The 144,179-nt window shown below is 43.9% G+C and overlaps 1 protein-coding gene across 1 annotated transcript; it reads left to right on the top strand.

Annotated features, from left to right (window-relative positions):
• The first annotated feature begins 37,648 nt into the window (after positions 1 to 37,648).
• Positions 37,649 to 126,740, top strand: NTF3 (neurotrophin 3). Its single transcript, XM_063133418.1, has 2 exons — positions 37,649 to 37,782; positions 125,607 to 126,740. Exons 1-2 carry the CDS (start codon positions 37,765 to 37,767, stop codon positions 126,402 to 126,404), a joined length of 816 nt encoding a protein of 271 aa, XP_062989488.1. The 5' UTR covers positions 37,649 to 37,764; the 3' UTR covers positions 126,405 to 126,740.
• Positions 126,741 to 144,179: the final 17,439 nt, after the last annotated feature.

The raw sequence follows: 144,179 nt of genomic DNA, 5'->3' as shown, positions 1-144,179 counted from the left end.
GTATCTCTCTCTTCCTCCCCCTCCCCCTGGACCTGGCTCTCCTCCCACAGATCTCCCATTCATGCCCCTGTGCATGGCATGGGCACTAGGGCGTAGGCAGCCTCCCCCCCCCTCATTTTTCTTTCTCGTTTATCTGTACATGTTATTATTTATTTATTTATTTATTTATTTATTTATTTATTTATTTATATAGCACTATCAATGTACATGGTGCTGTACAGATTACACAGTAAATAGCAAGACCCTGCCGTATAGGCTTACAATCTAATAAAGTTGTAGTAAACAATAAGGAGGGAAAGAGAATGCAAACAGGCACAGGGAAGTGTAAACAGGCACCGGGTAGGGTGAAGCTGACAGAATAGGGTCAGAACAAACTCAATATTTAAAAGCTATAGGGAAAAGAAAAGTTTTTAGCTGAGTTTTAAAAGCTGTGATTGAGTTTGTAGTTCTCAAGTGTTCTGGAAGAGCTTTCCAGGGATAAGGGGCAGCAGAAGAAAAAGGACGAAGCCGAGTAAGGGAAGTAGAGGCCCTTGGGCAGGTGAGAAGCATGGCATCAGAGGAGCGGAGAGCACAAGCGGGGCAATAGTGTGAGATGAGAGAGGAGAGATAGGCAGGAGCTAGACCGTGAAAAGCTTTGAAGGTCAACAGGAGAAGTTTATATTGGATTCTGGAGTGAATTGGAAGCCAATGAAGAGATTTCAGAAGTGGAGTGACATGGTCAGAGCGGCGGGCCAAGAAGATCATAGAATCATAGAATAGCAGAGTTGGAAGGGGCCTACAAGGCCATCGAGTCCAACCCCCTGCTCAATGCAGGAATCCACCCTAAAGCATCCCTGACAGATGGTTGTCCAGCTGCCTCTTGAATGCCTCTAGTGTGGGAGAGCCCACTACCTCCCTAGGTAGCTGATTCCACTGTCGCACTGCTCTAACAGTCAGGAAGTTTTTCCTGATGTCCAGCCGGAATCTGGCTTCCTTTAACTTGAGCCCGTTATTCCGTGTCCTGCATCCTGGGAGAATCGAGAAGAGATCCTGGCCCTCCTCTGTGTGACAACCTTTTAAGTATTTGAAGAGTGCTATCATGTCTCCCCTCAATCTTCTCTTCTCCAGGCTAAACATGCCCAGTTCTTTCAGTCTCTCTTCATAGGGCTTTGTTCCTAGACCTCTGATCATCCTCGTTGCCCTCTTCTGAACACACTCCAGCTTGTCTGCGTCCTTCTTGAATTGTGGAGCCCAGAACTGGACGCAATACTCTAGATGAGGCCTAACCAGGGCCGAATAGAGAGGAACCAGTACCTCACGTGATTTGGAAGCTATACTTCTATTAATGCAGCCCAAAATAGCATTTGCCTTTCTTGCAGCCATATCGCACTGTTGGCTCATATTCAGCTTGTGATCTACAACAATTCCAAGACCTTTCTCATTTGTAGTATTGCTGAGCCAAGTGTCCCCCATCTTGTAACTGTGCATTTGGTTTCTATTCCCTAAATGTAGAACTTGGCATTTATCCCTATTAAATTTCATTCTGTTGTTTTCAGCCCAGCACTCCAGCCTATCAAGATCACTTTGAAGTTTGTTTCTGTCTTCCAGGGTATTAGCTATCCCACCCAATTTGGTGTCATCTGCAAATTTGATCAGCGTTCCCTGCACCTCCTCGTCCAAATCATTAATAAAAATGTTGAAGAGCACTGGGCCCAGGACTGAGCCCTGCGGCACCCCACTCGTTGCCTCTCCCCAGTTTGAGAAGGTTCCATTGATAAGTACTCTTTGAGTCCGATTCTGTAGCCAACTGTGGATCCACCTAATAGTTGTTCCATCTAGCCCACTTTTAGCTAGTTTGTTAATCAGAATGTCATGTGGTACTTTGTCAAAAGCTTTGCTGAAGTCAAGATATATGACATCCACAGCATTCCCACAGTCCACAAGGGAGGTTATCCTATCAAAAAATGAGATCAAATTGTGCTCCTCCAGTCGTCCGGCACCTCACCCGTCTTCCATGATTTTGCAAAGATAATAGACAAAGGTTCTGAGAGTTCTTCCGCTAGCTCCTTCATTACTCTTGGATGCAGTTCATCGGGCCCTGGGGATTTGAACTCATTCAAGGAAATTAGGTGTTCTTTGACCATTTGTTTATCAATCTCAAACTGCAATCCTGCCCCCTCAACTTCTGCTTCACTTTTTCCAGGGGGGTCATAGATCCGCTTTTGGGAGAAGACCGAGGCAAAGTAGGAATTGAGCACTTCAGCCTTTTGTTTGTCGTCTGTTATCAATTTGCCATCCTCATTAAGCAGTTGAACCACCATTTCTTTCCTCTGTCTTTTACTACTCACGTATCTGAAGAAAGCCTTTTTATTGCTTTTAGCATCCCTCGCTAATCTCAGCTCATTCACAGCTTTAGCCTTCCTGACGCCATTTTGGCACTTCTGCGCCACTTGTCTGTACTCTTCTTTTGTAGCCTGGCCTTCCTTCCACTTCCTATATGTATCCCTTTTTGTTTTCAGTTCATCTCTAAGCTTTTTGTGGAGCCACATTGGTTTCCTCTATTGTCTTCTATCTTTTCTCCTTGTTGGAATTGTTTGTAACTGTGCCTTTAAAATTTCATTTTTTAGATACTCCCACCCATCCTGCACTCCTTTTCTTTTTAGGCTCCCTTGCCACGGGACCTTACTTATTATAGTTCTGAGTTTATTAAAATCAGCTTTCCTAAAATCCAGAGTACGTGTATGGCTACGCTCGACTTTTGTCTCCTTCATAATCAAGAATTCAAGTATGATCTTGGCGGCAGAGTGGTGGACGGAGACCAGCGGACTGATGTGAGACGAAGGAAGGCCAGAGAGAAGAAGGTTGCAGTAGTCCAACCGAGAGATAACCAGTGCGTGAACAAGAGTCTTGGCAGAAGAAACAGACAAAAATGGTCGAATCCTGGCAATATTATACAGGAAGAAACGACAGGATTTAGCTACTGCCTCAATATGAGGAATAAAGGAGAGCGAGGAATGAAATATAAAGCCAAGACTACGAGCTTCCTTGACCGGAGTAAGTGTGACATCGTTGACAGTAAGAGAGAATGAGAGGTGAGGAGAAGGTTTAGGAGGAAAAACAAGCAGTTCTGTTTTTGCCATATTAAGTTTCAAACGATGATGAAGCAGCCAGGCTGAGATATCTGAAAGACATGCCGAGATACGATCGTGAACATCAGGAGAACGTTCCGGAGATGAGAGATATAATTGTGTATCATCGGCATACAGATGATATTGGAGGCCGTGAGATTGAATAAGCTTGCCCAAGGGCAACATGTATAAGGAAAACAACAACGGGCCAAGCACCGAGCCTTGCAGGACCCCTACTGAAAGGGGAAAAGAGGAGGACGAGCTGCCGTTAGCCGACACGCTGAAAGAGCGACCCTCTAGATAGGAGGCGAACCAGTTATAGACAGAGCCACAGAGTCCAAGGTCATGGAGGGAATCTAAGAGAAGATCGTGATCAACTGTGTCAAAGGCTGCAGTTAGATCAAGGAGAATAAGAACGGAATAATGGCCTTTAGACTTGGCAGTAAGAAGATCATTGGTGATCTTAGTAAGGGCTGTTACATGTGAAACTTTGCATGTACAGCTAAAAAGGGGGGATCTGTAGGGGGAGGAAGAGAGGGATGCCCGACTCTATTCCCCCGGACCTATGTACAGATAATGTATAATATACTGGGGGGGGGGAGGCAGTCTGCCCCCTTTATTGTCAGCCGATGCTGTCCAATCAGGGGTCGCCATCCGTCTCTGCCTCTGCCTCAGGAGCAACAGGCCGAGGAAGAGTCTGACTGGCCTGCGGTTCCTCCAAGGGACCTGCGTCCTCTTTCATTGCACGGCTTTCCTCTATCCGTGCACTGGTCTCTGGCCTGGCTGTGGGGGAGGAAACACCCTCTACCTCTGGTAGGTTTGCCGCCTCCTCGTCTGAGGAGAATTCCTCGGGTGAAATCCATCACAGTGCCCGACATTTTTTAAGTGGAGCTTTGGGGGCTGTGGGGGCTTGCCCTTGGATGGGTTCGGGATGGCGGCTGAGTCATATAGAGGACCTGCTGCCACTCTGGATCCACCCCAGGGCAAACCCCTTGTCAAGACAAGCCCCCAGTGACCCCGAAACACTTTACATGGGAACTCAGGGGAAGCTGCCCGAGACGAAGTCCCGCCCTTTGGCCCATCTGGCCCAGTGTTGCCATCAGGGGCTGGCGGCGACTCTCCAGGGTTTCAGGCAGGAGTTTTTCCAGCCCTCCCTGGAGGTGCTGCCAGGGTCTGAGCCTGGGACTATCTGTCTGCAAAGCAGGGCCTCTGCCACTAAGCCAGAGTGGCCCCTTCCCCACTTTGCCTTACAGCTGGGAAATTCCATTCTGCCTCAGCTCCTCTGAGGGCTGCAGCTGAACTTAGAAGGAACAGGGGATTCTGAGAGGTGGCAAATGATCTCCCTAATGATAAAGAAGTGCCAGGGCTGCATTCCCACCGGCCCCCAGCTCCACCACAACCCTGAGAGGCACACTCAAAGGAGTGACTTATGCAGAAACCTGGAGGGTGAGCTCCACTATGGGTGGCTAATTATTACTCTAACACAAAAGGTGAATCTTTTGAGAAGTGAAAAAGGCCCCAAGCATTGCTTCAGAGAAAGTAAAATAGATGTGTCACCTAGGGCACTTCCACACGTCGTACTCAGGGCGCTTCCATCCGCCCCCAGTGCGACCCCAAAGCGATCGTGTAACTTGCCTGGAGAAGAGACGAGGAAGACGCGTCCTTGCCGGCGCCGCCACCCACCTCCCTCCTCACCGGCCGGCTCGGAGAGCTCAGCGGAAGAAGGCAGGGTGGAGAGCGGAAGAAGCTCTCCACCCCGCCTTCTTCCGCTGAGCTCTCCGTCCCAGTCATTGAGGAGGGAGGTGGGTGGCGGCACCGGCAAGGACGACTCTTCCTCGTCTCTTTTACAGGCAAGTTACACGATCGCTTTGGGGTTGCACTGGGGCCGCATGGCAGTGGCCTCAGTACGACCTGTGGAAGTGCCCCTAGTCTGAATTTTGAGAAACCCTAGGCAAGGGTTTCTGATGTGCTTCATATCTGATCATGTGCATGGGCATACCTCTGTCTTGCAGGAGACAAAGTAGTATTACAATAGTGATTGTTAAATAAAACAAGTTTTTTTCGTAAGGATTCTTCTTCTCAAGCGTTTACTAGTAGTAGTATTAATTAGACCTAAAGGCTAAAGATAGGCTTGCCTGCCAAACAACTCTCTTGCTCTAGCAATCCTAAAGCAACAGCAGGGAAATATCTCCACAGAACTGTGGCTGCCTTCCATTCCAGGGTCACATTCTTTGCTTCCTCTGGGACTGAACAGAGGCCTCCTGCTGCTACTGTTTCATTGACCCCTTATACAGAGAACTAGTATTGCCTGCTTCATGCATGACATCAGTAGATACAGGGAGCTGTGGGGAAATTATCAAATTTGGCTCCTTGCACGAAACAGAATGGCGGGGGGAGGGGAGAGAAAGTTGAAACATCATGCCTAATCGCTGGATCTCTTCTAATGGGATTAATGTTTGACTTTTGCTGTTAAATTCTGATTGCTCTTGAAATGATTCAACCTGAAAACAATCTTGGACATCCATTGCTTATTTCTTCAGTTTGGAGGAAAGTGCAGTGCTCATCTTTGCTTTTACAGAATGCAGGTCAGTAAGGAGACTGATGGTTCAAATAGAGAAGTACATTGATCATTTTGTGTCCTGAACTCTAAACGATCTAGTTCTGAGTGCTGCTTTCTCCCTAGCGCTATCCCTTCCCCCATTCTTCATCTCAGTTTACATCCAAAGCCTGTAAACTCCTTGCCACCTTGGATGCTGCACTGATAAGATCCCAAGGGCAAGCGATCCTGGGAAATTTATTTATTATTATTTATTTGTATCCTGCCCTATATCACTAGGATCTCAGGGTGGCATACAGATAAAATTACACAATATAAAACAATAACTATACACAGCTAAAAACAAATTAAACCATTAAACAAGTTAAAACCAGTATATAATTTAAAAGCAGTAAAAACAATTTAAAACAGTTAAAACAATGTGCGAGCTTGGTGAGTTTAACCATCAAAGGCGTTGTTAAAAAGCCATGTTTTTACTTGGCGCCGGAATAAAGTCAGTGTTGGCGCCAGTCGGGCCTCCAAAGGGAGGGCATTCCACAGTCAGGGTGCCACCACAGAGAAAGCCCTCTCCCATGTCCCGTTATAGTGTATGTGTTGCGTTGGTGGGATGTGGAGGAGGGCTCCTCCAAGAGATCTCAAGTCTTGAGTAGGCATATATAAGGAGAGGTGCTCCCTCAAGTATCGAGGTCCCAAGCCATTTAGGGCTTTGAACGTCATTACCAATACCTTGAATTCTGACCGGAAGCATATAGGCAGCCAGTGCAATTCCTTTAAGACCGGTGTTATGTGATCTCTGTAAGATGTGCCTGCCAGCGGTTTAGCTGCTACATTTTGCACTAGCTGCAACTTCTGAGTCGTCTTCAAGGGCAGCCCCATGTAGAGGGCATTGCAGTAGCCTAATCAGGAAGTTACCAGCACATGGATTTCTGTGGTTAGGTTGTCCCTGTCCAGGAAAGGTCGTAGCTGGCAGATCAGACAAATCTGGCCCCAAGAACTCCAGGTCACGGAGACCTCCTGGGCCTCCAGTAACAAGGATGGATCTAGATGTAGTCCCAAGCTATGTACCTGTTCCTTCAGAGGAAGTGCAACCCCATCCAGAACAGGTCGCTTACCCAGTTCCGGGACTCGGGAACCACCAATCCACAGACCTTCCATCTTGTCAGGATTCAGCTTCAGTTTATTGGCCTTCATCCAGCCCATTACAGCCTCCAGGCACTGGTCCAGCACCTTCACCACCCCAGCTGACTCCGACAACAAGGAGAAGTAGAGCTGAGTATCATCAGCATATTGATAACACCCAACCCCAAAACCCCTAATGACCTCACCCAGTGGCTTCATATAGATGTTGAACAGCATGGGGGATAGAATAGAGCCCTGTGACACCCCACAGCTTAATAGCCATGGGGTGGAACAGAAATCCCCCAATACCACTCTCTGGAATCAGCCCTGCTAGTAGGAGCAGAACCGCTGTAACACAACGCCTCCTACTCCCATCTCGCAGAGCCAGTCCAGGAAGATACCATGATCAATGGCATCAAAAGCCACTGGGAGATCCAGGAAGATCAACAGGGTAGCACTCCTCCTGTCTTTCACCTGGAGTAGGTTGTCGGTCAGAGCATTAAATGTCATTCATTCAGACACAAGAATAATGGAAATGGTGTCATGCTCCTGGGATGCATGCTTACCTGTGTCCCAGATTCCTTGGCATCTCGGATGTTTCTGGGACAGCATTCTGGGCACCAGTGAAGGAGGGTGAGGCCTCCATGAGACCCCAGCACAGCTGCCCCTTTATTGCATACCCTCTCACACGCAGCTTCATAAATTGGGGGAAGGGAACAGGGCAAGGATTAGAGACTTTCAGGAAGGTTGGGGGAACTCCAGAGGGCAGGGAGAAGCATCCAGAACTTAATACAGCCAAGATGACATCATCACTAAGAGGGTTATAGGGGAGTACTGAGACCAAATCGAACTAAGGGGGGTTTGCCCAACCCTAGTCTAATGGCAATGATTCCATTAATATTCTAAAAAGAATAATAATTTTTAAAAATCAATAGAAAATTATAATTTTTTAATAGAGAGATTATTTTATTCCAGAGAAAGCAACGTGTTTTCTTTCTCTTTGGGATCATTGCTCGCCTGGCGCCAACACTGCTATCTTTCCTCTTTGCCCAGGCATATAGCGGCACATCTTAATTACTCATATGTTTAGTTTTAATGGCTTTTAATGCTTTATGTATGTATGTTCTGTGTTTTAGAATTTTAAATTTTGTATACTCATTTTTATCTTAATTTTTTAGAATTTCTGTAAACTGCCCAGACAGCCCTGGCTATGGGGGAGGTATATAAGTATAATAAATAAATAAATAAATAAACAAATAAATAAATAAATAAATTTTACATGTCACAAAATTATCAGATGAGATACAGAGACTCAAAAACCTGAATGCAATTTCTAAAACAACATTATTTAGATAAAATGCAGTTAGCTTCAATCCATTCACAGTTGTCACATTCACTTTAATAGTTACACCTGTCTTTTACATCAGAGGGTTCTTTGTCCCACAGCTTATTGCCAGTGATGGTAGATGGCGTCTTTGCCCCGTGGCAGCTACAATGTGTTACCACTGCGAGGCAAAGAGACGAAGGTGCACAGTGAAAAAGTCAGGGACTTACCCTGACTTTTCCTGCTGGAGCGAAATCAGCATGGCTCTTCCACCGTCTGTCCTTGCTCTGGCGCCAGGCCAGGGGCGTTCCCAGGTTGAAGGCGACCTCCCATTGGTCAACAGAAGTTGGGCGACAGGGAGTGGCCAGGCCCGGCAAGCTGAATGGCCATGATTACCTGACACTACCTCGCAGCAGCAAAAGTGCAGGTCACCCCCCCCCCCCAAAGTGGAGGCAAATCATCACCATCAAGGCAGCCCCTGTGATGGATGCCAGAGCATCTCTCAGTGAACATGAAACATAATGACATATCCAGGAATTGTAGCAGAGGTGTGTGTGTGTGTGGGGGGGACCCTTTGACTTTCTTTCAAAGCAGGAGTGGTGACATTATCTGGTGGAGCACCAGGGCAACTGATTATCACTTTTTGCTCTTGCAAGTGAATGAGGTAATAAGGATATGTTAAGTTTTACCCTTGCTTATATGACAGCATATTGGAAGTAAGCACATGAGGAAAATAATTAAGTACAGGCTGCAAACCTCTTTCCTTTTATTTGATGGTGGAAACACTTCTTTGCACGATTGTTTGTATTTCTAATTAAAAGCTAAAAATTGCATTTTCTTAGCTGAAGATCTTTGTTAAAACTCAATGTGTTTTACAAGCTGAACAGTGGAGCAGACTTCCTGGTAACTATGCATAGGAATACAGTCATACTGATCCCAACAAATTGAATGTTATGCTATGTACTGCTGTTCTTTGATGTGTGTATACACATTATCATGGACTCCTGTACTGAAGAAGAAAAATGCCACAACACCACTGGTCAGACCACCCACCCAAGCAGCCTTTTGTCTGGCCAATCTCTTCTTTGTCTTGAGTCAATCAATTATCTATATTCGTTTCTTGAAAATGCTTTCCATGGCTGTTGCAGTCCATCCAGATCAAATACTCTCTTGTTCCAGGTAACATTTGCTGTGGCTGGTACTAGGGGATAGGCACAGCAAAGGTGAAACCACACTACAGTGCCCTTGTGTATGGATTCATGAATATGCACACACCAACATTAGTGGCTGGGAGAGAACTCTTGGGAAGCAGCTGGACATTTTCTGAATACACACTGATAAAACTCTTCAATACTGAGCTGATTCCAAATTGTGCTGAAGAGAGTTTACCCATGCCTCATTCATCTCAGTGGTATCCCCTTTGGTGAGTGAAGGCATTTGTTTCGGTGAACTGAATAGACATGATTCCCTAAACGTATTGGTTGGTATTATCATCAGGAGCACCTGTTGGTATAATGCAAGATTTGCAAGCATCCTAATTCTTATTCTCCAGACAGACACATGGGGCTATTTTGGAACCAAGTTAACATAAATATATCTAAAGTTTTGAGATACTGACATCACCCCTTTCAGTCAAAGGGATAACTGTGGTCTTTCCTAAAGTGAACAGGACGTGCTCATGTACATTGTACATTGGCAAAGGGAAATGAAGCTTGAACAGCTTTCAACCCAAGGCAGTAAGAGGTCATACAGTTTTGCACAAAACTACCATATTTGGAGGGCAGTTTATAAATACATCTTGTTCTGCTGAAACAAACAAGCTGCATCATCCATTCCAGATGCTTTATTTAGAAAGATGATTTTTGCTTATATGTAGTCTCACAGATTTGTGACACAGAAACAAACAATTACATGACTAGGGATTTTACTGAAAAGATTTTTTTGCTATTGCCTTTTTCTGCTCGGGGTCCCAATTATTCCCCTTCTCCATCATATACTTATGTTTATATATCATTCCATTGTCTTTTTTTTAAAAAAAGTATTCGTGTGTACAGTTATTGTTAGAGAAATAATATATATTTACATAAAATATACTAGTTCATTCAAAGCCACAATAACTTGAGGGTCAAGAGTTTGTATTATACTTTTTATTCCAGAGTAGTAAAAAGAAACACCAATTTTTCATATGTAATTCTGTGAATAACTCTTCCCATCATTTGATATAATGAATTAATTTAAGCCTTATCATAATTCCCAGACCAATTTGACCTTTCTCTTTATACATGTCTTCCAGGTATTTTTTTAAACAAACTTTTTTTATTTAATCAGTTGAGCTATAAATATCGAATTCTAAACTAGTTCTCAATGTTCTATTTTGCATAAATCCTTAAACATTGCAAACCTATGCATGTCTACACACATAGACATAAGCCCCACTGAGTTCAATGGGACTACTCTCAAGTAAATGCATACAGCAATCCTGTACACCAGGGGTGAGCAACCCGCAGCCATAGGAGGCTGCCTCTGCAACCCACCTCCCTTAACAATCCCACTGTGTCTATGTGCAGCCCTGACCGACCACCCAGCACCACATGCAGCCCTCAGGGACAAAGTGGTTGCCCAGCCTTGACACTTGCTTCAGAGTAGGCATGCATAGGCTTACACTATTAATAATTCTAAGGACTAAATCTTACTCTTTTACCAATTTTGTTTCATAAAAATGGGTCTTGTATTATTTATTTATTTTTATTTAAGAAATTTATGCTCACTTTTCCCTTCCAAAAAGGAGAATTTTGGCAATGGTATACCTATGGAACAATGGGAAAATCTATATAAATAAAAATGTAAATGTCCGTTCGAAACAGACGTTATATCTCCGAAAGTTCTTCACCGATTGCTTTGAAATTTTGACACAACGTTGCATTCGAATATGCGAGCGTTGTTATGTAACTATGTTCTATATGGGGTCAAAGGTTTGTCTTAAAATCGAAGAAATAGGCCTCCTCAGAACCAGTCCTGCTGATCATTGTGACATCGCCAACCAGTAGGCCAATCCGCTGCCTCTGACTCCTCTCCTATTTGCATGTTTTCTCACAATTGGCTGAGTGAATATAGATGTCACACCTGTGACAGTTACACGTTCTGAAGAAAGGTAACTGCCAGGAGTTTCCACTAACCCTCTCACCGTAAAAACATCCTTTTTAAAAAACCAAACAATCTGTTTTACTTCATCCAAATAATGCCTCGCAGAAGATCACACTTAGGTCGTCGTACTCGCAGAGCGGAAGCACTGCGACGAGAAATTGCAAATCAGACTGAGGAAGAACGGGCATCAGCAAACGAGAAAAAAAGAAAAAGAATGCCTCAAATACGTGCCAAGGAACCAGCCAAGCAACGTTCAGCCAGACTTGAGGATGCATGGTTGCGAGCACGGCAATCGCGTTCTACAGCTTCAGATCTGCTTTGTTCTCAACAGAATGAACGCGACAGGCTGAGAGCGGCTGAAAGACGTCAATGAGAAAAAGCACATCAGTGTCAAACACGACTCCGTGGTAAACAATCACACGATTACAATCGCCTTGCATTCCGGTACAACCCAGCTGATGATTATAGTTTGAGGCGGCATGTTCTCATCGGCACTATGACTGAAGTGTGTCCTTATTGCAAGGCTCTTAAATTTAATGGAGAAACAAAAGGAATGTGTTGCGCTGCTGAAAAAGTTAAACTGCCTCAACTTGGAGAACCACCAGAGCCATTACAAACTTTGCTTGCCGGATATACCGCAGAATCAAAGCATTTCCTATTTAACATCAGGAAATACAACTCATGCTTCCAAATGACGTCATTCAGCGCAGAAATCATCACAGCTCCATTTATGCCAACTTTCAAAGTCAAAGGACAAATTTATCATAAAGCCGGCTCCTTCCTTCCGTTTCAAGATAGTCAACATAAATTCCTACAAATGTATTTCATTGGTGATGGCAATGATGAATTGAATGCACGCTGCGGAATTTATACCGGCATAAAAAGGTCCATTGTTTCAAAACTGCAACAGCTACTTCACGAAAAAAAACAATTTAGTACATTTGTTCAAAACAGCAATTGACATGATGCCATCTGATACACACAAGATTGTTATTCATGCTGACAAAACGCCTGCTGGAGAACATGTGCGAAGATTCAATGCTCCAACTATAGACGAAGTGGCAATTGTTATAGTCGGAGATCAATCTTGACAGGACCTTTCAAAAGTGAAGATGTCCTCATTCCTTGCATTCCTATGATTCCAACAGATATGCCATTTCAATTTAAGAGATTGCAATTCCCAATTCGATTGGCGTTTGCAATCACCATCAATAAAACTCAGGGCCAATCTTTAGAATTGTGCGGTTTAGATCTAGACACGCATTGCTTCTCACGTGGACAATTATATGTTGCGTGTTCTAGAGTCGGCAAACCAGACAATCTCTATTTCTACACAGACAATGGAACAACTAAAAATATTGTATATCCACAAGCATTGTGAAATTAAACATATTAGAAACATCCGCTTTGTCTTTTCTTTCTTTTCAATTTAACCAGACTGAGCCACAGCAACGTGTGGCAGGGTACAGCTAGTATGTAAATAAAAGGATTAAAAATTAAATTAAGTTGTAACCTTAAAGAAAATTTTGATAAGATGATGTATAGATGGTATATGTCTCCTTCAAAATTGGCTAAATGTATAAAGATGTATCGGGAACTTGTTGGAAATGTGAAAAACAAGACGGAACTTTTTATCATATATGGTGGACTTGTAAAAAAGCCAAATGCTTCTGGATAGAAATACACACGTTAATACAGAAGATATTAAAGATTAAGATACAATTGAAGCTGGAATACTTCCTTCTGGGATTAATAGATGATCAGTTGAAAAAGAGCCATGGAACTCTATTTTTATATATGATAACAGCAGCGAGATTACTATATGCACAAAAATGGAAAGGTTCAACATTGCCAACTACGGATGAATGGCTGTTGAAGATGGTGGAGTTGGCGGAGATGGCAAAAACATTGATAATTAGGGAAAAGGCAACATCTAGGTTTTTAACTGAATGGAAATCTTTAATAGACTTTTTGCAGGGATTGGAAAAATGACTTGTTTATCTGTGGATTCAAGGATTAAGAAAAATTGTAAGATAAAACAAAGAGGGGAATTTTGTTTTTTGTAACTATGGTGGAAGAGAAGATATGGTCACCTATTTTTGTTGTTGAGAAAATCAGAAGTTCATCTTAACTTGTAATTTTGTTTTTCTTTCTTTTAAGTGTTGTAGGGTGTTATTTCTGTAATTGTTCTTTCTTTCTTGTGTATTGTATGGTTTTTTTAATTGGTTCTGTGTGGAAAAATAAAAAAAATTCTCATCGGGACAAAAAGGAGTTGCTCAAAGCAGCTTACAAAATATAAAAAGCTAAAAGCAACAAACAATAACCAAAACACAGTATAATGGGCAAATAGCAGAAGCAAAACAAATAAACAAATAGCCAAAACTATCTGCCAATAAAAAAAAACCCTAAGCCACAGCAGAGGCAAAGGCTTGTTTAAAAAGGAATCTCTTCACTTGCTGGAGGAACACAGATGAAGAGAAGATTGTGTGCCACACTCAAGAGGGGTGCCATAGCTCAGGCCTTCCACCTTTGCCTAGTCAACAGAGCAGCACATTCTGCTTGCTGCTTTTCAGGCCACAGGCTTCAAGGCACCCTTGCTCAAAACCCAGTTTAAGCTCCATCTTCCGTTGCCCTGGGTTCTCTGTGAAGGGTTGATGCAATCGACCCCTCATGTCCCATTGGCTGGATTCAGATGTAATGCTAGCTCACTATGGGTTGCACTTGAGAGCAATCCACAGTGGATTATTCTGTCATGTGGGGTATTTTACCATCCCCATTACCTACCCTGTGCACTGGGTATGCAGGGCCCCCAGGATGGCTTCGTTTGTCATGTTGCGGAATCAGCATCCTTAAATCTGGCTGCTCCATGGATAAAACAGGGCGACCATGGAGACAGGAGCCGAGAGCATCTGAAACTTCTAGCAACATTCTAGACAGCGTGGCTGGACTCTATGGTCACTGTCGCAAAGCGATGAATGGAGTGGCCGCCACAGCCTGATTCCTGCCAATGGTTAAGTCAACCACAGCATGGCAGTCATGTGAGGAATGCGTATGATGTGATTTTCCCACCCCTCCCCACAGCATAGTTCCTCTGCCCACCCACCACCATGTTCATGTGAAGAGGGCCACCTTCTTTGTCATCTTGAGCGATTTGTGTACCATTTTGTAGCAGGACAGGTTGTAAGCAGCAACATGGTATAAGAAAAAGGATTCACATTTGAAACTTCAAACAATGTTTTTAACAGCTGTGACTGCTTTGCTACAATGCATTTCAAAATCAAAAGGAAAAGCCACAGTGTTCTGTTTCCTGTTAATAGGAAAAAGAAAATCCCAAATTAACGGTTATGGAAAATGCATTTAGTTAGACAGCTGTGTGGGAGCATCAGAGGACCAATACTATTTTCTACTGTTGTTTGTTACAAATGTCCATCATGACTCATGTGCTGGGCTTTGCCACTTGTGAGCAATGCATTACTATTTTGTGCTTGTATTTAATACCCTGTAGCACTCCACAGACTTTCCCCCTTCCTTCATAAGATACTAACCTCTGCTGCTATTCTGGTCTTTATTATGCTAGATAAAGAAATGACATAAGATCATCCAACATGCTCAAAACATGAGCACAGAAGAAATCTTTCTATGGTATAGACAAAGGTGAAGGAGTCCATTAACCATATTTGACAATCAGACCAGATAGACACAATTAAAGGAACAGTAGGATCAAGACGAGTTTGGAGACTACAATGTTCTAATAGTTAGTGCTTGCATGGCAAGGACAGAATACATGCAAAGCATATTTTGTCCTTGCCATGCAGTTGGCTGTCCAAGGGGCCCCTATATGCTTGCCAGCATATTGATCCTTCCTTATCCATTTTTTTTTCTACATAAACCAAGATTCAAAATACTCTGTCTGAAACCCTGCTTTCCTCAGAGGCCTATTTGTTTGTTTGTTTGTTCCATCTCTATACCACCCAGTAGCTGAAGCTCTCTAGGTAGTTCAGATATAACAGGGGGCAATCTACACGAGCAATCTGGTGCGAAGGGAGAACAGTCTGAGGTCCCTTGCGACACATGGCGTGACCGTTGCCAATCCACAGCCAACCAGCTGCTTCCCTCTTGAAGAGCTGCAGTTTCTGAAAGTCCTTTTACGATGTCTCCCAGATGGTTCCCCATCTCTCAGCATTAAATCCTGGGCATGCCGTCTTCTAGCAAGCACCAGAGACAGCTTTTCAGCCCAGCGGCACTTCCTGGAATGGTCATGTGACTGCACTAGGGCATGTCACGTGGGGTGCTCAAATGACCATTAAAGGAAGTCTCTGTTGTGCTGAAATGCTATTTTCATTTTGAAAAACAGACAAGCAGGATGCTGCAAGCACAAAAGGAGGTTTTCTAAAGTTCTATTTACTTTAGAAAGCCTTCTTTCTGCCTGAAAGGTCTGGCAAAAGGTCATGCAGACGCTCATAATAAATCAAGATTTGAATAACAAAGTTGTTGGATAGCCACCCAAGCTCAGTAGACATACGAGCATTATCAACATAGCAGATTTGACTTATGGGCCACCTAGTTTTGAGTTTCTGCATCATCACTAGTATTAACAATCAACATTTCTCAGTAGAGAATTTTCTGGGAAATATAAGTTTTTGGGCTCACCACAAGCTATTGGAGAATTCTGCCTTCTCCTTCATAGGCATATTTGGTGAAATCCCCACTCCCATTTTGGCACTTGCAAAGCCAGTGAAGAATTTTAGAAACCATTTTTGTTCAATCATACTTCTAGCTCCTCTTTTGTTGCTGTGCTAGTTCATATTTTTTTTTACTAAAAAGTATTTATTTATTTATTTATTTATTACATTTCTATACTGCCCAATAGCCGAAGCTCTCTGGGCAGTTCACAAAAATTAAAATCATAGTAAAACAACCAACAGGTTAAAAGTACAAATACACAAAACAATATAAAAAGCACAACCAGAATAAAAACCATGCAGCAAAATTGATATAACATTAAAATACAGAGTTAAAAGAGTAAAATTTAAATTTAAGTTAAAATTAAGTGTTAAAATACTGGGAGAATAAAAAGGTCTTCAGCTGGCGACGAAAGGAGTACAGTGTAGGCGCCAGGCGGACCTCTCTGGGGAGCTCATTCCACAACCGGGGCGCCACAGCGGAGAAAGCCCTCCTCCTAGTAGCCACCTGCCTCACTTCCTTTGGCAAAAGTGTTTGCACTGTTATTTGTTTTTAATGTTGGAGACATTCTTAAACTATATGCCAAAGGAAGTGAGGCAGGTGGCTACCAGGAGTAGGGTCTTCTCTGCTGTGGCACCCCAGCTGTGGAATGAGCTCCCTAAGGTACGGTGACCATATGGAAAGGAGGACAGGGCACCTGTATCTTTAACAGTTGTATTGAAAAGGGAATTTCTGCAGGTGTCATTTGTATATATGGAGAGCCTGGTGAAATTCCCTCTTCATCACAGCAGTTAAAGCTGCAGGTGCCCTGCCCTCTTTTAAATCTGGTCACTCTAGTATAGCTCCTGCAGCTTTAACTGTTGTGATGAAGAGGGAATTTCACCAGGTTTTCTCTATATACAAATGACACCTGCTGAAATTCCCTTTTCTATGCAACTGTTAAAGATACAGGACCCCTGTCCTCCTTTTGATGAGCTCAACCTACCTAAGAAGGTTCGTCTGGCACCTACACTATATTCTTTTAGATGCCAGGTGAAGACTTTTTTATTCTCCCAATATTTTAACAGTCTATAAATTAATTTTAACTTTGCTGTTTAAAATTTGTATTTAAAATTTGTATTTCTGCTGTGTTGTTGATTTTATCCTGGTTGTGCTTTTATATTGTATTTTATATTATGGTTTTATACTGTTGTTTTAGACTTTGAATGGTCTTAATTTTTGTGAACTGCCCAGAGAGCTTCGGGTATTGGGCGGTTTAGAAATGCAATAAATAAATAAGATTTCCTTCACCACAATGTGAACCAGTGCAGTCCAGGATTCTGTCTCATTCTGCATAATGTATTGAATGGCTTTTAGGCTTGGGCCCTTTAACCCCATCCTTGCTGCTCCCCACATGTGAACATCAGCCCCTGGGGTAGCATGTTAGATGTTACATTCCGCAAAAGCCTCTCTTGCTATTTTCTCTGGGCAGGATGGTGTTCAAAAGTCCTTTGTTTGACTCTGGGCTGATGCAGGAATCAGCCAGTGGACGGAGCCAATGTATAATGTTGCTAGCATCCATTACAGGCCTTGCTCGATTCCAAGTGGGGCACCTTTAAAAAAGGAGTTGCTGCTGAACCAGGATTGTAAAGCATAGAATCATAGAACAGCAGAGTTGGAAGGGGCCTATAAGGCCATTGAGTCCAACCCGCCGCTCAATGCAGGAATCCACCCTAAAGCATCCCTGACAGATGGTTGTCCAGCTGCCTCTTGAATGCCTCTAGTGTGGGAGAGCCCACAACCTCCCTAGGTAACTGGTTCCATTGTTGTACTGCTCTAACAGTCAGGAAGTTTTTCCTGATGTCCAGCCAGAATCTGGCTTCCTTTCACTTGAGCCCGTTATTCCGTGTCCTGCACTCTGGGAGATCGAGAAGAGATCCTGGCCCTCCTCTGTGTGACAACCTTTTAAGTATTTGAAGAGTGCTATCATGTCTCCCCTCAATCTTCTCTTCTCCAGGCTAAACATGCCCAGTTCTTTCAGTCTCTCTTCATAGGGCTTTGTTTCCAGACCCCTGAAATGCTTCTTCTTAAGGTGCTTTCTCATATCGGAGTCTAGCTATCATTACAAGATTACATGAAAAATAGCATGTAACCATCAATCAATCAAGTCTTATACATAAAAAGGTGTATTATTTTCTCAAATACCCTTCAAGTCCCTGTCTTCACACCACTGCAGAATTTTGCAAAAGATACAACAGGTAGGATGGTTTCCCTCTTTTCCCCCTTTGCTGATCCTGGTTTTTATGTGTTCAGTTTTTTTTCTCTACAATAGCCAGTAGTGCCCGACATTGAGCTTCATTATTATTATTATTATTATTATTATTATTATTATTATTATTATTATTATTATTATTATTTATATAGCACCATCAATGTACATGGTGCTGTACAGATAACACAGTAAATAGCAAGACCCTGCCGCATAGGCTTACAATCTAATAAAGTTGTAGTAAACAATAAAGAGGGAAGGAGAATGCAAACAGGCACAGGGAAGTGTAAACAAGCACCAGGTAGGGTGAAGCTAACAGTATAGAGTTAGAACAAACTCAGTATTTAAATTATAAGTATTAGGGAAAAGAAAAGTTTTTAGCTGAGTTTTAAAAGCTGTGATTGAGTTTGTAGTTCTCAAGTGTTCTGGAAGAGCGTTCCAGGCGTAAGGGGCAGCAGAAGAAAAAGGACGAAGCCGAGTAAGGGAAGTGGAGGTCCTGGGGCAGGCGAGAAGCATGGCATCAGAGGAGCGAAGAGCACGAGCGGGGCAATAGTGTGAGATGAGAGAGGAGAGATAGGCAGGAGCTAGACCATGAAGAGCTTTGAAGGTCAGCAGGAGAAGTTTATATTGGATTCTGGAGTGAATTGGAAGCCAATGAAGAGATTTCAGAAGTGGAGTGACATGGTCAGAGCGGCGGGCCAAGAAGATGATCTTAGCGGCAGAGTGGTGAACAGAGACCAGCGGACTGATGTGAGACGAAGGAAGGCCAGAGAGAAGAAGGTTGCAGTAGTCCAACCGAGAGATAACCAGTGCGTGAACGAGAGTCTTGGCAGAAGAGACAGACAAAAATGGTCGAATCCTGGCAATATTATACAGGAAGAAGCGACAGGATTTAGCTACTGCCTCGATATGAGGAGTAAAGGAGAGCGAGGAATCAAATATAAAGCCAAGACTACGAGCTTCCTTGACCGGAGTAAGCGTGACATCGTTGACAGTAAGAGAGAATGAGAGGTGGGGAGAAGGTTTAGGAGGAAAAACAAGCAGTTCAGTTTTTGCCATATTAAGTTTCAAACGACAATCAAGCAGCCAGGCTGAGATATCTGAAAGACATGCCGAGATATGATCGTGAACATCAGGAGAAAGTTCCGGAGATGAGAGATATAATTGTGTATCGTCGGCATACAGGTGATATTGGAGGCCATGAGATTGAATAAGCTTACCCAAGGGCAGCATGTATAAAGAAAACAACAACGGGCCAAGCACCGAGCCTTGCGGAACCCCTACAGAAAGGGGAAAAGAGGAGGACGAGCTGCCGTTAGCCGACACGCTGAAAGAGCGACCCTCTAGATAGGAGGCGAACCAGTTATAGACAGAGCCACAGAGTCCAAGGTCATGGAGGGAATCTAAGAGAAGATCGTGATCAACCGTGTCAAAGGTGGCAGTTAGATCAAGGAGAATAAGAACGGAATAATGGCCTTTGGACTTGGCAGTAAGAAGATCAGTGGTGATCTTGGTAAGGGCTGTTTCAGTGGAATGCAAAGGACGGAATCCAGATTGAAAGGGATCCAGAGCAGAGTTACTAGAGAGAAAGTCAAGACAACGAGAGTAGACCACACGTTCCAGGATCTTTGAGACAAAGGGCAACAGAGAGACAGGTCGGTAGTTAGACAGAGATAGTCATAGAATCATAGAATCATAGAATAGCAGAGTTGGAAGGGGCCTACAAGGCCATCGAGTCCAACCCCCTGCTCAATGCAGGAATCCACCCTAAAGCATCCCTGACAGATAGTTGTCCAGCTGCCTCTTGAATGCCTCTAGTGTGGGAGAGCCCACAACCTCCCTAGGTAGCTGATTCCACTGTCGCACTGCTCTAACAGTCAGGAAGTTTTTCCTGATGTCCAGCCGGAATCTGGCTTCCTTTAACTTGAGCCCGTTATTCCGTGTCCTGCACTCTGGGAGAATCGAGAAGAGATCCTGGCCCTCCTCTGTGTGACAACCTTTTAAGTATTTGAAGAGTGCTATCATGTCTCCCCTCAATCTTCTCTTCTCCAGGCTAAACATGCCCAGTTCTTTCAGTCTCTCTTCATAGGGCTTTGTTTCTAGACCTCTGATCATCCTCGTTGCCCTCTTCTGAACACGCTCCAGCTTGTCTGCGTCCTTCTTGAATTGTGGAGCCCAGAACTGGACGCAATACTCTAGATGAGGCCTAACCAGGGCCGAATAGAGAGGAACCAGTACCTCACGTGATTTGGAAGCTATACTTCTATTAATGCAGCCCAAAATAGCATTTGCCTTTCTTGCAGCCATATCGCACTGTTGGCTCATATTCAGCTTGTGATCTACAACAATTCCAAGATCTTTCTCATTTGTAGTATTGCTGAGCCAAGTGTCCCCCATCTTGTAACTGTGCATTTGGTTTCTATTCCCTAAATGTAGAACTTGCCATTTATCCCTATTAAATTTCATTCTGTTGTTTTCAGCCCAGCACTCCAGCCTATCAAGATCACTTTGAAGTTTGTTTCTGTCTTCCAGGGTATTAGCTATCCCACCCAATTTGGTGTCATCTGCAAATTTGATCAGCGTTCCCTGCACCTCCTCGTCCAAATCATTAATAAAAATGTTGAAGAGCACTGGGCCCAGGACTGAGCCCTGCGGCACCCCACTCGTTGCCTCTCCCCAGTTTGAGAAGGTTCCATTGATAAGTACTCTTTGAGTCCGATTCTGTAGCCAACTGTGGATCCACCTAATAGTTGTTCCATCTAGCCCACTTTTAGCTAGTTTGTTAATCAGAATGTCATGTGGTACTTTGTCAAAAGCTTTGCTGAAGTCAAGATATATGACATCCACAGCATTCCCACAGTCCACAAGGGAGGTTATCCTATCAAAAAATGAGATCAAATTAGTCTGACAGGATTTGTTCCTGACAAATCCATGTTGGCTTCTAGTAATCACTGCATTGATTTCAAGGTGTTTACAGATTGACTTCTTTATAATCTGCTCCAGAATTTTCCCAGGGATGGATGTCAGGCTGACTGGTCTGTAGTTCCCAGGTTCCTCCTTTTTGCCCTTTTTGAAGATAGGGACAACGTTAGCCCTCCTCCAGTCATCCGGCACCTCACCCGTCTTCCATGATTTTGCAAAGATAATAGACAAAGGTTCTGAGAGTTCTTCCGCTAGCTCCTTCATTACTCTTGGATGCAGTTCATCGGGCCCTGGGGATTTGAACTCATTCAAGGAAATTAGGTGTTCTTTGACCATTTGTTTATCAATCTCAAACTGCAATCCTGCCCCCTCAACTTCTGCTTCACTTTTTCCAGGGGGGTCATAGATCCGCTTTTGGGAGAAGACAGAGGCAAAGTAGGAATTGAGCACTTCAGCCTTTTGTTTGTCGTCTGTTATCAATTTGCCATCCTCATTAAGCAGTTGAACCACCATTTCTTTCCTCTGTCTTTTACTACTCACGTATCTGAAGAAAGCCTTTTTATTGCTTTTAGCATCCCTCGCTAATCTCAGCTCATTCACAGCTTTAGCCTTCCTGACGCCATTTTGGCACTTCTGCGCCACTTGTCTGTACTCTTCTTTTGTAGCCTGGCCTTCCTTCCACTTCCTATATGTATCCCTTTTTGTTTTCAGTTCATCAATAAGCTTTTTGTGGAGCCACATTGGTTTCCTCTGTTGTCTTCTATCTTTTCTCCTTGTTGGAATTGTTTGTAACTGTGCCTTTAAAATTTCAATTTTTAGATACTCCCACCCATCCTGCACTCCTTTTCTTTTTAGGCTCCCTTGCCACGGGACCTTACTTATTATAGTTCTGAGTTTATTAAAATCAGCTTTCCTAAAATCCAGAGTACGTGTATGGCTACGCTCGACTTTTGTCTCCTTCATAATCAAGAATTCAAGTATGACGTGGTCACTTTCCCCCAGAGTTCCCGTAACTGCCACTTTATCCACTAAGTCATCCCTGTTGGTCAATAACAAGTCAAGGATTGCTGACCCTCTAGTTCCTTCCACCACTTTCTGTAGGAGAAAGTTATCACCCATACATGTCAGGAATTTCTTGGAAGGGCCGCTTTTGGCAGTAATGGTCTCCCAACAGATATCAGGGTAATTGAAGTCCCCCATCACTACTACATCACACTTCCTTGAAACACTGGCAATTTGTTTCTCAAAAGTTTCGTCCTCGTCTTCTCCTTGATTGGGTGGTCGGTAGTAGACTCCGATTATCATATTCTTTTTATTCCTAGCCCCATTTATTTTAATCCAGACGCTCTCGACGGGGCTCCCAATCTCATCCGCCTGTATTTCTGTGCAGGGATAGGTATTTTTAACATATAGTGCAACTCCACCTCCCTTTCTATTTCTTCTGTTCTTTTTGAACAAGTTATATCCTTCAATTGCTATATTCCAGTCATGGGAGTCATCCCACCAAGTTTCAGTTATACCTATCAAGTCGATCAAGAGTGGGTTTTTTGAGAATGGGAGAGACTGTAGCATGTTTAAAAGCAGAAGGAAATGAACCAGAGGACAGAGAAGAATTAATGATGTGAAGCAAGGACGGGAGGATAGCGGGGATAAGATTAATAAAGACGCGGGAGGGAATCGGATCACGGGAACAAGTGGAAGGCTTCGACGAGCGCAGTATTTTAGACAGTTCATCAGCTGAGACCGAAGGGAACGCCGAGAGAGTTGCAGGAGGAACTGACAGGTGAGGGACAGGAGCTGGAAGCAGAGCAGAGCTGGCCAGATCGGAGCGAATGGTTTGGATTTTAGCATTGAAGAAAGAGGCAAAGTCATTGGCAGCCAGAGAGGCGGGGAGAGATGGTGGATTAGGCTTCAGAAGAGAATTGAAGGACGCGAAGAGCCGCTGAGGGTGCTTGGCATTTGACTGGATCAACGCTGAGTAGTGCTGCTGTTTGGCCAGTGAAATGGCAGAAGAGAAAGAGGTGAGAACAAATTTGTAATGGACAAAGTCCGCCCAGTCCTTGCAAAGGACTAGGATGTTTTCTACTTTATAATCTGCTTTTATTGTGAAGTACTCTGATGCATCCTGCTTTGATTGTGCTCCTTCCCCAAAAGAAGCAAAATATTTTGGTGTGGGGAAAGTCCGGTTCATCCAGTCATGCAAAAACACATTGCTCAAATTTCAACATGTATTTTCATTAGGGGTGTGCACGGACCCCCCGCTCCGCTTCACTTCCAGATCCGTGATTTTTGGATCGGGCCGCTTCGCCCCGCCCCCGCTCCGCCCATGTCCGCTCCGCTCCGCTCGGAGCTCCGGATCCGGATCGGAGCTCCATTTTTCCCCCCCATAGGCTTGCATTGAAAGCTAAAAAAGTAAATAACTTTTTTTCTGTTCAAGTTAGAAACCTCATGTTTGGCACCATGACACCTCATGGGGGTATACACATGCACGCCAAGTTTCAAGGGAATCCCATCATCCCCTGATTTTTGGGGAATTTTTGAAAATCAGGTACCCCATTCACACCCCATTCCATAGCTCCGTCAATTTGCACACTAAAAATCTCAAACTTGCCACCATGAGAGCTTATCCAGGGACACACACGCATGCCCAGACTCAAGGCAGTCCCATCATCCCCTGATTTTTGGCGCGGCTCTAATCTCTAACGCACCACCCATAACCCTAATTCACACCCCCTTCGATAGCTCCTTCAATTTGCATGTTAGAATCCTCAAGCTCGGCACCATGATAGCTTATCCATGTGTCCACATGGATGCCAAGTTTCAAGGCAATCCCATCATCCCCTGATTTTTGGGGAAATTTTGAAAATCGGGCACCCCATTCAGACCCCTTGGGATAGCTCCGTCAATTTGCATGTTAGAAACCTCAAACTTGGCACCATGATAGCTTATCCATGTGTCCACATGGACACCCAGACTCAAGGCAATCCCATCATCCCCTGATTTTTGGCGTGGCTTAACTCACCCCAAATTGTCCCATTCTACAACTACGTCAATTTGCATGTTAGACACCTCAAACTTGGCACCATGATAGCTTATCCACGTGTCCACATGGACGCCAAGTTTCAAGGCAATCCCATCATCCCCTTTTAGGGAATTTATGAAAATCAGGCACCCCATTCACACCCCTTTCCATAGCTCTGTCATTTTGCATGTTAGAAACCTCAAACTTGGCACCATGAACGCTAATCCATGTGTCTAATCCTACTGTATGTAGGGAAATGGGACAAGAAGTGTGTGTATGCTTTGCCCAAACAGGATTTGAAATGCTCAATCAGTGGCTGTTGCACTTCACAAACAGTGCATTGCACACACAGCATGCTCACACAATCACAGTCACACACAGAGTCCAAATAACAGAGAGAAGAAATAGAGAATAATTTTTTTTGGTATTTTTTTGTATTTTTTGGTATATAGAAGGAAGGAAGATAAAACACAGTCAGGCTTTAAGAGAGGGGAGGGGGGGGACAGCCAACCAACCAAACAAACAAACACACCCTCCAAAGTTTAAAAATAAAGTTTATATTAAATCAAAGTAAGGGAAAAACACAGAGCAAACTAAGCTAAAAGTCAGAAAGAAGCAAACAAACACGCGCCAAGCTAAATCCTAATCTATCTCCAAAGTCCAAACACAGCAGCAGCACCTATAACTAACTCCTCTCTTCACGAACGCCAACCCACAAAGAGACACAAAGCAGAAAGCTCTGAGGGTGCATCTGCCTTAGTCCCCCCCTCCAACGCTGGGATTGGAGGATGCTTCATGAGGTGATCACTTCTCATCAGGATTGGGAGTTGAATGTGCCTGTCATCGCTTCAAATAAACCCCGCCGCGCCGCAGCCGGTTTTACCCTACCGTTTGTATTGTAAATGTACCCGATTTTTTAAAAAAACATAGCATGCGAAGCAAAGGACACAGAAAGTTGAGAGTAGTCTCAAAATGACCCCCATCCACGACTGTCTAAGCACAAGAATTTTCAGAATGATAGCTTAAAAAACAACCCAGTTATCCCTGATTCTTTTCCGCAATGCAATCCTATGGGCGAAAACCGCCGTTTGAGCCGCGCTGTCCCTGTTTGTTGACCCGATTTTTTAAAAAATAGAGCACGCGACCCGCACGACGCAGAGAGGTGAGAGTAGTCTCAAAATGACCCCCATCCACGACTGTCTAAGCACAAGAACGATAGCTTCAAAAACAACCCAGTTATCTATGGGCGAAATGTTTCAAGATGGCGATCGGAGCGCTCTGCGGAAAGAGAAGCGCTCCGAAAATGGTCGCTTCTCTTCGCCTTGCTTCTAGGGGTCCGCAGTCCGCTTCTACTCCACCTCTGGGCAAGGCGGAGCAGGCCAATTCGCTCCTGCTTCTGCGCTTCTAATAGGAGCGGAGCACATGCCTAATTTTCATCCATCGTTTTCAATGCGGTGTACTGTGGGCGTGTTTTCAAGAGGCAGTATTGTTGATGGAGGGGTGTGTGCCAAATCCTTTCCTCCTCCTGCTTCCGAACTCCCTCCTGGCAGGGAAACAGGAATGGTTAATCTCCGATATAGGACAGTGAGGGAGAAAAGGAAGGTGCGGGGGAGAGACCCTTTAGCTCTGTGTATGTGTTTTTAACTGAGCATTTGCTTCAAAGCATATGGAAGACGCAGTAGGCAGCGCAAAAAAAAAAAAAAAAACTTTAAAAACTTTAAAAAACCCAACTCGCTGGTTTCTGGAATCTTAAACGATTTTGCCAAGCAGGCAGCTCAGGAGCAAGCAGTCACACACATCCAAGGGGGGAAGCCACAGAAGTCTTCGTGCATACCCTACTGGCTCCCAATCACTCTTTGTATTGATTTCTTCCCTGTTTGGAAAGTCCAGTGGTACGCCACTCATCTCTTTTTCACCATCTTCAAGACAAATTCTCTTTTGCAATCCCAGAGAATGAGCCCAGGTTGTATTAACAATGGAAGAACTGCTTCCTCCTGAGTAGGCATTTTCAACTTAAAAGAAATGTGGAAAATGCACCCTCCTTGCCAGCAGCACTCTCATTTTTAAAGATAAAGAGATCCAAATTGGCACAGTGGCAGGTTAGGTCTTTCAGCATACCAATTTTAATCAGATTGAGTCATCCACTGATTTATGATTTTTTAAATAGAAATTAAACAAATGCTTACATCTGCATAAGTTTTAAAGATAAAGAGATCCAAATTGGCACAGTGGCAGGTCTTACATAGGTCTTTCGGCATACCAAATTTTATTCAGATTGGGCCATCCGTTGATTTTTTTAAATATCCTCCCTCAAGCCCTTCAGGGCTTATAGTCAACTAGTACGAAGGAACAGAGGAGCACTGTTGCATTGCTATGGGCAAGTGTGCGCTCAAGCGCATGCATGCACGCACACACACCAATCCGGCCAGGAAGCTTTCACAGTTTTTAGCCAAAGAAAGAAACTTTTATAGGGGGGATTGCAAAAGAGCATTTTCTCCTGCGCGCAGGGCAGCAGCCTAGGTAAACAGAAGAGGCTGGGCATGCACATTACAGCAGGACAGGCTAGATCCCCTGCTTTGTTTCCGAGAAATCGCAAGGAGCCAGCAGGGATCAGGAAGGCTTGGGGCAAATAGAGGCATTTAGCCAGAAGTGCTGCTGCTGCTGCTGCTGCCGCTGCTCTGAGCTTTATCAAACCATTGCATGCAGTTCATGGAAGGGGGAAGGAGGTTTCCCAACAGGGTGAATGGAGAGGGAGTTGTCCAACTACCACCAACCTATGAACTGTAAGGGGTGGTGCAAAGGAGATCAATGAGCAGAGGCAATGGCAAAAAAAAAGAAAAACACTTTTTTATCCTTAGCCGGATAACAGCAACAGGAGACGTGTAAAGAGGCTTGGGACTTCCAAGCGCACAGGTGTAAGTATGCAAGTTTTCATACGATAAATAAATGCTATATATCCGAAATGGGATAATTCGAAGAAGAACCAGAACAAATGTGGAGGTGGGATGAAGGCTATTATCTCTCTTTGGCTAAATCCAGATGTGATGCTCAGTTATTTGTATCTCTCCCTCAGTGTGTTTGTTTTTTAACCAAAAACAGGAGCGTGTTAATTAGAGGGGAGAAGGAGCTGCTTTCCCTTCCAGCTGTTTCCCCAAAGTAGTTTTCACAGTCCCAGGTACTCATATTTTCACCTACAGAAAGAAAAGTAGTTTTGGTTGCAATTTTAAGTGGAAATGGACAAAGGGGAAAAGGTTAAGCACCTCCCCCATTGTTCTTCCATTTAAACCTGCAATTTTCTTAGGCTACTTTGGGGGGCGGGGGGTGGAGCTTTAAAAAAACAACAGCCCCCAAAATGGGGAAAGGTGCATGTAACGGCATGTCATGTCTAGTTTGGGCCTAAATCACATTCTTAAAAATCCACAATTCCACTCAAGGACCAGCATTTTTGAGATTAAAATTTGCCAACCACAACTGCAGATCATTTTTATTAACAGAACTTCAGTGAAATTGTGTCCCCTGTAATAATGTGGAATAGAACATACCCAGCTGGAGGAACAGGACTTGGCGATGTTCTTGGCATCCCCAAGGAAGATATTTTTAGCTGGTTAAGTGTGAATGATTTTGGAGAAATACTTGCTGTTTATGATTATTTTCCTTGGAAATTCTCTCTCCAGAATCAGAGGACTTTCTGTCTAGCTTCTCTCTTATGTACAAAGTAACCACATGTACTAGCTTCCTGATGTGAACAGCCAAGAAGATAAAGTCTTGCATACATGCTTTTCCTAACATGGAGATGAATAGCTGTGTCAGAAAAATTAGTGGCCTGCTCAGAATAGGAATTCTCAGCTATTTGGGTCACACAATGTCATTAAGCCCACTGATAAATGCTGGAGGCCTCTTGTGACCCAATGAGTCACTTTGTTTTGTGCTTGGCAAATTATTACAAGTATTTGCATCTCACATCTCTAAGGCCCAAAGCCCTTTCCTCTTAACCTATTTTGAAGCTGTTTCAGATATACATATTCATCACATGTTTACTGCAGGGATGACTTGCATATGTGAATGAGTCATCACTGATTAGTCACCAAAAAGAGAACTCAAACTCTTCAGTGAAGACCGTTCAGAGAATCATCAAATAATGAGAAATGAAATGAATTAAATGCATTTTTTTACCTTCAAAACTAACAAGTAATCGCATTACTTTAGAATTTCCCTACTAAAGACAAAGAGGAAAAAAGATACTTTCTGGTAAAGAGAAGGGACATTTTTTCATACATACAAGGTGGGAGAAGAGGTGAGAGGGAAGACCCATACCCCAGATGAGATGGTTCTGGTAGATTTAAGTGACAGCTCTGTTTGCAGAAGCAACATCCCAGCTGGAGATGGCTGAAAAGATTGCTGAGGAGCATTATAAAGAGTTATGAAATGATTATATGAACACAGTAGACAGCAAGAACTTTTCCTCATTTCTCATACAGCTAGAAATTGGAGTCACCCTATTTTGATGGGAAATGAGCTGCAGGTTAGTTCAGGATTACTTCGTCACAAAACACCTAATAAAGTGATGGTATTCACTGCTACTAGGAGCTCCATCCAAACAATGGATGAAGGCCCATTGCACCATAACACAGAGAACAGTTCTAATCATGCACAAAATAGTGTCCACAACAATGTGGGAACAAAGCCAAACTATAAAGCACATGGTCTTCGATGTCTATATATTAAGGAAATATAGGAAATATTAAGGAAATATAGGAAACAAACACAACGACCCTGAACGCTTATTACATGAAGGCAAATATGACTTGATAGGAATAACTGAAACTTGGTGGGATGACTCCCATGACTGGAATATAGCAATTGAAGGATATAACTTGTTCAAAAAGAACAGAAGAAATAGAGAGGGAGGCGGAGTTGCACTATATGTTAAAAATACCAATCCCTGCACAGAAATACAGGTGGATGAGCCTGGGAGCCCCATCGAGAGCTTAAAATAAATTTAAATAAATGGACTAAAATAAATGGGGCAAGGAATAAAAGGAGCACCCAATCAAGGAGAAGATGAGGATGAACCTTTTGAAAAGCAAATTGCCCACGTTTCAAGGAAGTGCGATGTACTAGTGATGGGGGACTTCAATTACCCCAATATCTGTTGGGGGACAAATACTGCCAAAAGTGGCCCTTCCAAGAAATTCCTGACATGTGTGGCTGATAATAATAGTAATAATAATAATAATAATAATAATAATAATAATAATAATACAAATAATAATAATTAGTTACCCGCCTCTCCCTCTGGATCGAGGCGGGGAACAACACAAACGCAAACACCATAAAATACATATAATTTTCTAAAATATTTAAAACTAATACATTATTAAAAGCAGCTCATTATTAAAAGACATCTTAAAATTCAACTGAGTAGGCCTTCTGGAAGAGATCAGTCTTAAATTCCGGAAGACTGTTAAATTGACAAATCTCTCCCAGCAGGCCATTCCATAATCTGGGAGCGGCAGAAGAAAAGGTCCTCTGGGTAATACTTGTCAGCCTTATTTTTGTTGACAGGAGTAAATTCTTCTAGGAGGACCTGAGTGTGCGGGGCGGATTGTATGGGAGAAGGCAATCCCGCAATTAGCCTGGACCCAAACCATGTAGGGCTTCAAAGGTGATAGGAAAGGAAAGGAAAGGAAAGGAAAGGAAAGGAAAGGAAAGGAAAGGAAAGGAAAAGAAAGGAACCTCTCGTGCAAGCACTGAGTTATTACTGACTCTTGGAGGGACGCCAGCATTCGCTGACATTTTCTTGGCAGGCCTTATAGTGGGGTGGTTTGCCATTGCCTTCCCCGGCCGTTATTACCTTTCCCCCAGCTAACTGGGTACTCATTTTACCGACCTCGGGAGGATGGAAGGCTGAGTCGACCCAAGCCGGCTGCCTGAAACCAGCTTCCACTGGGATCGAACTCAGGCCGTGGGGAGAGTTTCAGCTGCAGAAACTGCTGCTTTACCGCTCTGTGCCACCACTTTATACTTCGCCCGGAAACTAATTGGTAGCCAATGAAGAGATTTTAAAATTGGTGTAATGTGGTCCCGTCCCTAGGTGTAACGTTGACCAGCCTGGCTGCCATATTTTGAACTAGTTGAAGTTTCCAGACTAGGCACAAAGGTAGCCCTATGTAGAGCGCATTGCAGAAGTTGAGCCTTGAAGTTACCAGCACTACTGTCTTTTGGTCTTCTAACTCTAGGAAGGGGCGCAGCTGGCGTATCAGCCAAAGCTGATAGTAGGCACTTCTGGCCATCACATCTATCTGGGCTGTCATTTGGAGTGATGGATCCAGAAGCACCCCCAAGCTGTGAACACAGTCTTACAGGGGGAGTGTAACCCCATCCAGAACTGGTTGACACACCTCCAAACCCTGCCCCATGCCTCCGGATGATCTCTCCCAGCGGTTTCATATAAATATTAAATAGCACTGGGGAAAGGATGGCACCTTGTGGTTCACCACACAGCAGCTCTTTCTTTGAGGAGCAGCCATCCCCAAGCATCACCATCTGGAACCTGCCTGAGAGGTAGGACCGGAACCACTGGAGCACAGTGCCCCCGATTCCCAATCCCATCAGGAGTTCCAGAAGGATACCATGGTCAGTGGTATTGAAAGCCACTGAGAAGTCCAAAAGTACAAGCAGGGACACACTCCCCCTGTCAATACTCAATTGTAGATCATCCACTAAGGTGACCACAGCAGTCTCAACTCCGTATCCTGCCCTAAAGCCAGTTTGAAATGGGTCTAGAAAAATATGTATCATCCAAGACTGCTTGGAGTTGGAAGGCAACTGCCCTCTCGATCACTTTGCCCAAAAATGGAAGATTTGATACAGGTCTGTAATTATTAAGGTCCAGAGAGTCCAGGGAGGGCTTTTTTAAAAGTGGCCATACTACCGCATCTTTTAAGCACGATGGAAAGCTCCCCTCTCTGAGAGATGCATTAATAATATGCTGTAGTTGTTGTCTAACTCTTGTAGTTGTTGATAACTTTCTCCTAAAGAGAGTGGAGGAAGGAACTAGAGGATCGGCAATCCTTGACTTGATATTGACTAATAGGGATGACTTAGTGGATAAAGTGACAGGTACGGGAACTCTGGGGTAAAGTGACCACGTCATACTTGAATTCTTGATTTTAAAGGAAGCAAAAGCGGAGTGTAGCCATACATGTACTCTGGATTTTAGGAAAGCTGATTTGAATAAACTCAGAACTATGATAAGTAAAGTCCCATGGCAAGTGACCCTAATAAGAAAAGGATGGGTGGGAGTTTTTTTAAAAATGAAATTTTAAAGGCACAGTTACAAACAATTCCAACAAGGAGAAAAGATAGAAGACAACAGAGGAAACCAATGTGGCTCCACAAAAAGCTTATTGATGAACTGAAAACAAAAAGGGGTAAAACAATAAGGAGGGGAAGAGAATGCAAACAGGTACAGGGTAGGGTAAGCAGGCACAGGGTAGGGTAAAACTAACAGTAGAAAGTAACAGTAGAAGTCTGCACAACATCAAGTTTTAAAAGCTTTAGGAAAAAGAAAAGTTTTTAGTTGAGCTTTAAAAGCTGTGGTTGAAGAGAAGAGAAGAGAAGAGAAGAGAAGAGAAGAGAAGAGAAGAGAAGAGAAGAGAAGAGAAGATTGAGGGGAGACATGATAGCACTCTTCAAATACTTAAAACGTTGTCACACAGAGGAGGGCCAGGATCTCTTCTCGATCCTCCCAGAGTGTAGGACACAGAATAACGGGCTCAAGTTAAAGGAACTCAGATTCCAGCAGGACATCAGGAAAAACCTCCTGACTGTTAGAGCAGTACGACAATGGAATCAGTTACCTAGGGAGGCTGTGGGCTCTCCCACACTAGAGGCATTCAAGAGACAGCTGGATAACCATCTGTCAGGATGCTTTAGGGTGGATTCCTGCATTGAGCGGGGGGTTGGACTTGATGGCCTTTTAGGCCCCTTCCAACTCTAATATTCTATGTTTCTTTGGGCCTTGCTAGACCTACCTTAAAATGTAGGCGTGTGGAGCAGCCAGCCTGCACTAGAAGTAGCGTGGGCTGTCTTTCCTATCCACATGTTGGCGCGACATGGTAAAGGAAAGCACTGTCGCGTCGGCCATTTTGTTTCTTCCTTAAGGGGACCATGTGCGCAGGAGCTCACCCATGATAAAGGTAGGTTGTTTTTTTAAAAAAGGGTTCCCCACCCCCCCACCCCGCTCCCGATTTCCCCCCGGCCGGCCGCAATCTCTGATCCCCCACCATCCCCTGAGATCTCCAATCCCCCCAGCCCTCCCATAATCTCCGATCCCCCCATCCCCCGCGATCTCCAATGCCCCCTATCCCCCTGGCTCCATTTCCGCCCCATCTCCCCACCCTGCCCCAATGGCCGCAGCGCTCCTGTGGAGCACTGCATGCTGCCCGCCACTTTTCCTGGCTACTCACGAGTAAATGCGGTAGCCGAGAAAAGTGGCGGAACGGGCTACGCGCTTAGCCCGAGCCCGCAGGAAATACCGGGCCACAACCGATGCCGGTTATCCTGGGCCAAGGGAGGGTTACCCCTGCCTGAGCCCGGGATCCCCTGTATGCACAGGGGCTGGCCCGGGGCTTGCACCGGGCTACTCCATCATCTAGCAAGGCCCTAAGTTTTCATATGCTATATAAGCACTATATAACCGAAATGGGATAATTCGAGGGTAAACCAGAACAAAAGTGTACGTGGGATAAATCTCTTAAACTCAGTTCGGAGTTGTTATTTTAATTATAATTTGTTTTAATTATAAAGGCTTAGCTCTGTAATATACACAGTAAGAATAGATGAAAGTGCCTCTGAACAGCTGCAGAGTACATTTGCCTCACTACCAAGTAGAAACATGATTTTTCCCACAACCATGGTTTCGAGGGAAGGTTTCCCAGATTAGAGAGCAGGGTTTCCTGAAAGTCTTGAGCCTGGCATCTCTTTACCAAGGAATTATCACTGAGTCAGTATGCGTGGTTAGGGATGTGCATGCATCAGGGCACTTATCTCTTTTGAACCCTTGAAGTTCATTTTAAACAACAGAGGTAAATTGTTCTCTCCGATTTACAAAGTGCCACAGCCAAGTTACATTTTCACCTCTCTTGCTTTTAGTGAATATTTTAAGCTTCTAAAATTGTTTCTGACAGTTTCCATTTTTTGGCCAGCATCTGAGAGCCACCCTTCAAAACTGATGATGACTGAAGAGCAGGAAAACAGTCTTCCTAAAGCGATGCATCCTCTCTCCTTTCCCTCCACAAAAGTAATATGATTAGTCACAGTCATGACACTAATCCAGTGTAGGACTCAGTAAACCAGAAAAAACCAAACTCTTTGTTTTCTCCTGTTTGTTCATCTTTTTATAGCCACCTTCTTATGAAAGAATTTCCACTGCAGCCTCCTATGTTTTGCCGCCTTGTGTGTGTCTGTGCCAGCCACCATGGAAACACAACAGACTTGTTGAACTTGTAAGCACAACATGCACACAACATCCAGATCATTCCACACCTTTCAATTTCTATGCAATATTTCAACCACAAAGCGGTGCTATTGTGAAAGTTAACAATTACTAGAAGATTCACATTCTCTCTGTCTGTCTGGGTAAGAACTGGGGACACTGAGATCAACCCAGAGTCTGACTCCAGCCTGTTCTTTTCCTGCCACATTCTTCATACACCTAATATATTGTAAGCTTGTCACATTGTGATATTATTACTTTCATTACCAAATTAATTCAAATGCAAATACTTTTGTGTCTGTTCCTTTCCCACCCCCTTGAATTCTCATTATCTGATTTTCAGTTATTTGAAAATCATTCAGATATGTGCTATAAATTTACAATTTGTCCCATATCTGTGTATCCCTTTGAAACCTGCACGCCCGTTAAAAAACCCAACACCCCCCCCAAAACACTGTGCTAGCTGTCATTCCTTTTCTGAGCCACGTGAGAAAATGAGATTTTACTGGATACACGGATAGTGCAATAACAACCTCAGCAATTTCAACTCCTTGTCTTTAACTCAACCACACTTTACCACCTCAAATCGTCTTCCTCTCAACTTTGAGCTGTCTTTACAAGGAGGCCAATGGCCACTGCTCCCTGCACCAGGATGCCTCCTCTCCTTGTGACATCAGGGGTGGTGGACAGGTTTTGTCCTCACTACAATTGTGTCCCCAAAAGCAGCACATGTTCCTGCCCTCCCTCCCCATAGTGAATGGCAACTATTCACTTATATGGCAGAAATGTGTCACCGTACATGTGCTAAGCATGCACTATGTCCCTGGTATCTCCAGCTCTCAAGCCTGCACCTGTCCACATATCCTTGAGTTCATTATTATTATTATTATTATTATTATTATTATTATTTGTCACTACTGGTGACAAGAAAGTGTTCAAAATGCAACAAGGGGCTAGGTATGTGTAGAGGTGATTTTACAAAGATAAAATCTTGGGAGGAAATCTAGCTTATAAAATAAGTAATAAAAATCTTTTGATTTATATTTTAGCAAACTGGAAGCAGTCCAGTTGTTTCCCTTTTGCAGAGTTGTGAAAATAGTCTCTGTCTTTCTTCCCGCCCCATGCACGCGTATTTGGCAAGATTAGGTGTTGCATATCGAATTACAAGGGGTGTTGATTGCAGGCAGCCACAGGCACAAGTGGAGAATGGCCGGGACCTTTCCAGTTGTGAACGAGTTGCTGGTTGGTTTTCCTCTTAGCAGAGGTAGCCAGTCCTTGTACCTCCTAATTGATTTGGAAGCTTTCGCTTATCCCCTTTCCTTATGCTTGGACTCAGGAGTGCATTGGTGATCATAGTTTCCCAGGTGGTGAACGCATGTCAAATGGTTAACCCTTTGGTAGCTGCAGGAGGAGAACCACTGTTTCTACCGACAAGATTTGCTGTTAATTCTAGCAGTCCTCTGCCTTTGCTACAGGAGATTGAATGCAGGGGCAAACTGTTGGCAGCATTACATTTTTGCTGCAAGCTCACCATTTAAATATATATTATTGCATTCTGGATGGAAGCCGCAAAGTGTTTAATATTCTACAGACTGGAGGATAATCAGTGAACTATAGAAGAGGCATCAGTGAAAGAAGATTTCCTGGTCATTGAAATGTGAAAGGCAACCCAGGCAGTGAAAATGGTGATGATGATGATGATGATGATGATGAGGCAGGTACAATGTGTATACTATGGGGAGTAATTTTTAATCCATTAACAACTGAAATAAAGTTGTTTATATATATGCTAGACTTAGATATGATTACATATGCTATGCTTGTTTGTAATTTGTTTACAATATTAATTATATAGATATCTACACTCATATATATGTATACAATGTGTGCATGTTGTATTAAGAGTCGGAAATTTGGTGACTGTCCAAATGTGGCCTTCATTTTTATCCATTGCTGCTGCAGTATAAAAGTGAGAAACAGCTTGTGATGGAATCCTTTCTAACATTTTCCAGGGAGCCTCGCAAAATCTTAAAAATTGCCAGTAAATGTTAGGATTCACCAGTTTGGCACTTATTATTGCATTTATCTATGAGAGTAGGGAGAAAGAGGATGGTTCTTTACATAAAGGAGGATGGAGAAGTTGAAGGTTGAAGCAGTATAATGGACATGGATCAGTTTGTGATATCGTTTTTGAAAGTTCCTCCGTGTAAAAAAAATACTCCTTGCAAATAGAAAGCTAACACACCAGAACATAGATTTTAGCAAAGCTTTTTGCCTGCTGTGCTGATATTGTCTTTCATGGAGTTTTTACCATAGAACAATCCTAAAGTGGTGCAGCTCATTCTGCTGCATGTCTAGACCAAGGCAGGCTGAAAAACATTTTGCACTTCAGATGAAGAGACAACTGTGTCCATGTGAATATAATTGGATGGAAATCAAGATGACCTAGGTGTTGGAGTATAGGATAAGCAAGGGTTCAAGTCCTGACTCTGCCATGGATTCTCTGCATGGCCATGGGCAACTCACTTTCCGTTAGCTTCAGTTCTGCCCTCTGTAAAATGAAAAGGACCTGCCTCACAGAAGCTATTATGAACAGGCAGCTGAGAAAAAACTGTTTCAGCTTCTATGCTTACAAAAAATGCAGAATAAGAATGAAATAATAGGGGAACGGCAAGCAGAAAAGATGTGCTAACAAAGTAAGGCATGATTTCTTTAGGCAATATATTACTGATATTAATTATAGCACCATCAGTGTACATGACAGAATAAATATAACCCAAAGACTGATCTCTGCCCTGAGATTGTACAACGTAAATGGATAAAACTTGTTGAAAAGGAAGGAAAATTTATTGAGACAAACTATCCTGCAGTGATGCACACCCTGAATAATCTTTCTGTACCATCAACTTTTGGGTGGTAAAGGTTATTTTTTAACAAATCATCGTTTTTAACATTAAAAGATGTTGGTTTTAACTTGTTCTTCATGTTCTATTTGAATCTGGCAGAGGAAAAAGCACACACACTGGTTTAGGCATGTAAATTCAGAGGGGGAATTAAAGAGGCATGCAGCTAAAATGATCATCTCCCTTCTTGGTGAACCAGCCAGACAAATTCAAGGGGGAAAATTGGTTTGGCAATTGGTTCTCTGATGGTAGCTGATCACACCTTTAGCACTACTTTCTTTTCTTAATGGGGTTACCTACAGATAAAATCTTTTAAATTTGCCATTTCTTGTAAATCTGTTGCTAAAATATGAAATGCTTGCATTTTTCTGATAATTAAAAATAATAAAAGGAGTAAAAACCCAACAAATCAACAGTGGGTTTAAATTATTTTAAAAAAAAACAGGGCGGGGGGGGGGGGGAGAACAAGTCCTCCCAATTTATTTTGAATGATTATGGTATGTAGAGAAATAAACAAACTGACCTCTTGGTATGCATTTGCACACACAAGCAGGACAATGTTTAGATATATATTCTAAATTGTGTTTTTCTTCTAAAAGGAAGGCTTAAACGTTTGGAAGTGATGGTAATAATTCAGTCTTAAGTACACTTTACCGCGGAATAAATTTGCAATCCGAAATTTGCACAGAGAGCAAGAACTCAGTGGGACTTACTTCTGAGTAAACGTTCTTGCTAGACATGCTTTAGAAAAGGATTCCTCCGAATTTTGCTAATGCCAACTCTATGCTCCATAATTAAAAAAAAAGGAAGAAAATTGAGGGCTGAAACGGATGGGATATATTTAAACACGCACACGCAGGCCGAGCTTTAATCAGCGTGAAATGAAAACAACCACCACCTCGCTGCAGTTCCTCCCGGTGCTTCCCAGCGAGGGTTTAAGGTGGCCAAGAGCGCGCAGGAGGAGCGCGTGGCGACAAAGGGGTTAATGCGCAAAAGCCATCTGGCTGAGCTGGTTTGTTATAATCGAGCAGATTCATGTTCGCGGGACGCAGAGTTTTCGGTCTCCGCTCCCGCAACAGAGGCGAGGAACTTCTGCACAAGCCGTCCGTGGAGGGTGCTTTTGTCTTGTATCGGTTATTGCTGCTGCTGCTGTTGTTGTTATTTGAATGACCAGATTATTCCCATCCACCTCTTTCTCTTCATGTCGACTTTCCTGCAAACGTTCATGCGGATGCCATGGTCACGTTTACCACGGTAAGGGGCGGCGGGGGGGGGGGAGGAGGTGTGGGCGACAAGAACAAAAGAAAGACCGGGCTTGGGGGGGGCTTGGCTTGGAACGGGGGGCTTCGAGGAGGTCCTGCCTGCGCGATGCAACCCCCCCCCCCCGGCTGTTTCTGGGGAAGGCAGCCCCACGGGTCGGTGGGTCGGGGCTGCTCCCGACGACGTGTGTACGGAAGGGAGCGCGCGGCTTGAAAGGCGTGGGGAGCGGGGGGGGGGGAGGGGAAGCACCCGCTCTGCTCCGCTCCCCCCTGCAATAAGTTTCCCGTTGCCTTCCCTGACGCCCCAACCCAATGCATCTTTTCTTGGAAATCCCGCTCTATTTTGTTGGGCCTTACAGGTAAGCGTGTCTACGGGCTGGGACCTCGCACTTCGAGGAGGCCGGCGTTTACTCAAGAGTGAGTTTCAAGGGAACTGACTCCTAAGTAAGCTTGTAAAGGGATTCCACTCTCGAGCTTCTCTTAATGCAGCTCCTCCGAGGGAGATCGAGGCAGGGGAAATGTTCCAAGGTCCTCTGGGTTCTCCCCCCCCCCGCCCCCTTTAAAGAAGGAATCGAGCACGTTCCGTTCCTAACAAAAGCCTTGGAAATGCAGACGGAGGAGAGGCGAATAGACAAAACCCAACCTCAGGAGCCTAAACACGCCTCTCCCCCCCCCCGACCCCCTCCATTGCGCGCGCCCCTTAGGGCATGTAGGAAATCGAGGGAAGGCGAGTTAGAATCCCCCCCTTTCTGTCGCAAACCCCCCCCTTTATTTCAGGTAACTCACTTCCTTGCAGCTTTTCAAACTCGATTCAAGAATTTGATCCAGCCCCCCTCCCTCCCCTCCCCCTCCCCGCAACCATCCTCTTCCAAGGCAAGAAAACGCAATCGGCCCCATGGCGCATCCATGCCCTGGGACTGGCGTGGCGATCAAAGACGTTCTTGGCGGGTTCTTGCCTAGGTGCAAAGAGGACTCGGAGAGTCCGCGGAAGTGTGGAAGCGTCGTCCGCGTTAGGGGCGAGGCCCGGGAGCTTGCCCAAGCCGGGGGGTGGGGGGGCTCTTCCCCCTTGCGCGCCGAGGCGTCCTTGGAAAGCCCCCTTCTGGGAATGGGAAGACGGAAACTATCGCCCCGCGCGCGGAGGCAGAAGCAGGGGCTCCCCTCCCCTCCCCAAACAGCTGAATTGCCTTGGAGCTTCTTTTGGAGCTAGAAACTCTCCAAAACGAGGGGGGTGGAGAGACGGCAAGAGAGAAGAAGAATCCTGAAATGGTTTGGATACTTTTCCGATCCAGTCCCTAATCCTAAGTTAAAATAAAACTGGAAAAGGGTGAAAATCTGCCTTGCGCTCGAAATAGCCGGTAGATGGAGCGAAGTGGCGGGGGCGGAATTTCGGTCTGAAGGAAGCTGTTGGCGGACCGCGCGCTCTTGGGTGGTTTTGTGGCGCAGTTATTTACAGACGCCTGGGGAGGAGGGAGGGAGGCACGGACGGACGGACGGAGGGTGCCCTTAAGGCGGGGTGTGCGCGGCAGGCGCGAGCTGGCTCTGTGCGAAGACAACCTTTGCAAGAGCATCTGACTGATGGGACGCTTAAGTATGCTGCATCGACGGAGAGGACGCCCCCGCCCAGCATTCAGGCAGCAGGAAAAAATGTGGGGTGTATCCATATCTATTTATCTATAATAAAATCTCAGTGATTCCAGCTCTAGTACTTCAGGATGCGTGTATTTGAATCTCCGCCCCCGGGAAAAAGTAAAACTAACCACTATCTGCACAAAGAAAAACAAAACATCCAGGAGGAGATGATGAATCCCTTCCCCCTTCCATGTTTGCTTTCTCTGTGCAGGGAAGTTTGGGCGGAAGGGGGGGCATTAATGAAGTTCTGCATTGAAATGGCATCGTGTTAGGGGAGCTTTACCACTGGATTGCGTAAACTGGGTCTCATTCCCATTGAACTTCTAAGCAAATATGGTTGGGATTTTGGTGGCAATCTCAGCGCTTTGGTTTTAGCCAAAGGTGTCCCAGTTGTAGTTATTGGTGCCTATGGGCGTTACTAGACGAGGCTCTAGCGCGCGTTACCTTCCGCAGTCACGTCGAGGCTTCCAGATGACGTTCACGAGGATCCGCCGTTATCCCGCGGTGAAGCCTCTTTCTCCCGACTTTAAAAAAGTGAGTTTTAGGACGCCTTTTCCTGCTGTCCCGCGGTAATTCGGAGTACGTGTGGGAGGATGTGAGGTCACTGCGGTCCGCACTGGGCAGGAAAAGGCGTGCTAAGGGGGAGTGGTCAGCGGCTTCGGTCAAGCCGCCTCCGCCATTTGCGCGCAGTCCGGCAGCTGGGGCAGCGCGGCGGAGCGGCTTTTTTTTTTTATTTCCCCAGTGACAGTTTGCGCAGGAACGGAGGACCGGAAAAGTGGCTGGTGACTCCTTGCGGTGGGCAGCTACCGTGGCCGCATAATGGCGGTGCTGTACGCTGCCTGTTAGTGTGGGTACCAGGCTGGCAGAGGGCAGAGCTGTTTGTGGGCTGCTGCCATGGCTACGGCCAGATGTGGGTTGGCTCCTTGGGATGGGGCACAGGGCACAGAGGCGATCATCGCCGCCGACACCTCAGAGGCATGATGGGAGATGTAGGCACAGAGTGGCCATGCAGACGATTGACCTCGGGTCATATGACACCCGCCACGACCCCCATCAGGAAGTGAGCGCATCAATGTTGACCCTCAACAGCACCAGCAGCACTTCGGCTGGCACTGGCACTGCCGCCGCTGCCGCCGCCAGGGCCGGCGGCGGCATCGCTGACGGCTGCGCAAGTTTGCGGTCTTTCGGACGTGCGCAAACCGTGCAGCGAGCGAAAAAAAAAGCCGCGGCAATCAGGCCGGTGTGGCTGTGCAACCGTTCTCGCGGCGGCAGCAGCACAACCGGCGCAAACTTCCGCCACAAATCGAAGGCAGGTGTGGATGATGAGGCGTCACGGCTGAACGGGAAAAGCCGCTTTCACCGCTCCTCAACGACGGAACACCCGGTACGTCTAGCAACGCCCTATGATTCTATGACCAGAAAAGCCAGGATACAAGCCTCCTCCATCCTCCTCTCATAACTGGGCCTCTCTGGTCTCCTCCCCTCCCTGATTGTGTGCTGTAGAATTGCAGTATATATCTTATTGAAGAAGTTGGTCTGAAAGGACTTGCTACTACCAGGGAGGACATAATCTCACTACGCTTCAATGACAGGGAATGAACTTAATTTTACTAAAAACACTTAATGATCCACAGCAGTTTCCCATGGGTATGAGAAAGGAATAGAAGGAATGCACCGCCCAGAGAGCTCCGGCTATTGGGCGGTATAAAAATGTAATAAATAAATAAAAATGTAATAAATAAATAAATAAATGTTACATGCTTTAAGAAAGAGTTGAACATCCCTTTTAAGAGTTGAACAAACCCTTTTAAGAAAGGGATGTAGAGGGAGGGAGAAGAATATTAGAGTGATATTTAATGCGCGAGTATATACAATTGAAAATACCTGTTACTCATGAACTAGCATGTACTTACTAACCCAGAGTAGTGGTCGTTCCCTTGTTCTGTATGCAGATCCACCAATACAGATTCCTTATGTGGGTTTCTCCCTTGCTCCCTAAGCGTGCACTGAAAGCGTGTAAAACCTGTGATTGCATTTCAGCAGAATTGTTAAAAGAGAAATGCATTGACTATTGTTCGTCCTCCTATAGATATAACATACTTTAGATAATTTGCATTTTAAGTTTCTGTGAAGTATGTAACTATATATGGAAAGGATGATATAAATGTCTGTACAATAAAAATTATTTATTACTGTGTAAATAATATGACAGGTTTTAGTGTCACAAAAGAACTCCAATAACTGATTTACAACTTAAAAGAAGTGCTTCTGGTACTGCTGCACTTCAAAATGAAGGTGGGGGAAACGTGCTCTCTGACATACTAGTATTCCAAAAGCATGATATTATTTTGAACATAGGAAACTATTCAATCATAGAGATCCATCACCGGCTTCTAAAGAGATACAATCCAGGGAATCCTGTACATGTGGTCCATGTGTTTTTTTCTAAAGGTCTGGATAGCCTTGAAGACAGTAATTGATGCGGCACCTTGGGAAATAATTGTAGGCCGTGGCATGAGTTCCTGAGGGCAATGACCTACTCAACTGTGTACTTAGTGGCGAGGTGGTTTATCAACTTGAGTTCACTGCAGGATAGAACAAGTTAAGGAGTATACTTAACAGGAATGCAACTGACTTCTCCCCTCCCCTAATCCTGATGGTGGGATTACTACATCAGTCTGAGAGAAAGGGCTCATCTACACCAAGCAGGATATTCCACTATGAAAGCGGTATATAAAAGGCAGGAGACACACCAAGCAGGATATAGCGGTATGAAAGTGGTATATGGTATGTGTCAATGGGCCCCAGCAGTTGTCAGTGCACTTCAATACTGCTATGAAGCAGTAGTGTGGCTCCTGCCTTTTATAAACCACTTTCATAGGGGAATATCCTGCTTGGTGTAGATGAGCCCCCAGTGTGGTATGACATCTTCAGCAGGGGTGCACAGCTTGGGAGCTTCGTGTGTTCCCCCTCCCCGCCCAGGTCTTTGAAACCTCCGCCTGCTGATTTATCACAGTGTTTGTAGTCATTATGGATTCTACCACTGCTAGTACTGCTATTGTTGATTTTATCTCTCTGTCAATAGACCCTGGCCACCTACTTTCCCTCCGAGAGTCCTCATGAAAGGGAAGTCAGTGCTGCAGATTTCCCTTTGGAGACAACACTGTAGCAGCTGCTCTTGGAGGACTACAGGTAGAACTTGACCTAGGAGATGCTCAAGAATCCTGAGTTCTGGTGGTGATAATGAGGGCCAAAATAGAAATAGTTTTAAACCCATAACTAGCAGTGATGTCTTCCTCCATCTTTACTTTAGAGTAGGTGCAGGGCCCCAAATCTGTATTGGGACCTTAGCAAGGCGGGGTGCTTTGACATACTCTAAAGTAAAAATGGCAAAGAGATGTAATTGCTTGATACAGATTTAAAGTAATGCCCGCTTTCGCCCAGGCTGAAATCCAGATTATTGAAAGTAAGTGCAAACATTCACTATATCATTGGAGGAGATGGAGGTGATGTTCATAGAATCATAGAATAGCAGAGTTGGAAGGGGCCTACAAGGCCATCGAGTCCAACCCCCTGCTCAATGCAGGAATCCACCCTAAAGCATCCCTGAAAGATGGTTGTCCAGCTGCCTCTTGAATGCCTCTAGTGTGGGAGAGCCCACAACCTCCCCAGGCAACTGATTCCATTGTCATACTGCTCTAACAGGAAGTTTTTCCTGATGTCCAGCTGTTTGAGGGAAATGAAAGCAATGGAAATCAGAAAGCAATGAAAATAAAGGGAATAACTAAACTGAGACTTGTGAGACAACACTTAATGAAATTTGTCATCATAGTGCCTAGTCTAGATGCCAGTGGAGGTTTTTGTTCAGGCATGCAAAGAATTTGAAGGGAGAACTGAAATAGTTTTCTTACGAACTGCAGGATTTCTCAGGGAGGATTCTGCAGATGCTTATCTGGGACCATCAAAAATCATGCACGTTTTTGGTCAGCCTGTCTTGTGGGTGTGTAATCAGTACTGGTTGTTTCTTGGGAGTTCAGCACTTGGTGAAGAAACTCGTTTCAGTAGGCAAAACGAGACTAGTGTTTGCCATTGGTTTTCTTCTAAAAATGGACGTTTGAGGCAAATTTGAACATGCCTGGAATGAATATCTGAGAAGTAATGAAAGAAGCAAAATGGGTTAAGAGAAGATTTACACAATTTCTCAGAAGACTTCTACATCACTCCACTTGTAATTTTACAGAGAATTAGGCTGCTTAAATTCTGTTATAATCAATGGGAATTGAACAGCCTGAATTTGTACAGGATGTCAGACTTTGTATTTGGAGGAATGTATTATTTATTTAAAATAATTGCATGCCATTATTCTCTTAAATAATTGCATTCAGAGTGGTTCACAAGAAAACAAAACCATTAAACAAAATTACAAACATCAAAACGCGATGCCAGATAAATAAAATTCTTATCTCAAAGGTCGCAGTAAAAGCAAGTCAAAGCAATGTCAGCAGTTCACAGACCAGCAGCAGCAGCAACCGCAACACAATGAAAGTCCACAATGTAAACTATCACCAGAAGGCTGAAGTACAGCCTTTGTCTGGTGCGTAAAAGAAAGTAAAGCAGGAGCCAGGTAAGCCCCAGGTAATTTAGGGTGCTGAAGGTCAAGACCAGCATCTTAAATTGTGCCTGGATACAAGCTGGGAATGAATGAAAATCTCATGTAATGCGCTCATTCTGACTAATCTGGTCACTGCATTTTTTGAACCAATTGAAGCTTCCAGAGACTTCAAGAATAGCCCTGTGTATAACCAGGGGAAGTAGGTATGGGGGGCAGTGAAAACCTGATTTTGCGCGCACACACACCAGCCCCAGCCAGCTACTAACATGATAACCAGACGTGGTTTGTTGTCGTCTGTGTTCTCCTTGCTTGCTGCTCTTGCACATACTCAGAACATATCCCCAGCTTAACCAGAGGCAGGAGAGGGGACCAGGGGTTTATGAGAATCCCTCTCCCAGCTTCCCAAATATGGTTATGATAGTGTCCTATGTCTCTGCAGGATCCAGGATTTATATGGGAATTTGGATGCTCATTAAGAAGCCCATAGCAAATCGTCTGTTGGTTTGTGGTGAGGGGGGGGCTCTCCCACACTCGAGGCCTTCAAGAGGCAGCTGGACAGCCATCTGTCGGGGATCCTTTAAGGTGGATTCCTGCATTGAGCAGGGGGTTGGACTCGATGGCCTTGTAGGCCCCTTCCAACTCTGCTATTCTATGATTCTATGCTTGTGTGCTGAATACTCAGTGTGTGTTTGTGTTTATATGTGAGAGAGGTCACCAGCACATCTAATCCAGACCCACAGGACCAAGGTTTTTGTGGACATGATTTTAAAGTCCACATGCTTTAGTTTTCCCTTTCTGTGGAGCGGGTTGCTGCTTGGTAGGGATTCAAAAGAGCCCTTTTCTGTGCTGCTCTGATGATATTAATGGCTCCTCCTATGGCGTACCCCTTGGCTCTGTCATTGGTGACCCTGCCCTCTGCCCCACCAGTACCAGTGGGTGCTTGCCATCATACGTTAGAGTAAGGCATTATAGTACCATTATGTGCATGCAGTTGGTTTCTTTGGCAAGAAGATTTATGCACAAGTATTACTTAAAATGTTACTTTTTTTGGAACTGAAATTATTTCTGCATTTGTATTCACATTTTCTGTGGCCAAATCTTTTCTTACAAAGAAAACAACCACTTTGGGCCTTGCTAAACCCAGCTGGATAAGCCGGCAGGGAGGCGGGGCGACGGCGCACTAACCTTAACGCGCGCTGCGCCGCCTCCTAGACGGCCGACGCGCAGGGACTACGGAAGCCCTGCAGCGTCGGTCATTTTTGTTGTTGTTGTTGTTAAAGGGGCCACGTGCACGCCGAAGACTCCGGAGAAGGTAAGTGGGTTTTTTTTCTAAAATTATCCGTCCCTCGCCCCCATCCCATCCCCAGTTGTCTGTCCCTCCCCCCATCCCATCCCCGGTTGTCTGTCCCTCAGCCCCATCCCCGGTTGTCTGTCCCTTGGCCCCATCCCATCCCCGATGTCCGGCTTTCCCCCCCCTCCTGCCGGTCCGGCCTTCCCCCCCATCTCCCCCCCCCCCCCGGCCTGATGGGCACAGCGCGCTTTTCCCGGCTACTCGCGAGTAAGCGAGTAGCTGCAAAAAGCCACGGACCTTGCTAGACGTTCCACAGCCCCGACCTCAGGCCAGGGCTGCGGAAAAGGCGCGCCATAAGCGACTTCGCTTATGGCGCGTTAGGGGAAGCTTCAGCGCGGCCTGGGCCCGGATTCCCCTGTGTGTCATGTGGACGCACAGCAGGAAAACCGGGCCTCAAAGCGCGCTAAGGCCTCGTCTAGCAAGGCCCTTTATCTATGACAGTTGGCTTTTTACTCCAACCTTTAATCCGAAGCTTGCTTGTTATTGTTATTAAAAACTCTAAACAGCTCCTCTCCTGCATTGGTGTTTACAACTTTCCAAAATGTCTCCTTTATTAACCAAATTTAGTCACTATTTTGGTGAAGTTATTCAGTACATACTTAATTTTTCCTTCTAAGTCACTAATTCCCTTGGTTGGTCTTCTAAGAAATCCTTCCAATTTATATTATTGAAGTATTTAAGTCGCTCACTCACAATGGATCTTTTTCAGTATTTATTGACTGCTCCATAATTACGTTGGGCAAAACCCACTGGGAAGTTCTTCTGCCCAGGGGCCAATTTCAGTGATGAATATTTCTGGGGGGTTTAGATTGATTTTGATGTTTTTACTTTTACATGCTATTTTAAGATTGTGCAGTTGGTTTCCTTATTTTCTTTGAGAGTTTCCTGAAAAGCAGTGTATTTTTAAAGAAGTATGGGATTGGAGAACTTTCTGGTAGATTGTCCCCCTTAAGACTTTTGTGAGTGGTTGTTGCTAAAAATGGCAGGTCATCCCCCTTCTCCCCCTGTAACATATACTACAACCCGTGTTCCAACATAGCAATGTTTTACATTTTCCTCACCCTTGTTTCATCCCATGTCGTTGGCTGCTTATGTCAGGGCTGGAGAGAGAAACATGAAACATCATGATGTCAAGATAAACCAAGTCCTATGAGTTCAGGGCTGGGCAATCTTTTCAGGCCCATGGGCATACTTGTCATTTTGAGAGGGGGGGCTAAGGGTGCATTTGCGGTTATTTGGGCCTGCACACATTTGTTTTTCGGATTCTTTCGTTCCTTGTCCCCCTTGCTGGGTTTATGTCTTTTCTTACCCCTCCCCTTGCTAGAAGTCTCCCTTTTTTTGTCCATCCCTGCTGAAATTCTGCCTCCCCCCCCCCAATTTACTGGAATTCTTTCTTTTCTGACAGCCTTCCTCCTTTTCTTTCTCTTCCTCCTCCAGGTTCCTTCGTTCCTCACCACCCCGTCTATCTTCTTTTTTCTCTCCCCCTTCTGCCACCTGCTGCCATTTTCCTCCCCCACCCCCACTTCTACCTCCTCCAGATTTCCTAATTTCCCTGCCATTCCTCCCTTCCCCCACCTGTTCATTTGCACCCCCGCCAGAGGGGGCTGTCAGAGATGGGGGGGGGGGCTGCACCCAGGTGCATTGCACATCCAACACCTGTACTCAGTGTCATTGAGGGGAGCTAAAACCACGCAACTAAATTTTGGTGGCAGATGTGCATTTAGTATAATATTTGGCCCTGAGTTAAATATTTGCCACTTCCAGATTACAAATTTGTTCCTAATATTCCTTTTTCCAGGATCATGCCCATGATTCTTTTTGCCATACTAGTTAACAGATTTCTCCTGCCTGTTTTACATTAATTTCTCTTATGTATTTGCTTGGAATTTTCCAGCCTGAAACATCTGATTTTTTACCACATTTTTAAACCTTCCTTGATCCCTTTCTTTTGTTTTTCTTACTATTATTGCCCTTTTGCTTGTGACTTGTTTCAGTTTAATGCCGTCTGGAAATTTTAACTACATGCTATTGAGGGGCCCCTCCAAATAATGTAATATTTTGTTAAAACGAGTGATGTAACTTTTGATGCTTGTGGTGCACCCCCAGCCACTCTCCCTGGCTTGGTATATCATTACTTGTTATGGTTTTTAATGTTTAATTGCTGCCCATCATTTGAATGAGGAGTGGTTTGGTGCAGTGCAGCATGAGAGAAATTGTGTCTGGTGTTGCATTTGTCTGAAAGCTGTGTTTTATTACTCTAACAGCTTCCATGCACTCACATTGCCTCCGCTACTATCCAGACAAATGCTATTGTAAACTGAGATCGTTTTTCTTGCCTACGGCTATGGTCATGTCATTCTCGCTCTTCTGAATTCCTCCACCAGCTCCCTGTCCTCCTCCTCCTCCTCCTCCGCTGCCTTAAACTTCACGCAACAAACTTGAAATTGAAGTTTCTTGGCTCATATTAACACCTCTGTTTGTAAATCTTTGGACAAACATAATTGTACCCTCAGTTGCCCTATTACCTGCAGTGTGTTTAAGGGGGAGTCCACACACCGTTCCGAAGGCGCCCCGAAGCCCCTTGATAGCCGAGGGAGAGCTACCAGCAGCGGGGCTGGGTCGTGGGAGGGAAGAGAGCCGACGGGCGAGGAAAGGGGAGGGCGCCTCCCATGCCCCCGGGACCGCGCAGGGGCCACCGCCGCCGCCCCGCTGCTGGTAGCTCTTGCAGGGCCTGCTGGCTAAAGGAAAACGGAGCCAGGAGCAGCCCGCCCACAGTCTGCGCTGCCAAAACACGCCTCCTCCTCCGCCTCTTCTGGGGACGATTAAGGTACGTGCTACACGAGCGTTTTCGGGGCGCCATCAAGGGGCTTCGGGGCGCCTTCGGAACGGTGTGTGGACTCCCCTTAGGTGTGTTTAGACAACTGTTCCACACAATCCCATCTTCCAAATTTTCAAACTGGGAAAGTTGTGGTGTTTTTTGGGTTTTTTTAAAGACAGGGTATAAGTAACGTAGGGCACAATCCTATGCATGCTTAGAGAGAAAAAAGTCCAACAACTCCCAGCATCCTTCAGCCAGAACGGCTGTCTGGGAAATGGTCAGAATTCTTGAACTTTTTCTGTCTAAACATTTATAGAATTGCTCCCTTAAATAAATGAATTTTAAAAAATGTATTTGTTAGTTTTCATACCACAACATTCTGATTCAGTCAGACCCTTGAGGTGGTGTAGAGTAATAATCTAACAAAAGAAAGCAAAATTTAAAACTATGCCTTAAATATCCAAGTATCAAAGACAAAAGTTTAAGACTGAAACTAAAGAACAAAAAAAACCACCACCATTATATGTAATTGCTGTTTTTATATCAATCCTAGATTTTGGTATTCGTGTTTTTTATGGTTGTTGGTGTGTGTGTATAGTTTTATTACTGTTTTCTCAGTGATAGTATAAGCAGCCATAAATCAAGTAGCATTTTTGCCTGGAGAGGCAGGAATACATAGGTAGAAATACATAAACTCCAGTTTCCAACATACCATCACAAAATAGCATAGCTGAGAATCTCAACATAGGAAGCAGCTGAGAGGGGACTAAAGCAGCCCCTCACTGCAGGCATTGGGGCTACTAAGAACAGTTATTAACCTCACAGTGTTGTCAAGTTGAGTCCTTGGAGCTGTTTGCACAGCATGACAGCCCGCTGTGGGCTATTTAACCCATGGTGAGACTGGGTGTTTGTGGGGCATGGGTGGCTCCCATTTTGAATATGCAGCCCCTGCTCTGAGGTTGTGCAAACCCAACCGGTGTGGGTCCCATTAGGGGTGGGGTGAGCGGATTTTTTTTTTTAAAAAAATTACCTTTTCATTTGAGCACTTGTGCGCTCATCTTCAATAATAATAACAATAATAATAATAAAAAATGGCGGGCGCGACATCCTCCTTCCTCCTGGGATGTCGCGCGCCACATGTGGACTGAGGGGGAGGATTTCGCGATCAACATACCGCGAGATCCTCCTGTGGTGTAGACATGCCCTCTGATTGAATGGCCTTTTTTATCCTAGAACTAAAAAAAGGAAGACAATTCTGTGTAAATGACGTTCTTATTCTCATTAATAATTTGTCCTTGAGTGATGAGGACCATGTTGGTGTATGTTTCATGGGTGTCTACAGGTCAAAGCTGAGGGAGAATCAGTTCACTCTGTTAAAAATAATAATGTGGATTACTGTATGTCCTGGTCTCGGAATGTCAGGGTCATAATGGATGCCATGGGAATGTGCATCACATGACATATGATGTAGTGTTCTATAGTCTGGATAGGGCTCCTCTCTTGTGAAAGCATCTGGCATCCATAAAGCAGTTTCTCTCCCTCTGTCACATATGCATACATTTTCATATTTCTCAATTTGCCTTTTAATAATGTGCTGCTTTTAATAATGTATTAGTTTTAAATGTTTTAATCAGTTATATGATGTTTGCATTTGTGTTGTACCCCGCCTCGATCCAGAGGGAGAGGCGGGTAACTATTATTATTATTATTATTATTATTATTATTATTATTACAATGATACAAAAAAAATGATCAGGTGTTTCTATGGGAAATGGATTTGAAGGGCATGGTTTCTGGAGCCAGAAGTTGAGTTCTGAAGCCTTTTCAGGAACAGAGCAGGAAGGGGGTGTCTGCCGCTGTTTAATATGCACATCGTTTTTCATGGTTAGGAATAAGTAGCAAAGTACGTAACTGGGTCAAGGAGAGAGGATAAGAACAGTTCCAGAGATAGGAGAATAATGTGAGGAATTGAGTTGGCCTTATCCATATTGCTGGCCAGAGCAAAAATCCTACTGATACAGCTCCCTGATATTCCTGCACATCATCTTTACTGAGAGATTTAAGAGTGGCAAACTTTGAGCACTCCAATCCACAGCCCAGAATAGGACTTGATAGCTGTATATTCAACTAGCAGGTAAATATAGTTGGGATTGTAGTGAGATGAATGGAGTTAGGAAAACCTGTAGGAGGCTTTCTTCTGCTTTATTCCATATAGTAAATCTGTTCTGGATACAGGATTAAATGCCAGCAGCGGAAAGAAAATAGCATGTGTAGTCATGCTGCAATTCTGCAGGATTAGGGAAAAACACAGAATTTGGCTTCTGGACACTCAGCATTCACTTAAAAAATAAGCAAGCAAATATTTATTACTTATCTGTATCACAATTTCTGTACCGCTTTTCTTTTTCTACATCTCAAAACAGTTTACAGGATGATAGCATACAATAAAATCAATCATTAAGACAATAACGCAGTGATAAAATAATAACATCTCATTAAAATAACTAGGGGTAGCTGGCAGTGCTAGTAGTCAGGGAAATACCTGCGCAAACAGATGTGTCTTCAGCTGTGAGTAGAAGCACTCCACAACTAAGAGCCTTCCTGATTTCCAAGGGCAGATCATTCCACATGGAAAGTGCCACAGCTGAAAAGCACACCCCCCCCCGGCCTCCATACTGCCAACAAACAAATCTCAGTAGGCAATAGTATGGTCAGCAAATCCCCCTCTCTGCCCTCCCCATTTCCTATGAGAATTCCCCTTCGTGCCTGGTCCCCCATTGTCAGGACCCGGTGGGGTGCTGAGAATGGGGAAGGCGGGGTGCAGGCATCTCTCCTGCAGCTGTCAAGCCCTATGAAGAGAGACTGAAAGAACTGGGCATGTTTAGCCTGGAGAAGAGAAGATTGAGGGGAGACATGAGAGCACTCTTCAAATACTTAAAAGGTTGTCACACAGAGGAGGGCCAGGATCTCTTCTCGATCCTCCCAGAGTGCAGGACACGGAATAACGGGCTCAAGTTACAGGAAGCCATATTCCGGCTGGACATCAGGAAAAACTTCCTGACTGTTAGAGCAGTACGACAATGGAATCAGTTGCCTGGTGAGGTTGTGGCCTCTCCCACACTAGAGGCCTTCAAGAGGCAGCTGGACAAGCATCTGTCAGGGATGCTTTAGGGTGGATTCCTGCATTGAGCAGGGGGTTGGACTCGATGGCCTTGTAGGCCCCTTCCAACTCTGCTATTCTATGATTCTATGCTTGCACCTGGCCTACCTGTTCTCAAGCTGCAGGAGAGATCTTGGCGTCCTGTCTCCGTTCTCTCCAAAGTGGTGGAGAACGAGGATGGGGGGGGGGGCGCAAGTATAACTCCTGTCCTGTCAAGCTACGAGAGAAATCCATCCACGTCTCCCCCCGCCCTTTGCTCAACACAAAGTTGTGGAGAATGGGTCGGTGACAAAAGTCTCTCTCCTGCTCCTGACAGGCTTTTGGTGCCCATCCATTCTCTACAACTAAGCGGGGAGGGCACGGATGGATTTCCCCCACGGTTTGACATTACAGCTGCAGGAGAGATTCCATGCCCCACCCCAATAGGCACAAATTGGTTTTGGATATCCGGTTGGAGGAGTTTATGAATCTCTCCTGCAGCTGTAAGGTTAAACCACAGGAGAAATCCATTCACAGTTTGACATTGCGGCCACTGGAGAGATCCACACACCCATCTCTGATATCCAAATGGATATTGGGGCAGAGGGGGGATTTCTCTCATGGTTGAACGTTGCAGAGATCCTTACACCCTTCTGCCCCAATTTCCATTTGTGCATGTCCCGGGAAGCGGGGTGCCCTGCCCCACCCAGGAGTGGGACATGCATGTCCTGAGAAGCACACGGCGCCCCACCCAGGGACAGCATGTTCTTCAGCTTCCCATGCACTTCTCGGGACAGATGACAAATGCCTACAGAATCCTGCTGGGCAAGAGTGGCAGGGAGTTCTGCCGCTCTTGCCTCGTGACTCTGTAGGCATGTGAAATAGTCGGCGGAGCTGGACACATGACACAACAAGATCAGCTCTGCACACCGTTGATTATTTCTGTTGGTTATTTCTGGAAAACAACCAACCATTGTGTGGAAAAGGCTTACCAGATGACACAATTGTCAATGGTGGACTATTTCAGCAATGGTGGACTATTGTGTTGTCTGAACCCAGTCATTGTCTAGTCTCCTTGGTTGTGAAGATATGCTTGAAAGTGTAGGAATAATAGAAGAAAGTTCAAAAGATCTCCAGTGGTGAGATTCCGTGCCTTGCTCAGCTCCTTGCCTCTTTTTATGAGTAGGAAAAGCAGAATAAATTATACAAAAATATGTTTTAAAAAATGAAATACAATATTTTTAAAAGAATATGCATGTAAATTTGCATAATATATACAAGTTCAGCTTTTCTGGGTGCAGATTTAAATATGACACGCTTTTATTCAATGCTGTTTGTTGCATTTTGCCATGTAAACACTTTTCAAAAGACGTGATTTTAATTCTACATAAGAATTAGTTCTACAATAAACTCATCATATTGGTGGTGCTGTGAAGTAAGCCTTGTTGGTTGTAAACACTTTCCACCGTGTCCCTGACCACCTGTGGTGTGTGAAAATAGTTGATCGTGCTGTGTCCCTCCATATACAACAGCAGCTGTTGCTAATAACTTTCTGTGTATTTAGGCATGTAAACAGCCCCAGTAGGAGTTAATAACACTTCTGTGTATCAACACAGTTACTGTTCCTCTTGAAAAATTGAAAACAAGATCCAGCTATTTTGATAGATGTCTTGTTTATCACATATAGCAACACTATGCCCCCCCTTCTGCCATTCTCTTAATGTGGTGGTGCTTAAGTCCACTTAAATTGTTGAGATCTATCTAACAATCATTTACATTTTATTAAGGCCTCGTTGTACCTGAGCCTGTCTCTGGGCTGGAATATATAAACTAGCATGTTGGAAAGAAGGCTAGTATCTATCTATCTGTGGCCATTGCTAGACCGGGCTATATCCCGGGCTGATACTCGGGATCGCCCCTGTGCGTCCAGATGACGCACAGGGGATCCCGGGCTCAGGGAGGGGTCAACTCTCCCTGGCCCCGGGATACAGCCTACCCCTTTCAGCCCAATTTTTCCCACAGTCTCGAGACTGCGAGCGTGTAGCCCGTTCCACAGCTTTTCCCGGCTCTGCGCAATTACTCGCGCGTAGCCGGGAGAAGCTGCACCCATTGTGGGCAGGGGGGGGGAGTGAGGAAATATTTTTTTAAAAAAACAAACAAACACCTACCTTTCATCGTTTGTGCGCTCCTACGCGGCCGGCCCTTTAAATCTTAAAAAAGAATGACGGACATGACAGGTCTTTCCTTTAGTTTGCCGTGCCTGACGTCTAGACTAGGGCAACAGCCCACGATAGTTGCATCGCGGGCTCTCCCCTCCTCTCGCCCGGATTTTAAGGTAGGTCTAGCAAAGGGCTATCTATCTTTTTCTATCTGTATTTGCTTGTAGGCCTTAAAAGGAAATCTGTTGAAATCAGGAAAAATCAATCCCAGAACCTGGAGGACATAAACACACTGTTCATTCTTGCAGAACAATTACAACAGAATAAGATCAGCAGCGTTGTAACCTTGTATTTCCAGAATAGTTTCTGGGTAGTGGAATGCACATGACTTAATGATTTATCAACTAAGAAAGCAGCATGGCCTGTACCCGACATTGAAACCTGTGAGGGCCAAACTACATGTTCTGCAGTTGAGTGCAGTTTCTCCTCCTACTAACTGTTAACGTGGGAGAGGGGGGAATCTGGATCAGGATCGTATTGTGGGGATAGACCGCTTAAATCCATTGTCCTCTCCTGTAGTCCTGATCCATGTTGGGACACCACACCTGCAATTTGCTTTGCATAAAGGGGATATAAGCTGTGTGAGCATCAGGCAGAGTCTTGAGAATACTGGGAGAAATGTGTCATCATTCTCTCCACATGAAACCTCCCTGTCCAGCCACTGTTTTTGTTGCAACCTTCCTTAGAACTGAAGAAGCAGAACAGTATTTCCTATCTGAAATGACTTTAGAGAAAGACTATTGCAAGCATATAACAAGGGACATAAATCTAGGGAGTGTCGGTGCATTACTGTTGAGTGCAGTGCTGGAGGGGCACAGCAAGAGGGACCTACCGCTCCTTGGTGAATTTCCCTTGGGCAATGGGTCGAGGTTTAGTTGTGGGTTTCATCTATGAAATACTGATTCTTCTTCGTGGTCTCTGTGCATCACACCTATGGACTCTGCGCCTGCGCGAGCTCGACTTCGGAACTTTCAAAGCTTATGATAATTTTATTATTATTATTATTATTATTTATTTATATAGCACCATCAATTTTAGGCGGGAACTCTCCCCCACGCTACAATGCGCATGTCTACAGGGTTCCCGCCTACTTCTTTTCAGTTTCTTTTTGACCGCCATTGTGGCAGCTTGTTCTTCGGGACTTCTCGTCAAGAAACGCTTTTTCTAGCTTAAAAAAAAAAAAAAGTTATTACTGTTTTTCTGTAGATAGTTTCCTCTGTATTTATTATTATTTATTTATTTATTTTATTACATTTATATACCACCCCCCAGCCGAAGCTCTCTGGGCGGTTCACAACAATTAAAATAGTAGACATTAAAAATATACAAAAAAAATTTAAAAACATAAAAACAGTATAAAAACAACAGTATATAGTTAGATAGCGCACAAACGCGCGATTCCCACGCCGCCTGAGGCGCATATGGCTCTTAAGGCCCCATTTAGAAAATGCGTAAAGTGCGGAGCCAAACTCCCACCGACTGATGGCCACTCACTGTGCTTAATCTGCCTGGGAGAGCAACATATTCCTGAGTCCTGCCATCACTGTATGGCCTTTACTAGACAAACTAGAAGACATCATGCAGACCGTCTCCGTGCGGTCCTTTGGGAAAAAACACTACTCGCAGTGGACGAAACTCCAATCTCAACGGCCACGATGCAAACCGCGCCAAGCCGCACCGCGGCCCATCAGGGACAAGTGTTGGCAGACTGCACTGATTCTCCTCCGCCGGGCCCCTCCCTCTCCGTAGTAACGGCAAAAAAGATTTCAAAAAAGGCTCGTACGCCAAAGCATGGAGAATCCTATAAAAAGAAAAGAAGACGCACTGTGGAAAAATCAATCGTACTTGAACCCCTTAGGATCAGCGCGATATTACCGCCTCCTCCCCCAGTGTTGAACTCGCCGGCTCCTTCCCACGCCGAGCCTCCACCTCCAAGTGAGGCTTCGATACCGCCGTCGGCATCGAGGCACACGCTATCGATGTCGGAAGGCGAAATACAGGACCCTACTCCGACAGCACACATGGAGCCGAGACAGATACCGGCTGAGAGCACAGACTATAGATCCCCTCGATCTCGTCTGCAGACCCTGTCCCCGAGGCACGCACCACGGCCTCATGGACGCCATTACTCAAGAGACAGATCACGCTCCCCACGATCGGTCCGCTCAGATTCGGACAGGGAGTCTACTTTTTCAACCCCTAGGCCATATTATGGTTGGGGCGACTGGAACTATTTCAGACCACCGGACTACCACTACTATTATGACTGGCACGGTTACCCCCCTCGGTACCAACAAGAGGGACATTTTATTCCACCACCACCAGTCTCGAGGTCGGTACCGAACCCGACACCATTACCCGCCCACGCCCCAACAACTTCAACCACGAACCTAGCCACGACCACTGAACATCGTAGACCTGACTTGCAGCTACCTCCTAATCATGCACTGGCCTCGGGCGATCGAGAGTCCTCCTACTCCCCAGATGAGGATTACCAATCAGACATGGCCTCGATCTCATCGATAACCCCCTCCGCTCCGTCTCCCGAGGGAGCGGTTGCATCGGGCGAATCCACTTCCCCTCCAGACGATAGGGGCCATTTCACTGAAAATGTTCAAAGAATGGCACAGTCTCTAGGCCTAGAGACACACCAGACTATAGAACACGTCAAAGACCCTGTTTTTGACGCAGTTCATTCAGAGACGCCAACCTCGATAGCCATACCCTTTTTACCTACCCTCCTCCAAACGGCTAAGCTATCATGGAAGAACCCGTCTTCTATGCCACCGACAGCCAGAAGACTGGAAAATATGTACAAAGTCCAGGAACCAGGTGCAGAATTTCTTTTCTCTCATCCTCCACTTAACTCGGTAATCGTAGAGGCTTCCCAAGGTAGATCGCAGAAAGTCCACTCCTCCCCTGTAGATAAAGAGGGTCGTAGGTTAGACTTATTAGGCAGACGCTTGTACTCTTCCACCGCTTTGGGACTTAGAGTTGCAAACTATCAGGCCGTAATGGCAAGATATCAACTCTTTCTCTGGGAAAAGATGGGAGCCCTATCCGACCATCTCCCAGAAGAGCAAAGAGAACTTGCCCAAGTTTTTCAGGCGGAAGCACAGAGAATGGCCAGACAGCAAATAAATACTGCTCGCCACCAAACAGACTGTAATTCAAAGGCGATGGTAGGGGCAATTGCCTTACGTCGCCATGCCTGGTTGCGCTCTGCAGGGCTAACTCAAGAAGCCCGTAAGAGAATGGAGGACCTCCCATTTGACGGGGAAGGTCTCTTTAACAGCAAAACTGATGAGACCATGGACGCTATTCAAAAGGCTAAAAACACAGCGCGTAAAATGGGAATTACTTAACCGCAACCCAACTTCAGACAGCGAAAATGGTACAGGAGTCCGCCCTCACAACAGTTCCGTCGCACCACAGACCGCTCCAATAGACAACAACCAAACTGGCAACAGCGCCGATACACGCAAACCTTTCCGAGATACCAGACCCCAAGGAAAAGGGGGGAACCAAACAAAAAACAGCGCCTTTGACTCCCACATGATATACCACAACTTAGACATCAAAGGTCAATCCCCCCCCCACCTGTCCCCTTATTACCTTACCTGGGAATCCATCACTACGGACAACTGGGTGCTTTCCATTGTCAGTCAAGGCTACCGTATCGAATTCGAAGACCTCCCTCCTTTCTTGGGACTAAAAACCACAGCCCCCTCACCAACCCTGTGCGAGGAAGTACTAACCCTTCTTCAAAAGGGCGCTATTCGTCCAGTTACCTCACAAGAAGCACAGGGGGGGGGGTTACTCCAGATATTTCGCAGTCCCAAAAAAGGATGGAGGTCTCCGGCCGATATTGGACTTAAGGGGAGTAAACCTTTACGTCTCACCACGGAACTTCAGGATGACAACCCTGACATCAATTCTGCCGCTTCTGCAAAAAGGAGACTGGTTCGCAGCGATCGACCTCCGCGATGCTTACTTCCATATCGCGATCCACTCCTCAAGTCAAAAATACCTCCGTTTCGCTATCGGCGGCCAATGCTTCCAGTTCTGCGTCCTCCCTTTTGGCTTAGCCTCCACTCCGAGGGTCTTTACCAAAGTAATGACAGTCGTCTGTGCCCACCTGAGGCTCTTAGGGGTCCAGGTGCACCCCTACCTGGATGATTGGCTCTTGGTGGCCAAATCCGAACACCATCTTCGCTCGGACATATCACAAGCCTTAGATCTCCTTCAGCAGCTGGGACTCCAAGTGAATGCCGAGAAATCGGTACTATACCCCACCAGGACAATTCGGTTCATAGGCACAGAACTGGATTCGGTAGCAGCCAGAGCTTTCCTACCACGAAACCGAGCCAACATAATCACAACACTCGCATCCCAAGTCGCAGCACACACCTCAGTGCGAGCCATAACCATCCAAAGGCTCCTAGGTCTTATGGATTCCACCACGGCTGTAGTCCAACTAGCATGCCTCAGGATGAGATCGCTGCAGAACTGGTTTATCCGTCACTTCCACCTCGACGCGGACCCAAGACGCACCCAGCTACACCTCCCTCCATCGGTAACCAAATCACTCCTATGGTGGAAAACCGGCGAAAATCTCGGGAAGGGTGTACCATTCAGCCCACCACAACAGTCCAGAGTAATTACGACGGATGCGTCGTTGGCGGGCTGGGGAGCCCACTGCCAAGCAGTCCACAGCAGGCCCCTGGTAACACAAGGCTTATGGACAGCACAGCAATCCAAGCTCCACATCAACTTCCTCGAGCTTCTGGCAGTAGCCAAAGCTCTGAAAACCTTGAGACAGTCTTATTGAACCGTCGTGTCCAGATACTATTGGACAACATGACGACGGTGTATTATATAAACAAACAAGGGGGTACCCGATCCCTCAGGCTCCTCAACCTGACTGTTACAGTCCTCAATTGGTGTGCCTTCCGAAACATCGACGTTGTAGCCCTACATATTGCTGGCAAAGACAACGTTTTCGCCGACGACCTCAGTCGTTCATACTCCCCCTCTCACGAGTGGGAACTGAAGAACTCTGTATTACGAGATCTATTCCAGACATGGGGCACCCCAGAAATAGATCTGTTTGCCACTCAGGACAATGCGAAATGCGAACATTTTTGCAGCAGGGCAGGACGGGGAATGAGGTCCCCAGGCGATGCATTTGCTTTCAGTTGGGCAGAGCCAATGCTTTACCTGTTTCCTCCGTTCCCCCTACTAACGAAAGTTATAGCGAAGATTATATCGGACAAAATGAATGGAATCGTCATAACCCCCTGGTGGCCGAGGCAACAGTGGTTTACGATAATCATGCGACAAGCGCGAGGGGAGTACCGTCGCCTCCCACCGATACCAGACTTACTAACACGGGAGCAGGGAGCGATCCGCCATCCGGACCTCCACACGCTGAGACTGACGGCATGGAGAGTGACCATAACAGACGTCCGACCATATCCTCGCCACTGAGAGAGATAATCGAGGCAGCCCGCAAACCGGCTACCCGAAAATCCTACACTGCAAAATGGAAACACTTTGAATCTTTCGCCAAGGATCAACTTTTTGACCCGTATAAGCTTTCCGTCACACAGATCCTTGAGTTCCTTCTGTCGTTACACCTAAAAACATAACACATAAAAATGCATAATCATGCTATAATATACCAAAATGTATAGTGATTAGTTATAATAAGGAATGATGAACTAAATTATGGTTCAGAAAGTTATGTTTATTTATTAATGAATAGGAAAAATATAATGAATTGATAATGAGTAATTAATTGATTTTCTTAAATTAATTTTAATTAATTATATTTAAAGTAAAATTAATTACCTAGAAATACTTAAGGAAAACTTCAAATGTTTATGGACAGAGACAACTTGAAAAAATGTAGAGCAATGTCTGGTAAATATGGGATGAAAAGCAGGTTGATAGATTTGGAAGAAATATGCTTGTATTGATAGCTGATGTTATATTAATTTCCCAAATGAATTAAGCATTTCTGAAGACAGAGCTAATGAAAAGCCAAAATAGCATAATGTTAGATGAAAAATATGGAAAACATAGTAACTCTTTTTAACACAGAAATTTATTGTAACAAATATGCAAAATGAAACCAAACCAATAATTTCCTTCAGAAATAAACCCAAAACATATAATTTCATATTAATAAAAAAGAGAATTCAGATGAACAACTTGAAATATATTATTCCAGAGAAAAATGAAAACTGATACAAGAAGGGTAAAAATAAGTGGATTTTAAAAAAAAAAGTGGAATTAAATAATCACTCTGGGATGATCGAGAAGAGATCCTGGCCCTCCTGTGTGTGACAACCTTTTAAGTATTTGATAGCACTCGTAAAATACTTAAAAGGTTGTCACACAGAGGAGGGCCAGGATCTCTTCTCGATCCTCCCAGAGTGCAGGACACGGAATAATGGGCTGAAGTTACAGGAAGCCAGATTCCAGCTGGACATCAGGAAAAACGTCCTGACTGTTAGAGCAGTACGACAATGGAACCAGTTACCAAAGGAGGTTGTGGGCTCTCCCACACTAGAGGCTGGACAACCATCTGTCAGGTATGCTTTAGGATGGATTCCTGCATTGAGCAGGGGGATGGACTCGATGCCCTTCCAACTCTACTATTCTATGATTCTATGATGCTAAATTAGAGGAAATGCAAGAATTAATAATCAATGAGATTTAAGTTAGTCTTTACTAAATTCATATTAATTTCAATCGGCCTACTCTAAGCATGACGAAGTACAGATCCATTACATAGGTATAGAATTGATATTACAGTTATTATCTCTTACTTTCTGTTCCGTTGTATGTATTTACCTCAGCTCTGGGCCCCCATGTTGCAGATGTGGTTGGGGACTGTGAAGCCATAGTGTCCCCCAGTCCACCCACACCATGCTCCTAATGCACCCCCTTTTACTTCTTCCACCGTTGGAGAAATAACTCTCTGCTGGGCCTGGGAAGGGGAATCCAAGCTCTGTTATAACAAAATGCAGGCATTGACACATTCGTGAACGTCAAAAGTAATCTCAGTGATACAGGAATGGATATCTACAGTTTGGGAGAGTTTGTTTCAATATTTATTATTTTGTAGAGAGGAATTCTACAAAAGGAATACAAAATCCAGAAAGATATAGGACTATATTTATTTATTGACAAAATGTTATGCAATAATCATATATACTGATTACCAGATTTTTTTTCAATTTTGTTGCTTAATTATTTTATATTGTTGATTTGTTTTTTCTTCTTTTACCCCATTTTAAAATGCAGTGGAGTACTGCTTTTCATCACCTGACATATTGTGAAGTACCGTTTCTTTTATTTCCATGGAGTGTGGAAAGATTCTCATTAATGTGTTTCTTCGTACAAGCATTGATGTATATTAAAAAGTTCCCTTAATGTTGCGAGACTGATATAAAATTGTATTTCTCAGTGTTCTTGAATAGGCTTATAATTCTCAGAGAGGCACATTTTACATCACTCAGCATAATTTCATCTGCTCATAGTTTCCTTCCAAGGACCTTGATTGCAAATATTTAAATTCCCAACTAATACGTTTTCTCTCCCTCTTTTTTGTTTTGCTTTGCTTTCCTTACATTGTTTACTTGTACCCCTTCCTTCCTGCCTTCCTTTCTTTCTTTCTGGCTCCACATTTTAAAAATTCCTTCTCATCTGTTCTCATGTGTTCCAAATTAATGTGATTTCTCTCTGTTCCCCCCCCCCACTCCCCATTTCTTTTCTGTCCTCAATATTTTTCTCAAGCAGACGGGGTTTATTTTGCTTTCAAAACTTTTGACTATAATCCTCATACTGCTATATTATAATCACACTGAAATCTCAATAAAGCAAGATGCCAGTTTTAAAATAAAACAAAAACAAAATAAGGCTATGCTAATTTCCTGCCGAGTCTATTTTCACATGCAAGGGTTACATTTCTTCTGTTTTTTCCTCCGAAATGTTAAGTGTTGTTGAAAATGCTTTTAAAAAAAAAAAGCTTTTGAGTTCAGATTTTAATAGTAGGGTTGGAGTGGTGAAATTGCTGCTCTACATGTACAGCATGGCGGGGTTGATTAAAAGTGATGGGAACTAAACTCTGAGATTGTTGAAGGGCAGGAGAGAACCAGGGCAGCACCAGGGATCAACAAAAGGTAGGGAAGGGCAGCTAGGAGATTATTATTATTATTATTATTATTATTATTATTATTATTATTATTATTATTTCTTACCTGCCTCTCCATTTTGAATTAGGCAGGGAACAACAGTAAATATAAAATACATAAAACTGAATTAAAACATAAATATACATTGTTAAAACATCCTAAAAACATTCTAAAATCATCCTAAAATTCCACTGGATAGGCCTGCTGGAAGACACCAGTCTTTATAGCTTACTTGAATGCTAGTAGACTGTCAGGCTGACGAGTCTCCTCTGGCAGCCCATTCCACAGTCTGGGAGCAGCAGAAGAGAAGGTCCTCTGGGTAACCGTTGTCAGCTTAACTTTGACTGACTGAAGTAGAGACAAAAAGTAAGAGAGGGTTATCCAGGAGTCATTACATGGGGGAAGGGTGTGGTTAATATTGGGGGCAGGGCCAAGCTAAAAATGGGAGGTCGTCTTAAAGCTCCATGTACACAGACAACCACCTCTAGCTCTTAATAAATTGCACTGCTGCTACAGTCAAATTCACAGCCCACCAACACCAACACACTGAGAGACTGGACCAACACCAACACACTGAGAGACTGGACTACAGTTCAGGGTTGTCACACAGTCCTCGAACACATACCCCATCCTCAAAGTGGGAATAATAAACCCTGGGCTACTTTGCAGGACTGGAGTAACTCACACTTTCTCAGTCACAGCCCTGCCTCTTGCAATCTGGGTATAATAATAATGAACTTTATCTGTCAGGGTGATTCTTAAAACTCAGAAAATGAACAAGACGTGAGTTAGAAACATAGGCTTGTGCAGCATGTGTCATTGGGGTGTGCACCCAGGGAATTTAAATTGTCCCTTTTAGGTGAACATTGAATACTCAGTCATAAAGAACATTATTTTTATCCATTTATTTAATAAACACTGTGTAGGCACTGATGCCCTACTCTGATCCACTTGCCTGACCGCAAGAGGGCCGTTGCAGGTAAGGGGTCGTGATGAGGAGACGCTGGCCAGAGGAGGGGCTTATGAGGCCATATTTGTTTTCGGGGGCCCTCCTGGCCTCTGAAGCGCAGCTGCTGGCATTGCGGCCTGCAGAGTGATTGCTTTGTACTCCTGCTGAGAGCAATGGTGCTCTGTCAGAGGCAGCCGTTCTTCAGTGCAGCAGCCGAGCAGCCGGAGGGCAGCCAGAGGACTGTTCCTGCTGCTTCGGGACCCCTACTCAGTCACCCCCTCAATTCATCATTCATTGCTTGAGACATTAGGATGTGCTTTGGCACACCCCTTGCACACTCCTATGGTTAGAAAGATCACAAACTTCTGCTACTTTTTGTTTTTTGTTAGACACACTGCTGCCCAAACACAACTTTACTAAACTTCTGGATTTCTAAAAATTTTTTTTTTAATGAAACTGCAATTACTTCCTAACAGGAAAGACCCCAAAACAGTTTAGATAGTGGATGTGTTAACCATTGCTATGACTTCATTCATCAGCTAAAAACACTAATAGGTGAGAACAGACTAGTTTCTCACAGAACAAATAGGCTGAATAGCGGCTGCATATTTTGCTTCATACTTTGGGCTAGAGACTTGCCTTTTGTTGTCGTTGCTAGATCTCTACTAGTGCTTTTTATTTTATTTTTTATTTTAAATTCGCTTTTATTAATACATAAAACATTATACAACATGTTATTTATTTCTTTACAATATTTATATACTGTTCCCCATTCAAATTTTCAGAGTGGTGTACAAGATAAAATACAATAAAAAACAGAATAAAACACACTAAAATAGATTTTTTAAAAAGCAAAATGAAGGGTGAACTGTGGCTGGTCATTAAGGAAAGGCTTCCTGGAACAATTATGTTTTCAGGAGGCGCCAAAAGGAATACAAAGTTGGCGCTTGCCTGACCTCCAGAGGCAGGGAATTCCACAGGAGGGGAGCCACCGCACTGAAGGCTCTTCCCCTGGTGGACTCCAATCGCAGGATGGGTCTATGTGGGACCACCAGGAGCAGGCCCTCGGATGACCCCAGTGACCGGGCAGGTTGGTACAGGGGAAGGTGCTCTCTCAGGTTATACAACACAATCATTATACACAATCAATTATTTTAGCTGCTTAACAGAGACACCCAGCATAACACCACATAAAAACATCCAAGAATGAGTTAAATAAGTTTAATATCAAATAGATTAAATTCTCATAACACCACACATAAACATCAAAGAATAAATTAAATATTAAATAAACAAAAAAAGATTATATAGTACATAAGATTAAGTTTGACATATCTTCCAAAACTAATGATTTATAAAATAGCAAAACAAGAATATATGTTAATTTCTATAACATTTTTCCAGTATTCAATAAAAGGTTTCCATTCCTCCATAAATTTGGGGATCTGTTGTCTGCCATCTCTCAATCTGAATACTTCACCTATTTTCAATAATCATACAATTTGCCAAACTTTAATAAATCATTTTTAGATGCAATTGGAGCCAGTGTGGTGTAGTGGCTAAAGTGTTGGACTGGCAGTTGGGAGATCTGGATTCTAGTCTCCACTCGGCCGTGGAAAACCACTGGGTGACTTTAGGCCAGTCACAAACTCTCAGCCCAACCTACCTCACGGGGTTGTTATTGTTGTGAGGATAAAATGGAGAGGAGGAGGATTATGTATGCCGCCCTGGGTTCCTTGGAGGAAAAAAGGTGGAATATAAATGCAATAAATAAATAAATAAATAAAATGAATAAATTGGTTTTCTATTTTTCCAATTCTTGGCTATCATCATCTTTGCTGCTAACAAATTGGATATGATACGCTGATGAATTTTTGAGATTTCCTATTGATAAAGCTCTAACAACATTGTTTTACTGTTAAGGGATAAATAATATCCTGTTACTTTAAGAACTACTCTTTTAACTTGTTTCCCAAAATCATGGAATTTTGGACACATCCACACCGCATGCGTATAGTCAGCGGAGTGTATCCCACATTTCCAACATAAACAATTATCTTTTCTATATATTTTATTTAATCTATGAGGTGTTAAAATTCCAGCAGTAAATAACTTTATAATCATTTTCTTTTAGGCTGACACAGATTGAGTTGGTCATTCCTCTTGTGAAAACTATTCTTCATGCTTCTTCAATTCTTGTTGCTGTCATTGACTCCCAACGAGTTTTAAAATATTCACTCTTATTTAAATCTTGATCTAACAGTAAAGTATATATTTTTGACAGTAAACCTTTAACCCTTTTTCTCTCCTTAATTAGTTTTTCAAAGACTGAGTATTTACAGTATATAGTTCTTAATTTGGCAATATTGGAACCATTGGGGCTGATCCAGCTGCACTCTTGTACTTAGCTCTGCCCGGCTCATAGATTGTTTTTGTCTTAGCGTGTCCCTGTAGGTTGTAATACCATATTTTACCCAACAACAAATGTTTACCAGCAACTGAAAATATGTTGTCATCTATGAAGGAGGTTATGGGGGATATACCTGAACTTAAATATTTTTTACAGTGTCCCATACTTGGATTATGCCCAAAATATTGGGATTTTTAACATTTAGCATTGTTAAAAATGTCCATGGCAAATGGGAAAGGGGAACTTTACAGCTATTTTCTTTTATCATATACCAAGGAGTGGTGTTATTTGCTGTAGTTCATCTTATTATCTCTTTTAATCTCAATTCTTGGTAGTATTTTGCAATATTTGGCACAATAGTCCACCTTGAGATTTAGGTCTTTGTAGTACTATTAAAGATGTTCTGGATTTCTTATTACCCCATATGAAATCTTGCAATATTTGTTGTTCTTTGTTCTTTATCTCATTTGGGACATTTTCAAGAATAAATAGCAACCTAGTTAGTACAGTCATTTTAATCAGGGCAACCCTACCAAACCAAGAAAGCTTTAAGTTAATATCCCTTTTTATATTCTCCCATACTGTGAAATACTTTATCTCCTTCAGTTTTGACAAATCAGTTAATAAAGAAATACCCAAAATAACGGATGAGTTTGCTTGGCCATTTTAAGTTATATTCTTGAGCTATTTCTTCTCTTTCTTGTTCTTGGACATTTATTCCCATCAGTTCTGTTTAATTTATATATAGAAATCTGGCTGTACTGATTTATTATTTGTAATACATGAACCAGTGATTCTTTAGGGTCTTCTAATGATAACATCACATCATCAGCATGTAAGATTATCTTTAAGTCCCGAGCCCCAGCTTTTTTCCCTTTAATATTCTTTAATATTTTGGTTTCTTCTAAACTTCTCTGGTAAAGGTTCTATGCTTTTGGTCTAGTCCTTCTTTGGAGATATTTGATAGTTGGCCATTGATAATTATTCTTGCTGTACGGTCTTTATAGATTGCTTTTATATGATCAAGAATGGATCTTTCTATATTGCATTTTTGAAGAGTGGTAAATAAGAATTGTCATTCCAGTCTATCGAAGGCTTTCTCTGCATCAAGGAAGACCATGATAGCTTTATATTTATGTTCATTACAAAAAATAATAATTGAAAGAATCTTCTGGTGTTGTATACAATTTTCTGTTATAAATAAATCCTGTTTGATCAATGTGTACATATTGACCAATTATCTTCTTTAGGCCCCTTGCTAATATTGCTATAAAAATCAATGGTCTTGGTTCAAAAGGAAAATCAGAATGTAAGACATTGGGAATGTCGGATCTTTCTCTAATTTATGTACTAATACTATTTTTGGCTCTTTTGATAAATTGGGTATCTGTTGTAAGTATAAACATTCATTAAACAATAGACAATTGTTGGGCTAAGACAGCAATACAGTGCTTATAGAATTCTGCAGTGAATCCATCCATTCCCAGGCCCTTATTTAATTTCAAAAAATTTACTTTTCCTCTTATTTTATCTTCTGTTATTGGAGCATTTAGAGTTCTTTTATCAACTTCAGTTAAAGCTGGAATATTAAGCTAGTTAAAAAGGAGTTTTCTGAAGGCTCATCTGATTTATATAAATTGTTATAATACTTCACAAATTCACTAATTAATTCTTTCTTAGGCTGTATTAATTTTAGAGGCTTTTCAGATACTACTGATGGTATTAATCTCTCTCTCTCCCTTGCTCCTTTTCATCATAATGTGCTAATAATCTAACTGTTTTATCACTTTTACCAAAGTACTTCTGTTTTGTGAAACTTAAAGCCTTACTAGCTTCCACTATATTTAATAGGATTAATTGTGCTCTAGATGCTTCCAGTTCAGTTTGTTTTTGAGGATCAATTGTTTCTTTATGCTGTCTTTCTAAAAAAAAGAACTCTATGAAACATTTCCCAGCTGAGTTATTGGGTGCATAAATGCAAACCGTCATGATTTTCTTTCCATTAAGAATGCCTTTAACCAAAATATATCTGCCATTATTTATTTATTTATTTATTGCATTTATATACTGCCCCATAGCCAAAGCTCTCTGGGCAGTTTACAAAAGTTAAAAACAGTAAACATTAAAAACAGATATACAAAGTTTAAAAACATAAAAAGCATAAAAACAGTATCCTTGTAAAAACATCTATGTTTCTCGCCTGCCCAAGGGTCTCTACTTCCCTTGCTCGGCTTCGTCCATTTTCTTCTGCTGCCCCTTACGCCTGGAACGCTCTTCCAGAACATCTGAGATCCACAAGTTCAATCGCAGCTTTTAAAGCTCAGCTAAAAACTTTTCTTTTTCCTAAAGCTTTTACAACTTGATGCTGTTTGGACTTTATACTGTTAGTTTTACCCTACCCTGTGCCTGTTTACCCTACCCAGTGCCTGTTTGCATTCTCTTCCTCTCCTTATCGCTTTACTATGATTTTAATAGAATGTAAGCCTATGCGGCAGGGTCTTGCTATTTACTGTTTTACTCTGTACAGCACCATGTACATAGATGGTGCTATATAAATAAATAATAATAATAATAAACAAACAAACTTAGCACATGTTGTTAACTGCCTGGGAGAAGAGAAAGGTCTTAACCTGGCGCCGAAAAGATGTTGGTGCCAGGCGAGCCTCGTTGGTGAGATCTTTCCATAATTGGGGCTCCCCACTGAAAAGGCCCTCTCCCTTGTTGCCATCTTCCAAGCTTCCCTCGGAGTAGGCACTCAGAGGAGAACCTTAGATGTAGAGCGCAGTGAGCAGGTAGCTTCATGTTGGGAGAGGTGTTCCATCAGGTATTGTGGTCCCAAGCTGTGTAAGGCTTTATAGGTCAAAACCATCACCTGGAATTGGGCTCGGAAACATATAGGCAGCCAATGCAGGCGGGCCAAAATCGGTCTTATATGCTCGAACCTTCTGGTTCCGGTTATCAATCCGGCTGCTGCATTTTGCACAAGCTGCAGCTTCCGAACCGTCATCTTTCCAGACATCACTAATTTCTGCATTGACTCGTGGTTTATTATTGACATACCTTTTGTTTTAGTGTTTGCAGAAGATGTATACACATTGTGTAACTTCATACCTTTCAGATATGCTATATGTTGCTCTTTTATATGTGTTTCTTAAAGAAATATTATGTCTACCTGTGTTATCTTTAAGTTCCTTGTTACTTTGTTTTTGCTTTATACAATTATTTAAACCATTTACATTCAATGAAATAAATCTAATTCTGTCCACGTTATTAGACTTAGTTCTCAAGACAAACTAAACACTCACTCAGACGTCTAAACCCAACGTAAAGTAGAAAAGGAGATATAGATTGGATTCGGACGACACGATAGCCAACAGTGGATTGGCTATCGTGAGTTCAAGGCTACTTTAATGCTGCTGTTTAGGTCAGAGGCCTCTCCCCCTCTAGCTCTCTGCTTTTTTCTAATGATATGTGGCTCCGAGCTTTTTTAACTCCCCCTCCCTTTTGGGGGGATACTCTGGATATGAAAAGTGGTGGATTTGGGATGTTAGCTATGCTTACTCCTGAGTAGACACCGATAAACTGAATTGTTGCTGCTTCTTACTGTTATTTCTGAGGGGTTATGGAGAGTAGTTGCCCAGGGGGTTGAACATACTCATATGTGGCAACCATGTGCATCAGAACTCATGTAAAATGGATTTGGGGTTCTCAGAACTTAATAGCCATTCTTACTGCAGAGTAATCCAGTCCTTGTTACTTCTGTGTAGAAATGTATAAGATGGATTTGTGTATTGAACTAGTTTTCACTGTTACTTCTCAGTAGGTATAGAGAAGGGTGTTTGTGGGGATGCTAGGTTCCAAAGGCTGGGTATCTGGGTTGTTGCTCTGAGATTGTTGTTGTTGTTGTTGTTGTTGTTGCTGCTACTACATGCAAAGGTTGGATTTTGGATTCCGTCAGAACTTGCTGCTGGATTCCAAAGACTGCTTTTCTTTGTAGCTCTGAGGATATCATCATTATCATGTTTTGTGACTGTGTGGAAACCCCCCCCCCCCGGTTTTGCACTCATGATCTTAAAGTAATTTGATTTTCTGTGCAATGGGAGCTGTTGCAGCAATAGGAGAATGTGGGTTCAACATTATGTATGCCTTCCTCAGGACTGAGCTATCCTTTCAGGGTGGTATTTGTCATGTTGTTTTTGAAAATGTAATTTTTAACGTGTTTTATTCTGTTTTTATTCTTTTATTCTATTTGTCCACCACTCCAAAATCTTTGGATGGGGAGCGGTATATAAATATTGTAAATAAATAAATAAATACATTTAAAAATGACAATTTTACTTTCTTATTCTATTTTTAAGTCTGTACATAGCATGTTTTTTCTAAATCTTTGTTAGCATCTAGTTATCTAGGAAAAATGTAACAACAACAACACTTCACACTTAAAGCATGTCATGTATTGAAAGCACTTGTACCTGCCTTCTCTCAGTAACCAGTACACCAGCTATGTAAGGTTGAAGACAATCAATCGTTTTAAAGTGTGGTGGACAAACTGGCTGCATTCAACAGTCTTTTGTTTTCAGGGAAGAGAATATGTGGTGGGAAAATGCTCACTACATTTAGGATGAAGACAGATGTACAACGTTTGTTGTCCTGAAAGAAACGCCTGGAAATGCAGCAAATGTATTTTGAAGCCACTCCCGTCACACTTCAGACTACCTTCCTGTTTTCACCCTAAGATAAGTCAGCATTATTATCCTCATTGCTAAGGTTGGGGATGTCAGTCAGGCTGGAGTGAAGCAGTTTAATACAGTGTTCATTTCCTACTGTTCCTCCCACAGGTCCTATCCTGGGCCGTCCATATGTGCCCTCAGATTCCTCTCTGGGGCCGTAGCTAGACCTAAGGTTTATCCCAGGATTGTCCTGGGGTCAAACCTGTTCATCTAAGTGCCACACAGGGCATCCAGCGCTCAGGCAGGAGTGAACCCTAGATGATCCCAGGATAAACCTTAGGTCTACCTGTGGCCTGGCTGCTTTCGCCAGGCCCCCTAAAAAGCAGCATTGCCAATTGTCCTGCCCACTATTCCCTTGGGAATGACATTGCCAGCCACACCCCCAAACTCTACCCAAGCAACAAACTACTGCCAGCGCACATGCTCCCTGCTTTCCAGCCTCCCCACCCCACCAGTAGAGTCTCTTACGCCACACCCATATTGCAGATGGGGCCTTTGGAAGGGTGGGAGGTGACACGTCTGAGGAAATCGCTTTCCTAAGGACACTGAGGCTATGGTGAGAGTTGAATGAGGGACTTCCTGGCTCATAGATCACACTCAGCCATGATGCTCAATCTGCTTGTGTAAATGTGAAACATTGTTTAAAAATCAAATGGTTAGAATACAAAACAGTGCACCTGTCACAGAGATTTCAGAAGTGGGAAGAAATGTATGATTATTTCAAATTTGGCTATAGAGCCCAATATTGGGTAAGGCTTCGAACTGTTGGGAGTATTGAACCTTCTCTTCAGTGTACGAAGGGCATCTACTTGAACCTGCCACTCATCATTGAGAGGCGGTGCAGCAGAGTGGCTAAAAGAACAAGCTCTGCGTTAGGACAGCCCTGGTGTGGACCTTATCTCTGCTGCTAACTTGCTTAATCTATTTATTTACAGCATTTTTGCCCCGCTTTTCAGCTGAAAAAGGCTCCTACAGCAGCATATAGAGATTCATATTAAGACAGCCCTGCCTTTGGGGTTCTAAAAGATACAACACAAAAAGAAAAGAGTTTTGGAGCGAAGAGGAGGGGAAGCAAAACTCAGACACTACTTCTTAATTAATCCCTGTTGTTTCTGGCTGGGACAGGCAAAAAAACCAAACCAAACAAACAAACACCCCACCTCCCAGCAGCTGTTCCTTCTCTGGCCGAGGTCTGGGGCTAGATTGGTCTGCCTCTTGCCATGATGTCCTTCCTGGAAGACAGCGGGTGCAGCCTACTAGTGGCCCTTGGTTCTAGATAATGGCCGCTGATGGGTGCGGCCAGAATCTGCAGACCCAGGGAGCTGCCCATGCCCTTATGGGAGGCACTTTCCCTGCTGCCCTCTTCCCTCCTCTGCATGATTATCAGGATAATAACACTGGCCTACCTGTCAAGGTTTATAATTACTGCAGCAAAATAATATACAGTATGTGAAGAACAGTGTAAATCCTATACCGCCTTGAGTCCCAGTATTGGAGGAAAGGTGGGATATAAATATAAAAGTCTGAAGACTTTTTCTCACACACAAAACACACACACAACCACATGAAAGTGGCTCCTAAATTCACAGACACCACCATTTTCTTTCACCTTCCAGAAAATGCTTTCATTGTTGTGTGGACCATAAAAGAATGGCTAGTTGGCAGTCCTGCCCAAAGCGATCTATTAGCTCTAACTGAAAAACCCCAGATCAGAGAGGACAGTTGCTTGCAAGATAAGCAACTAATGACATGTGCATTAGGAGTTCAAAGTGATTGCTCAGGAATTGGCACAAGCTGAAGACTGTTTGCAAGAATGCCTTTCTACGCAGGTTCAGGTAACAGGTCATATGCACAAAATTGTATAAAAACGAGGGAAAATTTAATCCTTTTCTTGATATATGGTTTGTACCACAAAAAATGTAACACATAAAGTCATTTTTGTAAACCGCTGAGAGAGCTTTGGCTATGGGGTGGTATAGAAATATAAAAATAAATAAATAATAATAGCTTTCCAACTCTGTTTTGAAATTTTAAATCGGACACTTGGTTTTACTTAAATTATAACTTAATAATTTATAACTTATAACTTAAATTAGAAAAAATATGGCTTTGGCCACCTTGATGACATCATAAAAAGCTGAAGCAATCCGTCAGAATGGGCTATCACATGAAAATACTACCCAGAGACATACACCTTCCAAACAATCATAATGAAATTTTGCCACCGTACATGATACTGATACATTAACTTTCAGCTCTCGGCCCATGGACCACCACCCACCCACCCTCCCATTCCACTTACCAATGGTGTTGCTCCATTAGTGGCAAACTGCAGGGAAAGGAAGATCTCTCCCCATTCCGGGGCCCAGCGGCACGGCACTGCCATGGCCCCTGGGGAGTGTGCTTTTTGCCAGTGCTGTAGCCCTTGGGAAGTCAGTATTTCCCAGGTGCCACCGAAAGGCCTTGCCAACGAGTGCCCTGGAAAGTAGCGTGCCAGCACTGGGGACGAGAGGGGGCGTTACACATGCACCTTAGTTATAGGAACCTAGCCCAGTATCATGGATATGGACTGCCAGCGGCTTTAGAAGTTTTAGGGAGGAACTGTTAACGGAGGTACTGATAGCAGGTGGTTCATCTGTCCGGCAAGGTGATGTTTGCCCTGTCCTGGACGGGGTTGCACTCCCCCTAAAGGATCGGGTCCATAGTTTGGGGGTGCTCTTGGATCTAGAACTGTCACTTGAGGCACAGGTGAACTCAGTGGCAAAGAGCACCTTTTATCAGCTTAGGCTGATATACTAACTGCGCCCTTATCTGGACAGAGATAGCCTAGCTACAGTTATCCATGCTCTGATAACCTCTCGTTTGGATTACTGCAATGCGTTATACGTGGGGCTGCCTTTGAAAACGGTCCGGAAACTTCAACTGGTACAAAACAGGGCAGCACTGTTACTAACAGGGACTGGCCGGCGAGACCACATCATACCAGTCCTTTTCCAGCTTCATTGGCTGCCAGTCCAGGTCTGGGCCTGTCAGTCCAGGTGCTGGTATTGACATTTAAAACCCTAAACGGCTTGGGTCCAGGTTATCTGAAGGAACGCCTCCTCCCATATGTACCTGCCCGGACCCTAAGGTCCTCCTCGGGTCCTTCTCCGTGAGCCCCTGCCAAAGGAAGTGAGGCAGGTGGCTACCAGGAGGAGGGCCTTCTTTGCTATGGCACCCTGGCTGTGGAATGAGCTCCCTAAGGAGGTTTGCTCGGCACCAACATTAAATGCTTTTAGACACCAGGTGAAGACCTTTCTCCCAGCATTTTAACAGTTTATAAATTAATTTTAACTTGTTGTTTTAAATTCGTAATTTTGCATTGCTGCTGTTTTTACCTGGTTGAGCGTTTATATTGTATTTTATATTATGGTTTTATATTGTTGTTTTATACTTTGAATGTTTTAAATTTTTGTGAACCGCCCGGAGAGCTCCGGCTATTGGGCAGTATAGAAAAGTAATAAATAAAAATTTTCCAGCCGTAGCTGGGGAGTGAATATGGAACCTTCTGCATGCCAAGCATGTGCTTGTACCACTGAGCCACAGCCCCTCCTTTCTATTCCTCTAGTGTTTTATTCCTTCCCCCTAAACTGAAAATCCTTTAGCCTTTCCTCACAAGCAGAGGTGGGGGGGGGGATCCCCAAATTTGGCATTGTATTTCAAAACTCACATTTCTGGAATGAATCGTAACCTGCTCATGGTCACTTGCATTTGACAATGGTGGAAAGTAACATAGTAGATGCATTGAACCTTAAATATGAGTGCAATTTCATGCTGTCAGTTATCCAGAACCCTTGATATTGAGTAAAAAGCAATAAAATAGTCTCATGTAGGTGGCCTTCCAAAGAGGGAGGAAAAGAGCCTTTACCAGTGGGTCACCAGAAAGTCACAAGAAAATTTGGATTGGCCTGTGTTATGTGTTGGTGAGATGTCTCTCTTGTCCTTGTGTGTGTGTGTGTGTGTGTGTGTTTGTGTTGAGGTATCTGGCATATATATAATGGGTCTAAAAACACTGTCTAAATGCAGACCTTTTTGAGATTTCAGCAACAGGGTTGCAGGTTCAAAATCAGATTCCTCCAGAATCAAATTAAAATGTACAGCCTTGGAGGTTGGCTTGGAGCCAAATGTGGAAAGGGTGAATTATCAGGTGAAATCTCACAAGAGCAGCTGTTGCTCTAGAGAGCTTTCAGCTCCAGATGGTGGGAATCTTGTGTGCACAAAGAATATAAAATGATCTGGCAAGGTTTCAACTGTTTTCAAAGGTAGGAGGGAAAGCAAACACTGCCCAGGGAGTGTGCAAAAGATGTGCATGCCCTTCACAAGCAAAGGAATGATTTTTAGCTTAATAAACCCAGTTACCACTTGTGTTTGGAGTCTGAAGCAGTAGCTGATCTGTGCTGTGGGATCAGGTGGATTTCAGCATAATGCCTACGCAGAGAGTATCTCAAGGATGCCTCAGTTATATCATCTCCATAGCAAACGGCTGCCATCTGGGTGTGCCACTGCTGCCCAAAGTGACTCCCCAGTCAAGTATGACCCATCTGGGTCTATTCTGGTACCATCTGGTCACTGGTTCTTGTTTCCGAGCCCCCTGGCACACAAGTTGCAGTAATGCATGTGTTTTGGGGGTCATTTATTTATTTATTTATTTATTTTATTACATTTATATAGCTGAAGCTCCCTGGGCAGTTAACAACCATTAAATGATACCAGCTAATAACACTACTGTGGGCTGGCTTTGTTGATAACCAGTAAAGTTTTAACAGGCACTTACATAGATATTGAAGCGTGGTTTTCAAGTCAAATGCAGAGCCTTGTGGTGGCACCCGTATATAAGATGAGTAACAGCATGTTCTGCATCACCACTAAAAATTAAGACGAAGCATCACTGCCATAGACATATGAATAGTCTACACGGGCTATGAAGTATTGCTATGAATTTCCCATCCAGCAGCCAGTCAAAAGAAAAACCAAAGCTGTTGTGACTTGTGGAGCACTCCTTATAAATAAGGAATCAGTGAGACTGCCACACATTTTCATTTTCTCAATTCTGTTTTCTCCAATTTACTATGTAATCATAGGTTGTAATAACCAGGACATAAATTTTTGCAGCACATTTTAAAGTATAATTTATTGCAGTACAATAGGTGTTTCCCCGCCCCACCCCCCAATGAAAGCTACTCATCACCAACAACTATCATGCCTTATAAGTTTACTAGAGTCTCATTTGGCAACCTCATTTATTCATTCCAGATAATGATGACTGGTGAGTTAAAACAGATGAATCTTGGGAAGTGAGTCAAGATAGGTGAATCCTGGGAGCACCTTAGCTACAAACTTGCTGCAGCTTGTTTTAAGGGATGGAAAGAGGGAGTTAACACAATCCAAAGATATTGTACATGATCAGAACTAGACATATATCATAGATTTCTGTTTTGTAAAGGATGGATTTCCAAATGGATTTGGAAAAGTAATCTAGTCTGACCTCCTGCTGATGCAGGAAATCCTGACAGATGGCCATCCAGCCTCTGTTTGCAAGCCTATGATGAAGGAGAGGTGACTACTCATTGTTGAGCAGCTCATACCATCAGGAAGTTCTTCCTAATGTTTACTTGCAATCTCCTTTCTTGTAATTTTGAACCCATTGGCTTGGGTCCTACTCTCTGGAGCAAGAGAGAGCAAATTTGCTCCATCTTGGTGATGCCCTTCAATTGTTTGAAGATGGCTATTATATTGGATCTTAATTGTCCCTGGTTAAACAATAGAAACCCCCCCCTTTTCTTAAAGCAACAATTTTCAGAATTTGAAGTCGTCCTAAGAAAGTCTGAGCAATAGTGAAGGGAGATCTCAACTCATGGTCAGCACTGGCCCATAACAAGGCCCACTAATGTTTTAAGGGCCCACTGACCTGAGTTCTCTAGTCAACCTTTCCTACTTACTTCTTACACTAAGGAGAATGGTGGGCAGGGGGAGCATGAACGATCCCAGCAGGGAGCAAGTGTGAGCTCTTGCTGGGAGAGTGGATGGCTCCTTGTTTGGAAAGCTTGTTGCAGGTCTCTTGACCAGGAACCTACATGCAACTCAGAGCTGGCTTTTTCGCCTCTTCTTCAAGCCCCCACCCTCCACTGTGCCTGTTTTGAATTGAATTAAAGTTTGGGAAGCTGAACGACCACTTGACAATCCCTGTCTTATTAGAATAGCCAGTCTTTGTAATACTAGTCCCTAGATGGAAATGGATTGGAACATTATGTATTTGAAATTGCATCAGGCCATAATGAGTCTCATTTGACAATCTTTTTTTTTTTAATCAAATCAGAAGGCTAGGTAAGAGATCTACTTCCCTCATTGGCATCTTCAGGAGAAGCAGCTAAAAGAAGATTAACCTGCCTTTAGGTTTTTCTGAGTTTCTTCTAAAAACATCTAATTCTTTCAGGGTAAAATAAAATGCCTCCACCCCCAACACACGCCAGCAAAAATAGTGTTACAGAGCATCAAAGTAGCATAAGCATTTCTGAGCATTCGACCACTCTGGGATTTTAAAGTTTTAACCATTTTTGTGATTGCCTACTACTTGGAGATTTTCGAAGATTGAATTCCATCCTTCTGATTGTGCTAGAGAATTTTATAGTCTCTGGTGGACTGCGGAATGTACATCCCCCCAAATGCTTTTAAAAAATTAGAATATGGGGACCAGTTTGAGGTATCTCCCAGTTGGGTTCTGCAATGACAAACATATTCTTAATTCCCTCTTTTTCTCAGCAATATTTTTGAATGGTCAATTCCATTCTATTTTACCCATTTGAATTTGATTTAAACCTGTTCCTGGCTAGATTTAACACGATGTATGGGTATTTGCTTCCCTTTGTGCATTCACACTTAAGAAGCATCCAATAAGAAAGGTGGCTACTCACAAAAAGCTCACAATCCATGATAGTTATCTGAAATAATTGATAGGAATGGAAATTTACAGAGTGAGCCAATGCACAAACCATTGCTCTCCAGCTCTGACCCTGACGTTGCCTTCCCTTTTAAATAGCTCCCTTGCTGCCACTTTGCCTAGAACCCTCTCCTCTCAAATTTAACGTAAGTGAGTAATTTCTCCCTCATTCTCCAATACCTTTCTCAAAATGTACCTTTTAAAAAAACTTCTATGGGGTTAACCCTTTAATCTTCATTGAGTTTAATTGAATTTAAGTATGTGTAACTGTATGGATGCACGTTCATCTTCTACTGCTTTGGTCTCCTTCCATCCCTCTCTTTTCTAGCTTCAGTTTTGAATTTAGATTGCAAATTCCTTGATGGAAAGCAATAGTCATCGTCTGATTGAATAACCTGTGTCTGACAAGGATGTCTCTCATGTATGAGCCAAAGCACATATTACTTCGAAGACATAGAGAGCAGCTACATTTTTTTTCTTTTTTACTCTAGAGTAAGTGCAGGAGCCTTTATCCAGATTGCGACACTATCATGGGGGCAGGGGTGTTTAACCCTCCCACCACCACTGTGGTCTGAATGCAGATCACCCTGCAACTGTAGTATATATTGCCATATATTGTAGAATTTAGAGGGAATGTGCTTTTCGAGTTGACGACCACATCAGATAAGGCATGCAACTCTTGGACCCAAGCAGTCCATATATTTTAACAAACTGGTTCCATGTCAGATAAACGAAGCTGGATTCTCTGGGGATGTGGGCTTAGATTTTGATGAACTTTCACTCTATTCAGGTCTCTAATTACTTCTCTTAAATTATTGTGAGTCCTTAAAAATATTTGAATTTGAATTATTTGAATTTCATATTCTAAAGCACTCATCTTTTGGACGTAGAAAAAAATGGGTGCACTCTGATCTCCTTACAAATGATGTTGAATACCACTAAGGATTTTATCTGTTGCAGAACTTGCCTTCCTAAACATCTCTGATTCTGAAAAAAGAAGCTTTGAATGATGATACTATTGCTCTGCATAATTTTGGATCTGCATGAACTATTTTCTATGGATAGGTTAAAACTGGCTGTTGATATTTGGTATTGGTTTGATATTTGGAAGACTGTGTTCTCCAGGTTTTAAGGTCCTTGTTTGCCACCTTGGTCACTATTATAGTGGAAAGGCAGGATATAAACATAATCAATCAATCAATACCTAGCTGGTGTTGAATGAGGGTTTTGCTGAAATTGGTCTTCAGTTCTTCACAGATTTGAATTGCATTAGAGCTTCTATCATTTTCTCAATTAAAAATAGTTCTGTTCTTACTAGTTCCCTTGGAAATTATGGCTGTTTAACTCATAGAATTTGAGCAAGGCTTACATTTCCAGGAATTATGGTCCCTGCAACTTTTACCTACCATCCTTTGATGAAAACATGATATATAAAACAACGTCACGAGACTGGAGAGTTTGGTGGATATTCAGGTGAAGGATACTAAAACTGAAGTGCATGGTGATCCATGAAGTATTAAAGGACGTTTACAGGAGGGCAGTCCCCACAGCTTATGTCTGGATTATACATTTAGTACCACCTGGAACTTAATTTATAAGGCTTATGATTTATAGTTGTGTTGCTTTACAGAATGAAATTGGCTGGCGTGGAACTGAATGTAGCTGGTAAATGTTGCATTCTAGAACCAAAGTATAATTTGAAGGAAGTTGTTTGCTAAATGGCTGGTGTGGGTGTGTGCTCTGCTTATTGAACCTGTAGCTGCTGGTGTGTCTGCTTTTAAAAATGAAAAATCATCTTTCAGGAGACTTCTTATTACCTCATTTTCCCCCTCCCACTCAAATTAATATAGAATTAACGGAAGGGCACACAAAAACTATTTTCTGGCAGTACCATTCACCCACTATAATGTGCTTAAACCAACTTTAATTCAAATTATAGCCGCTGAACTCCTATATGCAGGAGTGGGCAGAAGATAGAACGTTTTTAAGGACAGTGGGAAAGATTTGATGGCACCTCTGCTTCTCTGTAAACAAGTGCACATGTTTCCTACAGCAAGCTCTAAAAAAAGAGTTCTGCAGGTTGTTGGGGTGGTCCAATGGAAGTATTTTGTATGTGTTGCAACTCGATTGCAAGGTTGAACAAATGGAGCCTATGGTGATCCACCATGACCTTTTGGCTAAGCTCTTTATGGATAACGTCGCTAACACCTGCTCTGACTTTTTCCCTGGGAAAATATGCATTTTTGCTTCTTTCCATGTTAACAATCTTTTCCAGCCTTCTTTTTATCACTTTGCTTTGAGAAATGGGCAGCTGGACAAGCATCTGTCAGGGATGCTTTAGGGTGGATTCCTGCATTGAGAAGGGGGTTGGACTCAATGGCCTTGTGGGCCCCTTCCAACTCTGCTATTCTATGATTCTATGATAAATCCCAGTGAGCAGCTAGAATGGAACTTTGTGGGGGGGGAACAATCTCAGAATGGGGTGAAATGTCACATGGTTTGGAACCGTTTGCATAAGTAAGGTTCCTAATTAGGAAAAAATACCATAACTGCACCCTAATTCCAGTTTCCTGTACAGAAGGTATCTACTTGTTTGTATATGAATTAAAAATTCACCAGCACACTGGGGATTCTTAAAGGCCCATTCCCCCCTGTTTTGCAAAAGACATGACACCATAATTTGGGCCAAAGGAGGAATGTGGCCAGTTAGATCTCCTAACCACAAACCATTGGATTGGCACAGCACATTACAGTTCATTACCCTCAATTACGATTGGTCTTAATCAGCATAATGCAGCCCTTTTTGTCTGATAGAAAGGATAGGAAATGGTCCAATTGGATATTAAAAATATTGGCTGAAAGTCTTAGGGAGAAGTTTTTCAGACTGGTAAGTTTAGGGACATCATGTCATCACTTTGTACAGTCTACCTTTGTGTTTTTGTAATGCTGTGATTTTGGTAATTGTTGTTTTATCTTTTTGCTTTTCTGTAGGCATCCTATGGCTACCTAAATTAAAATGCTTGCCAAGCATAATGTAGCCTTTCGTAGGCTAACAACTTGAATGCCACATTCATTTTAGATCTCATTCAGGAGTTCCCTGGATTAAGGATATGGGCATCTTGTATGTCTCTAGACAGCTAAAAGTGAAGGATGGAGATCGATAAAAATAAATACACGTGCTGCTTCCTCCCTCTCTTTTGAAGCAGACAGACAAGTTTGAGGGTTGTAATGCAAGTTGTGAATCTGGGCTCATACCATCCTTGGTGAAGAATGCTCTTAGATTTCTCTTCAGTCCTACAACTCTCTTCGCCTTTGTGCAGTGCTTAAGATCACATTCAAAAAAATACCCTGAGCATGGGAAGTTTCATCAAAGTGGTGTAGTAGTCTGGGTACCCCTCTTCCCAGAATTGGGGAGAGAGAAGTTCAGCTGCAAAAGGTGCTTTCCTTTTAAGTGGGAGAGCTCTTTTTTTGTGTTTACAAATATAGACGTCGATGACGTAGCAAGCAGGCAGTACTTGGCTCTAGGGATGTACAAATGTTTCTGTGTTTTGCGGATTGTCAGGCAGCTTTCATTCCATCATCTGTTCATTGACGGAATCGGATTTGTTAATGGATATACCAGAATTTAATTCCATTTGTGCGAGTGCAAGTGAGCAGGAAATTCCACTAATGCTAATGGGCACTTGTGCTAATGAGCATTAACGCTAGTGCAAGTGTGAATTTGAATAAATCCCACTCCCCCAAAATAATGAAAAAAAATAGTCTGCAAGTCCACAGAATCTGTGCAACTAGCAAAAAGCCAGTCAGCTGTGGAATCTGCCAGTCAGATTCACAGAAATCCAAACTCATTTGAATCCATTGTGGATTTCTGTGGAATCCTTCCTTGTCCCAAAGCATAGCAGTTCCACGAAAACAGCAGCACCTTTTGCATACCAAGACTGCCTTTCTATCCGGCACCCCAACATTTAGAACTGCTTTGTCTTTCTCTGATACAATTCAGTTTCCTTTCTAGGTGTCTTGGCACCTACTTAGGCTTTGGCAAACAGGTGTCATAATGAATTTTCACCCTGCCAGTGGAGTATGATTTGTTCGTCCAGATAGCCAAAGTGATCTGCCTCGATTACGCATGAATTAGCTTTAATTTTTAGTGACCAAGTCATGAACAGCTAAAAAGATAATAGGAATATAGGTATTATGACCCAAAACAATATTTTTAAATCAGCATATCACATAATTAAGTGTTGTCTTTCCTATGCAATGCCATTATGCTGTTTTCCTAGCATGAGACTAATTCATATTCACTAGCTAAGTTTTTCTTCCAGCCAGGTGGAGGTGAACAAGAGCCTTGCCATTGTGAATACCTCTGAATCTTGAGATAGGGTAAGAAATTGTGATGTTTGAAGGTTCTATTTTATTTGCTTTCTGTGACTCATTGATTTTTCATTTCATGATTCAATTGCACAACAAATCTATCTCTGATTTATTTATTATTAACATATACATATCACCTTATCTGCTGAACAACCACTGACAATTTAAACAATAAAACCCTGCAACAGTAAAAAAACGAGAACGTTAAAACCAGTAAAAACTAGACATTTTACACCCTTTCTAAAGGCCAAGGGAATGGAGGCCAATTGTAATTTTTAAGGCAGCACCTTCTGTTGCTTGGGGACGACCCAGGAGGAAGCCCTTCCATGCGTGACCAACAAACGGGCCCCGGCGGGAAATGCCCTCCATAGAGCCTCCCCTGTAGATCTTAATTCTCAGGCAGGTTCATAGGAAGTGAGGCAGTCCCTCAGGTAGCCAGACCCTATGCTGTTTAGCACTTTAAAGGTTAAGACCGACACCTTGAATTGAGCCAGGAAAGCAATTGGCAACTATTGCAGGTCTTTCAGGACAAGTGTTATGTGTTCTGGATACTATGCAATGGTTAGTTGCTGCATTTGGTGCGAGTTAAAACTTCCAGATATGCTCTAGGAATATGTAGATCACATTGCAATAGCTTAAACATGAAGTAATGAAGGCATGGATAGCTTATGTAAGGCTTGCTCATCCATTGCCTAATATAGCTGGCTTCCACAAAAGCTTCCACAAAAGCTGCTAATGAACCTGTGGCAACTGTGTCCTAACTCCAAGTTTGGAAACAAAACACACACACCAAACATGATCAGAAAACAAGCAAATCTTGTGCAGTAAGCTTTACTTTAGGAAGGGGAAACTAATACTGTAAGCAGGTCTGGCTTCATTCAGTGAGCCCACAAGACAATGTAGTGGTGGCCCACAGGCCAAATTTAGTTCAGGAAGCCATTTTACCTGACTCCTGAGCCTTGCCAGTCTTTAAACCATTGTCCACAGTTTCCTTGATCAAAAGAATTTCCCCAATCTTTTGATCTCATTCTCTTGGGTTTTGTTTTGTTTTAAAAAACAAAACAAAACCATTCTGTTTGAAATAGAGACTATGTTCAATTTGCAAATAGTTTATCAACACTTCTTTAAGTGGAATACCAAATGAAACTTAAAAACACATTTCTCAGGTAGTATGAGTTAGGTAGAGCTTCAGCTAATGGGCAGTATAAAAATGTAATAAATAAAATAATAAAATTATTATTATTATTATTATTATTATTATTATTATTATTATTATTATTGAATCAAGTTACGAGAGACTGTTACTGTGTTGACAATCCTAGACACACCTTTATTCTAGCTGATGTGACTTGATCATGAAGTCACATCTATATTTCACATGGAGGTGGCTTGTTACCGGTTTCTTGGGGCAAAAGAGTGGGAGTGGGCAAGGAGCACCACGTGAATACAAGTCTTGCCAATGAGTCTACAAAAATGAGTAGCACCTGCAAGCTTGCCTGTGTGCCTGCCCACCCATAAATGCCTGTGTTACTCATATTTGGCCTAAAACGAGAACAAGGGCTATGAAGTTCAATTGCCTACTTGCGTGGAGGTGATCCTTACTCACCACAGGTATGCAGCTATTCCCCAGCCTGAAGAATAGACAGGTCAGCTTGAACTCTTTTCTGTGGAACCTTGGGCAGGGGACTGAAAAAAGTGTATTTTCCCTGCTGGCGCTTCTTGAAATTTCTGAAGCAAAAAAGGGCAAACAATATGAAATTTTCCCTTGCTAGATTTCACTGGGGCCTAGTGGCTAAATGTGGGTGCTGGGAAGCATCTGGTTCAAATATTGCTTCAGCCACAAACCCAGGAGGAGGTCTGAGGCAAGCCAATGTTCTCTCATGCTTAGCCTCTCATTTGCAATATGGGGTGGTGGTATAATACAGGTCTGCTTTTCATGGCTGTTACATGAATTAGTTAGGTAATGTCACAACAACCTGTAAGTATTATTACCCCCATGGTGCAAACATGGTCTCTCAGTCTGTGAGAATATGGTTTTTTCTTAGAAACTTCCCAGTTTGTGCTTTTAGCCACTAGAGTAATTGCTATTGCCAAACTGACAGTAACTGGTTCACACAACACACTAACCCTTGATGGTTTATTTTCTGGGACAATCCATGATGGGTTAGTGTGTTGTCTGGATGATGTCCCTGGTGAGTTATTTCCCCAAATAAGCCATCCTGAGAACTTATGGTCTACAGTAAGACCTATTTTACCTATGGTGTTGCCTGTCGTGCCAGTGTAGGTTACAGAGATAGCTTACAGAGCTGCTTGTCAAGAGTGGCCAAAAATGCTGCCGCCTCTCTGCTCCTCTCATGCAATTTCTATTCCCACCACAAAGGAAGCTGGTATACCTACCCAGTTGGGTGGAAGGACTACAGTAGGAGGAGGGGCAAGGGGGAATAAAATCAACTCTGTGTAGCTTGTTTGCCTGATCGTCTGATGGAAGTACAGAAGGTTGTGTCAGGATTGAGACAAAGGACTCTACCGTTTCTGATGATTCTGATTGTGATTCAGAGCCAGAACTAGAACAGTTAGATCAAGAGTTTCCAGAAGATGGAGAAGAATCTTCCCAAGGCATTGACAACCAGGTGGCCTGGGCTGAGACACCGCGTTCCACTACCCCTATGGGAAACACAGTCCTTTCCGAGGAGAAGGAGGAGGGGCATGACTTGGTGGATGCAAGGGCGCATCTTCAGTTGAAGTGGGCAGAGTTAGGGGGTGGCTTGAGATGCTCCGCCAGAGTAGCCCTCCCACAAGACAGACACAATAGGGAGCCTCCCTATGGGAGGGGCCTACGGTGTCTTTCAGTTTCTCTGTAGCTACCTGTCTTCAGTTGGGTGGTAACTCCTTTATCTTGCAATAGCCTTCCTCAATACAGAGCTCAGGATTAGCTATTTCGGCCCTGGGACAGTCTTTGACTCCCTGTCCCTTGTGCCCACTTGCCATACCTAGATTGAGGGAATGTGGAAAAAACTAGGCTGACCATATGAAAAGGAGGACAGGGCTCCTGTATCTTTAACAGTTGTATTGAAAAGGGAATTTCTGCAGGTGTCATTTGTATATATGGAGAGCCTGGTGAAATTCCCTCTTCATCACAACAATTAAAGCTGCAGGTGCCCTGCCCTCTTTTAAAACTGGTCACTCTAGTATAGCTCCTGCACCTCTAACTGTTGTGATGAAGAGGGAATTTCACCAGGTTCTCCATATATACAAATGCCACCTGCTGAAATTCCCTTTTCTATGCAACTGTTAAAGATACAGGAGTCCTGTCCTCCTTTTCATATGGTCACCCTAGAAAAAACCTCAGTCGCCAATTTCAAAGACAGGACAGATTCCTACAGTATGTGTGTAGACAATGCTTAATATGTTCTGGTTCCAGGCTGCTTAGGGCTTCAAAGGTCAAGGCCAACAGTTTGAATTGAGCTAGAAACAAACTGGTAACCACTTCATGTTACATACTGGAGTTCTCTACTTCTCTTTTGCACATACCTTGATGTTAGGCCAGTGGTTTTCACACTTTGTCGCTTCAAGAAATCCTTTCCATGCCAACTTGTCTCCTAAGAAATCTCTGAATATTTGTCATGGAACCCTTGCATGCTGGAGGAGACTGTGGAGAGTGTTCAAAGGCGGCCGTGTGTGTGTGTGTGTGTGTGTGTGTGTGTGCAGGCCCGGTGCTGCCATAGAGGCAACTAAGGCGGCCGCCTAGAGCGCCAACCAAACGGGGGCGCCGAACTGCTCTCCTAGATCGGCTTCCGGGTGTGCTGTTCCAAAGCCGCCGCCCCAGCCTCCACCCAACCCCAGAGTCCTGGCTCCTTCAAAGCCAGAATGCTGGGGTTGGAGCTGACCAGCCCACGGGGGAGAGCAGCAGGGGCAGCCGGGCGGGGGGCGGCCTCGGCGGCCCCTCAGCAGCAGCGGCAGTGGCTCCTCACGTCCCGGAGGTGGCGGCGGCGGCTGTGAGAGGGTCGGTGGGCCGGCTCGCGGCAGCGGCCTCACCCTGCGTCGTCATCGCCGCCGCGCCACACCTTGCCCCTCACCCGCGACACACTCCGGCCCCCCCAACCCCAGCGTCCTGGCTTCAAAGCCGGGAGCGGGAGAGAGTGGGCGGGCGAGCGGGCAGGGGGGAGCAGTGAGCGAGCGAGCGAGCGAGTGGGGGGGGGACTTCAGAACGCGCCTGCCTAGGGCGCAATGTAGTCTGGCGCCGGCCCGGTGTGTGTGTGTGTGTGTAGAAAGTAGATCTCCAAGTGGTTTTGGACATTAACTTCCAGCATTCCTGTCCATCTGAAGACTTACCTTCTTCGCACGTGTTCTGTCCTCGGGTGCTTTCTGCCCGATGGCTCCTAGCACTATAAATTAAAAGACATAGCATAGCAATTCTGTATTTCCCTCCTTAACAGAAAGGTGACATCATTTAGACTCCATGTAAAATTCTGTGAATGAGGCAGGGGAATTCCAAGCTTTCCCTGGAAACTTTGCAGGGCCTCAGCATTGCTTTCTGTGAAGTTAGAGTATGTCCTGGAGTTCAATTAACATTCCCCCACAGCTGTGCATTTTAAGGGAGGATCCTATTGAATGAGCTGCCTTTTAGGGAAGATTGTGCTGCAGGATTGGGTTTATCAAGGTAGCCTTCATAATCCTTGGAGGAACCCTGGGGTCCCTAGGAATACAGTTTGAAACCTATGCCTTACGCTCTGGGCCTGGAGGCAGACCTTACGGCTGGATACTTACCCTATCAGTGACTACATACTCTGTGCTATTTTGGATGCAATTATATCTGAAAATAGCTTTTTTTTCCCCTCACTCCTTCTCCTTAAAAGGGAGGACATTCAGGCATGACTTCCCCATGTAGTCTTGATAGCCAGAACTAAAATCTTTTGGAAGTAGTGCTTAAATGTTAAGGGAGAATGAGCCTTCACGCAAGTGCTTGGCATAGCTGTGGGTTAGGGTGGGAGAACCAGGCATCCTCAACCTTGCTGAAATTCTCCAAATGTCACTTGAATGCTTGGTTCAGCTCATACCCATTCTTGTTTGGGAACTATTTATTATGTTCATTTGAATGGGATGAATGTACACTTTTAAAACTGCATTTTAAAAAGTGTGCATTCCACCATGTAAAATGGTAATTAATGGGGGTTATTCTAACCTTCCTAAAACTGAAATGATTTCACCAAGCGTTCTGAAATTTGATTTCACCAATCATTCTGAAATTTTCAGAAGCCAGAAAGTAACATTGGTTTTAAACTCCCTGCAAACGTCAGGAAGATTAGTGAAATTTTGAGGGAGAAAGACCAGCTTAAAGTCAAAAACAACAACCCGTCCCTCTCTCTAAAGTGACTTTGAAAAAAACATTGGCAACCATTTTGTAGTCAGTTCCTGAAGAGACCAGAGGGTTTCCACCTGAAACAATTATGGCTTTCGATTCGTCTTTTACTGGAGTTGGTGGGAAACTCTTTTTTTAAATCCCATTTACTTTAGTGTTTAAGATAAGGTGGGGTGTTGTTGTTTTTTGTTTTTACATATAATGATGGTCAATAACCCGTGCATAGTCACTCTCCCACACCATAGCTGATTTAGAACGTTGAGGGGCGGGGAACTGCCGCAGACCACATATTATTAGAGACTGAGAGGGAGAAAGAGGAGATGATGCTATTTGGTGGGTTGGTGAATCTGGGGTTGGATCTTTGGGGGAAGGTGGGAGCGCCCCCTGCAATTCTGCTGTGAAACCGGCACGCAAGGAGGACTTTCCTCACACTCTGATTTCCCTGCAGATTAAACTACCCCCATCAGCCTGTCAAAACAGCCTACCAAGACTTTATTTCTGAGTAGACACATATATGATTGCACTGTAACTTGAGATAAAAGAAAGGTAAATTGAGACTTGGAAAAGATTTTTATTTTTATTTTTTTGCTAGCCCATACTATAAACCTAGTGGCCTGTGGAAGAGAGAAGACCTTGAAGCCATTTTTCTTGAGTCTGCTGGCAGTCAAATCAAACTTCAGTCATTAATGAGGAAATTAAACTCCTAGATCCTTGATCTAGGCTGACTTCTGTGTTCTTATGTTAAGCAGTATTGCCCAGTGATACAAAAAAAGAGAATTATATATTGGATGAGTCATGGTGAAATCACATTCGCACTCCGTGCTCTGTTACAGAGGGTGAAGGTGTTCATGTTTTTATTTATTGTGATGATTTTTTCCCATTGCTGACTTTGAAGTAAACATATGACATCAAGGTCACAATCATGGATCATAAGCCATCTATATTATACTTCAAAAGTTTATAAAGTCTTCTGTCTCCAGTCAATGGACTGCCCATTGTACCATGGTCAAATATTGCATGAAGCCAAGATTGCTCTATTTTGAATGGCAGCACCCACCTTTTTACTGCATCTTTGTTCACCAACCCATAGGAATTAGGGTCCAATACACTCACACCCACATATGGACCCAGATACCTCAGCCCTGAAATTCTTCCTTTAGAGAGATTCTACCACCTCCATTCCCAATTGGCTTTTCCTGTAGCACACATGCTATAACTACATGCATCTGTGATAAGATGATAAAGTTGAGGAAGAAGTGGGAACCTCTATCATGGTGGCATCATTCACTTATTGCCCCCAAATCAGGAACGGGTGCAAAAGAGGACAGCTGTCCTGTATCTTCCATCATTGTACAGAGTATGGAACTTCAGCCAGTGCAGCTTGACAACTCCACTGCCAAAATTTTCTATACAACTATTAAAAGTAGAGGGGCCCAATTCTCCCTTTCATCTGGTCATCCTAGAAACAAAAGCTAGAGGGTAATAAATAAATAAAAGTAGCTCAGATGTTGCAGGTTGTAGATAAAACTGGATCTGCAAATTCATTCATTTCATTTCTCTCCCTCATTCTGAGTTTCAAAGCAGCTCGCATAAAAAAGAAATAAAACATGGGTTTTCTTCTGCCCCCTATGCCCTCAGAGGGTTGCAGGGTTTATTCCTCTGCCGGTCTGGGCTTGCGAGTGGCTACAATGTCTGGTTAACAGCTCCTATTATGGGAGAAGATGGGAAAGCGTCTCATTGCTGCCATCGCCTTGTGTAGGCATGCCTGGCTTCATTCAGCAGGTCTTTCCCATGCCAAAATTAAGGACTTACCTTTTGATGGTTCTGGCCTTTTTAATGATAAAACCAATGACACACTCAATGCTGTCCAGAAAGTTCTTGTGATGATGAGGAAGATGGGTTTCCAACAGCCATACATTCCACCACAGCATTGATGGTCTCGACCTCGACCATCCTTCCCTCAGGATTGATACGATCAACAACAACAGCCTTCCTTTTGGCAAAACCACCACAGCAGAGGAGACAATTTCCAACTTCCAGAGGAAGAGGTTTCTGAAGAAGGAACAATCCTCCAAACTGCAGATGGTTTTGACTCTTACCAGACACAGTTTATGGACCAACCCTGTCTTTTCAAGAGAGTGTTTGTCTCCTTTTCTTCCAGCTTGGCAAGCTATCACCAACGATCAGTGGGTCCTCTCTATTATAGAAAAGGACTACCATTTGGAATTCAAAGACTCCCCTCCTCTCGACACCGTGAAGTATACCGTAAACAACAATACCCTTGCAACAGAAGTAGCCTCGTTGCTCCGCAAGGGAGCCACAGAGTGTTAGAAACTCACTCTATATATTATTATTATTATTATTATTATTATTATTATTATTATTATTATTATTATTAATTTATATAGCACCATCGATGTACATGGTGCTGTACAGATAACACAGTAAATAGCAAGACCCTGCCGCATAGGCTTACAATCTAATAAAGTTGTAGTAAACAATAAGAAGGGAAAGAGAATGCAAACAGGCACAGGGAAGTGTAAACAGGCACCGGGAAGGGTGAAGCTAACTCTGTTAGGAGTTATGTGACATATAGAAAGATAGCAGCAAAGGAATATACTTGACCATTGTTTCTTTATGCTGAGTTTGAAGAAAGTAGTAACAACAAATAACGAGAGAGTACAAAACACAGTCTGTCCTTTCCTTAATACAGACAACACACAACAACAACCAGAAGAGTAGTTAAATGCCAATTTACAACTGCTATAGACCTGAGCAGAAAACCCCCTTCCACTTTATAGAGTTAGAATGTTGGTCAAACTTGAATCAGATTATGCATAACGTAATATTCTTCTTCGTGGTCTCTGTGCATCACACAATGGGCTCTGCGCCTGTGCAGAGCAACAATCGGGAAACTTCTATAGCTGAGGCTTTTCAGGCGGGAATTCCTCCCGCGCGGCGTTGTGCACATGTTCAGAAGGGTTCCCACCTGTTCCCCTCAGTTCTCTTCAACCACCATCATAGCAACATTGTTGAGAAGCTTCTCCTTAAATCAGGCGTTTTTCTTCTTCCTAAAAAAAAAAAAAGTTATTCTCTATTTGTTTTTCTTAGTCTTCGTATGAGTGTAGTTGTTATCAATTAGATTAGATACTTCTTTCAGATCGCTGCTGCGGCCGGATATACAGGAGACCCGTATGGCCTTAAGGGCACCATTTCGAAAGTGCTCAAGTTGTGGGAGCAAACTCCCACCCTTGGATGGGCATTCCTTGTGCCTTTTGTGCTTGGGAGAAGGATACCTCCTGGAGAAGTGTAAGTTTTTCCATACTTTCTCCAAACAAATGCACAGGCACTGATCAGATCGGCTCAAAGCCATCATGTGGATCAGAACCTTACAGACTGTCGATGTCCCAACCAAGACACAGCCCCCGGAAAATCCGTCCCTGCCAACTCCTCATGAAAAAGTGGGTCCAAGTGGTAATTCGGATTCCCTGGCTAGGGCACACACTTTGTCCATGGCAAAGAAATTGTCAAAAAGGGCAAAATCTTCAAAAACCGCTTCCTTAGAACAAAAAAAGAAAAGGAAACAAAAAATCGGTAGCCAAGACCGTCATCAAATAAGGCACCTACAACGTCATCTCAGAGACCTAAGAAAGGGTAAAAGACCCAATCTTATGTCACGACACTGTAACAGTCTCCCCAACAACCTTTCAGTTCCAATATCATCAATCTCAACGTTGTCTGGTCACTACAAAGTGTTCATGACATCGACTCCGACCCTTTGGTACTGACACAGAGATCTCTGATGTTGATGCAAAACGCAAACTCTCCATCGTGAATCACCATATTGACACCCACTGGGGATACCATCCCCCCCACCTCTGCTTCGCTCACCAATACCGACGCACCCTAGAAGCAAGTGAGAGTCAATCTCCGAAGGAGAAATTAGAGACCCTTCTCCAGACCGAGCCCCTTTACGGGCCCAGCAAGAAGAGGTTTTTCACCAGTTCCCCATAGGGAACTGCATAGAGAGGAACCTTGACGTCGACCTTGACATTCTCCAGAATCCATGTTCTCGCAAACATCAAGCAGGGACTACAACTATCGTGGCTCATACCACAGATACCGATCAAGGTCCCCTCTCGAATGGGATAGAAGATCTGACTACAGTCATGATTTTCATTATAGAGATGAACCACCTGACTCCCAATACTGCTACTGTGAGACCACAGACTGGGACGCTTATGACCGGCACCGATATGACAAGAGAGACTCCCATCAGGGTCATTCCTATGGAGGGGATGCGCTTCCAGCTCCCCCTCCCCCTAGATCTCAGCCAGAGGACTATCGCTGCAGGCGAGATCAAGCCCGCTCCCCACCAGTGGCAAGGGCAAGACAACAAATGGACACCGTGCCGCAATTTGCACCTCAAGTACAGCGGCAAGTCCCCTCCTCACCACAAAACCAAACATCAGATGTTGAGGATTACTGCTCAGCTTCATCCTCGTTGCCATCAATACACCCATCTATTGCATTTCCAGACGCAGATGTAATTACGCACTGATCTATCTCCCCCTCTGAAGACCTCGGGAAATTCTCAGACCAGATCTTGTGCATCGCTCAGGCCTTAGGACTCACAGTCCAACAAGACACTCCAATTATTCAAGATCCGGTCTTTGACTCTATCTCCTCTGACAAGTCCCGCCCTGTCTTGATACCTATGCTCCTAGTTCTCCTCGATACAATAAAACTTTCATGGCATACCCCATCATCTATGCCGCCAACGTCGAAGAGACTTGATAATCTCTATAAAGTCCAGCAAGACAGCACTGCTTTTCTTTTCCAACACCCAGCACAAAACTCTGTCATCGTTGAGGCAGCACAAGGCAAGACTTCCCGTCTCCATTCTTCGCCCACAGATAAAGAGGGCAGGCACCTTGACCTCTTCAACCGCCGAGTATACTCCTCTGCAAGCCTGGGCGCATGAGTATCCATCTATCAGGCAGCTTTGTTATGATACCAGCTCCTGTTATGGGAAAAAATGGGGAAATTAATCAACTACATTCCCGATGACAAGCGTTCTCTCATTCACCGCATTTGAAGCTTAAGAAGCTCTTAAGCTTTCACGACAGCAGATCCGCTCATCAAAGCATGAGGTCAACTGTGCATCAAAGGCCCTTATCTCTGCCATCGGCTTGTGTAGACACGCCTGGCTCCGCTCCGCCGGGCTGTCCCAAGAGATGCACACAAAGATAGAAGACCTACCATTCAATGGCCTTGGTCTCTTTAATGCAACAAAGACAAGTCGCAAGACGCTGTACAGAAGGGTCGTGCAACGGCGCGAAAAACGGGTTTTCAACAACCTTGTGTCCCATCACAACGTAGATTTCCCGACCGCGCTCTACTTTCAATCAGGATCGGTACCGCCATCAACCACAGCCTTCTTTTCAGCAAAAGCCGCAGCAACAAAAGAGACAGTTCCCGGCTCCCAAAGGGAAATCTTTCCCAAGAAAGAATGATCAACCTCACCAAGGTCATTTTTGACCCTTCGCCAACTCTTCTACAAGAAGAAACTACTTCTTTCGAGGAACGCCTAGCCTACTTTTTACCAACCTGGCAGGCCATTACAAGCAACCCGTGGGTCTTTTCCATCATACAAAAAGGATACTGCTTAGAATTCAAAGACTTCCCTCCTCTCGGCACCGTAAAGCACACCTCCAGCAACCCTACCCTGACTTCAGAAGTAGCCTCCTTATTACAAAAGGACGCCATAGAAATCGTGTCCCCTCAAGATCTCCACAATGGTTTCTACTTGAGGTACTTTACGGTCCCAAAGAAAGACGGGGGTCTTCGCCCAATTTTGGACTTATGCAAGCTGAATACCTATCTCAACATCAGGAAGTTCAGTATGGTCACGCTGGCCTCCCTTCTCCAAAAGGGCAGTTGGTTCGTGTAGATAGGCCTTCTTTCACGTCTCCATAAACCGATCCCACCACAAGTTCCTCTGTTTCGTCATCAGGGACATGGCCTATCAATACACCACCCTACCTTTTGGACTGTCAACCGCACCGAGAGTCTTCTCAAAGTGCATGGCGGTGGTCTGCGCAAATCTCAGGCTCAGCAGCATCGAGGTATACCCTTACCTCGATGACTGGCTCCTAGTCGCCAAAACAAAGACACATTTGTGGACTTCCGTAAGCAACACCGGCACCCTCCTTCAAAACTTCAGACTATGCATAAACCACAAAAAGTCCAATCGCCAACCAAAACAAACCATCCGGTTCATCGGAGGTATCCTGAACTCAAACCCAGGCAGAGCTTTCCTTCCCCAGGAACGTGTCTACAAAATAATTCATCTTGCATCCCACATGACTGCTTCAACCCGAGTCATGGCATTCGATGTCCAACACCTCCTAGGACTCATATATCAATGATGGCTGTCGTTCAACACGCCAGATTCCGTATAAGATGCCTCCAATTCTGGTTCATCCGAACATTTGACATCGAAGCCGACCCCAGACGTACAATATTAGACTTTCCACCTCGAGTCAAGACATCACTCATATGGTGGACAAGACCTGCATCTCTAATCCAAGGAATGCCTTTCCAACCCCAACAGTGCCAAGGCATAATAACTACGGATGCATCCCTCTCAGGCTACAGTGCTCATTACCTAGGACTCAACGCCCATGGCCTTTGGTCACACACCGAGCACCTCAATCACATCAACTGGCTAGAGTTGATGGCAATCTACAAAGCCCTAAAGGCTTTCAAACCAAACCTAAAACAGGGTCTTGTTCAAATTGCAACTGACAACACCACTGCGATGGCGTACCTCAACAAACAAGGAGGAACACGGTCACAACACCTTCTAGATCTCGTATTGCAAATCCTGGAGTGGTGCACCACCAGAAATCTTCAAGTCACGGCAGTTCACATCGCCGGTGTTCACAACACCATAGTGGACACTCACAGCAGATTCAAACAAGAATCTCACGAGTAGCAGCTACACAGACCAGTCCTTCACCGTCTGTTCCACCTGTGGGGTTGACCAGAGATCGATCTCTTCTCCACACCTACCACGCTATTGTAGCAGGGCAGGAATAGGGACGAGCTCGATGGGAGATGCATTGTGGAGCCCAGAACTGGACGCAATACTCTAGATGAGGCCTAACCAGGGCCGAATAGAGAGGAACCAGTACCTCACGTGATTTGGAAGCTATCCTTCTATTAATGCAGCCCAAAATAGCATTTGCCTTTCTTGCAGCCATATCGCACTGTTGGCTCATATTCAGCTTGTGATCTACAACAATTCCAAGATCTTTCTCGTTTGTAGTATTGCTGAGCCAAGTGTCCCCCGTCTTGTAACTGTGCATTTGGTTTCTATTCCCTACATATTCCCTCCTTTCCCTCTGATAGCACGGGTCGTCTCCAAGATCGCGAACGACCAGACGGCTTGCATTCTGATAACTCCGTGGTGGCCCCGCCAAATATGATTTACCCGTCTACTGAGTCTCTCATGGGGCAACTACCGCTATCTTCCGTACGCCCCCAATCTCCTCACTCTGTCTCAGGGCCGCATCAGACATCCCGACATCGAGACTCTCAAGTTAACAACTTGGCAGATTTAGATACCATAGCGCTACATCACATCCTGCAAGCATCCAGAAAACAATGTCCTCGAGCTTCATACCGCAGAAAATGGACTGCCTTTGTAGCTTATGCTACTTCTAATAATTTTCAACCTGAAGCTTCTTCATTACCACAGGTTCTAAGTTTCTTATCCTCTCTCTTCGACAGAGGACTCTGATATTCTTCACTTCGTGTTTACTTTGTAGCAATTTCCGCTTTTCACCCTCCTGTTGAGGGATTTACAGTTTTTTCGCACCCCCTTTCAAAAAGTTTTCTCAAAGGAACTCATAATCTCATACCACCGATCAGACCCATAGTCCCAACATGGAGTCTATCAGTAGTAATAAAAACTCTAACATCACCACCCTTTGAACCAATGGCGACGTCAGACTACAGACTACTTTCATGGAAGATGGCCTTCCTAGTGGTAATAACACCAGCAAGACGATCCAGTGAACTTCGCGCCCTCAGAGTAGATCCTCTGTACTTGTCCTTCCACCACAACAAGGTTCTGCTCAGGCCAGACCTCGCATTCTTGCCAAAAGTTGTCTCAGATTTCCATCTTAACCAGACAATCACCCTTCCAGCCTACTTTCCAACACCTACTTCCCCACTGGAATCGACAACGCACACACTCAATGTCAAGAAGGCCCTTGCCTTTTACAAACAAAGAATAGCAGACTTTCGCACTTCGCAATGCCTATTCATATGCTATGCAGGCAAAAACAAAGGTGAACCTGTCTCCTCACAACGTCTAGCAAAATGGATTGCCAATACAGTAAAACTGGCGTATGAATTGCAACGGCTGCTGCTCAACACACCAGTCAGGGCACATTTAACCAGAGGAGTAGCCACCTCAACAGCTTTTGACAGGGGAATCCCACTAACAGACCTTTGTAAAGCTTCTACCTGGTCTCATCCTTCGACCTTCATCAGACACTGCCGTCTCGATGTTTGGGCTCGAGCCGACTGCATCTTCGGAAGGGCTGTCCTGTCATCAATACTGATGTAAACACCTACCCTCCGACCTGGTAAGTCAGCTCGCTATTCACCCATTGTGTGATGCACAGAGACCACGAAGAAGAAAGACAGGTTGCTTACCTGTAACTGATGTTCTTCGAGTGGTCATCTGTGCGTTCATACAACCCACCCAACGTCCCCACTACGATGTTTTTTGCTGCTTTGCTAACGTATACAAATGACGGTACTAACACTCAGTGTCAATATCCAGAGAAACCCCTTCTCCCTCCAGAGAACGGCACCGATGCTTCCATACAGTAATTTGGCAAGTTGCACACATGCACCTATTCTTAACCTCTCGGTTCCGAGGCCGTGCTGTCGGTCTCAATGAACTGAGGGGAACGGGTGGGAACCCTTCTGAACATGCACACAGTGCCGCGGGGGAGGGGTTCCCGCCCGAAACGCCTCAGCTATAGAAGTTTCCCGATTGTTGCTCCGCACAGGCGCAGAGCCCATTGTGTGATGCACAGAGACCACGAAGAAGAATATTACGTTATGCATAATCTGATTCAAGTTAGACCAACATTCTAACTCTATAAAGTGGAAGGGGGTTTTCTGCTCAGGTCTATAGCAGTTGTAAATTGGGAGTTAACTGCTCTTCTGGTTGTTGTTGTGTGTTGTCTGTATTAAGGAAAGGACAGACTGTGTTTTGTGCTCTCTCGTTATTTGTTGTTACTACTTTCTTCAAACCCAACATAAAGAAACACTTTAATATATATCCTCTAGTCAAGTATATTCCTTTGCTGCTTTCTTTCTATATAGAAGAGTTCTCTCCATCAGACTAGAGGGAGGTTTAGAGTAGCATAGTGCAAATTTATTTCAATAGAAATTATAATTTGCTCTACAGGTTCCAAATTCCTCTGTCTAATTGTGGATAAACATTGTTCTCATTTTGTTTATGCAAACTACCATTACTCCTTGCCCACTGTCTATTGCTCTCGTCCTGAACTCTTCCTTTAAATACTGTGTGCGCGCGTGCATGCGTGCTCCTAGCAAGCACTGCTGTCTTCAGAAACAGCAATTCAGCCTAGCAGCACTTCCTGGAATGGCCACGTGACCATCCAGGAAGTACCTGCCAGATTGAAATGCAGTGGTGCTACAGCAAGCACAAAGGAAGGTTCTCTAATGTAGTAAAAACTGCAGAAAAGCTCCTTTTGTGCTTGTAGCGGTGTGGCTGACTTCAGAGGAAGCATTTCTACCGAGCAGGGTGTGCCACATGCTGCTTTTAATGATGTACTGGTTTTAAACGTTTGAATTAGTTGTATGTATTTTATGGTGTTTTTATTTGTGTTGTACCCCGCCTCAATCCAGAGGGAGAGGCAGGTAACAAATAAATATGTTGTTGTTGTTGTTGTTGTAGTTGTTGTTGTTGTTGTTATTCCAGGGAGTTTAGGCACTCATAATCCATTCCAATTTCGCAGCGGTGCATGTGGAAAGTATTGCAGTTGATCACAATCTGAACATGAGTCAGCAGTGTGATGTGGGTGCAAAAAAGATTAATGTGATTTTAGGTTGCATTAATATAACTACATTTTCCAAGTCATAGTTCAAATTTATTCTGCTCTAGTCAGGTTTCATATGGAGTATTGTGTCCATTTCTGGGCACCATACTCCAAGAAGGGTTTAGACAAACTAGAACAGGTTCAAAGGAAGGCAATGAAGATGGTCAAGCATACAGAAAATAATCTTATGAGGAAAGGTTAAAGGATCTGAGTATGCTTATGCTGGAGAAGAGAAGACAGCTTCAAATACCTGATTGGGCCCATAGCAGCGGGAAGGGTTAGGGTCTCAATCTGGATTGGGACCCTAATGAAGGGGGCGGGGGGAAGCCATATCTGCTTAGTATGACTTTAGAATAATGTGTGTTTTGGACCTCGCGTACCATTTAGGGCACAATCCTATGTCTTGCCCCCTTAATTGGGAGGAAGATTCAGAGGCTTCCAAGTACCCAATACTCTGCCAGACTGCTGCCACCAGGCTGGCAGGAGTGATAGAGAAGATTTTCACCTCAAAGTCCTCTTTTCTTCCTCCTTTCCCCATAGACCGGCCTCTGAGCCCATATAGTGGAGGCATGGGGGGCAGAGCTTGGGCTGGAGAGGCCATAGGCTTCTCCTCACCAACTGCAGTGCTCCCTTTCAGACATCTCTGAGGCCATTTTTGTGACCGCATAATGCAGCTGGCATAGTTCTACAGGAGAATGGACAATCCTAAAGCCAACCTCTTCAACACTGCCAAGTTTCAGATCCATCCTTCTCTTTTTTCTGAGTATAAACCCGAGAATGTACTGCCCCCTAATTTGTGTTTATATTGGCAGTATGTGATTAATCTGACTCAGTTTTATATAATCCCTTCTTTCCATATCTGTAAGGGAACGGAATGATTGGTGTGGTTACAATACCTTTTATAACATGAATTGTTGTAGCTACAAAGATTTGCCAGCTAATATGCCACAAAAGAAGAAAGGTGATTAATCCAATTGTAATATGTTTAATTTTGCACTTGAACATACCTGAATCTGGTGATGTTTGAAAATTCTTCCTGTGCCCAGAGTCTGGTTATCATGTGTGGCAGCATGAAGCATATATAAAACAGTGTTTTCTTTCTGATAGCTTAAGTAGACTTTTTAAAAACTAAAATTCAAGGCACTGCTAGGGTGACCATATGACAGGAAAAACCTGGATTTGTCAGGATTTTTGGTAATAAATCCAGGAAGGGGGGAAATTGTGAAATTTGAAGAAAAATCTGGATTTTTCCCATCCTCCCCAGCCAAAGGGCAGCTCTACTTTAATGGGAATTAACAAAAAATCTATTATCTCTGTCATTTTTTAAAATAGAGAGATGAAACTTGGCACAATAATAGCTCTTAGGTAGGTCTTTAGCCATACCAAATTTGAAGCAGATCCACTTATACGTTCATCTGTTGATGTTTAGAATTCTTTTAAAAAATGAGGTTTAATTTTTTTTAAAAAAACCACAACCCTGTCATTTTTAAAGATAGAGATGAAACTTGACACTATGATTACACTTAAGGAGGACTTTAGCCATACCAAAATTTGAAGAAGATCCATTTATCCATTCATTTTTAGGTGTTTTTTTTTAGTTTGAGGTTTTAGAATCAATTTTTTTTAAATGTCATTTTTAAAGGCAAAGAACTGGCACCATGATCACAATTAAGGAGGGATTTAGCCATGCCAAGTTTGAAGCAGATCTGTTCATCCATTGATTTCATAGAATAGTATGATTGGAAGGGGCCTATAAGGCCATCGAGTCCAACCCCCCGCTCAATGCAGGAATCCACCTCAACGCATGCCTGACAGATGGTTGTCCAGCTGCCTCCTAAATGCCTCTAGTATGGGAGAGCCCACAACCTCCCTAGGTAACTGATTCCATTGATGTACTGCTATAACAGTCAGGAAGTTTTTCCTGATGTCCAGAGAGAATCTGGCTTCCTGTAACTTGATCTCATTATTCTGTGTCCTGCACTCTGGGAGGATTGAGAAGAGATCCTGGCCCTCCTCTGTGTGACAACCTTTTAAGTATTTGAAGAGTGCTATCATGTCTCCCCTCAATCTTCTCTTCTCCAGGCTAAACTTGCCCAGTTCTTTCAGTCTCTCCTCATAGGACTTTGTTTCCAGACCCTAGATCATCCTCGTTGCCCTCCTCTGAACATGCTCCAGCTTGTCTGCATCCTTCTTGAAGTGTGGTGCTCAGAACTGGACATAATACTCTAGATGAGGCCTAACCAGGGCCGAATAGAGGGGAACCAGTACCTCGCGTGATTTGGAAGCTGTACTTCTATTAATGCAGCCCAAAATAGACTTTGCTTTTTTTTGCAGCCACATCATACTGATGGCTCATATTCAGCTTGTGATATACAACAATTCCAAGATCCTTCTCGCTTGAATTATTGCTGAGCCAAGTATCCCCCATCTTGTAACTGTGGATTTGATTTCTTTTTCCTTGATGTCGAACTTGGCATTTATCCCTCTTAAATTTCATTCTGTTGTTTTCAGCCCAGCACTCCAGCCTATCAAGATCACGTTGAAGTTTGTTTCTGTCTTCCAGGGTATTGGCTATCCCACCCAATCTGCAGACTTGATAAGCGTTACCTGCACCACCTCGTCCAAAACATTTTTAGGATTTTCTTTTTTAAAGTTCAAGGGTTTAAAATTATTGTTTCAAAAAGCAATATCCCCAGGCCCTTTCAACATCTACGGGTGTAGAGGGAGGGAGAGGGGGCGATCCCAGACTTACCTGCTTCTGGGATCGTCACCCTCAGTTGACATGGGACGCATGACATCCTGGTCGTCACACCCATTGTGGCCGCCATTTTTTTAAAAAAGAAAGAGCTGGAGCGCACTTGCGCTCCAGAGAAAATTAAGCTAAAGAAAAAAGCCCTTGTCCCGCTCCCCACCTCACCCCCGATGGCCCTAGACTCCCCCATCCCAGCTCCTTCCCTCTGATGACCCCCACTACTCGCAGGGAAGAGGGAAGAACCTGGGACAGGTGCCCACTCCACTCCCGGTCCACAGGATTGTCCCGGGACCGAAGGTAAAACCGGGATAACTGAGGTTTTAGTTGTCCAGGGGAAATGTCACACAGAGGAGGGCCAGGATCTCTTCCAGAGTGCAGAACATGGAATAATGTGCTCAAGTTAAAGGAAGCCAGATTCCGGCTGGACATCGGGAAAAACTTCCTGACTGTTAGAGCAGTACGACAATGGAATCAGTTACCTAGGGAGGTTGTGGGCTCTCCCACACTAGAGACATTCAAGAGGCAGCTGGACAAGCATCTGTCGGGGATGCTTTAGGGTGGATTCCTGCATTGAGCAGGGGGTTGGACTCGATGGCCTTGTAAGCCCCTTCCAACTCTGCTATTCTATGATTCTATGCCCCCGGGATCCCCTGTGTGTCATTTGGACGCAAAGGGATGATCCAGGGAAAACGGATGGTGTAGAAAGGGCCCCATCTACAAGTGCGCAGTCCAGCTGGACCGTTAGGAAACTGGCAGAGAGGGGAGGAAGATATTTTGAGCCTGGAGAGTTTGGTTTGGCTGCAATGACTTAGAGAGAGAGACAGCAGAGGCTGCACAGACAACCCAGAGACACTTGTTGTAACTTAGGCCCACGGTGCTGGCATGCAATGCAGGGCATTAGAAAGAGGGTCAGAGTCGTGTGTTTGTGCAGAAAGTAGAGAGGAGTTCAAAGTCTGGATGTGCGAAGTGGTGCCAACGTACAAGCCTTGAGAAGCTAATGTATAGAATGGGAAGTGGGAATGGGTGAAGTAGTGTCCGGCGCCTACAACACCCACCCTAATGTTAGAATAGAGAAACTTGTGACAATTGTACACAAGGTTTTTTTTAAAAAATGAAATGTAATTTAATAAAATTTAATGAAAAATGAAATTTAATGAAAAATGAAATTTAATGAAACTTAAAAATGAAATTTAAACCCTGTTAACAGCAGCAGCAGCTTGCAGCGGATTGAGGATACAGTCAGAAAATAGATTTGAGGGAGGGGAGACTGTATCACACAGAGTATAGCAAAAGCTTCAAAGTACAACAAAAGCTACAAAAGTAGGAGCGGTTGAAGTTAATTTCAGATACATTGAATGTCTCACATGTTCTTTATTTCAGTGATTTTAACATTAAAATGTTATGTAGAACAGGTTTGTCTTAATTGTGTGCTGTAAAATCAGATATGTGACCAAGGCTATGTTCAGGTGGACATGCCCCCCGGGCCAGACCTGTTGGTGGGCACAGCCCCCTTGGGGGTCAGCCATGTTGTCCTCCTTTTTGGTTTCCAAAATATGGTCACCTTATTATACCCCGAAAGGTTTACTTTTTGCACTGTCTGAAAGCAGGAATTTCCTGCCCTCAGAGGAGCTCTCCTTCCTCTGTTTCCACATGAGACACTGATCTGAGCATGCCCCTTGATTGGAAGGAGGTGAGCCTTGAGCAGTGACTCATATAAAGATGCAATTGCCCTCTGCTTGTGGGCAATGCAGCATCTATGCATTGGAAATAACTGGAAGCTTCAGTCACACCTGATGAAGAGATGCAGAGGGGATCCAGCCCCCCCTCCCCCACCAGCAGAGCTTGATCAGAATGTGCCCAGAGCAGCACATCCTACAGAGACACCGGGCCTTGCTAGACCCAGCCGGATAAGCCGGCAGGGAGGCGAGACGATGGCGCGCTAACTTTACCGTGCGCCCCCCTGCCTCCTAGACGCATGATGCGTAGGGACTGCAGAAGCCGTGCAGCGTCGGCCATTCTTCTTCGTGGTCTCTGTGCATCACACTGATGGGCTCTGCGCCTGCGCGGAGTCTCATCCGGAAACTTCCATAGCCTAGAGTTTTGGCGGGAACCCGATGTGTACTGCGCATGTCCTAAGGGGTTCCCACCCAAGACCCTCAGTTCTTCATTTACCGCCATTGTGGCAACACTCACCTCCGACTTCTCCGTTCGTCGAACTACCTAGAGGTTAAAAAAAAAAAAAAAGTTTATTATTTTCTTAGTTTATTCTATTTTTACTATCGTCTTGTTATTCAATCTTTATCTTTGCGTTTTTTCTTTCCTCGGATTATTCTTTTCGCAATCTTTGATCGCTACTTTCGGCTTATGGCCGTTAAGGCCCCCTTCCGAAAGTGTGTTCGTTGTGGGGGAAAACTTCCACCCACTGACGGACATTCACTCTGTGTTTTGTGCTTAGGCGAGGGACATAAGGTGGAAACCTGCCACCACTGTATGTCCTTTACCAAACAAACACGTAAACACAGAGCAGATCGCCTCCGATCCCTACTCTGGGATAAGGCACTAAGAGCGGTTGAGACCCCATCTCATACCAGCAGACACACGCCAACACCTAACCGAACTCAGGGCACCAGCACACTGGACCTTGTTCAGATATCTCCAACAAGGTTGACTTTCACAATGCCTGAACCTCCACAACAACCCCCGGCTAAACAATGTGCCAAAAGGGTTAAAAAGACCAAGCACATTGACCCACAAAAGAAAAAGAAACGAAAAGAGCAAGCATCTCCTCGCCACTCGATACCGACGTCGGCGGCGCCCTCACCATCAGCGGAAAGGCAATCATCGGTACCGAGGAGGATGCCCACGCCTGTACCGAGACGAACACCAACCCCGGTACCAAGGAGATCACTAACTCCGCCTCATTCACCCCTGCTAGAACCGACATCAAGAATGATACCCTCGGTCTCAGACGGAGAGTTAGTGGAGCCATCACCTCCTATCACGGCAGGACAGGCTACTTTACCAGCTTCCCCTAGCCTACTACAGCCTCTGGTCCCGAGTCCATCTCAAACTCGAGCCGACCAAGCTCAACACAGAAGAGATAGATCTAGATCCCCTCACTGGGATGCATCTTCACAATATTCACGAGGAAGGAGACCAGAATACTCGGATTGGGAGTATTATCGTCCTCCTCACTACGAGTGCGATCCGTACCGATATCATGCTCCATACTGAGCCAGGTCACCTCCGCTACCGAGACACCATCGCCAACTCGATTTTCCTCGCAACCGACGTCGGTCCCCACTGACTTCAAGACACGATACTCGAGAACACACCACGCGCCAATCTCCGGTACCAACAAGGTATAGGGAGGCGCCCTCGATACCGAGCCGCCCACCATCTCCCGTAACGGATACTTACCTTTCATCATGGCGTCCACATCCTCGATCTCGTGACTCCTCAGACGACTACGAGTCCGACTCCTCCTCTTTGCAGTCCCGTGCACTATCAACACTGTCGCCGGATTCAATTGTAGGATCCCGCCGGCCTCCTTCTCTGCCTGAGGACGTAGCAAATTTCTCTGAGCACATTCTTCGAATGGCTAGAACACTGGGTTTAGAAACACAGCAACAAATAGAACGCCCAAAAGATCCCGTGTTTGATGCCGTGACCACTGAAAACCCTACACAAGTTTCGATACCGTACCTGCCTACACTGTTACAAACAGCTCAATAGGCATGGACCAATCCATCCTCGATGATCCCAGCTTCTAAATGATTAGACAACATGTACAAAGTTCAAGAAGGAGAAGTATCCTTTCTTACTAAACACCCACCCCCCAATTCCATAATAGTGGAATCATCCCAAGGCAAATCTCACCGACTTCACGCATCCCCTGTAGATAAGGAGGGAAGACGACTTGACCTTATGGGGCGCAGAGTGTACACCTCAGCATCTCTTACCATGCGAGTTGCCAACTACCAAGCGGCTATGGCCCGATATCAGCTTTTCCTGTGGGAAAAGATAGGAACAATATGCGACTACCTCCCAGACGATCGTAGAGACTTAGCTAGGATTTTTCAATCCGAAGCATCTAACATCGCAAAACAACAAATACTTTCAGCTAGACATCAAACTGATTGCGGCACTCGAACAATGATGGCCGCAATCGCTCTCAGAAGACATGCTTGGCTCCGCTCTACAGCCCTTTCACAGGAAGCAAAAACAAGAATAGAAGACCTTCCATTTGATGGCATCGGACTATTTAATGCTACAACTGACGACACCATGGATTCTGTACAAAAGGCCAGAACCAATGCTAAAAAGATGGGCTTGGTACCACTCCAACAACCCTTTAGGCAAAAACGATGGTACCGACAACAGTACCAACCTTCCAACCGTTTCCAAACAGACCGGCCCTTTTGGCGCCAACAACAACAATCTCAACCAAGACGCCCTCAATATGGATCTACAAAGTTTCCTGCCTACCGTAAGCGCCAGGAACCCACAAAGAATAAGCATCTTTGACTATCACCAAAGCATACACAACGCAAACACCATCTTCTTCGATCAGCATCTCTCCTATTTTTTCCACGCCTGGGAAAACATCATGACAGACAAGTGGGTACTTTCGATAATCCAAACGGGTTATGCAATAGAATTCAACACCTCCCCACCCTCCTCAGGACTAAAAACAACAAAGCCATCAGAAGTCCTAGAAAACGAAATAAAATCCCTCCTATCCAAGGGAGCTATTCGCCCACTACTAAAACATGAAATACTCAGCGGTTTTTACTCCCGCTACTTCACAGTACCCAAAAAAGATGGAGGACTAAGACCCATTTTAGATCTCCGAGATCTAAACCACTTCATAATAACAACAAAGTTCAGAATGGTAACCCTTTCAAATATCACCCCACTCTTAATGCAAAACGATTGGTTCGCTACGATAGACTTAAGAGACGCTTATTTTCATATTGCTATACACCAAAACAGCCAACAATACCTCCGTTTCTTAATCGGAACCCAGCCTTACCAGTTTACAGTACTCCCATTCGGATTAGCCACGGCGCCCCATGTATTTACCAAATGTATGGCAGTTGTATGCGCCCATCTGAGGACTCTTGGCATACAAGTCTATCCCTACATAGACGACTGGCTGTTCGTCGCAAGGTCCCGCCAACAGCTCCAAGATCATCTATTCATCGCTTTACAGACACTCTACAACCTCGGCCTGTGTGTAAACACCGAAAAATCAGCATTGCAACCCACACACATAATCAAGTTCATAGGAATCAACATAAATTCCATTCTGAACAGATCTTTCCTTCTTCTTCAAAGAGCAACCGTACTATCCTCTCTTGCAAGAAAAGTAAGACAACGCAACACTGTCTCCGCTCATACTATCCAAAGACTACTGGGCTATATGGCATCAACCACAGCTGTAGTTGCTCATGCCCGACTTTACATGAGAGACCTCCAAAACTGGTTCATTCGCGTTTTCAGCACTCAATCCAACAACCATCGCACAATACTCCACATACCACAAAAGGTCAAGGATTCATTACGGTGGTGGGAAAATACAAGCAACCTTACCAAAGGCATCCCGTTTCGCATACCACCCTCAACCATAACTGTGACAACAGATGCCTCACTCTCCGGCTGGGGAGTGCACTGCGGCCCACTCAAAATACAGGCTCTCTGGACAAAGACAGAAGCAGCCAACCACATCAACTATTTAGAGCTTCTCGCCATACAAAAAGACCTCCAATCCTTCACCATCGCTCTCCGACATCAACACATAACAGTGGCATCAGACAATACCACCGCAGTTTTTTATCTCAACAAACAAGGAGGAAAACACTCCAATCGCCTCGTCCACCTCACCAAAACTATATGGAAATGGTGCATATCACACCACATACACCTGACAGCAATACATGTTGCCGGTCAAGACAACACCATCGCCGACATCCTGAGCCTCACCAAACACAATACACACGAGTGGCAACTTCATCATCAAGTCATCACTCATCTTTTTACCCTTTGGGGACCTCCAACGGTAGATCTATTCGCCACCCATCTCAACACCGCATGCCCAGCTTTTTGCGGGCAACGGCCCAGACTCCCTAGGAGATGCGTTCAGCCTTCCATGGAACGGGACCCTCTTCTACCTTTTCCCTCCGTTTCCATTAATGACCAAGGTATTGGTGAAAATAGAGGAAGACAACACCAACTGTATCCTCATAGCCCCATGGTGGCCCCGCCAATCCTGGTTCACCAAGCTACTTCTCCTCTCCAACAACCAATTCTACAAACTACCTCACCTGCCAGACCTACTGTCGACCCATCAGGGCAGAGTCAGACACCCCAATGTCATAACACTACGACTAACAGCCTGGAGGATCATATCCTAGACCCCCAATCTCTGCCAGAACCGATTCGACATATCATTCTTGAATCTAGGAAACCAACAACGCGTCGATCCTACGCGTCAAAGTGGAAAAGATTCACAATCTTCGCTCAAAACACCCATTTTAATCCTTTTTCATCATCAGTACCTCAAGTACTTCAATTTCTCTACTCATTACACCAATCAGGCCTAAAACCTTTTATGCCACGACACAGGCTCTGAACACCAGACCTCACGTCTGCCACCACTTATTATGGGGCAGCACAGGCTCTGAACACCAGACCCGGCTGAGGCTACTCCCTGCTCAAGCCAAGCACCACTGCTTGATATGCCTGAGGCAAGGGATAAAGCCCACCTTCCTCCAAACTATGTGGAGAAAGGGGTTTAAAATGGAGAAGGATTTAATATATATATAATAATGCGCTGTGAGTTATATCTGTTGAGGTGAATTATTGTCAGAGTGGGTGCTGAATGTGTAAACTTAAGATGATAAATGCCAAACAGACACGTGGGATTTTCGTGGTAGTTTTTAAAATAAACAATCAAAATTTATTTTTAAAAGTTCATAAGCTTTGTTTCTAATAACAACATTTAAAAACCTTTTTGAAACCATCCATACAATCCTGTCACCCTCACATTCCGCTTTCCTTTCACTCACACAATCACTCTTGAACTTTCTTTATTATCAATATTGATTAATATACTTCCACTAGGTGCACACCACACTCTAAAGACACCACTCACTACACTGACTCTCAAATTTCCCAAAACTTAAGTACCATAAATACAGAGAGCACTACAGACTCTAAGAGTCCCTAACAAGTCTCCCTGGAAAGAACAGAACAGCATAGAACACAACAGAACAGAACAGAACAAGAACTCTCAATCCCCTCAGTCATTCCCTTATATATCACTCCTCCCCCCTCCCAAGACATTCTAACTCCGCCCACTCAGGCCAACATTCTAAAAACCACAGACTTACAAACTGCAGGCATACCTTTTGGGAATTGACTTGTGGGGTGTAACGCCACATATTCCCCCCCCCTTTTTTTAAAAAAACCCGAGTATGGGACTGGTTTAATACCTGGACCTGTACATAGGGTTTGGGGAAATAAAATGGTTAAACATTTATACATACAATTAATAGCAATCACAATATATATACACATACAAACCTTTTGGAACATCAACATTAAAAGAACCACATTTTTATTAGTCCATTTCTTTTTGGCTCCAATTTTAAAAGTCCAGGAGCATCACAATGTTCACAACAAAGTCTCACGTTATTGGTGAATTGGACGATTCTTGGTGAGACAGTCCATCTGCGATGATGTTCTCCCGACCTGCCACATGCTGGATTTTTATGTTGAAGCTCCGGATCCGCCACGACCACTGCTGCAAAAGTTGGTTGTGGCCTTCCATGGGTTGCAGCCACAACAGCACTCGACAACATGCTCGCATGATGAACCGCTGTCCCTCCACGCATGCCCCGACTCTGTCCATAGCCCAAACGATGGCCAGACACCTCTCTTGGACAGCAAAACAGCCTCTCTCTCTCTCCGCCAACCCTCTGCTGGAACAGGCTACGAGATGCTCCACACCGTCCACTGTCCGCCACAGCTCCGCTTCATCTCTGACCTCTGAAGCATCCGAGGCCAGAACAAACTTTCTTCTGACTGCCTCCAACATTGCCCTATTCACTCCATCAGCAGACGATTTAATAGGGGAATGGGCTCCAGTCTTATTTTGAACAATGCAAGGTCCTTCCCAAACAGCCTCGAACTGAGTACTCTTCTTGGGAAAGAAGACCATGACTTTAACTTCCAATCCAAAGTTCTGGTCTCTAGCCTTTCCACTACACCAAGTTTTCTGCTTGGTCTGGGCTTTAGCCAAACTCGTGTGTGCCAGTTCCACAACCTCTCTCCTGTCATTCTGAAGGCTCAGAACATAACCCACTCCGGATTCTTTCTCTCCTTCTAATTCTCTCTCCCAGCTTCCCTTCACAATGCTTTGAGGACTACATACATTCCTCCCCAGCATTAGCTCAAAGGGGTAGAATCTAGGGGAGTTCTGGGGAATGTCATTATAATCAAAAAGAAAGTAGGATAATTTGTTGTCCCAATTAAAGAAATAGTCTGCTACATAAGTCCCAATCATTGGCTCAATGGTGCCATTATATTTTTCAACTAGCCTATTTGTTTGGGGGTGGAAAGCAGTGGATGTTATATATTTGACACCGCAACACCTCCACAAACATCTCATTATATCCCAGAGGAAAGCTGAGCCTTGATTTCTCAAAATTTTATGGAGGAAACTCCAGCAACAAAAGATTTTTAATAGGGCTTCTGCCACGGACAAGACATCAACTTTTTGAAGGGCTTCAGCATTCGGGAACTTTGTGGCAAAGTCTATTATGGTCACTTGAAACTTTTTCCTTGTCTGTGTAGGTCTAGGGAAGGGTCCTACTAGGTCCAGTCTTATTTTTAAAAAGGGTTGGTTAGTAAGTGGTAAGGGATTTAGGGGAGCCTTGACTTTGTCCCTACTTTTCCCCACCCTCTGTTAACTCTCACAGGACTTGTAAAACTCTGTGCCTTCCCTAAAAATATTTGGCAAGTAATAATAAGTCATCAATCTTTTCTGGGTTTTTTCTATCTCCATGTGGCCTGCTAAAAAGGAGTCGTGAGCTAATTTCAGCAACTGGTCTCTATATGGTATTGGTACCATAAGCTGCTTTTCAGCCCCCCAACTTCCTTGTTTTTTCTTGGGCAACCACTTTTGGTATAGGAGTCCCCGATCCCAGAAAACCTGTTCTTTCTGAGTGTTATTAAAAGAGGTCTCTTGTGCCTCAGCTTTGGATCTTAAAACTTCCAAGCTGGGATCATTTCCTGTGTTTAAAACTAACATGGTATCAGTTTTTGCAACGATGTTTCCTAGCACAGCAGTTGCTTCAGCTGGGTCGCTAGGCAACTGCAGAGGCATGCCCTCAGCCTCTCCAGATTCGCTACAATTGTCTGACAAGCCCTCCACTGCTGCTTGTGAGCGTGTAACAATAAAAACTTTTCTACCTTCTAACCCCATGATATCAGTACCTAGGATTAGAGGTTCTTCTTGCCAAGAATTAACACCTAAAATACATTTCCCTGTGACTCCCCTCCATGTAACCTCCATCTCAGCTACTGGAATTTCAATTATGGGCCCTGTCACAGGTTTGATGTTAATTTTTCTGTGAGGAATAATCTCCTCACTCATTACAAGATCTGCTCTAATCAGAGATAAACAAGCTCCAGTATCTAGAACAGTTCTATGCTTCTTTCCATTTATTAAAACATTTTCCCACACTAATGTGGAACACTGGGAACTTTGGGTATGTTCAGCATCTTTATTTATATCCACTCTCTTTACTGAGGTACTTTTCTCTTCCCTCAGCCTGGGACATTGTGGTCTAATATGCCCCACCAACCCACAATGATGGCATGTGAGGTCTGTATTTCCAAACATAGGTTTGGTGGTGTTTCCCGCCTTTTCTGTTGGCATCTGATTTTTATTTACCTCAGCTTCCTTTTTACCCCCATTAGGTTTATACCCTGGTTTAATATTATTTTCTTTAGTAGACTTGCTGGTCATATGATAGCCCCGGTTTAAGGAAAATTGATCAGCCAGGGAAGCTGCATCTTGATATGTTTTTGGGTCTCTATCTCTCACCAGCAATCTTATATCTTGAGGGATTTGAAAAATTAATTGATCTTTAATCATCAGATCAACTAAATCTTGCTTGGTTTTCACCTCAGCGCAGGTGATCCATTTTTCAAAATGATCTGCTAATTTGTGTCCCAACTCCACAAAAGATTTGGATGACACAGCATTAAGGCTTCTAAATTTCTTCCGGAAATACTCAGGCCCATAGCGAAATCTTTTATAAACTGCTGTTTTAAATGAGGCGAAATCTAAAGCTTCCCCCACAGGAAAACTGTTATAAATTTCAGCCAGGTCTCCCTTGATCAAGTTAGGGATAAACTTCATATAATCTTGTGGCTTTACTTCCCACATCATGGCTGCGTTTTCAAAGGTATTGAAGAAAATTTGGGGATCTTGCCCCTCAACATAAGGGGTAAAGTCTTTAGGAGATAATTTGGGAGGTCTAGCCCCTTCCTCAATTCTCCTCTGATCTTCCCGCTCAAACCTTCTCTTTTCCAAAGCAAGACGTTCTAGCTCCAGCTCCCTATCTTTTTCTCTTAATCTTTCTTGCTGTTCCAACTCAGCTCTCTTCCATTCTCTTAATCTTATTTCTGCCTCACAATCTTTTCCCTCAGCCTTTCTTGCTGTTCCAACTCAGCTCTTTTTAACTCCCCTTGTTGTTCTAATTCTGCTCTCTTCAATTCTCTATCAGCCTCTTGCTGTTGTAATTCTCTATCTCTTTGCTTTATTCTTTCCAATTCCAGTTGTCTATTAGCTTCTTGTTGTTCTCTTTGTTGTTTTATTTTCTCCATTTCTAGCTGAATGTATTGAGACAATTCTACAGGCACTTGCCCCAGAGGATTTACCTCAGTTTCACTTGCAGCATGAACTCTGTAATATTCTATAAGAGCCCATTTCATTTCATCAACTGACTTTCCTTCAGTTGGCAAATTTAAACGTTTACATCTGTCTGACAGAGCATCTTTCTTCAACCCTAAGATCTCCATCATTATTAGACAGAGACTTAACCTTAATAAATAAAATGGTACTGGGAGTTTTCAATTGAGGTCAGGAGTGGTAAACTTGATATTTTATAATATGTATCTCACCACAGACAAAAATATCCTGTCAGAGAATTGTATCAGCGCAAACTCTGACTTAGGTAATATGTAACTTTCACAGCTAAGGACCTCCGAGGTGCTTTACAGTAACCACCCTCTGTCCTCTTCACAAATAAAATCCTTTTTGACTTCGGTCATTATAAATGAACAGAGTCTACTTCGGATCCTGACGCTGCCACCACCTTTTATGCCACGACACAGGCTCTGAACACCAGACCTCACGTCTGCCACCACTTATTATGGGGCAGCACAGGCTCTGAACACCAGACCAGGCCGAGGCTACTCCTTGCTCAAGCCAAGCACCACTGCTTGATATGCCTGAGGCAAGGGATAAAGCCCACCTTCCTCCAAACTATGTGGAGAAAGGGGTTTAAAATGGAGAAGGATTTAATATATATATAATAATGCGCTGTGAGTTATATCTGTTGAGGTGAATTATTGTCAGAGTGGGTGCTGAATGTGTAAACTTAAGATGATAAATGCCAAACAGACACGTGGGATTTTCGTGGTAGTTTTTAAAATAAACAATCAAAATTTATTTTTAAAAGTTCATAAGCTTTGTTTCTAATAACAACATTTAAAAACCTTTTTGAAACCATCCATACAATCCTGTCACCCTCACATTCGCGCTTTCCTTTCACTCACACAATCACTCTTGAACTTTCTTTATTATCAATATTGATTAATATACTTCCACTACGTGCACACCACACTCTAAAGACACCACTCACTACACTGACTCTCAAATTTCCCAAAACTTAAGTACCATAAATACAGAGAGCACTACAGACTCTAAGAGTCCCTAACAAGTCTCCCTGGAAAGAACAGAACAGAACAGCATAGAACACAACAGAACAGAACAGAACAAGAACTCACAATCCCCTCAGTCATTCCCTTATATATCACTCCTCCCCCCTCCCAAGACATTCTAACTCCGCCCACTCAGGCCAACATTCTAAAAACCACAGACTTACAAACTGCAGGCATACCTTTTGGGAATTGACTTGTGGGGTGTAACGCCACACCAACATCCATAAAAGTATACATAGCAGCCATTGCGGCATATCAAGGACATACCAATTCATGTCCGATTTCTTCACACCCTCTCGTGAAGAGTTTCCTAAAGGGTCTACGAAATACTTCAACTTTAGCACGCTCCATAGTCCCTACTTGGAGTCTTTCTGTCGTCCTACACGCGCTCACCAAACCTCCGTTCGAGCCCTTGGCGACCATTGACCTAAGACTTTGACTCTCAAGCTCACCTTTTTAATCGCCATTACTTCAGCCAGAAGGGCGGGAGAGCTTGCGGCGCTAAGAATAGATCCTCCGTACTTGGCTTTCCACAAGGACAAAGCTGTCTTACATCCTGACGTCAATTTCCTTCCAAAGGTGGTCTCCGACTTTCATCTTGGTCAGGACATCATCCTTCCCTCCTTCTTCCCAACGCCATCAACACCACTTGAACGCACTATGCACTCAATCGATGTACGTAGAGCCTTAGCCTTCTACAAAGCTAGAACAGAATCAATCAGACTTACACCCAGACTGTTTGTATCTTATGCTGGCAGGTCTAAAGGACTAGCCATCTCCGCTCAAAGACTCTCTTCTTGGGTAGTACAAACTATTAAATTAGCTTACGAGATTGAAAAGCTTCCAATTCCAGCACAAGTCCGAGCACACTCAACAAGGGCTGTAGCTATGTCCGTCGCCTTTGGGAAAGGCATTCCACTGATGACACTTTGTAGAGCGGCAACTTGGGCAAAACCCTCTACATTTATCTAACATTATCGTCTCGACGTACGTGTCAGGCAAGACTGCACATTTGGTCGAGCCGTCCTCTCTGAAATTCTACAATGACAACCCCACCCCACCTCCAAGGTAGGTTAGCTTGCTATTCGCCCATCAGTGTGATGCACAGAGACCACGAAGAAGAAAGTCAGGTTGCTTACCTGTAAGTAACTGAAGTTCTTCGAGTGGTCATCTGTGCATTCACACAACCCACCCGCCTTTCCCCTCTTGGTGTTGTGGGTATATATCCTGTAATTTTATGTATATGTAAATATGCTCTCAGTACTTCTTGGCCACAATGTCGGTCACTTAGGAACTGAGGGTCTTGGGCAGGAACCCCTTAGGACATGCGCAGTATGCATCGGGTTCCCGCCAAAACTCTAGGCTATGGAAGTTTCCGGATGAGACTCCGCGCAGGCGCAGAGCCCATCAGTGTGAACGCACAGATGATCACTCGAAGAACTTCAGTTACAGGTAAGCAACCTGACTTTTTTGTTGTTGTTGTTGTTAAAGGGGCCACGTGCGCCCCGAAGAGTCCGGAGAAGGTAGGTGGGTTTTTTTTTTAATTAAGCCCCCCATCCTTTTTTTAATTAAGCCCCCTGCCCACTCTTTCCCCGCCCTCCCTCCCCGTCCCCGTCCCCTGTGTCGCCCTCCACCATCCCTCCCCGTCCCATGTCGCCCTCCGCCATCCCCCTCTCCTGCCGGTCCAGCCTTCCCCCCCATCTCCCCCCCCCCGGGATCCCCCCGGCCTGATGGGCACAGTGCTCGTATGAGCGCTGTGCCCAGTCCGTGGCTTTTCCCAGCTACTCACGAGTAAGCGAGTAGCTGCAAAAAGCCACGGATCTTGCTAGTCGTTCTGCGTTAGAGGAGGCTTCAGCATGGCCTGACCCCGGATTCCCCTGTGCGTCATCTGGACGCACAGCAGGGAAACCGGGCCTCACAGCACGCTAAGGCCTCGTCTAGCAAGGCCCACAGCCGGCAGCCTTGGGTGCTTTTAATTCCTTAGTTCTTCTGTTCTCTCACTGTGTGCAAAGTTTGGGAATTGATAATGCAGAGAGGAGACCTGTTTTTCTACCTCTGCAGCATATGTATTTTTGCATGTGGAGGCTCTTTCTTTGGACACCGTTTCCTTTTTCAGGTTCATATCCGTTTCCCACCCAATATATGTTTGTTTAGTTTTAATAGAATGTGTATAAGCAAAGGTTTTAGATCCCCAGAGTTCAGGTTAGCTATCATTGCTTCCTAACTTTCTTCCTCCCTTTTAATATCTCAGCTCAGGATAATGATTCTCCAGATGCACCAGTTTTCAATTTTTAAGTTGACTCTCACTTTATTTTCTGCCAGAGGTTTTAACCTCTTCCAGTGTCTTAATATTGTCTCACTCCAGGCTTACTGGCCTGTACAGATGCTCATTAATCAGTGGACGACTTGCAGTTTGGACACTCTGCTACTAAAATAGTGTTTTAAAGATTTCTACGTATTTGCAATTTATGTTTGAAAATATGATGGCTTTGATTTTGAGATGGTATAAACTAGTGCTGTGATGAAAATTTCTCCCACTTTTTTCACCATTCGTATTTAATTTGATAGGAAAAATTGCTTTCAAAAAGAAATTCAGAGACGAAGAAATTTTTGGAGAAATTATAATAGATAAGGTTTGGCCTTTTTGTGCGTACCTTTCTTAAGAGGTGGCCAAAAGGTGTGTGCAAGTATCCTTTCCTTTTATGGTACGACCATCTCTCTGGTAGCCTGTAACCTCATTGGCTTCCTACACTTCACTTAAATCCCAGGAGAAGACACAAGGTAATTACTCCAACGGGACTTTTTCAGATCAGAAAGTGCAGGCAGCCTGGGAGGCTGCAGTGCATTGAAAAAATATCTAATAGACAGAAAATACAGTCAGGAGTGCTGCGCCCATCGAAGGCAGGGTGGGGGGAGCGGGGAAAGTAGTTACAATTTTTTTTAAATCCCTTACCTTTGTGCACAAGCATTCGTGCGCTCCGTCTCCTTTAAAAATAAAAAATGGCATCCGCAACGCCTCTCTTCCTGAGGTTGTCGCGCCTTACGTATAAATGGGGGCGAGATCTCGTTTTAATCCCAACGCAAGGTCTCCCCTCCTCTCCCCTGGACTTTCAGGTAGGTCTAGCTAAGGCCATAGAAACACAAGATTTCTGTGGTTCTGTGTTCTATAGGAGTTTTATAGAAGGGGCCTCATAGCACATGTGCAGACTTTCACACTATAAATCCCACCCCATCCAGTTTTTATTATCCTATACTAATCCAGCCATTTTTAAAATCTTCCACTCCTTTTCCATTTATTTTATAGTCTACATTCTTCACCCCTTTATTTTTATTTTAGAGAACAGGTCGCAGCCTTCTTCTGACTTCCCTTTAAGTACTTGAAAAATGTCAGTTTTATAGGATAGTGAATTGTGGCAAATTATTATGGAGTATTTTAACCATTGTAGACAATTTCACCTTAAAGAATTAAAGATTGTCAGCTGACATATTTAATAGGTCTCCTTTGACCTTATATTTTACATACTTTCAAAAGGATATTGTTTGTATAATTCAATGATAAAAAAAACCTACTGATAGATTTTCCTGTACTAGCAGTTCAAGATCATCTTGCTTCTTTCCCATATCCTGCATTTGTGTATAGCCATCAAAAGCCATCGATATTGTGCTCCAAAGTCTCTCCTGCTGTTTTATTTTGGGGTTTGCCAGGCACCGTTTCTCTCCTGTAGCTCTCAAGCCCCTATGTTGAAATTGTTTATTTGTTGTTTCAACCATCATGGTCATATCAACTTTACAAATGCACAGATCAGCACACAAAAACTTTACAATACAAAGAAGTAAAATACAAAAAGATACTAAAAAAGGTTTTCATTAAAAGGTGAAATACTACTTTTAGTATTACCTTTGCATTTACCTTTGGGCTTTTGTTCTCTTCCCTTGTAAGCATTAGTTTAAAGCCCCCTTGATCAGGTGCATCATGTTTGCTTCTGGCAAACAGATTTTTCCCAGCCTTCATGAGGCACAGCCCATCTCTTACTAGTAATCCTTTGTTTAGGAAACTTAGAATTTAGTCCCAGCAATGAACCCCTCTTGTTGACACTAAGGAAGTATGAAATTCATTTCAGTTCATTTTTTAAAATCAGGATTTACCCAGTTCAAACCTCCCGAACTAAGCACGAACTCAAATGCAAATTGCACTTGAACTCTGTATGCTTCCGACCTTGCAGTGTGATTTGCAGGGGGGTGGGGAGGAGAATGCATTGAACAGCATGTATACACTCAGAAAATGTGCATGAAAGTGTGTACTTTTGAAAAATGCACATACTCGTGTTTTAATCAACGGGAGAAGAATGCATACATTTCAACAATGTGCACAGTTGATGCATTCACTTGGGAAAATATTCACAAAAATATACACCAGTTTTCATGTGGAAAAGAAATAAAACGATTGCAATCTGATATGGATACAAGGCGGTTGGACCTTTGAGGTGGACTTTAGAGATCTTTGCTGAGCTCAAGTTGTACTTGTATGCATAACCCTAGTTGACACCATCTACGTAGCCAGTCACTCAATTGAAGTAGTCTCTCTCATTGCAGCCCTTTACCTTTTCCAGGAAGAATGGACGAGATCAGCACCTAAACCCCCAAATCCTTCCACAGAGCCTCAGAGAAACGCTCCCTTCCATGCAGTTTCTTTCCCCTTACAGATCTGATCTTATTCCTGCCAGACTCCCCTTTGTGTAGCGCCTGCTGTGTGCTGTGCAAGAAGTCTTCATCTTGAAGTGTGCAGAAACTCTCTCATCCAGTATTCGTACCTTCTCTTCTAACAGAAACATCAGTTTACATTTGCTGCTGATATACTCCATGATGCTTAAAGGCAAGAAAATAAATGGTACTTACGTTGCAGGTCACCACCACCAAACCATCACTTTCCACCTTCTTGCCTCCTGCTGATGTCATTACCTCTGCTTCTACTGCTGGAGTGGCCTTTGCCTTTTTCTCCGGTCACTTGCTGCTTGTGTTGCTGGATCTCCTCTGTCGTGCTGCTGTTTAGGTGATGATTTGGCACCTCTCGCTGTAATCTCTGACATCTTCAGTGGAAGGTTCTGGGGAAATGCAAATGAATTGTGTCCATCGCTTCTAACATCTGGCAGGAGGACTTCATACAATCACTCTGTGTGTATGCAGCTGAATTAGTACTGGCAGGGATGCTCTGAGTTTGTAGTCTGAGTGATTTCAGGTGATGGTGGACAACATGTGGCTCATATCTTCAAGACAGCTCAGGTTTTTTTTTATCCCTAAACCAAATGACTTGGCAAATAAATATTGAATTGACATGTTCTCAAGCCCCAAATACCCTTAGAAAATATAGTCATTTAATTTTGAAATGGTTTTATTGATGAGCAGGCTCCACTCTCTAGAGTTAGCACAGATGTTGGGGAGGGGGGAATTGAAGGGAGGAATTCCTCACATTTATCAAATATATAAAAGTGCATCTAGAGGCCTTCAAGAGGCAGCTGGACAACCATCTGTCAGGGATGCTTTAGGGTGGATTCCTGCATTGAGCAGGGGGTTGGACTCGATGGCCTTGTAGGCCCCTTCCAACTCTGCTATTCTATGATTCTTTATCGTGTTTTTTATTTCTGCCCTTTAAGCTGTGAGCAAGATGTAGAGTTGCCACTGAAAACTGCAAGCCTATGTCATTTTCCATCTCTGTAACGTGTAGTTTCAGAAACATGATATAATATCACATTATGCATTTCCCCACTACCACTCTACATTATTGTCACGTCATGCCTTTCCTTAACTACATGTTATTTAGAGAGGGGGAGCTCACCACAAGTGACCTAGAAACTACTTCTCATTGACATGGTAAATCTGTGTCTGGGCTGTGCCACTGCAATAATGCAGGTTGATGGTTTACAACAATGAATGCTCTTCCATACAAAACATCCTTGTATGTACAAAACTAAGACCACAGCTAGACCTAAGGTTTATCCTGGGATCATCCAGGGTTCGCTCCTGCCTGAGCAGTGGATCCCCTGTGTGTCACCTAGATTAACAGGTTTCACCCCTGGACGATCCAGGGATAAACTTTAGGTCTAGCTATGGCCATAATGTCAAGGAGAAGACTTAGGATGAACATGATGATGTTCTTAATCTGATGAAGGGTTTTGTTTTTTGTTTTTTTATATGGAAGAATGCTCAATCATGTGCCTCACCATGGCCTGCAGTCTGAAATGATGCAGCCCAGGAACCACTGAAAAGCCTAATTCTGGCCTATTTAATATTATAGGCACCATATAGAGCAAAAATGTGAGTATTGTTATGAACATCATTGATAAATTGCAAATTAGGCCAAGTTTTATATTTTGCTTTCACTCTTAGACTTGCGTGTTTCTATCAAGCTTAGCTGAGGTTATGCTAGATATGGTGGGGAGGGGGCCTTGCTGTAACTGCCTGCTATAAGGCTTGATGTCTCTAGTCAGAAGACCCTGAGTGACCTCCAACTGTAGTGATGTCAACAGGACTCAAATCCCCAATCCAAAATAAAAGAGAATTAACTTTGCTTCAGGTGTTAGAAGCTGCTGATGTTCCAAGTTGTGAGCTAAGCACTTTGGGGGGAACTGTATGAGCGAGTGTTCAGCTGGAAATATAATCAAGTCTTTGTGATGGGCCCAAACAATGGGTTCAAGCAAACCAAGAAGCACCTGAAAAACATCCCCCTTTCTCCACTCTCAATCAAAAGGCTGTATCATACAGTGTGTAATAATAAACCTGGGTTGCTACTGAGTGTATACATGGCTCCTTGGAGAGTTTGCCTGTATGATACACATATGTTTGGCCTATACAGCCTTCATCTTGTGGAATGTACACTGTAAAACGTTCAATATTAAAATATAAAGGGCTGGATCCATACTAAGTTAGTCCCATTGAGATCAGTGGGTCAGATTAGTCATTCCAGCAGAGCTGGCGGCAGGGCCTCACAATAGGGAGATTCAGGCGAACCCCCCTCACTAGTTTAAACCACGTGTGAGCAGGTTGTGTGTCCACATGGACGAGCTCCGTCCCTCAGCTGTTGGTTCAACGTATAAAGCCAGGGCCGGCAACTGGTGTCCTTGCAGATGTTTTGGCTCACAACTCACATCAGCCCTAGCCGGCAAAGCCAATGGTGAGGAATGATCGAAGTTATAAGCCAAAACATCTAGAGGGCCACGAGTTGCCCACTTCTGGTTTAAAGAAACCCTAATCATGTACCAACATACACACAGGAGCACCTCCACCCGAAATTTTTATTGGCCCAGGTTTCCCCTGCTTCACCTATATGCTGAATGCACAGCTGGTGGGATGTGTGGCATGTTGGTCAGGGGAAGGAAGTCTCGCCTCAGCCCTTAGATCCCTTCATGCACTAAGTTAACACAAGAGGAGGATCATGGATACCCCCTTGTCTCACCTCTCCAGCCGTGGCACAGAATAGCTGCTAGTGGAGATGGTTCCAGGCCAGGAGGAGTCAAATGTCAGTTGGTCTCAGCTGACCTGATTGTTTCTCAATCTGACCTCATTTATAGCTGCTATGAGCATTACTATTAGCATTAGGATTACTAAACATACTTTGGTTAACCTCTCTCTCTCTCAGGCTAGGCAAATTATTATTTGCCACAAACATTTTTGCTGCTACTAGGTGTAAAGTTAAATACCTTTGGCCAACACATTAAAAATCTAATATTGAATCAGAATCAGAACTAAATAGAAATGGCGACCCCACTTGCATGGCCTTTCACAGGCCACAGAATGTAGCTTGATTCTGAGCAGCATTTTGAAGAAATATTTCCCCAATGATGCTACATCACAGTGCCATGTTGTTCTGGGGCATTTGGAGAAACTTCAACCAGAAAGGAGTCCAGAAGAGCATCAGTTAGTGTTGCTTCACTACCTCAAAAAGGCAATAGAGTGAATACAGTTTTTGCCCCTCTTTCACTTGAAACCCCCACCCCCATTGCTAGTGGTCCACCAGTACACCATGATCTATCTTGTTCTTCCCTGGTCTAAACCACACCTCACATTCTGAAAACAGTGGACATTGATAACTGGAAGTTAAAGTGCCTTGGTCCTAGGTAGCCCTTGATACTTCTGGAAGTTTTTGGCCTGATTCACATGGTTGGCCCAGTCCCCCTGGGGAAGTGGGATCACTGCTGGCTGTCCTCACATCCTTATCAGGAATGATGCAGAGTCACCAATTTATAGATTGACACCTCTGGATGGGAGCTATACATGCAGCCCCTGCCATTGGCAAGATGACAGCAGCTTTTTTCAAGCTGCAATCACGCAAATGTGTGTAGGAACCAAATAATAATAATAATAATAATAATAATAATAATAATAATAATAATAATAATAATAATAACCCGCCTCTCCCTCTGGATTGACGCAGGGTACAACACAAATGTAAATGCCATAAAATACATATAATTGATTAAAACATTTAAAACTAATACATTATTAAAAGCAGCACAGTAGTAAAAGGCATCTTAAAATTCAACTGGGTAGGCCTGCCGGAAGAGATCAGTCTTGATAGCTTTCTTAAAATCTGGAAGACTGTTAAATTGATGAATCTCTCCCAGCAGGTCATTCCATAATCTGGGAGCAGCAGAAGAAAAGGTCCTCTGAGTAATAGTTGTCAGCCTTGTTTTTGTTGACTGAAGTAAATTCTTCCCAGAGGACCTGAGTGTGTGGGACGGATTGTACGGGAGAAGGCGATCCTGCAGGTAGCCTGGACCCAAACCATGTAGGGCTTTAAAGGTGATAACCAACACTTTATACTTTGCCCAGAAACTAGTTGGCAGCCAGTGAAGAGATTTTAAAACTGGTGTAATGTGGTCACCCCTAGGTGTACCGGTGACCAGCCTGGCTGCCATATTTTGAACTAGTTGAAGTTTCCAGACTAGGCAGATTTTCTTATTATTGTTATTATGCAGGTTATTTTATTTATATTTGTAAAAGAATCCATTTTCCGTTATTGCATGTTGCTGTATATGAAGCTATGCAAAGCTTGAAGTATGGACTAGAAATGCTAACTCTCACTCCCCATTACTAAAGTGGGCATTGTCTGACTATGCAAAAGGAGAGGAACAGAATGAGTTTCTGCATGCTTTGGGGACCTTGGAGGTATGCAAAGCAATCTTGGAATTTTGAAATTATCCCAACTCCCCCCCAAAACCAGATAAGCCATTCATGCCTTGGTTACATTGGCAACACAGGGTAGTATTCAGTAGGAGCTGTGCGCATGAGCCTGTCCCCAGCCCCCTCACACCCAGCTCTGTGCATGGCTGCAATGTAGCACCTCTGGGGGCATGCCCCACAAAAGCACTGGTTTTTGGAAGGGGCAGGTCACAGCCACATGTGGATCTGGGCTGGCTATATCAGGGCTGCGTGTGGACCTGGGCTGGCGGGGCAGGGCATGAGCAAACTGGGGCCTGGCGGGGCTGGCTGCGCACACATGGCCCCACGTTGGGTACTACCTATAGAGCGTGAGTTCTCAACCGGAAGTTAGCAGGGCCAGCCCTGCCGTGCGTGAATTGATCTACTTCAGGAGGCACCGTGGGGGGTGGGAACAGATTATGGCAGGAATTATTTTTGAATGGAGCAGTAAGACTTTTTAAGGTGTTGGGGTGGGCAAAGGCTCCCATTTGGGATCTGCTTCAGGAATCAAAATGTTGTCTTTGGTCGACACTGGGAGTTAGCTGAAGGTCACTTCACCTTGACCTTAAAAGGGTGTGTTGCAGTTTTCTTTGACTGCAGTCCTGCACAGTTCCTTTAAACTGTGATCAAGTAAACCCTCCCCCCACAGTTTAAAAAAAAACTGAGGGAAGAAATGGCCTTGGGGAGGCCAATGCAGAACAAGCACCCACCATGGCTTCAAGTGGAAAAGAGGAATAAGGAACACCTCTTTTCCTTTCACCCACGAAGCAGTCTTGACTGCTGACCTCTGTCACCCCTCTGCTCTTGAGACAAGTAACTGCTTCTCACTCTACCTGACTAGCGGTTTTCCTAAACTTGAATGGGTTCATCTGAGATTCAGCAGAGCAAGAGAGAATACAACAGCTTTAAAGGGCAGACCCTACTCAGTGATAGATCTGAAAATCTTTACCCAGTGTTTTGGCCTTCAAGAGTTTATTTATTTATTTATTTATTTATTACATTTTTATACCGCCCAATAGCCGAAGCTCTCTGAGCGGTTCACAAAAATTAAAACCATAATAAAACAACCAACAGGTTAAAAGCACAAATACAAAATACAGTATAAAAAGCACAACCAGGATAAAACCACACAGCAAAATTGATATAAAATTAAAATACAGAGTTAGAACAGTAAAATTTAAATTTAAGTTAAAATTAAGTGTTAAAATACTGAGAGAATAAAAAGGTCTTCAGCTGGCAATGAAAGGAGCACAGTGTAGGCGCCAGGCAGAACTCTCTGGGGAGCTCATTCCACAGCCGGGGTGCCACAGTGGAGAAAGCCCTCCTCCTAGTAGCCACCTGCCTCACTTCCTTTGGCAGGGGCTCATGGAGGGCCCCTGTAGATGATCTTAAGGTCCGGGCAGGTACATATGGGAGAAGGCGTTCCTTCAAATAACCTGGCCCCAAACCGTTTAGGGCTTTAAATGTCAATACCAGCACTTTGAATCGGGCCCGGACCTGGACTGGCAGCCAATGAAGTTGTAAAAGGACTGGTGTGATGTGATCTTGCCGGCCAGTCCCTGTTAGTAAACGGGCTGCTCTGTTTTGTACCAGCTGAAGCTTCCTGACCATTTTCAAAGGCAGCCCCATGTATAATGCATTGCAGTAATCCAAACGAGAGGTTATCAGAGCATGGATAACTGTAGCTAGGCTATCTCTGTCCAGATAAGGGCGTAGTTGGTATATCAACCTAAGCTGATAAAAGGTGCTCTTTGCCACTGAGTTCACCTGTGCCTCAGATGAAACTCAGGGCCTTGCTAGACCTGCCGGATAAGCCGGCAGGGAGGCGGGGCGACGGCGCGCTACCTCTAGCACGCGACGGCGCCACCTCCTAGACGGCCGATGCGGAGGGGCTGCGGAAGCCCTGTAGCGTCGACCATTTTTGTTTTTAATTTAAAGGGGCCATGTGCGCCCCGAAGCCGCCGGACAAGGTAAGTGCCTTTTTTTTTAATTAAGCCCCCCCCACTCCTGATCCCCCCCTGCCATCCCTGATGCTTCTCTGCCCACTCTTTCCCCGCCCGCCCTCCCTGTCCCCAATGCCATCCCGGTGCCCGGTCTTCTCCCCCCCCTCTCCTGCCGGGTCCGGCCTCCCCCCCCGGATCCCCCACCCGGCCCAATGGGCACAGCGCTCGTATAATATATTGACCAAAATATAGAATCAGTGTCATTTTTTCACAAGTCTATCTTCTTATTTGCATTGAATTTTTCACCTATCCAGTTTTCGGCAGCACAACCAGTTTTTAAGGTCCGGGTTTCTTCCCCCAGACTTTTGACCCCATTGTCAACACTAGTTGACTTTTCTCTATGTTGCCAAGGATGGCCATGTAAAAACTGGCCCCTGCTCTTGGGCTACGGAGCACAGCTTTGATTAGTTATTTGCACTCAACAACATGCACTTACTTGTAGACTGCAAAAATTTGTAAGATTTGAACAGAGGCTCCAGACAACGGATGAGGTGGCAAAACTGTTCTTGGAATGAACTATTATATAGACTGCAGATGGAGGATTGCATGGTTGAATACTTTACCATGGAAAAAAGGAAATTCCTCCACATAAAAAAACAGACTGCAATTTTGCTTTTCTATGTGCTGTGAGTTTATTTTTAATGAAGGAGCATCAATTTTCTCTACCTGAGGTTTGAAGAGATATAGTCCAAGAGTAGTTTTATTACTATCAACCACTTGTATGATCTAAGCCAAAACTTAATAGTTAAACCAACCTGTCTAGAATTCTGACACTGATTTTGATATCTGATAGTCATGTGCTTTCTACTATAACTGTTCTTCTAAATCAATTTCAGAACAAAAGAATGTTTAGTAAAGTGCAGCAGCTAGTATTATTTTCGTTGTACAATCGGCATCAGTCATGCTGGCAGCTCTGTTCTTAAACACTGTTCCCTCCCCACTTGAGAGAGCTAGGTTACCATTTTGCAAGCAGCTTAGTCTAACATGATTGCTGCTTCTTTAGTTCCAGTGACCTACTGTTAGAAATTCCTGTGTTTTCTCCACAGACATTTGTTTTCACAGAACAGCAAGATCTATTGAGACAAATTAAATACATTTTCTTAAATTGTCATTTCATTGCAAGGAAAATGTGTCGACTTAGGTGAGCTCATTTCAAAACAAAATATGAACATAGAGAAAACACATTTCTTGACCATAAAAGGGCAGCTTGCACGTTGACAGAGAGTGTTTTTTCTATGCAGTTACAGAGTTATGCAAAGCTAGGTTTCCTCTTTCAAAGGTGATTAGCTAACACATTTACTGTGGTATAAACTTTTGTGAGCTAGAGTCCACTCCATCAGAAGTCAGTAAATATGTTGGAATTAATCATGGTGATGATGCCACCAAAGCATCAATCCTGTGTCTCCTTTCCAAAATAAAATATAGAGCAAGGGTGGGCTAACATCAATCTTACACAATCTACTTTTTCCCATTTTTGCTAGAATGTCCATGGTCCACCAATGTATTTCAAATTTATAGCACAAGAATGTATACTGGAGGGGTTGGATCTAGACTGTGTTAGTTATACTTTAGTCACATTGAAATCAATGGGACAAATGACTCACGACTAATTTAAGTTCCGTTGAATTCAACAGGAATAACTAACATAGTCTGAATCCAGTCCAGGATCTCTCAACTGTTAAGGCATAATTAATCCGTGGTAAAGGGGTCTTGAGTATGTACTTCTGCTTAGTTCATCAAAACTGCCTTGGTGGCTCACACCAAAGCCTACCTAGTCACGACATTCTTCATGAGAATGAAGACCGCCCGTAGAGTTTCAGTTATGGGGTGGTAAATAAATGCAATAAATAAATAAATATGCCCGCAATGGACTTATACTGTGGCTTTTCTTCTGCCCACTCGTGTTCTGGGAATGCTTGATGTGGCAGGGTTTTTCCCCCCGCTCTGCTTCATTGGCTACTGCTTGTAGGGGAGTGAGACTCACAGTCTGACATCATGTTAGATATTGATTATCCCTAGATGTTATAGGGAGAATTGAAGTGATGATGTAAGACTGTTGTTTTCAGTGGTAGTTATGTGTCTGTTCTAATATCTAGTTTCAGCCATAGACTTGCTAATACATGCACACACTTTTCCATTTTTGCAACTTCCAGAACACATACATGGGTTCAGTTTTGCCATGCAAAACTTCAACTGATATCAGTAGAACTTCTGTGTGAATAATCTAATGGAGGACTGCAAAAGTTCCTGATGTTAATACATAGATCAGATATTTATCCTCTTCCTTTTTTAGCACAGCAGCAAGCAACATTATCACCTCTCTGAGGATACACTACCAACCACATCTGAGATGAGTTTCAAAAACAGTACTTGCCATAGTACAATGCTGGGACACATGCTTCACCTGGAGAAGGCCCCAGGTACAATCTCTGGCATCTCCAGTTAAAGGTTTTTCAGATGGTGGAGTTGACCAAGGTGTCTGCATTTGACTCTGGAGAGTAAACAATTATATAGTCTACGTCAATCAATGAACTTATTAAGCATGACAGTATCCTATGCCATAGCTCAGTGGTAGAGCACACACTTTTCATGTAGAAGGATTCATGTTCAGGTCCTGGCTACAGGCATCTGAAGTAGCAGTGCTGGAAAAGACACCTGACCTGCGACTGGGAGACTCACTGCCAGTCAGAGCAGACAGTATTTAGCTTGATGGGCCAATAGACTTAACTCAGTATAAAGCAGCTTCATTTGACTATATAAACTTGAAAAATCCATTGCCTGGGTCCCAGCCTGTGGTTTCTGCGATTTAACCTATGCATAGTCAGAATCTGCATTTGCAAAATATTTAAAAGAAAAAAAGCCAAGACAAGCCAATTGATTCTACTTGTAAGCTCATTCAATTGACACTAAGTTGATTCTTAATTCTTTTTCAGATCTTACACGTGAACAAGGTGATGTCCATCTTGTTTTATGTGGTATTTCTTGCTTATCTCCGTGGCATCCAGTCTACCAACATGGATCAAGGGAGTTTACCGGAAGGTTCGATAAATTCTCTCATTATCAAACTTATTCAAGCAGACATTTTGAAAAATAAGGACTCCAAACAGGTGATAGGTATTAAGGAAAGTGTTCAAGACCCATTGAAGAAAACAGACTCTGTTGAGCCAAGCATAGATGACCACGAAAATGTGAAATTGGGTTTCCCACCAGTTATTTCAATGGATACAGAACTATTGAGGCAACAGAGACGCTACAGCTCCCCCAGGGTTCTCTTTAGTGACAATACCCCATTGGAACCCCCACCGTTATATCTTATGGAGGATTACATTGGTAGTTCTGTGGTGGTGAACCGAACGTCTCGGCGGAAGAGGTTTGCTGAAAACAAGAGTCACCGTGGGGAGTATTCAGTGTGTGACAGTGAAAGTCGATGGGTCACAGACAAATCTTCAGCTATTGACATTAGAGGACACCAAGTAACTGTACTAGGAGAAATCAAAATGGGCCCTTCCCCCGTCAAACAATATTTTTATGAAACAAGGTGTAAACAAGCCAAACCTGCCAAAAGTGGTTGTCGTGGTATAGATGATAAGCACTGGAATTCCCAGTGCAAAACATCACAAACATTTGTACGAGCATTGACTTCAGAAAATAATAAATTTGTAGCCTGGCGATGGATAAGAATAGACACCTCTTGCGTGTGCGCATTGTCCAGGAAAATCGGACGATCATAGGTCTGAGTCTCTCTGCCATATAAATTATTATGTCTAAATTATATGATATGCATGTAGCATAAAATGATTCTATTGTTTTATATATTATAAGTTGTCATTATTTATTAAATTCCAGCAAACTACAAGATATATAGATATAGATATATATAAGCTTTCTCTCTCAAGAAATAACAGGAAAGTATGGATGGCTACCATGGGCAGAGCCGTTTTATGACTGCTTGTGACTTCCGTTCCTCCCCAGCTTTCCATAAACTGCCTGTAAAATCTTTGTGTAACATCAATATTTTTCATTCAGTATTGTCAATCCACTGACCACTGAGTAAATCTGTTAAAAGAAATTGGTTCAAGTTCCTCAGATTTCTGTACATGCTTTTCTATCAGTTTGTGTGTGTATGTGTATATACACATATACTCATGCATACACACATGTGTGTGCATTTAATTTTAAATCCTTTATCCCAGAATGAAAAGCCTACAGCTAATGTGAACATTCCATCAACTGACTAGTAATAAAATAAAATTCTGCATGTTGTGCCAGCTTTACCATTAGAGTTACAGTTTTTCCCCTGTCTTACAGTTCCAGAACCACTGCTAATAAGCCTGCAATTTAAGTTTAGGCTTTCCCCCCCATTTTGGGGGGCGGGGGAAATACATTTGTTTTGCAACTGTTTTTAATGCTGCCAATTCGTTTTTAGAAGACTAGGAAAAAATCTAAAATATTTGTAATAGAATCTTGCCAAAGCCAAGAAGCGATCATTAATATAATATATAAAAGATGGACTTCCTTAAAATAAGCACTTTTTATTGTGTGCAGCCTTCTCCATTTTCCAATAATATATTTTATTCCTGATCTATAATTGCATTGATTTCTTTCTACTTACAGTAGGGTGTGTGTGTCTTATTCAGATTTTAATTGTTCCAGAATTGAAGTACAAAAGAGTATGCATTCCTGGAACAGACACAAAATCCATATCAGTTCAAGGCATTTAAACACTTTTGAACAACTTGGGGAAAGACATTTAGAATATTGATCAAAATCCATTTTGTGTTGACTGTTGTATTAGAATATTACAACAATAATTGCAGTATATAATGCAATTAGCTGAAATAGCTCCAATCCATCTTTTGTTGTGCACAACTAATCCTATGCAGCAGCTATTATTGAATCCAAATGCATATCTGCATCCACTGTGCAGGATCAAGACTGCTTCTGTTTGTAGATCTCCCTTGTCAATTTTGATGGAAGATGTGCACTTACACACACACACACACACACACACACACACACACATTCCCCTTTCAACTTCCTCTTGAACCCTTTACCACTTCTGAGGACCACACAACCACCTTGCAGATTTATTAGGAAAGGCAAAGATCCAAAGAACAGTACTCCAAGCAGCTTGTCCACCTCCTCAGGTAGCCCAAACAGGAACACACTGTTCATTGTATTAGGCTCTATTAAGTTTCACCTAGAATCTCTGGGACCAAGAAACACAAAATGGCTGAAAATTACTCCCACAGTTACCCAGAGCATTCTCTAAAGAACATATGTAAAGAAGAACCTGACAGTCTTTATCTTCGCAAAGTTTGACTTACGTTTGGGAGGAGTGAACTCTAGGGAGAAGTTGTGTGTCTTTCGGTTTTTCATCCTGCACCAAAAGAATTTGGTGGCTGAATGTGTTTTACTGTATTGAGCTGTTAAAATATCAATGGAAACTAATGATGCTACTTTGACTTGCTGCTACCCTCAGTCCTCAATACGCTTCTAAGAAAGAGTCCCTTCTACTAATGAGAAATTGCAGAAGCTGAAAACATGTTTAATTATCCCCAAAAGAAATACAATTTTACATAACTTAAATATTCTAATCATTGTAAATATTACATGATCACTGATGAACATTTTGTGCCCCTAACCAGGTTGCATCAGAGGGCACAAAAGTTCCCTACTACAATAAACTATATTGTACAAAGGAGCCCACAAAATTTGGATTCTGCCCATAAGACTACAAGACCCTCCCTAACCTATAAAGGTCCCTGTTTCAGATAGAGATGGTACAAAGAAAGCAAAGAAGAGGGGAAGAAGCCAGCGTGTGTGTCATGGCTATGAGGCAGCACATGGTTTTACTATGGGCCTTCCTAGACGAGGCCTTAGCGCGCCTTCTGTCCCGGCTTCCCTGCTGTGCGTCCAGATGACGCACAGGGGAATCCGGAGACAGGCCGCGCTGAGGCCTTCTCCAACGCGCCATAAGCGAATTCGCTTATGGCGCGCCTTTTCCCCAGCTCCGGCCTGAGGCCGGAGCTGGGGAAGGTCTAGGGACTTCCGTGGCTTTTTGCGGCTAATCGCTTACTCACGAGTAGCCACAAAAAGCCGCGGACTGGCCACAGCGCTGAGCGCTGTGCCCATCGGCCGGGGAGATCCCGGGAGGGAAAAGGAGGGGAGACGACACAGGACACACACACACACACACACATGGAGGGAAAAGGAGGGGAGATGACACAGGACACACACACACACACACACACACACGGAGGGAAAAGGAGGGGAGATGACACAGGACACGCACACACACACACGGAGGGAAAAGGAGGGGAGATGACACAGGACACATACACACACACACACATGGAGGGAAAAGGAGGGGAGATGACACAGGACACACACACACACACACGGAGGGAAAAGGAGGGGAGATGACACAGGACACGCACACACACACACGGAGGGAAAAGGAGGGGAGATGACACAGGACACACACACACACACGGAGGGAAAAGGAGGGGAGACGACACACGGGACATGGAGGGAGAGAAAGATCAGGAAGGGATCAGGAGCGGATGGGGGGGGTTAACTAATAAAAACCCCTTACCTTCTCCGCAGTCTTCGGGCGCACGTGGCCCCTTTAAACTTTTAAAAAAATGGCCGGCGCTGCAGGGCTTCCGTCGTCCCTGCGCGTTGTGCGTCTAGGAGGCTGGGCGGCGCGCGTTAAAGTTTGCACGCCGTCGCCCCGCCTCCCTGCCGGCTTATCCCGGCAGGTCTAGCAAGGCCCCAAGTGATGCTTCCCTCGCTGATAATTGAATGCCAGGTGAGTTCGAACTTGTGCTTTCCACTAATCCTTTGCATAGGCTTGCACTTAGAAAATCCAGATTGAGCATTCCTCGTGTTGCTAAGGACACACACACACTGCATTATTCATGTCATAACTGTAGCGGTCGTTGAATGTATAAAATGGTAATGATTTCCACCATGCAGAAGTGGCCTGGTCCATAAGACAAAGGTGTTCAAATGGAAGCCAAATGGAGAGGAGCTAATTCACTTTCAGTCACCTGAATTACTCACCTCATGGCAATTAATACTTGCAGTTGATGTAGGAAAACTAATTGAGGCCATAGCTAGACCTAAGGTTTATCCCGGGATCGTCCCGGGGTCATCCCTGTTCATGTAAATGACACACAGGATATCCCGGGAGCAGGCACGGACAATCCCGGGATAAACCTTAGATCTAGCCCAAATCAGCCACTATTGAGGGGTTATTTGGTTGATAGTTCAGTTTGCAAATTGGGGTTCATATGTCTGAACCACATTCTGAGCCATGATAGTTAAGTGTTTTGAATGTGGGGCTTTTTCCCTAACCATGGTGGCTACATATCTGCAGTTTAATCACGCTCACTAACCACACACTGCAAAAGGGTTAGCAGCCCTAACCATGGCTTAGTGTGTTGTCTCTCAGGCCCCTGTGGTTAACCCAATGTGGCCCACTAAGGGGATGAACAGGCGTGCAGTGCACCCTGGGTGCTCCCTGAGCCATCCGGCAGCTCGGACGGTGGGCGAGAGGCAGCGAGAGTTTGCTGATCCCAGTCCAGCAGGGTGGTTAGTGCACAGGAGGCAGGAGCGCTTGGTGTGGTTAGTTAAAACCACCATGCACCATGGTTACCCTAAGCACCCTTACACAAGTTATGTTCGAACAGGGCCATTCTGTTCTTCCATATTCATTAGTAACTAAAGTTGCAATAAGTCAAAAATAAATAAATCACTAGTAATAAAATAACAACCACCAAACAAACATATACATAAGGCCTGTTCAGACAACACACTAAGCTATGGTTAGGTCCGCTAACCCTTTTACAGCAAATGGTTAGTGAGTGTGTTTAAACCGTGGTTATGTAGCCACCATGGTTAGGGATCGTTCATAGGACATGCTAAGCCATAATATTTAGCTCAAAATGCCACCATGGCTTAGCGTGTTGTCTAAACAGGGTCATAGAAGATCAAACGCTCATTGTGATTGCACTGAATAGCCCTGAACTATCAGTTCACAACTGGCAAGGGCTCAAGTATTGCAGGAAGTGAAAGTATTGTGCTAAAATGAAATAACCAAAAGCCCTCAAGGTCATTCGGCTGCTCTCCATCCATCTGCACCCACCAAACTGGCTCCTCTCAGTGCTTCCCTCCCCAGGCCCAAGATCCCTCCATAGTTCTCCATCTGCCCCCAAAATCACTCTGTCATCCTCCTCGCACTTTCTGCACCCACAGCCTTCTGTGTGCCCCACCCACTGCCATCTCCAGCTCTCTACATTCCTTCATGTTGGCTGCACTGCCCCTCATTCCCTCCTAGGCCTGCACTGCCTTCCGTAACTGGACACTGCTCTCCCTACATGTTACACAGCCCTCCAGGCCCCCAGCCCTTAGCACACATGCACCCATGCGCGCGTGCACACACACACACATGCCCTTGCTTACTTGGTGATGGTCGGCTCCCCTCTTTTTCGCATCAGGTTGCTGGACCTGCTGCAAGTGTGGGTCCTCCAGTTGCCTTCCATCTTCCTTTCCCAAGAATATCTCCACGAAAACAGACCCTTGTGGAGATGAAGATGGCAAGCCACTGGAAACTGGTGCTTCATTTTGTAGCATTATATATAAAACATAGTTTGTTGATTCATTACTTCTTTGTGCCTTGTGCAGGATAATCTTGGATCTGAATGTTAAATTGAAATTCCATGAGGTACAGGTAAGGTTTCTGATATGCAAAGGGTCCTTTCAAATGACCCAAATAGGGGAACATAAGAAGCATCCTTCTGGATGAGATCAAAGGTGGATCTAGTCCACCATTCAGTTTCTCACAGTTGCCAATAAAAAGCCTCTGGGAAGCCCACAAGCAGGGCAGCAGGGCAAGAACCACCCTCCCACCATTGTTTCACACAACTGGTATTCAGAAGTATGTTGCTGCTGAATCTGGAGGTAGAATATAGCTATCATCATTAACTAGTAGCCACTGATTTTCCATTAAATTGCATCTATTATTGCAGCTATTAGTCATGATAGCTAAATTAAACCTCTGCGTTCAGGGCAGTCTTCCCCTGAATACCAGATGCTGGGGGCAAACAACAGCTTTTTGACTTTCTGGCGATATTTATTTAATTATTGCATTTTTACACTGCCTAGTAGCCGAAGTGCTCTGGGCAGTTTACGAAAATTAAAACCATTAAAACCATTTAAAATATAAAACAAACAATATAAAAGCATAATATAAAATACAATATAAAGACATAACCAGGATAAAATAAACCAAGCAAGAATGCAGAAATTAAGACAGAATTAAAATACAAATTTAAAACAGCAAAGTTAAAATTAAATTGCTTAACTGTTAAAATGCTGAGAAAATAAAAGAGTATAGTGTAAGTGCCAAGCGAACCTCCTTAGGGAGCTCATTCCACAGCAAGGGGTGCCACAGCAGAGAAGGCCCCGCTCCTGGTAGCCACCTGCCTCACTTCCTTTGGCAGGGGCTCATGGAGAAGGACCCCTGAGGATGACCTTAGGGTCCGGACAGGTACATATGGGAGGAGGCGTTCCTTCAGATAGCCTGGCCCTAAGCTATTAAGGGCTTTGAATGTTAATATTTTCCTAGCCACATATGGAGACAGGATACTGGATTAGATGAGCTGTTTGTCTGAGCCAGCAGGACTCTTCTTATGTTCCAGTCAGTCAGCCTTGATCTGGTTTAATTGTGGTGGCACCTGCACACCTAAGCAAGCTGCTTTTTCCTCATTTCATTTGGGGTAATTATGTAAGAGGCAGCATGACTCTAAGAGGTTCAGATAACGCCCCCTATTATTTATTTATTTATTTATTTGTTACCCGCCTCTCCCTCTGGATCGAGGCGGGGCACAACACAAATGCAAACACCATAAAATGCATATTACTGATTAAAACATTTAAAACTAGTACATTATTAAAAGCAGCACATTATTAAAAAGGCATCTTAAACTTCAGCTGGGTAGTCCTGATGGAAGAGATCAGTCTTTATGGCTTTCTTAAATTCCGGAAGACTGTTAAGTTGACGAATCTCTCCCAGCAAACCATTCCACAAACTGGGAGCAGCAGAAGAAAAGGTCCTCTAGGTAACGGTTGTCAGCCTTGTTTTTGTTGGCTGGAATAAATTCTTCCCAGAGGACCTGAGATTATTATTATTATTATTATTATTATTATTATTATTATTAATAATAATAATAATAATAGCATTCAAAGGACATACTAACTAGGCATGTGCTCCGCTACGATTAGAAGCGCAGAAGCAGGAGCGAATTGGCCTGCTCCGCCTTGCCCAGAGGTGGAGTAGAAGCGGACCGCGGACCCCTAGAAGCAAGGCGAAGAGAAGCGGCCATTTTCGGAGCGCTCCGGTTTCCGCGGTCCACTTCTATAGCCATCTTGAAACATTTTGCCCATAGGATTGCATTGCGGAAAAGAAAGAGGGATAACTGTGTTGTTTTTGAAGCTATCTTTCTGAAAATTCTTGTGCTTGGAGAGTCGTGGATGGGGGTCATTTTGAGCCTACTCTCAGCTCTCTGCGTGGTGCGGGTCGCGTGCTAGAATTTTTTAAAAAACCGGCGGGAAATACCTTTTCCGAAGGGCTGAGGGGCAGAGTCAACTCCCGGTCATGATCACATGATCCCAAAGTTGGAGGAGGGGATAGGCAAAACGGGTAACTTGGGATTCTGGGAACTTCTCTTTCTACTCTGAACAGACTTTTCCCAGTGTTTTTTAAAACAGTAGCCCCACCAAATGCACAAACACAACCTGTGAAATCATATACTAAGCCAATAATAAGAGATAGAAACACAGCACTGCTACCCACCCTAACTTTGGGGAACAACTGAAAAGATGTGGTGCAAGGGGATGAGCTCCCCTAGGGCATCCCATGTGGACGTGCCCTCACTCTCTCCTGTACTTGGAGGGCCATCAGAGCCTTCCAAAGAGAGTAACCTGTTGGAGCAATGCCTATCATGAGTTGAAGTGAGAGTTCTATTTCTCAGAGCTCTCATGGTGGAGCAATGGCTTTCATGAGTTGAACTGACAGCCTTGCTTCTTAAAAGACTGGTTACTAGGACCAGTCAAATTGGCAGCTGCTTCCCCCTCCCCTGGGCACGTCCTATTGCTTGTAAAAGACAGATATAGCCTTTTTTTTTAAGTTCTTCTTGTTGTTTATTCAGCAACACTGCTGCTTTTAATTCCACCCCTCCTTCGTTTATTTATTTATTTATTTATTTATTTATTTATTTATTCCATTTTATATGCATTACTGGCTTATCCTTGGCTCACTTCCTTATGCCCCCAGAAATGTCTGCTGCCTGCCTGCCTTCCCTCTCTCCTCCCCTGCCCACCTCGCAGGGATGTTGTGGGTGTCTGGCTTTGACTCAGGGGAGAAGTCCTTCCTGCGCTCACTTGGAGTTTTGGAAGTTCCAAATCCATTTTTCAAGTGTGGAAGAAGTTTCATATTAGGTTGATGATCTCTACTCCCCAATTCATGGCATGTTGGGATTTCCTTTGAAATGGCCCCATTGAGATGTCTGCAGGTTTAAGCCCCGCCAAAAAACAGGGGATGATGGGACTGCCTTGAGTCTGGGCGTGTGTGTGTGTCCCTGGATAAGCTATCATGGTGGCGAGTTTGAGGTTTCTAACGTGCAAACTGACGGAGCTATCGAAAGGGGTGTGAGTGAGGTGTTGGATTTTCATAAATTCCCCAAAAATCAGGGGATGATGGGACTGCCTTGAGTCTTGGCGTGCATCTGTATCCCTGGATAAGCTATCATGGTGGCGAGTTTGAGATTTTTAACATGCAAATTGACGGAGCTATCGAAAGGGGTGTGAATGGGGTGCCCGATTTTCACAAATTCCCCAAAAATCAGGGGATGATGGGATTGGCTTGAAACTTGGTGTGCATGTGTATACCTCCATGAAGTGTCATGGTGCCAAACTTGAGGTTTCTAACTTTCACATAAAAAAAGTTGTATACTTTTTTAGCTTAATGCAAGCCTATGGGGGGGAAACGGAGCTCCGATCCGGATCCGGAGCTCCGCAGGGGAGCGGAGCGGACATGGGCAGAGCTGGGGCGGAGCGAAGCGGGGCAATCCAAAAATCGTGGATCTGGAAGTGAAGCGGAGCGGGGGGGTCCGTGCACACCCCTAATACTAACCCCCTGCCATGTGCAGCAAAGCAGGTCCACCACTACCCCTTTATCTGGAAGAGGTCTGCACACAAATCTGGTACACTTGGAGAGCCTCTTCTCATGTGCCAAAAATTGGGGTGGGACGGGTGAAGTGGCTTAGCCTCCAGGTCTGTCAGTGGCAGGAACCCCTCTCACTCACTCTTTGAACATTTGGGGGGGGGACATTTGAACCTTCCCACAGATTGCAATTGGGAAGAATTCACTTAGGAATATTGCCATCCCAAATATGTAGAGCACACCAAAGTGAAGTTTTGCTATTATCAGGAATGGGGATGCTACTGCCACTTGTTGCATTCTTTTAATTTGTCTCCTTTTTGTAGCATCAAAAACGGCTCATCAAAGGATCCCAGACACCAAACTTTCCCCCACCATCCCCTGTATTTAGGACTAGGGAAAAATGCCTGGCCATTACAGGAAAAGCCCTTAGCACAGGACTGCCATTTTGACAGTAACCTCATGTCAAGAATCAGATCTAATTCTCCCTAGAAATAAACACTACCTGAAGATGTTGTAATATTACTGCTTTGTTACCTGTGCCAAGTTATGTATGGTTTCTTTGTTTTTGTTTTTTTTAATTCAGCAGTCCGTTTAGAAAATATGTATAAAAATTCTCTAGAGAGGTTTTGGGAAACCATCTGCATTTATTTTATCACCTTTGAACATGTGTTGAGGTATGAAATTTGTGTAGCTAGTTTATGACTACCAAGAGAGTTCTGCTGCCTCACCAAGAGGTAAAAACGACCAGACTGTATTGTGTGGTGTGGTGACGCCCAAATGCTTGAAACCATCCCAGGTACTTCAGTGCTTTTTAGGAAACTGTTTCCCTGGCTCCTGGTTGTTTTGCCTTCACCATCCTCTGCCTCGTTTGTCAGTGCCTCTATTTAAGTCAATTGGCTTTAGTAACCTGTGTAATTTCATTTTACAACCTTCTATTTTTATTTATTATTTATTTACAATGTTTAAATGCCACTCCCCATTCAAAATTTCTGAGCTGTGTACAAGATAAAATAAAAGCAGAATAAAACACTTTAAAATAGATTTTAAAAGAAGCAAAATGTACAGTGAATCGTGGCTGGTCATGTCAGAGGGCACGGCTAGACCATCCCTATATCCCGGGATCGTTCCTGTGCCTCCAAATGCCACACGGGATCCCAGGAGCAGGCAGGGATGACCCCTCCATTTGCCTGGGATAACCATTAGGTGTAGAAAGGGCCAGAGAAAGGGTGATGTCATCACTGACAAATCACTTGGCTTGCCTCAGCCAATAGTGAATGAGGTTGGGAAAGGCAAACAAGAAGGAAAATGGGACTGAGAAGCAGTAGCACTGAGAAAGAATACAGATTGTTCACAAGTACCCAGATCACCAAAGACAGGAGACACTTTCAACCCAGGAAATTAATTTTATTTGAAATTCCAATTTTTTAAAAAAAACCTCAATTGCAGTGCCCTACTGTTTATATCGTGGCCTTTCAGCAAATGGTTGTGTGTGTTTTTAATGATGGCCTAAAATGCATTTATTTAATTTGAAACATTTGGGTGCAAAATAAGGTCAATAGGATTCAGTGTTCTCTATGCTCGCTTTGTGGATGTAATTCATCGTGCAAATGGCGGTTAGGCAGAGGGGCAGGAGAAGCAGCCCTACAGCTTGTGAAAGGAAATGGAAAAGGGTAAAGAGTTCATTAGAAGAGAATTCACTTTCTGAAATACTTTGCCTGTATTTGGTTACAGCAGATGACAGGATGAAGAAGCAAACCCAGATGCCTGGAACATAGTAAATAAACATTACTGTTGTTTTTAAAAGTCTTATGAGAACTCTAGCAATTCTGTATGCATGCTATTCTGTACACATGCTGTCCTAAGCCTTACCTGGGATTCTTAAATAAATAAATTCACTTAATATCTCCCAAAGGCACCTCCATTCAGGGGTGTTTAAATTCAAGGGTACAGTTTATCCCTGGTCACCACAACCCCAGCAAGGACTGGAAGCACAAGTGGAGGGGAACCATCATAAGGCTAAATTGGACCCTCTTTTCCCTTTGCCAGCAAGCTAGTTCTTGGCAACAGCCAGTGCACCAACTACTACAAAGAATGGGTAGTACAATCACCCAGCTATGGCTATCCTTCTCGGGGGGCCTGGCACAGGTGTTACCTAAGTTCAGGATGTCATGAGCCAATAGGAGATGGGGAGGGTGGGAAAAGAGATCCATTTCATCATAGGCTGATCCATTGCCACATGCCCAGGACAGGGAAATAGTCAGAGATGGATCATGCCCTGAAGGTAAATTTAGAGTGCAATCAGAAGTAAGTCAGCTGGGACATATGGGTGTTGCATGATTTTTTTTATTTTTTATTATTATTATTGGTCTAAACATGCATTGGATTGTGCCCTTAATCTATTAGTAAAAAGAGATAATTAATCAATTAAAAAAATCAACAGTCAGTTGGCAGCCCTACTTCTAAGGGATTTCATTTGTTGGGGGGGGGATGAAGCAAGTTACTATTTGACCTTCATCTTTCCCCCCTAATGCTTAGCTTTTTTCATATTGCCACTGAGAAAATAAAGATAGGGGTCTCTCGCTATGGGGGCAGTATATAAGTGTAATAAATACATAATAAATGAATAAATCTCCAGCAAAAGAGATCATTACCTTGTCGTGGTGCTGGAGCTTGAGCACCTCAAGGATGCCATGAGCTAAACCGTGAAGGGACACCCAAGACGGGAAGGTCATGGCAGAGAGGTCAGACTAAATACGATCCCTGGGGAAGGTAATGGCAACCCACCCCAGTACTCTTGCCATGAAAACTAAATATGTCGGTATACCATCGGAAGATAGGACCCCCAGGTCGGAAGATGGTCAAAATGCTACTGGGGAGGAACAGAGGATAAGTTCAACTAGCCCCAGATGTGATGACGCAGCTAGCTCAAAGCCGAAAGGACGGCTAGCGGCCAGCGGTGCTGGTGGTGAATGACGAATCCGATGTTCTAAAGGTCAACACACCATAGGAACCTGGAATGTAAGATCTATGAGCCAGGGCAAATTGGACGTGGTTATTGGCGAGATGTCAAGATTAAATATAGATATATTGGGTGTCAGCGAACTGAAATGGACCGGAATGGGCCACTTCACATCAGATCAGCACCAGATCTACTACTGTGGACAAGAGGATCACAGAAGAAACGGAGTAGCCTTCATAATTAGTGGCTAAAGCAGTGCTTGGATACAATCCCAAAAACGATAGAATGATCTCAATTCGAATTCAGGGTAAGCCATTTAACATCACAGTGATCCAAATATATGCCCCAACCACAGATGCTGAAGAAGCAGAAGTAGATCAGTTCTATGAGGATCTGCAGCACCTACTGGATAATACACCAAAAAGAGATGTTATTTTCGTTACAGGAGACTGGAACGCTAAGGTGGGCAGTCAAATGACATCTGGAATTACAGGTAAGCATGGTCTAGGAGAACAAAATGAAGCGGGACATAGGCTGATAGAATTCTGCTAGGACAACTCACTGTGCATAACAAACACTCTCTTCCAACAACCAAAAAGACGGCTTTATACATGGACTTCACCAGATGGCCGACACCGAAATCAGATTGACTACATCCTTTGCAGCCAAAGGTGGCGGACATCTATACAGACAGTAAACACAAGACCTGGAGCTGACTGTAGTTCAGATCACGAACTTCTTATTGCACAATTTAGAATCAAACTAAAGAGAATAGGGAAGACCCACAGATCAGTTAGATATGAGCTCACTAATATTCCTAATGAATATGCAGTGGAAGTGAACAGATTTAAGGGACTAGATTTAGTAGATAGGGTCCTAGAAGAACTATGGACAGAAGTTCGCAACATTGTCCAAGAGGTGGCAACAAAAAAAGTCCCAAAGAAAAAGAAAACCAAGAAGGCAAGATGGCTGTCTGCTGAGACACTGGAAGTAGCCCAGGAAAGAAGGAAAGCAAAAGGCAACAGTGATAGGGGGAGATATGCCCAATTAAATGCAAAATTCCAGAGGTTAGCCAGAAGAGATAAGGAATTATTTTTAAACAAGCAATGTGCAGAAGTGGAAGAAGACAATAGAATAGGAAGGACAAGAGACCTCTTCCAGAAAATTAGAAACATCGGAGGTAAATTCCAGGCAAAAATGGGTATGATCAAAAACAAAGATGGCAAGGACCTAACAGAAACAGAAGAGATCAAGAAAAGGTGGCAAGAATATACGGAAGATCTGTATAGGAAGGATAATAATATCGGGGATAGCTCAGACGGTGTGGTCAGTGAGTTAGAGCCAGACATCCTGAAGAGTGAGGTTGAATGGGCCTTAAGAAGCATTGCGAATAACAAGGCAGCAGGAGACAACGGTATCCCAGCTGAACTGTTTAAAATATTGCAAGATGATGCTGTCAAGGTGATGCATGCCATATGCCAGCAAATCTGGAAAACACAAGAATGGCCATCAGACTGGAAAAAATCAACTTATATCCCCATACCAAAAAAGGGAAACACTAAAGAATGTTCCAACTATCGAACAGTGGCACTTATTTCACATGCCAGCAAGGTAATGCTCAAGATCCTGCAAGGTAGACTCCAGCAATTCATGGAGCGAGAATTGCCAGATGTACAAGCTGGGTTTAGAAAAGGCAGAGGAACTAGAGACCTAATTGCCAATATCCGCTGGATAATGGAGAAAGCCAGGGAGTTCCAGAAAAACATCTATTTCTGTTTTATCGACTATTCTAAAGCCTTTGACTGTGTGGATCATAACAAACTGTGTCAAGTTCTTGGTGGTATGGGGATACCAAGTCATCTTGTCTGCCTCCTGAGGAATCTGTATAACGAACAAGTAGCAACGGTAAGAACAGACCACGGAACAACGGACTGGTTTAAGATTGGGAAAGGAGTACGGCAGGGTTGTATACTCTCACCTTATCTATTTAACTTGTATGCAGAACACATCATGCGACGTGCTGGGCTTGATGAATCCAAGGCTGGAGTTAAAATTGCAGGAAGAAACATTAACAACCTCAGATATGCAGATGACACCACTTTGATGGCTGAAAGCGAGGAGGAGCTGAGGAGCCTTATGACAAAGGTGAAAGAAGAAAGTGCAAAAGCTGGGTTGCAGTTAAACCTCAAAAAAACCAAGATTATGGCAACTAGCTTGATTGATAACTGGCAAATAGAGGGAGAAAACGTGGAGGCAGTGACAGACTTTGTATTTCTGGGCGCAAAGATTACTGCAGACGCTGACTGCAGCCAGGAAATCAGAAGACGTTTACTTCTTGGGAGGAGAGCAATGACAAATCTTGATAAAATAGTTAAGAGCAGAGACACCACACTGACAACAAAGGTCCGCATAGTTAAAGCAATGGTATTCCCTGTAGTAACCTATGGCTGCGAGAGCTGGACCATAAGGAAAGCTGAGCGAAGGAAGATAGATGCTTTTGAACTGTGGTGTTGGAGGAAAATTCTGAGAGTGCCGTGGACTGCAAGAAGATCAAACCAGTCCATACTCCAGGAAATAAAGCCAGACTGCTCACTTGAGGGAATGGTATTAAAGGCAAAACTGAAGTACTTTGGCCACATAATGAGAAGACAGGATACCCTGGAGAAGAGGCTGATGCTAGGGAAAGTGGAAGGCAAAAGGAAGAGGGGCCGACCAAGGGCAAGATGGATGGATGATATTCTGGAGGTGACAGACTTGACCTTGGGGGAGCTGGGGGTGGCGACAGCCGACAGAAAGCTCTGGCGTGGGCTGGTCCATGAAGTCACGAAGAGTCGGAAACGACTGAACGAATAAACAACAACAAATGAATAAATAAATATACATACATTTAATTTTAGAACTTGTCATAGTTTTTAGGTGCTTGATCCTTTTCTTTCATTTCCCCCTTTTTACCAACTTGGGGTTCATCTTTTTGGGGTATTTCTTTGACCATTCAATCCTATGCATGTTTAGACACAAAAATCCCTCTACAACTTCCAGCTGTTGGAAGAGTTTTTTCTGTCTAAACTTACTCATGGGTAAGGAAATCTGGCTGGAATTCAGAGCACTTCACATATTTATCTTAATATTCCTCATCACAATGTTCTAAAATATTATTACTGTGACACAGCTGCAGAGCTAAAGGATGGGGAAATATCCCAGCAACATCCAGTCTACTAACAGTTGAGCTAATTTTCAACTGACGTCTTCAAGCTCTTAATAATATGCTCATTCGGCAGTATGCTACTAAGAAATCCCACTGTTCTTATTGAAGTCATTTAATGCTTTCCAAATTCTTGAGATGTTTTGACAGAGAATTAACCTCCAAATGTGTTCAGATTTCGTGGTAGGCAAAATCCTGTCACAACCTAGGAATGTACAGAACTTGCCACACACAAACCCTCCCACCACACACACTCCTATCCATTGCTTCATACTCAAGACACCTGGCTAGTCTTATTGAGTCTTTGGGCTTCCTTTGAAAGTCTTCCGATTTTTCATCAAATACACTCTGAATTTCACTTTAGGTGAAATTTCTATGGCAATTGTTAATGCTTCAAGATGGGGGGATACTTGGCTCAGCAATACTACAAACGAGAAAGATCTTGGAATTGTTGTAGAGCTGAATATGAGCCAGCAGTGCGATATGGCTGCAAGAAAGGCCAATGCTATTTTGGGCTGCATTAATAGAAGGATAGCTTCCAAATCACGTGAGGTACTGGTTCCTCTCTATTCGGCCCTGGTTAGGCCTCATCTAGAGTATTGTGTCCAGTTCTGGGCTCCACAATTCAAGAAGGACACAGACAAGCTGGAGCGTGTTCAGAGGAGGGCAACCAGGATGATCAGGGGTCTGGAAACAAAGCCCTATGAAGAGAGACTGAAACAACTGGGCATGTTTAGCCTGGAGAAGAGAAGATGGAGGGGAGACATGATAGCACTCTTCAAATACTTACAAGGTTGTCACACAGAGGGCCAGGATCTCTTCTCGATCCTCCCAGAGTGCAGGACACGGAATAACAGGCTCAAGTGACAGGAAGCCAGGTTCCAGCTGGACATCAGGAAAAACTTCCTGACTGTTAGAGCAGTACAACAATGGAACGAGTTGCCTAGGGAGGTGGTGGGCTCTCCCACGCTAGAGGCCTTCAAGAGGCAGCTGGACATCCATCTGTCAGGGGTGCTTTAGGGTGGATTCCTGCATTGAGCAGGGGGTTGGACTCGATGGCCTTGTAGGCCCCTTCCAACTCTGCTATTCTATGATTCTATGATTTCTACTGTGGTCATAAAATGGGAAATTTGGTTTATTGTAAAGGATTTTATGTAATGTATCTAGCATATTTATATGCTAAAGTTCTTGAGGCATATTACAATATATTTTAAATATAATAAAATAGTCAAGAGTTTTCCCTCAGACCTCAGATGTACCAACTACCACTCTGCTTCAGAATCTGGGCCACAGCAGTTCTTGGAGAAAAATGACCCCAGCCTGGGAATGGCTGTCATTGTCAATCTCTCACAGGGTAGACTTTAGAGATTTAGAATGTTAAAATCTCCTGAATCATTACAAACTCATACATGTCCTGCTCTGAATTTTGTGTGACCTTGCCATTGCTTGGTGCCACCCAGTACACTGGTGTGGGTTCCCATTCCCTCTATCATTCACACATGCTGGCAAACTGACACGCGACACCCAATCAGTGACACTTCTTTTATTCAGGAAAATCTCATGGTGAAAAGCTTAATGGTTACACACTTCAAAAATACTTAAAGCTGGTAGATGATCAGAAAGCTTTAGGCTCCAAGATAACGTACAGCAAAATGCTTCTCACTAGAATAACAACCCAGTTTTCCAGTTGCCATCTCAATGGTTCAAAAAAATGGGTTCCAAACCCGACCAGGGGAGGGGAAAAATTCTTGATATGATCCTTGAGGCAATCACAATGGAGAATTCTTGAAAGCTAAACAAACCATCCCAAGGGAGCTGATCCAAATGTGGCCACATGTTGGTAACTCAGGGAACATGGCCAAAGCCAAAACAAGATCACGGGGTGGGTAAAAATCTCAGGCACAAGAACTCCTGTGCTGCTGCTTTTTCACAGGGAACTCCCTGCCACCTGAGTTTGCAGGGGGAAAGTCCCAACAATAAAAATCAACCCCAGTCTACACACACACAATCACAGGGAAGGTAAAAACTCATGCACAAGGAGTCCCATGCTTGTATTTCAGCCCAGGGAACTCCCCACCAGCTGAGTTGGCAGAAGAATGGTCAATCCCAGCCTGCTGCTATGCTGAGCTGACCACAACACACAGTCCACAGCAAATGCAAGTTCAAGTCTATGAAAAGCCTCATGGCACAGTCCTTAATAACCTGAAGTCCAAATAGAGCTTTCAAAGTCCCAAACAGTGATGGATCCAAACAGGAAGAGGGTTTGGGACATGAGTCAAAAGATGATCCTAGCCATGGCTTCTCGCCTTTGCTCCATCTTATAAAGGGAGGCATAGGCCTGTTCAAAACCACTTGACAGACAGGGGCTCTGGCCCATAAATCATGCCTGTGTCCAAGCAGGGGCAGCACTACTCAGCCCAACAAGACAATGCCCCAGTCTGAGTGACTCCTTAAAAAAGGACCCCACCTTTCTAAACATTCTATCAGTTTCCCACAAGGCCAAGGGAGGGGGAAATGAAACTATTCCTTTCTATACTTACCCTGAGAACCCTGACAGAGATAAGCCCACTCAGACTCCGACATGCCAAACCAGTTCTAATTAAATCTATTTACAACTTGCAAGGCTCTGCTGAACCCTATACCTGACATACACAAATTATGTGGTGGGGGGGACATAGGGAAATTCATAATAAAATCCGATGAGGATGTGGACAAGGTGCTTGGCCAAGTCCGGTCAACCACTTGACACTTGCCCCTCATGGCTCATTACATCAAATAAGGAGGGGATCACCGGCTGGGTCCAGGAGGTTGTAAATGCCTCCTTGAGAGAGGGAGTGGTGCCGGCCTCTTTAAAAGAGGTGGTAATTAGACCACTCCTGAAGAGCCTAATCTGGACCCGGAGGACGTTAACAGCTACAGGCCGGTGGCTGATATCCCTTTCCTGGGCAAGGTGCTTGAGCGGGTGGTTGCAGGACAGCTCCAGGCACTCTTGAATGAAACGGATTATCAAGATCCATTTCAATCGGGTTTCAGGCCTGGTTTTGGAATGGGCAGCCTCATGAGAGCAAGCTCACTAAGGGTAACAGTGAGGCCCAACAGGTGCCTCACTGAATGAA

This window comes from Elgaria multicarinata, chromosome 9 (assembly GCF_023053635.1).
Source record: "Elgaria multicarinata webbii isolate HBS135686 ecotype San Diego chromosome 9, rElgMul1.1.pri, whole genome shotgun sequence".
Lineage (NCBI taxonomy): Eukaryota > Metazoa > Chordata > Lepidosauria > Squamata > Anguidae > Elgaria > Elgaria multicarinata.
This window is presented reverse-complemented; position numbering and strand designations above follow the sequence as displayed.